Consider the following 139,936-nt stretch of genomic DNA (forward strand, 5'->3'; position numbering starts at 1 on the left):
CAAAAGGAAGGGAAACAAGCATCTTGTGTAAGGTTTAAGGAGAAAGACTAGTCAAAACTAGAAGGACTGAACTGAAATTAAATTTGGACATTTGCAGTTGGCTGCTTCATGAGTATAAGAGAACTGAATTCCTAGAATCAGAGATCTGAGATAATAGCATCGTGTTTTAGGTGGCTTTCCAAACTGTCCCTCATCTCACCTTCTCACATACATAAAACATGGGGAAAGTAAAGCATGAGTGAATATTCAGGAGGACCTAAGAACCAAGTCCCACCTGTAAGAATGGGCTCTACCCATGTCCATACACTTTGCCCTCAGTTAAATGCAAAGGACTCTTCCACCTCTAGACTTCAATGTTTCAAAGATGTTCTGATCTGAGATTCATACCTACTTGCCAAATAATTTGAAATGGGTAAGATTAAACATAATGCCAAAAAAAGGGTCAAATTGTGAAAGCAGAATAGAGGCCATTAAGGAAGTAGAGAGGCTTGTACTTATCAGAAACCTAAGGAGACAAATATCAAGGTAATGTTTTTAGAAACTTTGAGGCATTTGGAAGCCATCATCAATTTCCCGATAAACCAGTACTGGTGTCATTATCTTTTTTCTTCTGCAGAAGAGGATTTTGAACCACTGGCCCCAGGAGCACACTGCCTATACTACAATCCTCACTAGCACAATGGATGGTCCTCCATGATCTGTCTCATACCTGTTCTCCAGCCTCACGTCTTCCAGCATTCCCTCGCACAAGGCTCCAGGCATACAGAAGCATTTGCACTTATCCAATTGTGCCATGCTACTTCAAACTTCCAAGCCTTTGGCCTGTTGTCTCTCTGCCTGGAATAATCTCACTTCCACCCCAACCTATCTGGCTAGTGAAGAGCTAGTCATCTCTCATTTATGAAGCCTTCCTTGAATTTCTCTGGTATAACTGACCACCTCCTCATCTATGGCCCCACCATGCATTGCAACACTTCAGAACACTTAACATATTTCCTGCTACAACACTATGAGCTCCTGAAGGGGAAAGAACTTGTCTTTTCATCTCTGTCTCCCCAATGCCCGGCACATAGTAAATGGCTAAATTAATCAATTTTGAGGCTGAGTTGTAAAAGTAATTTCATAACAGTTTTTAACATCACTTAAATTATTATATAATCCCACAGTGACTACTTTGAAAGCAAGAACATTAATTTGGGGGAATGTAAATTCTGGCAAGTTGTTAAAAATCAGTCACATTAACTTCATCCTCACTTTTCATACTGTGTCCTCAAAGACACTATTAGGCATTAAATTAAGGAATACTTTGATTTTACTTTTTGGGGCACATAAATCAAGATAGCCTAGGTTATGCTGCAATAGTAAATGATTTCAAGATCTCAGTAGGTTTAAATAGCATGAGTTTCTTTCTCTCTCAGTCTACTGCTGATCTGGATGACTGTCTAGGATAGCTGTCCTCCATTAGATGGTGCAGCATTGAACTTACATTATCAGTGAGTGCCTCCCTATTTGACAGTGCAGAGAGTTGAGAACCAACAATTAAATGCTCCTACTTAGAAGTGACACATACCACTTCAGCTCATAATTCCACTTACCAAAGCTAGTCATATGGCCACATCTAACTTCAAGAGAGGAGGAAAGTATAGTCCTACTCTGTGCCCAGAAGAAAAAGTCCTAGCAATATTAATGAGCAGCACTAACACCTACCACAGAGGGCACTAATGGACCCAGTCAAGGGAAGGAACAATATTCCTTAGGCTACCTTTTGAATGATGAACCCAGTTCATATGTGCTAACTCAATTTCACTTCTCCAAATATCTCTGCATTTTCCTTCATCATCCTTTTATAGAGCACTCCTAGGTGCCAGACGCTATGCTAGGTGATTTCCCATCTATTATCTCATTGGATTCTTATAACTACCATAAGAAATAGGTCATATCATTACCTCCATTTGACAATCATGAAGATTCAGTCTGAGAGAGACTGACTTCAACAAGGTCAGAAGTTAGTAAATAGTCAAGCCAAGAACCAAGTCTGTAATACTATAAAACCTGTGTTATGTCCATTGCACCACATGTATCCTTCTGTCCAAAGCTGAGCTCTCCAACTCTATTCAGTCCCTTTCCCCCTCTCAGCTCCTCCAGGAACTCATTCCATTAATGATTTACCACCTTCACTCACTGATTTGTTTAAACCTCTCTCTCCTCAACTACCCCCTTCCTGTCAATCATTCAAAATCATTTAATATCCCCTATCTGAAATTTGTTTTCTTCAACCAGAGATCAGACCTTCCTCTTTACCCTGTCTCCATTCAACCTCAGAATCCACCTGTGCTCTGTTCTCTCATATCTTAATCCACTACAGTCTGTCCTCAGTTCCTACCATGTGCTAGCTGAAGCATCCCAAGATACCAAAAACAACATTTGGGCACTTCCATGTGACCTTGTCCACTGCAGTGACTTAGAAGCATTCAACACCCTTGGTCCCACCCTCCTAGAAACCCCTTCCCTGCCTCATCCTCCCGGACACAACACTCTTTTGACCAGTGTCTCTGTCTCCACTGGCTCCTTTGCCTCCTTCTCTCTTCACGTTGACATTTTCTCAGGTTCTATTTGTATTTTCATTCTCTTCTCTTCTCTTCTCTTCCCTTCTGCTACAGACTGAATTGTGTCCTCTCAAAATTCATATGTCTGAAGACCTAACCCTCAATGTGTTGGTTTTTGGAGATGCGGCCTTTTGTGGGTAATAAGGGTTAGATGCTGTCATGAGGGTGAGGGCCTCATGATGGAATTATTGTCCTTATAAGATTTTTGTCTCTGTCTTTCTCTTTCTTTCTCTTTCTCTCCCTCTTCCTCCCTCTCCCTCTCCTTTTCTCTCTCTCTCTCCCATCACAGACATAGCAAGAAGGCAGCCTTCCAAAAGCCAGGAAGAGAGTCCTCACCAGAGAATCAAATCTGCCAGCACCTTGATCTTGGACTCCCAGCCTCCAGAACTTTAAGAACCACATTCTTGTTGTTTAAGCCTCCCAGTCTATGGTATTTTGTTATAGCAGCCCTAGCCAACTAATGCACCTTCACTCCCCTTTCCCTAGCCTCTCCTCTCCTATTTCTCTCTCTCTCTTTCTGTCCTCCCTCATTCTCCTTCTTGGTGACCACATCTACTCCTGGAGCTTCAACCATCATCCTGTGTACACAGCTATGCAATATACTCGCAGTACAACTTTAAGCATGTTACTTTACCTCTCTGAGACACAGTTTCCTAATTTATAAAATAAGGATAAATATAGTGCTCTCCTTTACAGCATGTCTGGAAGAAATAAATGAGCTACTGAATGCAGAGCTTGTGGCACATAGTAACTATTCAAAATAGGTGGAGCTTTTTTTTTTTGAAAGCTGAGTAGGTAGAGCCAGCGGAGAGGAAGCAGTTGAAGGTATAGTAAAGAGGCAGTTTTGAGAAAACGGTACAGACCTTGAACTCTGGCACCAGTTAAACTTCAGTTCAATTCTAGTTATATCACTTACTGACCTTGAAACTATGGGCAAGTTTCTTAACATTTTGAATTTCAGTTTCCTCACCTGTAAAATCAAAATAATTAAGCATGGATTCCTTAGTTGGGCATTTATGCACCACCCCCATTATCTGGGCTCATTATACTCTTCCAGTTTCCTGACCCACTATTTTCCTCTATATACCATTTGTTTTAGCCAAACCAGACTACTCAGCATTCCCTATGAAGAACTGAATTATTAAATTGAATTCTTACAAGGTGGTATGGTATAGTAAAATCAAACAGACCTGGATTTAAATCTCAGCTCTGCCACTTAGTAGCTGTGAAACCATAGGAAAATTATTTTCCCTCTCTGTGACTCAGTCTCCTTACATAGAAAGAAGATAATAATGATAATAATACCCATCTCATCACCTCAACCTTAGTAGCAGAACTTAACAAAGCCTTTTACAATCTGGCCTGGCCTAACTCTCCATTCATCTTTCCATGCTCATATTTAACTTTCAACCTACTGAACTCTTTTTGTTTCCCCAAGAGTCATGCCCTTCCTCCCCTTCCTCTCCTCTGAATATTCATACAAACTACTCCTTTTACTGAAATGTTCTGTCCTCACCACCTACCACACCCCCCTTTTTTTGGCCTAACTCTTACTTATGCCTTAGCTCTTAGCCTAAATATAATTTTTTCCAGGATACCTTCTCTGCCTCACCCCAGCCCATGTTATATATCCATTCTTTGTACTTCCACATAACATTCATGCACCCAAATTATATATTCTGTATACTTCCCTATGTCCCCAAATAGTTGTGAGAGCCACAGCTGCTCCAATGTCACCCCAACAATGAGAGCATCTGGGCCACCAATCTAAGTCACTCTCTATGTATTACCTTATTTCAGTTACTTCAGAGTGTTAATCATCATCTGAAATTATCATATTTGTTCTTTGTCTTCCTCTCCAGAGTATAAGTTACATGAGAAAAGAGACCATATCTGTCTTCTTTCCACAAACTTTCAGCTTCTAGAAGAGAGTCTGAAATATGGTAGGATTTTTGTGAAGTTGGGTTTAAGATATGCAGTAGGTAGAGTGAATATTATCCAAGTTTAAGAAGAGTCACATACAGAGGTATTTGATACAATTTGTTTGGAGTATAGGTGTATAAAGACACAGTGAACAGGAAAATTGCAGACATCTTGGGATGCTAGGCCAAGGCATTTTTTACTTATCCTGGTAAACAGAGGGAGCCATGGAGAGTTTTTGCACTAACGAATGACATAAGATATAAGGGATGTACAGTTGGGAATATATATTGGAAACATAGGAACCAACAGGATGATTAGAAAGCACCCACTGTTTTGTCCTTTGGAAAACAAAAGAGGGGCTGCTTAACCAACCATGTTAGTCAGAATTCTCCAGAGAAACAGAATCAAAAGAGTGTGTGTGTGTGTGTGTGTGTGTGTGTGTGTGTGTGTGTGTGTGTGTGTGTAGAGAGAGAGAGAGAGAGAAATGGAGAGAGAGTATAAGGAATTGGCTTATGTGATTGTGGAGAATTGGTAAATCCAAAATCTGTAGGGTAAACCAACAGGCTGGATATTCAGGAAAGAGCTGATTTTGCAACTCTGGTCCAGAGACAGTCTGAAAGAAGAATTCCTTCTTTCTTAGGGAAGCCCAATCCCTGTTCTCTTAAGGCCTTTAACTGATCAGATGAGGCCCATCCACATTATGGAGGGTAATCTGTTTTACTCAAAGTCCATCGATTTAAAAAATTAATCTCATCCAAAAACACCCTTACAAAAACATCCAGAATGGTTGACCAAATGTCTGGGTACTGTGGCCCAACAAAGTTGATACGGAAACTTATCATACCCACGTAGAGCCAATGCATATACTGAGAACTTGTTACAGGGACCAGCTAATCTGTTCATGTTCAGAAAACCATGCAGCCTACTAGAAATCTAATATTTTCCTGGAAGATTCTAATTTATATTTTAAAAGTAGAAATGTCATCCACAACTTCCCTATAAAAGCCCTTTTATAATCTTTTGCTTAATATATTAATTGACCCTGAAATAAGAGAGTCTCTACCAAACCCTCCCATTTTCAGAAGCAATTTTACTTTCTATACATCAGAGTCTTTTTGAGTTTTTAGTATTAATTGCTTTGAGCGTGTGTGTGTATCTGTGTGGTGGGACTGAGGAGAGTGGCAGGGTTGGGGAGCAGGGAGGCCAATGTGGTTGGACATATGACATATATGAGTCTACAACTGTATTTGTAAATATAATTATTTTATATATTAATGCCTGGTGATGAGTGAATTTATGTTTGCTATGTTATTCTTTTTACTTTGGGGATATTTCAAATGCTTCACTTTTTAAAAAAAATCTGAGGCTTAGTAAATCTAGGTCATATTTCCAAAGTCATACGGAATTCAAACCCAAGACTGGATGATGCCAAAGCCTTTGCTGTTATCATTCTTCCTCATGCTACCCATTATTAATGCCCATCATACAGTTATACCAATTTTCATCATTGATTGCTTTAATTATGACTAGGTAACCATTATTTCTTCTTCTCCTTCACCTCAATGCAGTTTCCACAGCAAACTATTAACTGTCTAAGTTTCCACAGCACTATACAGCCCTGGGAAAATACAATCAAGAGTATTAAAAGTTAGCAGAATTATTTGCAATAGCCAAGATAAGGAAGCAATCTAAGTGTTCACCAACAGATGAAGAGCTACAGATGTGTGGTATATATATATATGACTGAGTAGTGTTCATATATATAGAGAGAGAGAATGTAATTTTGCCATTTGCAACAACATGGATGGACCTGGAGTATATTATTCTTAGTGAATCTGAAGTCAGAAAAAGAAAGACAAATACTGTTATCACTTATATGTGGAATATAAAAGATAAAACATAAAAAATAAAACAAACTAGTGAATATAACAAAACAGAAATAGAGTCACAGATATACAGAATAAACTAGTAGTTACCAGTGGGGAGAGGGAAGGGGGAGGGGCAAGATGGGGGTAGGGGATTAAGAGGTACAAACTACTATGTATAAAATAAATAAGCTACAAGGATATATTGTTCAGCACAGGGACTATAGCCAATATTTTATAATAACTTTAAATGAAGTAGAGTCTATAAAAATTTTGAATCACTATGTTGTACATCTGAAATTAATATAATATTGCAAATCAACTATACTTCAATTACAAATTAATAATAAATTTTAAAATAAATTTTTAAAAGATTAAAAATGAAGATCCTTGTTTATGAAAACTTCCAAGCATCTGTCATGAGGTCTGGTTTAGGTATTTCCAGTGTAGATTACCACTACATGTGTATTGACTATTCTTAGTAACTGCACCAGTGCCAGGATAGGGAAGAGGATAGTTATTGGTATGAATTTCTTGACTTCAATGCTGGTCAAAAAACATCATACCTTCATACTGTCACGGTCCTATGGATTGCAGTGACAGCTGTACTACCAAGGCAAAAATGTGAAGAAACTTATATTAGCATGGCCCATATGCATTGGCTTGAAAGCAAGAAAAGAGAACAAAGCTTTATCTGGAGAGTGCCACACAAGTAGGGAACCTAAACAATCCACAAAAAGTATATCTATGCCTAGAGGAACAGTGCTTGCCAGCACATCCACCCTATGCAACCACCAACCAAAAAATATTCTTCAGAAATCCAACACTCAGAATAAGTCCAAGCAACAAAACAACAATAAAATAATTTTACAGATTCAATAGAAGGCTTGGGCAACAATCATAACACTGATACCACGGACATTTTGTTTCACTCTTAAGTAGAAATACAGTGTAATCTAAAGTAGAAAAGTCTTGAATGCTAGATTCTTGCTCTTTTTTTAATTGAAATATAGTTGTAGGGAAGGTATAGCTCAAGTGGTAGAACACATGCTTAGCATGCATGAGGTCCTGGGTTCAATCCCCAGTAACTCCTCCAAGAATAAATAAAATAAATAGACTTAATTACCTCCTCCCACAAAAATTTTTTTAATTTAAAAATTTTAAAAAAAGAAGTATAGTCAGTTACAATGTGTCAATTTCTGGTGTACAGCACAATGTCCTAGTCATGCATATACATACATATATTCTTTCTCATACTCTTTTTCATTAAAGGCTATTACAAGATACTGAATATAGTTCCCTGTCCTATATAGAAGACTTTTGTTTTTTATCTATTTTTATATATAGTGGTTAACATTTGCAAATCTCAGACTCCCAAATTTATCCCTTCCCACTCCCCTTCCCCAGTAACCATAAGATTGTTTACTATGTCTGCGAGTCTGTTTCTGTTTTGTAGATGAGTTCATTAGTGTCCTCTTTTTTCTTTTCTTTTTTTTTAGATTCCACATATGAGTGATATCATATGGTATTTTTCTTTCTCTTTCTGGCTTACTTCACTTAGAATGACCATTTCCAGGTCCATCCATGTTGCTGCAAATGGCATTGTTTTATTATTTTTTATGGCTGAGTAGTATTCCATTGTATAAATATACCACATCTTTATGCAGTCATCTGTCGATGGACATTTAGGTTGCTTCCATGTCTTGGCTATTGTATATAGTGCTGCTATGAAAATTGGGGTACATATATCTTTTCAAATTAGAGTTCCCTCCAGATATATGCCCAGGAGTGGAATTGCTGGATCATATGGTAAGTCTATTTTTAGTTTTTTGAGGTAGATTCTTGTTCTTTTGACAAATTTGTCTGGCTTTAATAATATTTACCCTTTGGGGATTCCAAGAGTATCCAAGGTGGGAATATTAGTTTCCTATGGCTGCCATAACTGACTATCACAAACTGAGTGGCTTAAAACAATAGAAATGTATTGTCCTAATGCTGGAGAGGCTGTGGAGAGAAGGGAACCCTCCTACACTGCTGGTGGGAATGCAGTTTGGTGCAGCCACTGTGGAAAACAGTATGGAGATTCCTCAAAAGACTAGGAATAGACTTACCATATGACCCAGGAATCCCACTCCTGGGCACATATCCAGAAGGAACCCTACTTCAAAATGACACCTGCACCCCAATGTTCATAGCAGCACTATTTACAATAGCCAAGACACGGAAACAGCCTAAATGTCCATCAGCAGATGACTGGATAAAGAAGAAGTGGTATATTTATACAATGGAATACTATTCAGCCATAAAAAACGACAACATAATGCCATTTGCAGCAACATGGATGCCCCTGGAGAATGTCATTTTAAGTGAAGTAAGCCAGAAAGAGAAAGAAAAATACCATAAGAGATCACTCATATGTGGAATCTAAAAAAGAAAAAAGAAAGAATGTAAATGCAAAACAGAAACAGACTCACAGACATAGAATACAAACTTGTGGTTGCCAGGAGGGAAGGGGGTGGGAAGGGACAGACTGGGGGTTCGAAATTTGTAGATACTGACAGGCATATGTAGAACAGATAAGCAAGATTATACTGTGTAGCACAGGGAAATATATACAAGATCTTGTGGTAGCTCACAGTGAAAAAGAATGCAACAATGAATATATGTATGTTCATGTATAACTGAAAAATTGTGCTCTACTCTGGAAATTGACACAACATTGTAAATTGACTATAATTCAATAAAAAAATTTAGAATTATAACCAAAAAAAGAGAAATGTATTGTCCTACAGTTCCAAAGACTAAAAGCTCAAAATCAAAGTGTCATCAGAGCCATAGTTTGTCTGATGGCTCTACAGGAGAACCCTTCTTGCCTCTTCTTAGGTTCTGGCATTTTCTGGAGATTCTTGGCATTCTTTGGCTTGTAGATGCTTCATTCCAGACACATCGCCATCTCCTCCTTGTGTGTTTTGTACCATCTTCCCTCTTTGCATGTCTGTCTCTGTGCCCAGTTTTCCCTTTTTATATGGACATCAGTCATACTGGATAGGAGTCTACCCTAGTGAACAACTGTTACCTTGATTACCTCTGCAAAGGTCCTTTTTTCCAAATAAGGTCACTTTCTGAAGAACTGAGGGTTAGGACACAATACAATCAATAATAGTGTGGGAGCCAGAAACAATAGAAAAAACAAAATGGTGGGCTTGGGTATCGATAAAAGGAGCAGAATTGTCTGTAATTTATGGCTTAAGAGATAGAAAGATCTTAAAAAGCAGTGTGAAGCAGAGGGATAAGCACTTGATTAGTATCAGAGACTTAGCCTCTAGCCTCAGCTATGTCATGAATCGTCTGCCTGGTCCTGAACAAGTAAGTTGATATCTCTGAGTGTCAATTCCCTTTAAATGAGTGGCTTGGATTTATGGTCTCTCAATGTCCTCCAAATTCTGATACACCACAATTTTTTAATTTAGAGAAAAGTAAACTAAAAATCAAATTTAATGAAATACATGGTGGGTGGCATAGAAATACAGCACTTGGATTAGCACTTCAGTCTTGAATATCACTGGCAGGGTTATGCAAGGTAAAGAGACACAAGGATGAGAAAAGAAAGGTGGAGGGTGGGCAATGATTTCCGAAGACAATTTTTGTATCAACCATCACCAAGCCCCGGAGCAGCCCACACAGAGAGTGATACAGAATATAATGTAGGAGTTCCCAGAAGAGGGACAGTGCCACACAGTGAGGAAGACACAGAGCCTTCTAAGGAATAATGGAAAATGTGGTCTATTGCGCTGATTAGTTCAGGTACACTAGAAACATTTGACTATTTAACCACATTCTCGTGCAAGATGGCTTGGTTATAAAGAATCCTTAAACCCTTGGTTTTGGATCCAATGACATTTCTTCCTCTCCATTCTGGATCCTACTTTCCAAAAAAAGCAACTGGGAAGGGAGCTGTTAATTGTTTTGCAAGTACCCAAGTTCTGTTCTAAGCTATTTAGACATATTATCTCATCTTTAAAAAATCCCTGTGTGGTAGGTATTAAAACAATGACCAGCATTTACTGAGTGCTTATTCTGAGCTTGGCTTTCATATGCATAATTTATTCTCCAAAAAAATACCACAAAGTACAAAGTGCTGTAAACACAATGATTCTTATCTTACAGACAAAGGATCTTAGGCTCAGAGGAGTGAGATAATTTGCTCAGGTTCACACAGCTAGTAAATGGCAGAACTGGATTATGTGACTTCTAAGCCTAGGCTCCTTATAACTGTATCATGCTAATTCCCCATTTACAGATGAGGAGAGACAGAGGAGGGTGGAGGAGAGAGAAAGAGAGGAGAGAGAGAGAGAACACCATGGACCTGATTCTGTTAATAGAGAGAAGAGACCATGAGAAGGACAAAATGAAGAGAAAGAGATGCTATGTACTGAGGGAGAAAAATAAAACAATCTTCTATTGAAGTGATCACTTTTATCAATTCCATTCTAAGTGACTGTGAGGATTAGAGGGATTATTGGAGGAAGGAGCAAGCCCAAAGGAGAACTAGCCATGATGCAGCCAATCAACAACAGATTCACCAAATGAGATTTGTGTGTGTGTGAAAATTAAGGAAAAATCAGCAGCAGATACTGATGTCATACTCTCCCCTTGGGGGAAGGGAAGTTGGAACAGGACATGTAGCTATAAGGCAAAAGCAAAAACATCCCAAGGAGACTGTGATTGTGAACACTTATTATCCCATGGAAATGACCTTCGATCAGGATGCATAATCACCATATTGCATCCAATTACAAGTTGAAGATGAAACATGATTGCTGGTGTCATGTTTGGATCTAATCAGAAGTCGGGAGACAATTATGGTAATGATGCAGGGTGTAGGAGGGAGCTCGTAACAGGAGGAGAGGGCAAACCTGGCTTAAAGACTCATCTCTACAGGAGACAAGTAGTGATGAATAGGGGCTCTAAAGCTATGCCAACAAAAGCATACAAAGGGATCTCAGACTGAAGAGTAATTTTTAGCATGGAATGGTGAGGGGTGCCATTGGGGTAGGGAGAAAACAGGTCCCACTGACACATGGTTTTCAAAGTCTGATTTTGGACCCTGATACCACAATCACCTGTGGTGCTTCTGATTCCTGGGCCCCTTCTAATCCTTCTGAACCTAACCTCTAAGGATAGGAGCCCAAGAGACTGAATTTGTATACAGGTGCCAATTCTTCTAATGTGTCCACTAAAACACAATGGATGAAAGAGAAATAAGATGATGCATTCCTTAGCTAATACCAAGTATAGGCTCCTGGGTCCCATCACTTGATATATTTTTTCATATATATATATTATTACCAATAGTAATAGTGATGTTATAAGTTATGGGTGATAAAACACAGTTCTTTGCAGTCTCCTCTTGAGTTCTGAGGATTTTAGCAAGGGCAAATGATCGCACCCTTCTCACTTGTTTCAAATCTTAATTATGAAACCCACAGATGCAAAGAAGACAGATAGTGGATATACATTACTATATTCCCCATTTGACCTCACATTTTTGCTGTTCTTTACAAAGCACCTTTAATCAGGTCAAATAAAATGAATCAATCCTCAAAGAACATACATGTCCAAGCCACTACATATTTGCTTTAAATGGCTATTATTGTTATCAATAAACTATAATTTACTTGGTGCCTACGGTGTGGTAGGCACTGTGCCACCTACTCCAAATGCATCACTTCACTGAACACTCCACATAATTCTCAGATGTAAGTCCTGTTATTATCTCTATCTTACACAATAGAAACTGAGGTTCAGAGGAATTAAGGAATTCGGCCAAGGTCACACAGCCAGTCAGTGGAGAAGCCAGGATAGTAATAAACTCCTGTGTGCCTTGCCCTGCGAGAAAGAAGGAAATTGGTAATATAGATGGTACAAAAACAACAGAAACTCCACAGGCCCTTTAAATTTGGCTTTGGAATGCAGTAGGTGATTTTTGACAGCAGAACAACCTCCCCAATTAAGTTTGTTTAAGTTGGCATTAAAATTAGTCCGCTGGTGTTGAACTCTTGTCAGCTGGTGCCACGAAGGAAGAAGGCCTGACCTTGTTTTAAGAGAACCAATGAATAATCCAAACCTGACAGTATTTCAAAGAGTAAAAAGTGATATGAGGTTAGAGTAAAGCCAGGGCGTCTGAGCAGTCTGCAGAGTGGTTTGGTGTTCACATCTTGAATAGAAGCTCTTGCTTTCATATTGAAGTCTCCTACTTGTTCTAGCCAATTTATCACTAGCATCTTTGTGCTCCCCACAGATTTACTCTTTATAGTAATATCCATGTCATCTAATGACAAGATGTGATAACTAATGTGAGCTTGCGCCTGACCCCTAATATTCCCACACTGAAACTCTATTAGATTCCACATTGACAGCTCCTTCTGACTCCAATCTACCACTTCTCACAGAGCCAAAGAGTACAAGGTCCCTCAAGAGCAAAGCAATTTATTTAAATAACACAGTTAAGTTGATGGGAAAGTGTGTTGCATTCAAAAAAGTCAACATTCTCCCGCAGAAAGCAAAAGGCCCGGTGTGGCTGCCCCAATGCAGGAATATAACTGGCACACATCCCTGTCCCCTCTTCCTCCACTTCAGTCCTTCTGTTGGGTCATTTCCCAGTTCATTTCCATGGACCCAGCTAAATTAGTTTCCAAAAGATATATTTGCAAGAGGGTTGTAGCCTTTCTATGGGGAAAACCGAGAGTTTGGCTTTCTGAGCTCAATACCCAGGGACCACACTTCAGAATCTCCAGGAAGGGCAGACACTGAGAACAGGCATGCCTGTGTCCAGATGGTGCAACAGAGCAAAAAGCTTGAGCTGCCCACCATTTGCAGAATTGCCTGGACTCCTTTCTCTTGAGAAAGATTAAAGGCTTCTTGCCCACCATCTAACGACAAGTAAGATCTTCTGGGACTCTCCCTTAGAGAAAGTAAAAGAGTCTCCTAGTTCTAGGGTCATGTTTACATCTTCTCCTTGCAGTGGGTTGGGAGCTCCTGGACTGTCAGACTGTAATATGTGTGAACCTGGAAATGCAAAGTCTACTCAAGCAGACCTTGAACTGCCATGGATTCCTTTCAAGTGACAGCGGTTTAATTGGTTGTGTAGTGAGGCTGACTAGGCGCCAAGCGGAGCCTGCTCTCAGGCAAGAGCCATTTATACTGTCTTTGAAGCCCACCAGAAATGGTGTCAACTCACTGTGAGAAGGGCTGAGCTGACTGCAGCTGTCTCTCACTGAAGCTGAAGAGAATCATTCAGGCCTTAAATCTGTTAGAAGAAGCCTGGGTGATGGGCAGGCTTTGAGAAGTGTGTTCTGAGCATTCTGCAAAGAAAGTAAAGCTCTCTATGCAGACCTGAACAAACTTCTGTTACTATTACTCTTTCCTTTTCTTGTGGCTCAGTCTCTTCCTCAAAACATTTCCTTCCATCTCTCTTCCTTTAATCCCATATCTGAAAAAGAAAACAGTTCTCATTTCCAAGGAAAACCCTTCTACCAATTTCCATCTCGTTCCCTCCTCCTTTGTGAACTCTTTGTATGAATTAGCCAGTCCTTACCACATGTCCAGAGTCTCCCTCTCCACAAGCCCCTTCCTCTCTGCCTTCAAAGATGCTTGACCCCACAAGCCTGCCCTTCAGATCCTGGGCCCCTGAGTTGCTAAGGCTTACTTGCCTCCCTTCCACTGCCACACTTGTCCCTTCATATCTTTGAAATCCAGCTTCTAACCTCACTGTTCTACCAAAAGTCTTGGGGAGGTAGGTCTTGGATGCATCCAGATCACCAAATATAGTGGCCTTTTTCTTCAGGCTCATTCACTTGCCCTCTCTCCAACTGTTGTTAAAAAAAATTGGCTACCAATTCTGTCATCAATGCTATCTGAAGAAATAAATCTATGTTATTATTCTGGTGCATAAAAATCTTCAGTGGCTCCCTAATGCCTGCTAATTAAAGGGCAAACTCCTTAGTCTGGCATTCCAGGCCATGATCCTCCTTCCCAGCCTCACTCCTCATTTCTCCCTGACACATACTTTTCACTCTGGCCTAAACCACTTCCTGTTCCCTGTACACATTGTGACCATTCTATTTTTTTTATTCTACTTTGGTAAAAACACTTAACGTGAGATCTACCCTGTCAACAACTTTTAAGTGCATAATACAGTGCTTTTGCCTGTAGGTACAATTTTGTACAGAAGATCTCCAGAACTTACTTATCTTGCATAACAAACTTAGTAGCCTTTAACCATCACCTCTCCATTCCTCCTGCCCTCAGTCCCCAGCAACCTCCCCTCCACTCTTTGATTCTATGATTTTGACTATTTTAGATACTTCATATAAGTGGAATCATGCAATATTTGTCTTTCTGTGACTGGCTTACTTCACTTACAATAATGTCTTCAATGTCTTCATCCATGTTGTCACATTGCAAAATTTTCTTCTTTTTAAGGGACGAATAGTATTCCATTAACGTGTGTACCACATTTTCTTTATCTGCTGATGGACATTTAGGTTGTGTCCATTTGGCTATGGTGGGCTATGGTGACTAGTGCTGCAATGAACATGGGGGTACAGATATCTCTTGGAGATCTTGTTTTCAATTCCTTTAGATCAATACACAGAGGTGAGCTTGCTGGATCATATGGCAGTTCTATTTTTAATTTTTTGAGGAGCCTTCATACTGTTTTCCACAGCAGCTGCACCATTTTGCATTCCTACCAACAGTGCACAAGGGTTCCCTTTTCTCCACATCCTTGCCAACACTGATTACCTTTTGTTTTGGGGGTTTTGGTGAGGGTTGTTTTACTTTTCCTTTGGATAATAGCCATCCTGACATTGTAACTGTTCTTGATTCCACAATACTGCTCACACCATTCCCTCCACTTATGATGCCCTTTCTCATATCTGATCCATCTAACCCCTTGAGCACCTATTTCATGCCAGAGCCAGATCAGACATCACTTCCTTTGTGGAGCTTTCTCCGGTCCCACAGACAGTGGATCCCCACAAAGTTTTGTTTTCCTTTTCTGTATTTTCCCTGTGGAAATTCAGACTCTACAGACTTGAAAGATTGTTTTAGCCCACGATTAACTCGTATGCTCCATAAGGACAGAGGCCATGTCTTTGCATTCCTGCAGTATTCAGTACAATGCATCTTCAGAATACACTTTCAATAATTTTCTGCCAAATAAATTCAGACCATGAATTTAATAGTGTTTCCTACTCACAATTCCAATAATTTTCCTGAGACATTAATCCTACTGATTCCTTGCTCTCCCCAAGTTCAGCAAGATAAATGTGCTCCTATTCACCCCTCTATGGGGTAAGGATAGTGAGCCTCTAGGAACACCATATGCTATCAATACTAAACAGGGGATATGTGAGCAATACCTTAAAAGGGCATGCTATTTCCAAAAAAGAATCAACACCAGAGCTGCAGAGATTATCAGATGTCAGAGCCAGCAATGCCATATACCAACACTGAAGCCAAAGGTGTGAATGCAGCATCATGTAGGAGAGGAGAAAAGCACGCAGGTCTTCTGAACATATCATATTTAGAATTTCCTATATAATCCAAGTCCAGCACTAGCATCATCCTCACAAAGATATTGACACTCTAGAAAAATCCTTAGACCTGAGGCCCTTGTGTTTGGGGCAACAGTCATCTACTTGAAAATAAAAAGCTGCCAGAAAGTGGATGTTTAGCTGGAGATGAAAAGGCTGAAACATCAGAAACACCTTTGTTTCATGGAAAAAGCACTAATTTAGTGAAAAGGGGAAGCAGGCTTTAGAGAAGAAAAAAATTGCTCCACCAAAATGTAAGTAACAAACAATTCCTTTTCCCTGGAGTTGAAAGAGAGTGAAATAAGTAGCCAGTGTACCTCAAGGACTATGGAGGATGTTTTAGGTGTTATTATTATTATTTTAAGATAATAGCTGCCCCTGTACTTCTCATTTCTGGAATAAGAACAGTATTTCTGGGAAACATCATGGAGTGGTAGGAAGATCACAGACTTTGGGACAGATTAATCTCAGTTCAAATTCTAGCCTTGTGCTTATTAACTGCACTTTGGACAAGCTATTAAAGCCCTGTGAGTCTCAGTTTTCTCAACTGTAAAATGGGGGTAATCATACCCATTTAGCAGGTGCTTGGGAGGATAATGATACCAACAGCCTTTACTAGGTGGCACACACTCCATGTTTACCTCACATGTATTATTATCTCATTTGTGTTATCACACAACCCTCTGAACTGAGTTCTATGAGCTCCCCCATTTTACAGAGTATGAAAATGAGGCTCTGAATAATTAAGTGATTTATCCAAGATCTTATAGCTGGTGAATGACACAGCTAGGACTGAAACCCAAGTCTGGATGCACTCTTATTCACTAAAACAGTCAGCCTTGCTGGAGCCCTACTTCAAAAGCAGTCACACCTGTCCCCAGCACTGGGGAAGTTGTCTGCCTGGTCTTCACTCCTGTTGTTTCCAGACCATTGTTTACATCAGGAATACTATCCTGTTCCTAGTTGCCTTGCTGTATCTAGTAAGCGTTTTGGGTATTAGACCCTGAACTTTGATTTTTCAAGGCCATTGGCTGTGTCTTATTCTAGTAACGTAGTAGTAGTAGTAGTAGCAGTAGCAGCATCAGCAGTAGTAGTAGTAACAATAACAATACTAATAGCTCACTTTTATTGATAGCTTGCTATATGCCAGGCATTGCACTAAGCACTTCATGTGTATAAGCTCGTTTAATCTCCACAACAACCCTCTGGTGTGAATACTATTATTAAATAAGATAATGTATGTTAAGTTCCTGGCACAGACTAAGCTCAATAACTGCTAGTTCTTATTATGAATATTATTTCTCAATGGGTCTGCAGAATACAAAGCCCCCCACAGAAGGGATGGGCAATCTTTTTACTATTAAGAGTGACCGTCCCAACAGGGGTGAAAAAAACTTGAAAAAATTTAACTAGGTGAGGTTTAATGGGCAAGAAATATAAGAAATCCCACTCACTTGCTTTTACAACAAAAGGTAAAACTCTGTTCAATAAATTAAAGTGAATGAAGAAAACTTTGTTTCCATTTTATGTCTAAATAAATGAGAGAAGAACTAAGGGAAAGAAAAGACTCAAGGAAATGGGAACTTTCAAAGACGAGGGCTCTAAAGGAGAGACCTTGGATTAGATGGGAGGTGGAGCAGGTAAGAGAAGTGGCTCCCAGTCTTTTGGGGGTCCTGGATCTGGGCAACTGTGAGAAGCTTACACACATTACAGATCCTTTCATTTAGTGAAATTTCAAGGAGTTCACAGCCTCTCTCAAGCCCAGGAAGAAGAGAGAGAGAACAAAATCAAGCCAGAGAGAGGAGAGAAACTGAGAAGAAAAACAAATCAAAAGAACAGCCAGCATGCTCTGCCTGACCATTTAGCAGCCACTGTTTTCGGAAGCCTTTGCCACTACACCCCTTCCAGCTTTGCCACCGTAATGTCACCTCTAGTTAACATGCAGCCAGCTTGACATACCAAAAATCAGCAAAACTGCCACCTTCATTAAATTCCTCTCAAACTCAATCTCACTCAACCCAGATGTGGTGCAGACTCCATCACGTCTCCCATTGCCACCATCCACCCAACCCCTTTCCCTGAAAACTAGCTCTTTGTGCAAAGCATCTCTCCCTCTCAAAGGCCACATCAGGGCCTTGGGGCCAGCCTTTTAACACTCAGAGGTCTCTTTTGAACTCATGCAAATTCACATTGAACTCAACTTGAAGACATTGTAAATGTGTATGGATCAGGGTAGGAGGGGAAGGGTAAGAACTCAGAAAATTGCTTCAAGTTGTACTAAATTAAACCCAGAGTCACACCCAAATGATAGGTCAAAGCTTTCTTATCTATGCACAATGGAAAAAAAATAGTTTCTCCTTGCCCTTGACTCTTCTCTAAGACAATGGAAATAGAATTATTTTTCCCAATCTCTATTTTCTATTCAAGTCTTTGGCACACCAACCTACTTTAACTTCTCTCTGAGAAAGCCTAATACTATGATGCTTTATAAGACTTCCAGAGACTCTAAGTACTAGAATTCAAGTGCACTGATGGAGAATAAAAAGAAGTAGATATTTATAATCTGTGTGTGAACAATGAATATTAGTCATCAGAAGATCACAGTCATGAGCTGCTACATGGAAAACTCTTGCCTTCACACCTTGTGCCTGTGCAATATTCATGACAAAAGGTGAACATTTTCTTAAAATGAAATTTCTCTTTCAGTCAGAAGGAACACCTGTTGGGCAAGTAATTTTCTGGAAGGAATGGAATTTTACACCTGTCACAGAGACCATTGCCTGTTAGGCCTTCTAAATTAGAAAAGGTTAATTATTTCATGTCTGGCTATAACGACTTCATTGAGGTTTCTTGTGAAATCTGATTAGAAGGCAAGTATCTGACTGTTGGCTTGATAGAGACCACCACTGTGTCTTCTGCAGCTGGGCCAGTATGCCTAAACTGAGAGCAGAGCACATGCGGTGTTTGGCAATGAAGAGTACTGAGTTGACAGTAAAGAGTTTAGAGAGTTGGCATTCATCACACATATACTACTGCAGCTTATTCCTTGTATCTAAGGAATTTAAAACATGAAAATCTTGGAGTTTTCCAATTTTAGGCATGATAGAAATAAGTCTTATTTAGACCACATCAGGGTATTTTTTGGTTTGTTTTGCAATACGCTAATTTAACAATTGAGGTTAAAAGACTATGAGGCTTTAAGCACTGCTTCCATTTCCAAAATTATAGGAATTGTGGGACACTGATCCAGACGATGTGGTTCCCATGGCCCATCAACTTGCAACCAATGTTTGTTTGTGTGTTCTTCATTTTTCTATCCCCTTGCCAGCTGCTCAGTTGGCTACTACATTCAACTCTGGCCTTGCATCTACAACATACACGAATGGGCCTCACTTCAAGGGCTTCATTAATAGCTTTCAGCATCTGCTCACATTCCAAGCATCAAGTATTAAATCCAGAGAGGGACTGGCATATGCTGCATTGTTCGCTCGTAGAAAATGAAAACACAAGAATGTGCTCTCAACTACTTAACTTTAAATTTCCAACCATTGCTGACTTAAAACAGAAAAGTTACAAGAGACCTTTTTTTTGCACATGCATGTTTGTGTGTGCATGCATATGTGTATACACACATTTGTTTCTAAATGCATAGAAAAAGATCTGAAATTATTCACATCAAATGCACATTAGTATGTTAATGTTTACCCACTAGGATTGGGATGAGGTGTGAGGATGTAGGGAAATTTCACTCTTTATACTATATGGGCATTTCCGTATTGTTTGAATTTTTAATAACAATTACACAATCCCCTTATTAAAAATAAAAACTAAAATATATACAAGCATAGAAAAAAGTTGGTAGGGGCTCACATCAAAGTATTCCGAGTTGTTACTTCTGGAGGGTAGCATTAGAAAGAAGGACTTTTGCCTCTTTATAGATTCTGTATGTTTTAAAATTTTAAATGGTTGGATTATGGGCATATTTTTTCTTTTTTATATGTAACACTATGGTATTTTTATTTTTTATGTTTTTTTAATTTAAGTATAATTGACATAACGATTTTACAACAGTTCCAGGTGCACAACATAGTGATCCAACAATCAAATACATTACAAAATGATCATCATGGCAAGTCCAGCAACCATCTATCACCATACAAAATTATTACAGTTATTAACTATATTCTTTATGCTGTATATTAAATCCTCATGACTTACTTATTTTATAACTGGCAGTTTGTACCTCTTAATCCCCTTCACCTATTTTACCCAACCTCCCACCCCTCTCCACTCTGGAAATCACCAATTTGCTCTCTGTATCTATAAATCTGTTTCTGCTTTGTTTTGTTTGTTGATTTGTTTTGCTTTTTAGATTCCACGTATAAGTGAGATCATATGATACATGTCTTTCTCCGTGACTTATTTTACTTAGTATAACTCCCTCTAGGTCCACCCATGTTGTCACAAATGGCAAAATTTCATTCTTTTTTATGACTGAGCTATATTCCATTGTGTGTGTGTGTGTGTGTGTGTGTGTGTGTGTATCACATCTTCTTTATCCATTCATCTGCTGGTGGACACTTAGGTTGCCTCCATATCTTGGGTATTGTAAATAATGCTGCAATGAACATACGGGTTCATGTCTTTTCAAATTAGTATTTTTATTTTCTTTGGACAAATACCCAGAAGTGGAATTGCTGAATCATATAGTAGCTCAATTTTTAATTTTTGAGAAACCTCCGTACTGTTTTCCATAGTGGCTAAACCAATTTACACTCTCACCAACAGTGCACAAGTGTTCCCATTATTTACTTTACAAATGAAGACATTGAGTGCACAAGGGTTTTGTTTTCTCTACATCCTAATCAATACTTGATTTTGTTCTCTTTTTGGTGACTGCAATTCTGACAGGTGTGAGGTAATATCTCATTATGGTTTTGATTTGCATTTCCCTGATAATTAGTGATGTTGAGCATTTTTTTCATGTGTCTGTTGGCCATCTGTATGTCTTCTTTGGAGAAATGTCCATTCAGGTCTCTGCCCATTTTTCAGTCAGGTTATTGGGGGAGGGGTGTTATATTGAGTTGTGTGACTAAAAAGACAACTTATTGAATGGGAGAAAATATTTGCAAGTGGCATATCTGATAAAAGGTTAATATCCAAATTATATAAAGAAATCACACAACTCAATAGCAAAAAAATACTATCGTATCTTAAAATCAAACTTTTAAATTACATTAAAAAGAAACATAGTTATAGAAAAGTGTTCTCTACGTCATAAATTTTGTTACTGTCTATTACTTGCAGGTAGTCATGTGGTACTCTCATGTGCTAGTGGTATGATTTTAAGTCTAACAACCTCCATTTTGTTTCCCCAACATCACTGAAGGATTTGGGGTTATAAACAAATCATAGTTATATGAGTCTTGGCCTGATTGAAGAAAGTTGGCGAGTGGAGCATAAGCTTTCTGTGCATTCCATAGAATGTAAGCATCACAAGATTAGAGATCTTGTCTGCTTTGTTCACCACCACATTCCCAACAGCTGTCATTTTTGCTTGGCTTATAGTAGATGTTCAATAAATATTTGTTGGATGAATAGGTGAATGAAACTTCAAATCAAAAGACAAAGTGAGCCACTCAGAGATCTATATGGTGAAAGAGAAGGGGGTTTGCCATGTAGATGGTAAGAGAAGAAGAGAGGAGCATGATTTAATAGGGGAAGAAACCCACTGTACTGGGGAGTCAAGAGATCTGGATCTAACTGACTGGATGACTGACCTTGGACAGATTTTTTCTTGTCTCTAGGACTCAGTGTCCTCATTTATAAAAGTAAGAGGATTAGAGTAAATCTATCATATTCAAACTGTTTGTAACAATGGGCCCATATTATTTAAAAGAAACGCAAAAACATGTAAAATGGTTACAAATGTAAAAATTCATACAATTGTCTGAGATGATATTCACCTAGTGTTAATGATGGTTATTTACGGAGGGTTTTTTTTACTTCATTTTTCTCAATTACTTGAATATTTTATAATGATCATGTATCATTTTTACAAAACTAAACATCACTGTGCCACTGTGCTATTTAAAGTGATGAGCAGCCTATGAAAATAAAAGAAATAAAAGAAGTATTGCAATTACCCAACAGGATTAAAAGGGAGGCCCTGAGGGTTAAAATCCCTCCTGGTAAGATCAAGCCTCCTTCAGACTTGATACCTCTCTGGAAAATATCAAACGGGGGCCCAATATTCTGTATGCTCCTGGTGAGACCACCACTCCACCTTCCCTTATAATCTCCATTATCAGCCATTAGGTACTACCTAAGACATCATTCTCAAGAAGAGGCTACATTTAAAACTGACCATCTGCCTCCAGCCAAGAGATCACAGGACTCATGATTCTCTAAATGCATATTCACCTTAATCATCAGAAAAAGTTCAAACCACCTAGGGGGAGGGTGTATCTCAGAGGTAGAAAACATGCTTAGCATGCACAATGTCCTGGATTCAATCCCCAGTACCTCCGTTAATATAAAACAAATAAATTAATTAAATAAACCTAATTCCCTCCCCCCTCCCCAAAATTTTTTTGTCAGTTTTTGTCAAACTACTTAGATCACCCATTATCACTCACATTCTTTTCCACATGGAAATGAATTCCCACATCCCCTAATCTGGCTCACTCTATCACCCCTCCCCAACCCTTCCAAACCCTTCTCTCCTGCTCTCTGCAAAATCCCCAACATCCTCAACTTCCCTAAAACTTCCCCTGAACTTCTTACTTTCTCAAAAACCTGGATCCCCTCAGAGGATCCTGCTTCCTGTACTGCCTTCTCAAGTGGTGGACATTTTCCCTCACACCCGATGTCCCACTGAACACAGAAGTTGGGTATGTGTCCTAGCTCCTCCTTGGCCCTTTCTATCCGTGGGTCCTCCCTAAACCCCCTGGCCTAGCTCCTTTCAATCAGTTTGCTGTCAGACTACATCATCTACTACACCTCCTTATTGCAGTTATCTATCTACCCTCCTCCTGTTCAAGCTTCATTATTCATTGATGATTTTAGCTCATGGTTCATTGTCTTTCTCACAACTGCTCATGTCATCATTCTTAGAGATTTCAATATCTATGTGCAGTCTACCTACATACATTGTCCACACTTTAAGCAATCCATGTAATACTCTGGTCTCTCAGTTGCTTGCTTCTACTCAAAGATCTCGTTCTCTTAACAACCCCAGCCATCCATGCCTGCACTCATTTCCTAACCTTTGTCATTACAAATTATCACATCACCTTAAAAAAATCTCAGTTTTAAACACATCACTCTCTTCTCTTTTTAATTCCCTCTAATACCACCACTCCAACAATCCTCCCCCACCAGCCATTTTTTGCTCTCTGTCACCCCCTCATATCCTTGTTTCCATGCTTATCCTGCTTAAATTCCATGGTCCATTGTTATAATCACTCCTAGGCATCCATCCTCCACTCTCCAACTCCCTCTCCCACCATCATACTTACCTGGAAACACCTGAGTCAAGGTTAAATTCAACTCTCCATCTTCTCTACATCTCCATCCCAGCAACTGATTCTAGATGGAGAAAGTTTCAATTTAAACTTTATGACCTCAAATCATAAGTAGGCTCTCATTCTCCCTAGAAGTTATTCCCAAATTTTTGTCTCTAACTTTGAACTCTTTCCTGAATTCCAGGCTCATATAGCTAACTGCCTACTGTACTGGACATCTTCACTTGAATGTCTAATAGGCATCTCAAATTTAATTTGTCCAAACTCAGACCATGATTTTCCCCTATATTAACTCTTTTACACTCACCAGCTCAGCTGTTGCTAACTTCATCTTTGCAGTTCCTCAAACCAAACACCTTGGATTTGATTCATTTCTTTATCTGGGCCTCTCACTCTCTATTCATCAGCAAAGCTTTTTGGCTCTACCTTCAACACGTATTCATAACCAAATCACTTCTCACTACCACTATGGCTGTCACTCTCCGACCCAAGCTCCCCTTATCTCTTGCTTGGATTACCTCAGTGTCCTCCTGTTATGGGTTAAATGTGTCCCCCAAAAGGTGTTGAAACCCCAACACTCAGTACCTCAGAATGTGACCTTAGTTTGGAAATAGAGTCATTGCAGATGTAATTCAATAAGTTAAGATGAGGTCATACTGTGAAGAACCTCAAGAGCTACTACTTAGGGCAAAGAGGTAGAATTAATCTTAAATAGAAAATCTAATATTTTGACAGACATGATGTAGACAACAGTAGATTTCATAACTTCTCATTCTAAAAGTAAAGTAAGCAGACATAAGATAAATGAAAAGGATATCAAGATATCATGCTGGAGTTCAGAAAAAGAATGGAGGTTTATGCGATTTTTTTTAAGATTTCAAAAAATGCTACGATATTTTCTTTTCAGAACTTTGTATGGTCTTTGATAGGAGTGCGCCCTCTAGTGACTCCAGCGATGACTTGCAAGTGAACAGGCACCTTAAGTCTAACACAGGAACTTGAGGAATTTCAAATTTTCCTCTAAAGGTGAAAAAAGGAAAATGATCTATCTGATTTTAATCTTTAAAAGATTGTCTTCTTTTTAAAAGTTTATGACATCAAGTTCAGTTCACTTTTATAATTCTCCTTTTTCAACATAAAGGAAATAAATCCCTTGCTAACAGTGTCTTTGGGCAATGAGTTCATGAGTGTTTTACTTTCTTCTTTTCCATGTAAGCATGCATTACCTTTAATTTTAAAAAATTTTTATTTTGAAGTGTTATAATCAGATAGAAAACTAGAGATATCATAATAAGTACCTCTGAATATACCACCCAGATCTCTAGAATTATAATATTTTGCCTTATTTGTTTCAGACTTTTTCATTATTTTCTATTTTTAAAACTTATAGAAAAGTTACAAGTACAGTTCAAAGGACTTTTTTTAGTTGCTGATTTGATGCCCCAAATACTTTAGTATTTAATAGGCGCAAAGACATTTTCCTACATAACCACAATACAACCATTTTCAGAACTTGTTTAAGTTCTATTAAGAAAATTTTCAGAACTTGTTTAAGTTCTATTAAGGAGGGATGAACTAATTTGGAGTGCTGGAATCCAAGCAAGGTGAGGAAGATGACTATTTCTGTAGACAGCCTGGCATGGGTTGGAGAAATATCTATTTAGGTCTTTTGCCCATTTTTTGATTGGGTTATTTGTTTTTTGGATATTAAGCTGTATGAGCTGTTTGTTCATTTTAGAAATTAGTTCCTTGTCAGTCACGTCATTTGTAAACATTTTCTCCCATTCCAAAGGGTGTCTTTCCATTTTGTTTATGGTTTCCTTTGCTGTGCAAAAGCTTTTAAGTTTATTTAAATCCCATGTGTTTATTTTTGCTTTTATATCTATTGCCTTGGGAGACTGCCTTAGGAAAACACTCCTATGATTTATGTCGGAGAATTTTTTTTTAATTATTTATTGAGTTATAGTCATTTTACAATGTTGTGTCAAACTCCAGTGCAGAGCACAATCCCTCAGCCATACATGAACGTACATATATTCATCGTCACATTCTTTCATTCGCTGTGAGCCACCACAAGATCCTGCACGTATTTCCCTGTGCTATACAGTATAATCTTACCCATCCATTCTATATATGCCTGTCAGTATCTACAAAATTTGAAATCCCAGTCTGTCTCCTCCCACACCCAGCCCCCTGGCAACCACAAGTCCGTACTCTATGTCTATGAGTCTGTTTCTGCTTTGCACCTATGCTCCCCTTTACTCTTTTTAAATTCCCCATATGAGCGATCTCACATGGTTGTCGGAGAATGTTTTGCCTATGTTCTCTTCTAGGAGATTTATGGTGTCCTGTCTTATGTTTAAGTCTTTAAGCCATTTTGAGTTAACTTTTGTGTATAGTGTGAGGGAGTGTTCTAACTTCATTTGTTTACATGCGGCTGTCCAGCTTTCCCAACACCACTTGCTAAAGAGACTGTCTTTTCTCTATCGCATATTCTTGCCTCCTTTGTTGAAGATTAATTGATGTTTCTGTTTTGTTTTGTCTGTTCATTTGTTTTGTTTTATAGATTCCACAAATAAGTAAAATCATACACTATTTATCTTTCTCTAACTTACTTCACTTAGCATAACACCCTCTAAGTCCATCCATGTTGTCACAAATGGCAAGATTTTATTATTTTTATGGTTGAGTAATATTCCATATATATTTTATATATATATATATTTATATACACACACACACACACCCCACACACATGCCACATCTTCTTTATTTATTCTTCTGTTGATGGGTACTTGGGTTTCCTCCATATCTTGGTTATTATAAATAGAGCTGCAGTGAACATAGGAGGGCATATATCTTTCTGAACTAGTTGTTTTCATTTTCTTTGTATAAATACCCAGAATTGGAATTGCTGGCTGGTATGGTAGTTCTATTTTTAATTTTTTGAGGAACCTCCACGCCTTTTCCATAGTGGCTGCACCAATTTACATTCTCTCCAACAGGGCATGAAGGTTTCCTTTTCTCCACATCCTTGACAACACTTGATTTTGTTGTCTTTTGGGTGATTGCCATTCTGACAGGTGTGAGGTGATATCTCATTGTGGTTTTGATTTTCATTTCCCTGATGCTTAGTGATGTTGAGCATCTTTTCATGTGTCTGTTGGCCATCTGTATATCTTCCTTGGAAAAATGTCTATTTAGGTCCTTTACTCATTTTTTAATTTGATTGTTGGGTTTTTAAAATATTGAGTTGTGTGAATTATTTACATATTTTGAATATTAACCCCTTATCAGATACATCATTTGCAAATATCTTTTCCCATTCAGTAGATTGCCTTTTCACCTTGTTGATGGTTTCCTTCACTGGGCAAAAGTTTTATTAAGCAGTCCCATTTGTTTATGTTTGCTTTTGTTTCCCTTACTTAAGGAGACATATACAAAAAAAATATTGCTAATACCAATGTCAAAGACCACATTGCCTATGTTTTCTTCTAGGAATTTTTATGATTTCAGGTCTTACATTTAAGTTTTTTAACCATTTTGAGTTTATTTTTGTATACGATGTAAGAAAGTGGTCCAATTTCATTGTTTTGCATGTAGCTTTCCAGTTTTCCCAACACCATCTATTGAAGAGACTGTTTTATCCCTAATTTCTGTATTTAAACCATTTACATTTAAGGTAATCATTGATATGTTAGGTTTTAAGTCTGCTATTTTATTATTTGTCTTATGTTTGTTTCCTCTGTTTCTCATTACTCTTTCTCTTATATGGTTTTCTTATGGATTACTTGAACATTTTTAGGAGTGCGTTTTGATTTATTTATAATGTTTTTAATATGTCACTTTGTATACTTTTCTTAATGGTTGCTCTAGGAACTACAATATACATAGGTAACTTACCAAAGTCTACTTTGAGTGAAGCATAGGAACTTTACTTCCATTTATGTTCCTTTACACTCTCCACTTTTTAAAAATAATTGGTTTAAATTCTCCAATGAAGACATACAAATGACCAATAGGCACATGAAAAAATGCTCGATATTGCTAATTACCACACAAATGCAAATCAAAACTACAATGAGGTATCACCACACCAGTCAGAATGGCCGTCATTAAAAAGTCGACAAACAATAAATGCTGGAGAGAGTGTGAAGAAAAGGGAACCCTCCTACACTGTTGGTGGGAATGTAATTTGGTGCAGCCATTATGGAAAACAGTATGGAGATTCCTCAGAAAACTAAAAATAAACTTACCATATGATCCAGTAATCCCCCTCCTGGGCATATATCAGCAGAGAACTCTAATTCAAAAAGATACATGCACCCCAATGTTCATAGCAGAACTGTATACAATAGCCAAGACATGGAAACAACCTAAATGTCCATCAGCAGATGACTGGATAAAGAAGTGGTGGTATATTTATACAATGGAATACTACTCGGCCATAAAAAATAATAACATAATACCATTTGCAGCAACATGGATGGATGGACCTGGAGATTGCCATTCTAAGTGAAGTAAGCCAGAAAGAGAAAGAAAAATACCATATGATATATCACTCATATGTTGAATCTAAAAAAAAAAGAAAAAAGCGAACACTAATGAAATTATCTACAAAACAGAAACAGACTCACAGATATAGTAAACAATCTTATGATTACCGGGGAAAGGGGGTGGGAAGGAATATATTTGGGAGTTTGAGATTTGCAAATGTTAGCCACTCTAAATAAAAATAGATTTTAAAAAATTTCTTCTGTATAGCACAGGGAACTATATTCAATATCTTATAATAACATTTAATGAAAATATGAAAACGAATATATGTATGTATATGCATGATGGGGACATTGTGCTGTGCACCAGAAATTGACACATTGTAACTGACTGTACTTCAATTTTTTTAAAAAATTGGCTTAAATATTTCCTTTACATACATAACCACCACATCAGATGGTGTTATACCTTTTGCTTCAATCATCAAATATGATTTAAGAAACTCACAAAAAATAAGATAGTCTATTATATTTACCCCTATTTTTACCCATTCTGATGTTCGTCCTTCCTTTCTGAAGTTCTAAGCCCTCTTCTGTTATAATTTCCTCTCTGATTAGAGAACCCCTTTAGCCATTCTTTAAAGATATGTTTGCTAACAACAAATTCTTAGTTTTAATTCGTTTAAAAATGTCTATATTTCTTCTTCATTCCTGAAGGATATCTTCATTAGGCATAGAATTCATAGTTGACAATTCATTTCTTTTCAGCACTTTAAAAATGTTGTGCCACTTCATTCTGGTCTCTGTGATTTCAGATGATAAATACTCTGTCATTCACATTGGTGTTCCTTGTTAAGTAATGTGTCATTTATCTCTGGCTGCTTTCAAGAATTTCCTTGTCATTAGTCTTGTCAAAGTTTAATTATGATGTGTCTTGGGTTAATCTTTTTTAGAAGGGGGTGTTGCTCAGCTTCTTGAACTAGAAAGGTTATGTCTTTCACCAAATTTGATATGTCTCCAGCCAATATTTCTTTAAATATTCTATCAGCAACACTGTCTTCTTAGTCTCCTTCCAGGACTCTGATGACACAAATCTTAAATCTTTTGTTATAGGACCACAAGCTCTTTGAGATTTGTTCATTTTTTTAAATTCTATTTTATCTCAATCGTTCAGATTGTGTGAATTCTATCAAGCTGTCTTCAAACTCACTGAATTTATCCTTTGTCATCTCCATCCTGCTATTAAGCTTATCCAACAAGTGGGTTTTTTTAAATTTCTGTTATCATATTTTTCAGTCAGTCCTATAATTTCCATTCAGTCCTTTTTTAGCTTCTATTTCTTTGTTGAGTTTTTTTATTTTTTGTTTCAAGAAAATATGTAATTGCTTGTTGAAGGATTTTTTGATGAATGCTTTTTCAAGTTGTGATTTTCCTAGTTCTTGATATAATAAGAATTTTTCTATTTAAACCTGGACATTTTAGGTATTATAATATCTGGACCTATTCAAATTTTTTCTTTTAGCAGGCCTCCTCTGACACTACTTTAGCAAGGGAATGGGGGAGGGGGTACTGTCTCATTAATGTCAGGGTTGGGGGTGGTGTCCTGAATGTCCACTAGGCCTTCTATACCACCGTTCTAGTGGAGAAAAGGAAAGGCACCTTGTTACTGCCAAGTGGTGGTGGAAGTCCAGGCTTCCTATGTGGTCTCCACTGCCACTAAGGTGGAGGAAGAGGGGGTAAGGGGGAGGAGGGAGAGAAGATTGTTACTGCCCAGTGAGGATAGAAGTTCCAGCTCCTCAGTCAGCTTCTCTGACATTACCCCAGCAGTGAGGGTTGGGACAACTTATTACAATCTGTCAAGGGCAAAATGCTAGGTGCTCCACTCAGCCTTAGCTGCTATGGGTAGGGATGGAACCGCAGTTTTGTCTGCACTGTTTGGGTGTTACACAGTTATTATCTATATGTTGTCTATCTTGCTAGGCTGTCCCTTTCCTGGTCCTTTGGCTGAAGAGACCAGGATTTTCTTGAGACTCTTTTTGTTTGCACCTGTTGGCGTTTCTGGGTTGACAGTTCCTCCATTATTCACTCTGGGGCATATGAAGCAAAAAGGAACTCACCCTGGGTTTCAAAGTCTCTAGCAGGTCTTCCTTCTTCTCTTTCAGAGATCATTTAGAGTCTTCTTGTGTTTGTTTACATACAATGTACAAGGTTTTTAGCTATACTTAGTGGAAAGAATAGGGGAAAGTATACCTGTTCTACTCCTCCAGTAGTGGAAATCTTCATCTCTGTTATTGATTTCTAGGGTATCTCTGTTATGGTTTGTATTTGGTTCTTAGGGCAGCCGTAACAATGTACCAAAAACTGGGTGGTTTAATACAACAGAAATTTATTGTATCACAGTTCTGGAGGCTAGAAGCCTGAAATCAAGGTGTCTACAGGGCCATTCTCCCTCTAAAACCTATAAGGGAAAATCCTTCCTTGTCTTTTCCTAGCTCCTGGTGTTTGCTCACAATCCTTGATATTCCTTGGCTTGCAGCTGCAGCACTTCAATCTCTGCCTCTGTTGTCACATGGTATTCTCCCTTCACGTGTCTCTGTAGCTCCTTAGAAGGACATCAACCATGTTTGATTAAGGGTACCCTACTCCAGTATGACCTCATCTTAGCTAATTACATCTGCAGTCGTCCTATTTTCAAATTCAGTCACATTCTAAGCTATGCCTTCATCATATATTCTGGTAGAACACAACTCAACCAATAAAGTTATCCAAAACCATACTTTTATCATTTAAATGCTTTTGAACTTAAGACGTGTTTTATGGCCCAGAATATGGTCTGTCTTGACCTATATTCCATGGGAACTTGTAAAGAATGTGTGTTTGGGGGCTGTTGGATGAAGTGCTGTATAAATGTCACTTGAGTTATGCTAGTTGACAGTTTAGTTCAAGTCTCCTATGTCCTTTACTGATTTTCTGTCTACTTGTTTTATCAATTACTGAGAAAGGAGTGTCGAATTCCCTACATATAATTGTGGGTCTATCTATTGCGTTTCTCATGTCTATCAGTTTTGCTTCATGTATTTTGAAGCTCTGTTTCTGTTTCTTGTTACTTTGTTTCTCGTTTTTTTTTTCCCTGTCTGTGGGTTACTTGGACACAGTTGGGCTTTGTGTGTGTGTGTGTGTGTATGTGTGTGTGTGTGTGTGTATGACGGGGGGGAGGTATAATTAGCTTAGACTAAGAGAGGCTTCTCTTTTTTTTTAATAATCTTTTTGTTTTGGCTTTTAGCTTTCTTCTTCATTGCTTGAACTTGAGCATGATTTTAGTCTAAGACCCTGGGGATTCAATGGAGTCCCAGCTATGGCCTCTCCTTCACCCTAAAGAAAAATTCTTGAATATGTTTTTAGCCTATAAATAAATCAAGATGGAATTCTAAAAGGATCCACCAGGACCACCAACATATTCTTAGCTGCGCACCCATAGAAAGTGGCCCAGAAGCTCCAGCTTTCCTTCAACCTCCCCACCAATGGCCCCTTCACTGTTGCAATTCACTGACTAAACATGTTTAACTTCTCAGATGTCCCTGAAAACTCCTATTTGTCTACCCATGCCAGCACTTCTGCATGGTTGCTTAGTGACAGTTTCTCAGATCTTCTGACTCTCCAAATCTTCCAAAGTTGCATAAGGTCCAATGCCTACTTTTAAAGGTCTTTATTTCATAAAACATAGACTGGCTCTGCCACTTCTCTGGCTGAACCCTGAAGGAGGATAAGAGGACATGTGGAGAGAGGGTCCCAGACATTCCAGCTATTACAACCTCCATAACCAAGGCCACACATACCTGAGTAATGCCATATTAGACCACTGAAATTGGTACTCAGAAGTAACGTGCTATTGTAAGGAAAAAAAAAAAAACTAAAACGGGTGCATTAACTTTGGGACTGAGTGGTGGCTGGAGACTAGAAAAGCAGCAAGGAAAATGTTAGTAAAGGCTGGGAAATTGGTGAACAATGTAGAAGCTCTAAAAGTGGTGAGGAAACTGCAGTAGGAGGTTGGAAAATGACATCCATGTCATGTAGTAGCAAAACAATTGGCAAAAGTGTCACTTGCAGTAACTTGGGAGATGGAAAAAATGTACCTAACGAACTTGTGTATCTTGCTAAAGAGAATGTCTAATCATGCAGAATGTTGATAGTGTCATTTGACATTTAGCTGCACGTCATAATGTACAGAAAGAGAGGGCAAGCTTAGCAGAATTTGCAAACAGAATTTTAGATGAAATATAGAAGAGCCAGGATTTTCTGGGTCAAAAAATAAAACTGTTCCACATTTCTAACTCTCCAAGCAAGCAAAGATTAAGTGTAACTGTAAGATTATTTGTGAAGACCCTAGAAAGATGTCAAGTGGTGCCTAATAGACCCTTTCGGATAGAAAAAAGGCATTGTACATAGGTAGAACACCCTTTGGCATAAATCATAGCAATATTTGGGGGGGGGGATCTGACTCCTAAGGCAAAGGAAACAAAAACAAAAATAAATGGGACCTAATTAAACTTGAGTCCAATAGTGTCTTGGAGATGTAGACAGGGACCAAGTCACAAAGACTTTTGTTTTCGTTCTTCCTTAGGGTCATTAGGGGTTTTAAGCAGGGGAGAAACATGATCAGTTGGCAATTAAGAAAGATCACTTTGTGGCAGAATGAAAGATAAATTAGAGAGGTGAAAGGTGGGAGATATTAGGAGGCTGTGATAATGGTGTGGACAAGAAGTGATGAGTGGCTTAAATGGAGCAGTGGTAGGAAAAGTGGCAAGGGGGGAGAAATACAGGAAATATTTAGGAGGTAAAAACAGTAGGACTTAGATATGGATTGAATGTCAAGGTTGTAGGGAAAGAGAGGCATCTAGGAGCATTCTCTGGTTTCTGGCTTGGGTAGAACTGGTTCCAGTCACAGAGAGAGGAAATATAGGAAGAATAATGAGGCCTTTGTTTTACTCTGTTTCAGTGAGGGGAGGTTGAGTTGAGTTTTGAGTATGGCCATTTCAAATGCTTGTCAGATATCCATGTAGAGATGTTTGGCTCGCAGTAGTGTCTACAACCAGGCTACAGTTTTAAATGCAGGAGTTGTAATCATATACATGGAATTAAAACAAGAACATGTGAAAGAGTACAGTGTATTGATTAAGAATACGTCTTTTGGAGTCTGCTAACTTGGATTCAAATCTCAGCTCCATCACATATTAGCCACTGCCATTGTGAATGAAGTCTTCATCTATAGAGATGGAGTAAATATAGATGGAGTTGTCGTGAAGATTAAATGAGGTAAGGTTTAGCATAACACCTGAAATTACGTTCTCAATAGGTGGTAGGTATTGTTACTAAATGACCAAGAGATAACAAAGAAGTAGACCAAAACATGGAGACAACAAATGGCCAATAAGCATATGAAAAGATGCTCAGCATCACTAACCATCAGAGAAATGCAAATCAAAACTACAAGATATCACTTCATACCAATTAGGAGAGCTCCTATCCAAAAAAAAAAAAAAAAAAAAAAAAGAAAAGAAAGAAAGATTATAACAAGTGTTGGCAAGGATGTGAAGAAATTGAAACCTTGTGTGCTGTTGGTGGGATTGTAAAATGATGTGGCCACTATGGAAAACAGTAGATTCTTCCAAAAATTAAAAATAGAATTACCATATTATCTAGCAATCCCACTTCTAGGTATATATCCAAAAATTTTTGAAGTAGGGTCTCAAAGAGTCATTTGCACACCCATGTTCATAGTAGCACTATTCATAATAGCCAAGAGGTGGAAGCAACCTAAATGTCCATTAATAGTTGAATGGATAAAGAAAATGTGATATATGCATATAAAATATTATTCAGCTTTAAAAAGGGAAGACATCATACCACATGCTACAATATGTATGAATCTTGAAGACATTACACTAAGTGAAATAAGCCAATCACAGAAAGACAAATACTCCTTGATTCCACTTATATCATTTATATAAGGTATCTGAAGTAGTACAATTCACAGAAACAGAAAACAGAATGGTGGTTACCAGGGGCTGGGTGGAAGGGAGGAAAGGAGACTTGTTTAATGGGTACAGAGTTTCAGTTTTGCAAGATGAAAAGTTCTGGAGATCTGTTGCATAACAATGTGAATATACTTAACACTACTGTACTGTACTGTACACATAAAAGTGGTTATGATGGTAAATTTTATGTTCTGCATTTTTAGCACAATAAAAAGATGCATAAAAGAACATGGAGACAAAGTACAAGCTCCTGAGAATTCCAGTGCAGTCTCAGCTCTTAATGTATTTACTATCTAGTGAGCTCCCAGGCAGCAGGGACTATGTTTTATTCACTATTATATCCTCAGCATGCAGCACAGTGTCTGGCACAGAGCAGATACATGTTGGCTAATCTAATGAGATGGTAGAAATAAATAAATAGAAGAAAGAGAAAGGGAGAACGAGGAGGCCAGAGATATGAAGAGAATAAAATAGGAAAAAGAAAGACAGAGGAAAACAGCACTGAATCCTGGAAAAACCAGTGTGTCCTAAATGGGACCTGGAGGTGGGGGTCACAGTGACTATAAAGGGGGCAGATGTGTAAAGCCTGGCCTCTGGCCCTAGTGCAAGCTACACAATTACTTGTAGGCATGTGTTGAACAGGATCATAGCTTCTTGGGTGTCAGGAAGAATTAGAAGAATTACAGGCAGCTACCCACTGACCAAGCTTGATACATTCTGGTTTAATTTACGTTTTTTTTTTTCTCTTTTTTTGAGGTATAGTTGATTCACAATGTCATGTTAATTGCTGGTGTACAGCATAGTGATTCGGTTACATATGTGTGAACAAAAATACTGCAAACCACATCAGTAAACAAAGAATGCTGACGCCATCAAGTCATCAATGGCTGCTGCCACCCCCCAGTGAAGACAAGCCTGCAGCCCAGCCTCTGCAGCCACTCAGAATGGTGCACCCTGAGGGGACTCAGAATAAGAAAGGACAGGATACTGGCCCTAGGTAGCTAGGTGCTTGTCAAAGGAATGAATTCAAGGAGTCCAAATGTTTGCTTCCTCCCATACACAGAAAAGCGCTAAATTCTTTAACTTGAGATATCTGGGGGTTTTTTAAGTTAATGAGTAATCTTTTGATGTTCCAACTACCTAGTCTTTGTTGTAAAACTCCTATATAGCGTAGCTTCTCCCCCTACCTCTTCAGAGTAGTCCCTAAGAGCGATCAGAGAGGCTGTCATCCTGGGCTCAAAGGGGCTTGAGCCCTCAGAAATGTCCGCCAAATAAAACATAACTCAATTTTTAGGCTGTATATTTATTTCAGTTAACATATGTATATATCCCTTTTCATATTCTTTTCCATTATAGGCTATTATAAGGTATTGAATAGAGTTTCCTGTGCTATACAGTAGGACCTTGTTTATTTTATATATAGTAGTTTGTATTTGCTAATCTCGAACTCCCAATTTATTCCTCCCCATCCCCATTCTGGTTTAATTTAAATGATGGGGTGCTGAGTTCAGAGATTGGTAATCTCAACTATGGGCCTGTTACACCAGGGCTTTTGATCACTTTCCCGGGTCTAAGGCGCTAAAACTGCGAGGCTTCAGTCCTGCCCCTGCGCCTGCGCCAGAAAGTCAGGCGGCTGCCTACGTGGTCACAGCGCCCCCTCCCTTCCCCTGAAGGCGACGCCCGTTGGGGAGGCGCCCTTTAAGGACGTCAGGGCTGCATCCAGAAACGCAGCATTGTGAGGGGCGTGGCCTGGGGACGCGTTACCCGGGCGACCACCGGCTGGGCGGCCCAGACTTGATGTGGGCGTAGAGCCGGAAAGGCGTGTGTGAACAGCGGAAGCGAAGACGGCTTGCCGGACCCCATTCCCCGGCCCCCTGGGGGCTGATGGGTGGCCTTGGGTCGGTACCTCAGGAACTTCTGTAAGACTGCCGAAGCCTCCGCCGCTAAGGCGGCCGCCTGCAGCGTAACTGCCGACAGGAAGCAGTGCGACTCCGTGAGTAGCGGCCAGCCCACTGTCCTCTCCCTCCGGGCTCCCGGGCTGCGTCTCGGAGGGGAAGGAAGGCGGGCAGACGGAAGAGGAGGAGGTTTCAGCAGAGGACCCGGCGGGTCCTTGACACTCAGCTTCCGGCTCCCGCACCTGGCAGTTAGTAACTAGAGCCGCCTCTGGCCGGGACTAGCTTTGAACAGGACTCAGAGATAGGGTTGGTGACCCCGGGGGAACTGGGAGGCCTTCTGGGTTGTCGGCAGGGCGGGTTCTTTCAAGCCTGAGTGTAGGATTCTTTGGTTTATTGGGGGGTATTAGCCCATTGAAGTTTACGTTGATTGGTCTAAACTAAAAGTAGTTCTAGGAAAAAAGACAGACTTTCTAATTGTATCTGATAGAGCTCGCAAAACAAACAAAAAATCCATTCCAGAGGTCGGAGCCTCTCATCTATTGGATCTTCCTCTTGGGGCCAAGGTGCCTGTTATCCCAGGAAGTAATAATGTATTTTATACTACAAATTTAAGAGAAAAGGTAAACTGTTGTAATAGTGCGTAAGTGATTTTCTTGACCATTTTAAGCTTGCTATTAAACTTGAAACACTGTTATGATTTTGCTCTGAGTCAACTTCAGTTTCATGCACCAAGTGAAGTTAAATGAGTTGGTGTTCAGTGTCTGACCCTCACTATAATGATAGAAAACCCCATGATAGGCTTCAGCCACCCAGTTCATCCTTATCTTCAGCCGAGGCTCAGCTTCTAAAGGTTGGGATCTTTTCTGCCTATCCACACATACCATGCTAATTCCTACTTCTGTCCCTTTGTCCATCTGGCTTCTGAAAAGTGTCATGCACTCTCCTCTCCTTCTCAACCTTCAAGTTGAGCCATCTTTCAAGAGCTATTGTATGAAATCTTTCCCAAGTGTCCCAACTTCCAATTGTCTCATCTTTCCTCTTACAATGCCCTTGGTCTGCACTATAAGCAATTTCTCTCAGCACTGGAAGTACTGTTAGTGGTTAAGGGTGCTGCACTCACATTCTTAGACATTTTAAGTCCTCTGCCTAACACTCCCCACCGTGTCCTTAGCTTTCGGTCAAGCCTGAAGGAGGTTCAGAACTTTCTGGTTGAGTGTGTGCTTTGATCACAATAGCAAAAGGTTCTACAGGAATAATTATGACATCCTTACCCTTCCACTCTCTGGTGTCATCAGGGATGACTAGGGGCTCCTTGGTATTTTTGATACTTGTCTAATATATATGATTTTTAAAGTTTTATTGCTGAAAAACAATATGATTTCTATTTTCAAAACCAATGTTCTACTAAATATATGCCAACTTCACAGAAATTGACTGAGTTACACTTCCACAAATTAGCTTTCCTAAAACATACTCAAAACTTATTTCACTACTAGTAATAACACTCCTTTTTAGTTTGTAACTGTAGCTCTCTCTGTTGGTTTCTTCCTCAGATATCTCCTGTTTGCCATATTTCAATTCTGTTCCTCTGTTATTCACTTGTTAGCTACTTCTTCTTTTTTTAATATTTTTTAACGTTTTTATTGATTTATAATCATTTTACAATGTTGTGTCAAATTCCAGTGTTCAGCACAATTTTTCAGTCATACATGGACATATACACACTCATTGTTAGCAACTTATTTCCAGTTTTTTTCATACTTAATTATACTGATTTTCTCTATATTGTATTGATTCCCCCCAAATGCATTTAATCATGGTCAGGTACTACATTCAACTCCCCTGAAGACTAACTTAGTGGAATCCCTCTTTGTCTTTTAGCAAGGTCTCCTCGAGGAAGTAAGACTTTATATTTACACACTTAGTTTTTTTTCTTTAACTGACTTTACCCTCATGACTACCTTGTAAGGTAATGCTATGATTGCTCCAAGGTCACAGGTAGATAGTAGCAGAATTCAGACCAGAACCATTGTTCCCTGATTCATGGGCCACACTACTTCACCTGACCTTGCTGCTTCCTTAACTGCAGACCATTTTAGCAGAGCACTACAGAAACAGGGAATTTAAAGTTCTTTCATATTGTTTTGAATGCAAGTGGGAGGGAAATTATAGTATTCTACAGTCTTGTTTTCAATAAGATTAAAATATAACAATGTACTGTATCTGTCTAGTTATGCATTAATCAAAACCTGACAACTGATCCTGTACTTCAACATTTTGATAATAAACTTATTCTCAAATAATTTATATATAAATTGACTTCCCTATTAGTATACTATACTTGGGTAGCACCTGTTCACAAACTCCTTAAATTGGTTTTATTGTAAAGTTAATAGTAAATATCTTGCCAATTAACCTAGACATTTTGCTTTCAAGAAAAGATACCATGTGAAGTGAAAAGAACAATTTACATACTTTTAAAAGTCTCCCCTATGATCTCCCTTTGGCAGGTAGTGATGATATAATAGACAGATTCTTCAGTTTAGGGAAACCAATATTTTGACTGACAATAGAAAGCTTACCCAGGCCTTAACGAATGGATTTGTTCTTTCTTGATAGGTCGGTAGCCAAGGTTTGCTTAACACATGCCATCACCAACAAAAGTCAACATCTAAAAGAAGAAGCAATAATCAACCTGCTAATTGCAGCGTTGTTTCAATTGCCATCATTGTTAATTGTTTCCCTTCTAGGAAAGATATGGGCTTTCTGTCTAGTTTCACTGTAAATTAAAACATGGCCCAGAAGGATGTCTTTCTTTGCCATTTTAAGGAAGCATTGGTAGTCAGGGAGTCCAGCTTCCTGATATAGGTCTCTTAAGAGACACAAGAGGCTGGCATCAATCAAGCAGTCAGAAACTTACAAAAGAAACTTTTAAATGGAAAAACAAAGCTAGAACACATCAGGCCCCTTTGCTCATGTTTAATATCCTTGCAAGAACTCTTAGGGCCACAGTCAGTGTCCAGGAATGGGACTGAGGGTGCGGCTGCCACTTCCAACCTAAAGGCAGGTCTGTTAGATTTACCCAAATCAGCCCATTGTCTTTATTTCCTCACCTCAGATTCTGCTTGCATGTTTTATTTCCAATGAACAGCCTTATTGTTTCAACAAACTGAGGTTTAAAGTGTGACTGCATTCCTTTTACATATGTAATACTTTTGAATCTTTATGTTTGCAGCTTTATCAACGTTCTTAAGATTTTAACCTGACTTATCCTTATTGTCGACTCCTGGAACCTGGCTATAAAAGCCTGCATAATCCACATTTAAAAGCATACTACAGGTGAAAAGATATCCTGAGGAGATTAAAGAAAGGTGGCCACATCACCAGCAATAATAAGGTAGGTAGGTTGATGCCTGCTTCCTGTTAACCAGCAAAAACCTGTGGACTTGTTGGACGCTTGCTTCTGTACTTCACTGGGAGCCTGTGTCAGCTTTTAATTGAGCAATAAAGGATAGCCAACAGAAAATTCAATGAATTACTTAGTATTTAGGTTAAGAGAAATCAGGCAGCTGTTTCTAAACAAAATTGCTTATTCTCACTTGACCTTTTCTCTTTGATAAAAGCAAAATAAAAGCATTAAATGATTTGAATATGTAAAGACATACACATACACATTTATTTATGTATTTTCTCCCAGCTATATTATAGGGCCTTTCCTTTGGCTCTGAAAGTAATAATGGCACTGTATACCTGTCAAGGAATATTTCCTGTACCCTTTGAGAAGACTAAAGACAAAATGGAAACCTAGCAGAATACAGCTTGATAGAATAAATTCTTCTGAAAGTTAAACATCATTATTATACTGGCATTTTAATAACAAATTCATTGGGAATAGTAAATTCCTGATTATAATGTGAACTGTATTATTGAAGTAATATTATTAGATAGAAATTTCCTGGTGTTACAGCCACTGTAGCACAATACTGCCTTCTAAATTATTATCAAAATGTATTATCATTACCCTCGATCCCAAAATTGTTACTAAAATGGATGTTCTTATGACTCTTTTCTCTGGAAAGTTTCATGATTGTTACAACTTTCTATTTATGTATTTGGTTTGGTTTTTTGTTTTTATAGGTCAGTCATATGTACCTTAAAGGAATTGAATAAGTACAGGCAATATCTGACCAGTTTAAAATTAGACTTTGAAAGAAACTGTATAAGAGAACAAGTAAGTTAAATAAATTTCTTTTATTTGAGGCCTGTAGGAAAGTTTTTATGTAGGGTCTGGAAGAAAGATTTTGTCCTCTACCAAATATTTTCTTATAATATTCTGCCCTAGAAGTATTATGGTAACAAATCGAAAAATATCTCTAGGGATCTATGAGATAAAAATGAGACTTTTGCCTTTCACTCACAGAGAGAAATTTTCCTTGTCTGGAGTGGAGCCACACTAGGCTTAAATGCAGGTTAATAGAATTAACCATTTGTAAACTACAGAAAGTTTACCAAGCCCTAAATATAAGAAGACATATCAAAGGACAGGGTTATTTCTGGCCAATATAAAAACTTTATTTTTTTTTCTCTCAGAAAATGACTGAGAAACAAGTAAACAAATTGTGTGATACCAAGAGAGCCTATGACAATACACAGTTCCAAGATTGGCTGTTACAGGAAAGTACACAATCAACTCCAGACCAAGAGCTGTTAATAAAGCAGAGGTATGACCGAAGTTAATGCATATTTTTGCAGACATATTATGGATCCCAGAAAGTTGTAAAAGTACTAGAAATAATTGAAAGCAGGAAGAAAAAAGTATTAGACATTATTTAACCCCCTGTAGTCTTCAATATGGAGAGAAAGGAAAGTAGACTGAGAGGTAACAGGGATTGGGAACCTTGGTACCATGGCTAGGGAGGAGAGTTTCTACCTGAGAAACTGGAATCACTAGGAGCCAAGAGGTAAGACACATTGAAGAAGAATTCCAGGTTACAAATCCCTGAGCTTGGGAAACCCATGTCCATAGTCTTTAGAGGGAAAGAAGGTGTCTTTAGCACATTTCAAACTTGAGTTTAAGGAAATTACTGCAAGGTCAAAGAGAGAGAGTTGCTATAATGTCATCTGACGCTAATATAAACAGGTGTTATTCCCCAAGCAACTGTGTGTGTTCATTCAGCTCTTACCCACACACATTTCAATGTTACCATTCAGAGGCCAAGCCAATGCCTCAGGAAGCGAAGAGATGAATTATAGTTCCTTCTCTTTCTCCTTTATCAAGGGTGAGGTCCAGTTCCCCATCACCTGGGTCTTATATTCCATGGAGTCATGTCATGATATGCCATGATTTAGCCGAGTAGCAGACTGGTAGTCTGCGGACCTGTCTATACATGAGAGGTTGTTCAAGGACTTGGGAATTACAGAGAGGCCAGTACCCACTTATTTTTAAAGGAAATTCAAATCTGCTTATTTTTTGAAGTCAGTCCTTAAGTTGATTTCAGCTGTCTTTGGAAACTCGTGTTCCTAAAACTCCTGAGTTATGAATAATTCCTGTGTAAAATGCTTTTAATCACTCTGTTCTACATTTTGCTGTTGTCCCAGCCACAACAACAGAGAATCTAATAAAATGAGTATAGCATGGTGAGTTGGTGGACCAGGCTTGCTTAGAGGTCCCTGACAACCTTTCCTGTAGTTCAAGGAATAAAAAGCAACCCAGAAGGTGGTTTGGGAATATCAGAATAGATAGTACCATCATATGGGAAACACCCAATTTATCTTCCCTTATATTTGCACTTTTACTTAGATATTTAGATATGATTCGTAGGGAATTAAACAAGGTTGAGCACACGGCTGAAAAGCAGAGCATACGCCCAATGAAGAAAGAAGAAAAAAGACATCAGGATAACATTAGAAGAAAACTTAGTCTCCGTAGACAAATTGAACAGGTGAGAAACACTAAATTTTAAATGTTGATAGGGAAGTTGTATATGGTTGTTTTACTTATAAACATTTTTAGCAGTCTCATCATATTAACTGACATTATTTCAGGTCTGAAAAATAAACAAACAAGCTTTTACTTAATATAGTGAGACTGATACCACAAATTATATATCTGTCGCAGTACAGTCACATCTCATCTGCTCTTAAAGTTTTAGAATTTAACTCTAATGAAAAAGAATCATGTCTGTATTCCCACTCCTCAAAATTCAGACAAGGCTATTTGTTTAGGTTCTCTGTCAAAATACACTTAAGGGCATCAGATTACATATGATAACTGCCCCCCCCCAACTCCATAAGAGAGAACCCTCTTGCCAGCATCTTTTTAGAGCTGTCTTTGGAGCCAGGCTTATTGTTATTGGAAACTCAACTTGAATTCAGTTTCCAATAACAAAATAACTTCCTTTTGCCATTCCAGTACATCCACCAATATATTCCCAATAAAAAGCAGTGAGATAAGCCCATTCTAAAACCAATGAAAGATTTTCATTATGGTTGTCCACATTTCTCTAAGGCCCTTGGTTTGACCTAATTTGCTTATTGACCAAAAACAAAGATTATGAAAGAGAACCCCTGCTGACTACCATAATATTGTGCTCCTCAGGAATGGAAAATGAAAGAAATGTTACTTCTGACAAAGATTGGAGAAGAAGTAAAAAGAGAAGCAAGAGTTGAGGAACAACGTCGAAAAGTCAGAGAAGCAGCTCACCAGAAGGTAGAGTGAGCTTTGACCAATAACTTGGGCTATTTTGAGGAAAGGCTTTTGCCATGTTTGATATTTGAAAGTGTGATTTTTCAGAAGTGGCCTAAACTCACAAAGATAGCTATCGATGGAGAGACGTAGTCTGGTCTGAACCTGGACTTCAAAGGCTGCTCTGAAATGGGACCAGTCTCCAGAAAGTAGGCTATGAATTAAATTGGATCCAGTTATTAAAATATATTCTTCATGCTAGACAACAAAAGGGAACTTACCCTTATTACCTTCCTAGCTTTGTACTCATTATGACTTTAGAAATCTCAAGACAGGAATGAGGGCTCCCTTCGGATATACCGTCATGTTTGAAATGTCTGTTTTGCATTTCCAATGGCAAGTTGATATTTAATTTTTAAATATGTTAAATATATTTTTAACGTTTTTAGAAACAAGCACTTCTAGAGAAAAAAATCGCTTATCATTTACGAAAAATGCAAAGGAATGACCTTCAGAGAGAAGGATCAGAGGGAAGTATATTTGAAGACAAAGGTGAAGATGAAACAAAAGGTGAGTGACAATAAAAGACAAAGTAGCTAAGTAGAAGATGCATTACTATATGTCAAATACTGGTGGCTTTGTAAACCCCTCTATGTGCTTACACAGTGAGTTCATGAGGCCTTTGCAAAGGGAAATTCTAGAAGCTCACCTGTGCCAGGGACTGTGTAAGGCACTTTCCGGTGACAGCTCAAGTTGTACAGAATGTAGACACACATACATATACTCAATATTATTATATTATAGACATGATAACAAATTAAACACCGCTATAAAGTGGTTCAGTAGACAGGAGCCTTTTCTAGAAGTTTAAAAAGGATCCAGTAAGAGGAGACAGTACAAAAAAAAATAAGAAAGAGACAGAGCTATATACAGAGAGGAAAGGAGCCAGTAAGATTACAATAATAATAATAATAATAATAATAATAATAATAATAATAATAATAATAATTAGACTGAAACAAAGAGGGAGACAATGAAAGAAAATATAGAAAAAAGTAGAAGAAAAATTTTAACTGAGGTTCAGTAAGAAAATTTTACAGAACAGAGGAAGCTACTAAGAAAGAGAAAAAAAGTTTTTTTAACATAGATAAGAGAGATTTTAAATTATACTAAGCAAGAGACAGAACTAAAAAGAAAGAACAAAAAGATTTGAAAGAAAGAGGCAGTAAGAAAAGATGATACAGAAGGAATGAAATGGAGGAGGAGAATGAATGAGAGAAAAAATATTGAGCAGAAGAAGGTAGTAAGAAAACACACACAGACACCCACAGGATGAAGGCGGGGAAGGAAGACAAAGGCAAAGAAACGAGATGGAAAGAGACAAGGAGTAGGAGGAAGAAAGGCAAAGAGACAAAGAAAAGAGAGAGAGTGAAAGAAAGGGAGCGAGAAAAAGACATACAAAAATACAGGAACAGAGAGGCGGGAGGGAGAAAGAGAAGAAAGAAGTTTAAAAAGGATAAGTCAGTAGGAAAAAGTAAAATAAAGAAAAAGAAAGAATGTGAAAGTGAGAGAAGAATTTGAAAAAGAGGCGCCAGTAAGAAGATCAGATACAAGTTGGAGGAGGAGGGCAGTGGCAGAGAGAGGGAAAAAAATGAGAATTTAGTAAAGTAAGACACTTAAATAAAGAGAGAGACTTTGAAAAGGAGAAGCCAGTAACAGAAAGCAGTACAATAGAGACTGAATGAAAAAGCAGTACAATGAAGATAAAAGGAAGATAGGACACAGTAGGAGGGGAGAATAGGTAAAAAAAAAAAGAAAATATTAAAAAGAAGGCAGTGAAAGAAAATATGGAAATAAAGCAAAAAAGAAAGAAAAAGAGAAAAAGCAAAGAGTGAAATGAAAAGGGGAGAAATAGAGACAGAGCAAAAGGGAGAGGAAAAAAAGAATAGTACTATAAGGAAAGAGAGATGTAAAAGGTTACAAAGGACAGGACTGTTAAATGAGAGAGAGAAGAGAGAAGGGAGGAAGAAAATGTGAACATACTTCAAAAAGAAGAGCCAATAGCCAGTAAGAAAGGCAGTACAGGAAAATACAGAAAGAAACCATGGAAGAAAGAAAGGAGGGACAGTGAAAGAGAGATAGAAAGAACAAAGAGAATACAGATAAATAAGATGAGGTTACAAGACAGGAGCCAGTAAAAAGGCAGGACAAAAAAGATAGAAGGAGAGGAGAGTTAGAAGGAGAAGGGAAAAAGACAGTTTGGAAAGAGAAGCCTGTGAAAAGAGAATAAAATAGGGCGGGAGGAAGGCTGGCTTGCAGGCAGGAAAAGAGAGGGAAAGAAAAGGCAAAAGGGAATAGAGAAGGAAAGGCAGGAAGGAAAGAAAAAGTTTTTTAAAAGGATGAGTCAGTATGGAAAAGTAAGATAGAAAAAGAGGGAATATGATTGTGTGAGAGAGACTTGTAAAGGAGTCAGTAAAAAAACATGTAAAATAAATGAGAGAGAGAGAGCCAACTTTAAAAAGGATAAGCTAGGAAGAAACAAAAGTACAAAACAAGATGGCAGATGAGAGAAAGAAAGATGAAAGAAAAGTTTAAGAAGAGGAGCCCATAAAAAGTGAGTAAAGAGAGGGGAGAGTGGGGGCAGGGGGGAAAGAACAGTGGGGGGATGGAGAAGGACCTGAGGAGGAGAGACTGGGGAGGGGGAACGGGGCAAGGAAGGAAGGAAGACAAAACAGAAAGGAGCAGGATGAAAGTGAGTGAAAGATGAAGAGAATAAAACCAGAAAAAGAAAAAAAAAGGGAAGTTTTAAAAGGTTGTGGCAGTAGGGAAAAATAAAAGAAAGAAAAAAAGGGAATGTGATTGTGGAAGAGAGCAGCTTGAAAAGCAGCCAGTAAGAAATTTAAGTCCAACTGGGGACATGGGGGCAGTTTTAAAAGACTCGAGGGAGAAAGAGACTGTAAAATAAACATCACGGGTGATAGATAGACAGACAGACAGACGAAAGTTTGAGGCAGATCCCATAAAAAGTGAGTTTTTTTAAAAAGCAGGAGGAAAGCAATAAAATATAAATTAAAAAAATTTTAAAGCAGAAGGGAGGGAGGAAGGAGGGAGGAAGGAAGTGAGGAACAGGCTAGAGAGATAAAGGAGGGAAGGAAAGCAAAGAAAACAAACAGAAAGTGAAAGAGAAAGTAAAAACACTTGGACATAAGGAATAAAACAAACGGGGTACAAGAAAAAACAAAGAGAAGTTTAAAAAGGGTGGAACAGTGCAAAAGAGTAAAAGGGGAGAGAGAATTGAAAAGGAGGAGCAAGTAAGAAAATCAAGTATGATATGGGTGGGGGAAGTTTTGAAAAGTCACTAAAAAAGAGTTAGAAGAAAGATGGAGATGATTGATACCTAGATAGGTATGTAGATGAGACTCCATAGAGGAAAAGCCTACAAAAAAAGCTAGGACAAAAAAGATAGAAAGTTAGAAAAGAGAGGTGAAAGATGGAAGAAAAAAGTTTATAAAGTAAAATCAAGTATAGTGGGGGAGAGGGTAAAAAAGTCAGTCAGTTTAAAAATACAGTGAAATAAAGATAGGTGATAGATAGATAGATAGATAGATAGATAGATAGATAGATAGATATGAACTAAAAATGACAAGACAAAAAGAAAGGGAGGGGGGAGAGGAAAGGCAAATTTTTAAAAATGGAGCCAGTAAGAAAATCAAATCAAATTTTGTGTGCTATTGAGGTCCATTTAAGCCAATAAAAGAATACAGTAACATGAGGACAAATGATTTGATAGCTAGATAATAGGACTGTAAAAAAAAGCCAGTAAAAAAGATAATACAAAAAAGAGTTACAAGGAGAAGGAAAGAAAGGAGTTTAAAAACTGGAGGCAGTAAGATGAGAGTAGGAGTAGGAAGGGGGAGTGAGGGGGTTGGGAGACAGGGAGGAGGACCCTTAGAGGGAGAAAGATAAGAAGGAAAAACGTAATGAAGGACAAAGGAAAGAAGAGAAACGCCGGAGGGAAGGTGGGAAGAATGGGAGAGAGGAGAAGGAAGGAGGGAGGAAAAATGCATGCAGGACGGCAGGCAAAGAAGACAGAAAAGCCAGAAAGAGTGAGAGAAAGTCACCAGGAGTCCTAGAGAAAGTGAGGGGGTTGGGGAGGAAAGGGAGGAAGGAATGCTAGAAAGAAAGGCTAAAAGTGTAAAAGGGATGAGTAGGAAAAAAATAAAAAGAGAATGTGAAAGTGAGAGAAAAGTTTAAAAAGGAGGAGCGCACTACAAAATGAAGTCGAAATGTGAATATATTGCAGAGATAGACATTTAAAAAGCAAAATTCAGTAAAAAAAAATACAGTAAAATAAGGATGACAGATAGATGATGAAGATAACGCAGAGATAGACAGAATGGGCTTTAAAAAGAAGCCAACAGTAAAGACAGCACAAAAAAAGACAGAGTCAAAAAGAGAGGAGAAATGAAAAGTTTAAGAGGAGCCAGTAAAAAGAGTAGAAGAAGAATGGAAGGCAGGCAGGAAGAAGGGAGAAGAGGAAGGATGGGGGGTAGTCAGGAAAAGGAAAAAAAGAAAGACAGTGAAAGAAACATAGTGAAAGAGACGTACAGAAAGGAAGGAAGAGGAGATATAAAAAAGTAAGTGAGAGGAAAGAAAAAGTACAAGTTGGTATAAGAAGGAAAAGAAAGGAGATTAAAGGTGAGCATGAGAGTGTTTGGAAAAAGAGGAGCCAGTAAGAAAATCAAGTACAACTGTCTGGAAGTGAAAGAGATTTAAAGATTAGAAGTCATAATCATTTTTTTAAAAAACTAAAATGTTGATAGACCAATAGATGATTTATAGTTAGGTAAACAGATGGACAGAACCGACTATAAAAGAAAGTACCAGTAAAAGGGTAAAAAGAAAAAAAGAAGTACAAGAAAAAGAGCAAAAAATTAAAAGCAGGAGCCAGGAAGAAAAGGGAGGAAAAGAAGTTGGGACAAAAGGAGGGAGGGAAAAATGGAAGGAAAGCAGGCAGGCAACTTCAAATTTAAAAAACAGTCAGTTAAAGTATTAGTGACATAAGATGAAAGGATGAATTGACGGCTAGATAGAAATGTAGACAGGTAGTAAAGTATATAAAATATGAATAGATAGAACCGTAGATAGGTGATTGATAGATGGATGGACCGATTAATCGATCGATCGATAGAACTTTTTTAAAAAAGAGAACCCAGTAAAAAAGTAACTAAGTACATGACAGAGGAGAAGAGTTAGAAAGGAAAACGAAAAGTGAAAGTACGTAGAGAGTAAAAGAAAGGGGGAAGATGGACAGGACAGGACAGGGTAGGGCAGGCTAGGGTAGGGTAGGGTAGGGCAGGGTAGGGTAGGAAAGGAAGAGAGGAAGGCAGGCAGGCTGCATACAGACAGGCACAGAGGAGAAAGAGAAATACAGGAAGGGAATGAGAAAAAAATGGAATAAGGGAAGGGAAGAATGAAGGAAGGAGGAAATATGAAAGAAAAAGCAGCTGCGTCAAAATGGAATAATTTACAAGAATATGTAAAACAGAAAAATAGGAGAATGAGAGAAAGAAAAGAAAAGGGAAAAGGAAAGTCAGAGACAGAAGAAAAGGAGAATGTTTCACAAGCAGAAGAGTTTAAAAAGGAGGAGCCAATAGTAAATTTGAGAGAGATTAAAAAGGGGGAGAATGAGTAAGAAAAGACTACAGAGATGATAGTGTTAGAGAAGAAGGTAAGAAAGAGAAGAATGAAGATGTTTAATAAAGAAGAGGCAGTAATAAATGCCACTACAAAAAATAATAAAAAGAGAAGGTGAATTAAGTTCTAAAAGGAGTAGCAAATAAAATATAGTTCAAAAAAAGAACAAAATAGTGAAAGTGGAAGTAAAAGAGTAGAAAAGGATGAAGGAGGAAGAAAGGAAGGAAAAAGGGGAGGGATGGAAGGAGGTAGGAAAGAATTTTAAAGTGAAGAATTTTTAAAGGGATGAGGCTAGGGAAAAATGGCAAAATGAAAAAGTAGAGACAACATGACAGAAACACAGGAGTTTAAAAGGAGGAGCTACTGTGAAAATTAAGGACAGTTGCACAGAGCAGGAGAAAGGGGAATCTAAAAAGAAGTCAGTTAATAACTAGAGTCAAAGATACGTAGATTGATGACAGCTACGCAATTAAATAGGTCAGTAGGTGGGCAGATGTAGGTAGGTAAGTAGGTAGATAGATAGATAGTCAGACACACATACATAGATAGAACTGATCTGAAAAAGGAAAAACCGGTAAAAAGTCAGTACACAAAAGGAAAGAGAAGAAGTGAAAAACTTTAAATGGATCAGTAAATAGTAAAAAGAAAGAAAAGAGAGGAGTCAAAAGGGTGGGGAAGGGAAGGGGCCAGAAGAGGAGGAGAGAGGGAGAGAAAAAGAAATGGTGAAAAAGAAGTTTTAAAGGGAGTACAGAAAAGACTTTTTTAAAAGATAAGGAAGAGAATGTATACAAACAAAAGTTTAAAAAGGACCAGCCAGTAAGAACAGACAGTGTGAGAGGGAGGAAGGAATGAATAGTTTATGAAGGAGGAGTCACGAAGAAAAGCTCAGAATTCAGTTCAGTGAGAAGATGAGACTGTAATCTGCCTCTGGGAGAGTACATCACTTTAGCAGCCAGATTGCTCTCTCCATCTTCAACCGTTACCTTCTACTTCCAGTAGGAAGAAAGTTTCAGGTGGGCATCTTATATTAAACAGTGGCCACGTCAAATGCTTTTTGAAAAAGAAAATATAAAAGAATTTATGTTCACTGTATCATGGAGGTGACGGGAGAATGAAGATGTCTATTTCACATATGAAATTGACTTACCCACTGTAACAAGGCCATCATCTACTATACATGGACACCAAGGGATACACATAACTGATGAGAACATAGTTTGCACACATGTAGTTTGGAATCTTTTTGTCTATTTCTAGATGATTAGAAACCGGAACTGTAGTTACATTCTTCACAGATGAGATCTGTGTATATGGTTACCTCGTCCAGGCTCTGAGACACAACCAAGAATCATCATGGCCACTGTGGCCTGCAGGGTCTCCAGCACTGTCATTATGCTAGTCTGCATCCCTATACAAAGGAAAAGCCACGTTCTCCTTGGGCAGGATGGAGGATGGAGTTTTTCACTTCTGCCAGAAGACAACTCTGCCTCCTCAAGTATAGCTTTAACTAAACAAGATATTATAAAAGTGATTGTCCTGCCTCTCCAACACATCTAACCTAGGATTTCTCAACCTTGCCACTACTGGCATTTTGGGCTGGATAATTTTTTGTTATGGGGACTGTCCTGTGCATCGTAGTATGTTTAGCATCATCCATAGCCTCTACCCACTAGAGAAGGAGTAAATACCCTCCCCAATTTGTAACAACCAAAAATGTCTCCAGACATTTCTGAATGTCCCCTGGGGTACAAAGTTGTCTCCCATTGAGACCCACTACCTATCCTCTCCAGCTCTACTCCACAACCCCATATGCAGATCAGGACATGGCTCTCTTCCTATTGAGCATGAAAGTATAAATAGAATCTATCTTGAATAACTTTGTCATCTCCACTATTAAAAATAAATGTTTTACTGTGTTTTTTTAAGCTCCTTATCCAAAGGTCAAGAAACCGAGTGCCACTGCCAGTCATCGGAAGTTACACCAAGGACAAAAACGTAATTGAAATGTTATGATTAGAAATACTAAAATAGTAATTTGTGTAAAGACTGGATTTGGAACTGATCTCTTCTGCTTATAACGCAGATAAATCCTCTATCCTGTTATAAGTGATGGGTTTTCAGTAATGCTTACCAACAATGCTACAGCCTCTCTAGACTTAGGGAGTCAGATTAGACTCCCTAATTACTTATAGGTGTTACTGAGCTGGACAGCCCACGTTTCGTAGCTGACAACTCTGCAAGCCCAGCGCAGAGCCCTGTCCTCTCCACAGCCCCTGCTCCTGATCTCATTTCTGTACTTTTCCATTCCCTACAAGATCCCGAGACATTTTTTTTAGCCTGTGCTTCTCTGGCTGCTGCCACCACTGCTGCCACACCTTGCTCAGCAGTTCTGCCTCCTAGGGAAGATGTTACCTGCATCTCATTTGTTTCACCTGGAGAACCATCCTTGCAAATTGCTCACTGGAGGTGCTACTGATGTTTCTGAAGCCTAGGGCCCTAGGGCCCTAGTGAGGTCCTTGACCCTGACCAATGCACTCTCTCAAAACCCGGCCCTCCCTTAGGCTTTGAACTTTTCAGGCCTAAAGTGACTTTTGTCACTTCACTGGCAACAGAAATATTTTAGTCTGTCCCATATTTTTCTGCAACAGTGGAGTGCACCATCAGTGTCGCCCACTCTTATTCCCGTTCCTTTTAGAACAGCCCAACTGAGTGGTATCCGCTGCCACTTTAACATTTCAGCCTACTTCTTGAGTAGGCTTCTTTAACATGTTTTTAACACATCTAGCACTATGTGCTGGATCTAAGTGCCTGCCTTCCTTTGGCTTTCCGGCTCGGTCATTGATTTTTCTAACATACTGCTCCAGATCCTGCCTTTGCAGGGCCCCCAAAATGGCTCAGACTTTCAGGGGGCCTCCCCATCATTCTGCTTTCCCAAAGATGGTGCCTAGACATCTGGGGCAAGAGGTGTGGCTTATGCTCTGACTCCTCTAAATGTCAGCAGTGTGGGCATCACCTAGGAGCTTATTAGAAATGCAGATTCTCAGGCCCCACTCCAGGCCTACTGAATGCAAATTTGCATTTTCACAAGATCCCCCAGTATATTATATGCATGTTAAAGTTTGGGGAACGCTGGCTTCCATGACCTCATGGAGGTGGAATAAAGTCAGGGTGCTTGGATGAAATGTCCTCTGCCACCTCTGGTCTCTAGAGAGATGCTCTTGTCTCCACTGAGATAGTGCTTGGCCTGTTGGCATTCACAGTTGGAGTTGGCCATCTGTGCAGTGACACATGGTCTGGTCTCACTTGGCTTAGTAGAAGCCTCTGGCTTTCCCATTCCACCTCAGTTCAGTTCTGTCTGCTCCATAACACTCCTGGTGGAGCCCCCTCACCTCCACCAGTCACTCGCCTTGGCAAACTCCCCAGCTAGACTCTCAGCCCTTTCTGGGCCATGTATATACCACATGAGAACCAAGAGAGGCTTAAGAAAGCAAAACCTCAAGGGGAAAAAGAGGTTGGTAAAAGGGTACGTATTTTCAGCTATAAGATGAATAATGTCTGAGGAGCTGATGTATAATATGGTAACTCTAGTTGATAGCACTATAGTGTATAATTGGAAGTTTGCAAAGAAAGTAGAACTTAAATGTTTTCAACAACAACAAAAGATAAATATGTGAGTTGATGGATGTGTCAATTAACTGAATGGGGGGAATCCTTTCACAGTATACATCTATATCAAATCACCACAATGTACACTTTAGCTATCTTACAATTTTATGTGTCAATGTCATATATCAGTAAAGCAGATTTTAAAAAAGAAAGCAAAACCTCGGGGGAAAAAAAAAACCTCAGAGAGCGCCTTGCTCTGCCTGACCACACTATACTGCAAAGTTTCTGGGCCATGCCCCAGGTGAGAAGGAAGAGGAGGCCAGGGTGGGGCTAGCTAAAGAAACCTAGAGTCCTAAATGAGGAGCAGAGCAATAGTTCTTTTTTCTCCATGTTAACCTCACTTACCTGAAGCAACCAAGGCCCAAAGTTAGGAAAATGTGAAGCACCATCTGGTTTCTCTGCTCTCCAGCCTCTCCCACCACCTTTCCATTTTCCCACCATCTCTGAGAAGGAGTGGACTTTTCCCCCTAACTTTCCTTAAGGCCTTTCCTTCTTCTTCCTGAGCCCAGATAACTCTTATTCACGGGGTAAGAGTATCTCCAGTGCACGAAAGGAGAATTTTCTGAACCAACTATTCCAGGCTGTTGCTACACAAAAGGGAATATAAAGTTTAGGGAAATTTTTGATACAACTGCAAGGCTTGCAAGACGTACTGTCTTGGCCATGCCATCGTATTTTGGGATGCCAGGTGCTGAATATTACCTGGATATTTGTCATGGCATTCCTCCTGTTAAAAATTCTAACCTCCCTGGAGGGAGGACGGTATAGTTCTGTGGTAGAGTGCATGCCTAGCATGCATGAGGTCCTGGGTTCAAGTCCTAGTACCTCAGTTTAAAAAAATAATCAATCAATCAATCTAATTACCTACCCCCATTAAAAAAAATTAAAAATTCTAACCTCCCCTCTTCTAGCTCCACCCGCAGGCAGGAAGACTAGAGATCTTGTACTTAGAAAGTCAAAAATGAAAAAAAAATAAAATTTTTAAACAATAGCCCTATTGCATAATGCTTGTCTCATATCTGTCAAGGCCCATAAGTAAGTGCAATGAAAGATGGTCTCAGGTCCTACATATCAAAGGCATGATCACTATAAAAAATGTAAAATATAGGAAAACATGTAATATATGTAATGTGACAACCTAATAAACATGGGCAAAAGGCATGAACAACCACTTCACTGTAGACATACAGATGGCAAATAAGCACAAGAAAAGCTGTTTAACATTATTAGTCATTAGGGAAATACAAACCAAACCACAATGAGATACCACTACACACCCAGTAAAATGTCTAGAATTTAAGTAACTGACCATACTAAGTATTTGCAAGGACATGATGCAACTAGAACTCTGACATTGCTGGTGGGAATGTAAAATGGTACAACCACTGTGGAAGGCACCTTGGCAGCTTAAGTTAAACTTACATCTACCATAAACGATTTCAGTCATTCCACCCCTAGGTATGTGCCCACAAGAAATGAAAATAGATGTCCACGTTGAGACGTGTAAATCAGTGCCCATAGAAACATTATTCATAATAGTTAAAAAAAAAACTGGAGACAACCCAAATGCCCTTCAGCAGGCAAATGGATAAACTGTAGTGCGTCCATGAGATACTAGTCAGTAATAAAAAGGAGTAAACTATTAATACAGGCAACAATATTGATGAATCTCAAAACAATTATGCTGAATGAAGGAAGCCAGAACACCACACGCCTCCCTCCAAAAAAAAGAGTAGGAAGTCCTCTTTGATTCCTTCTATAGCAAACTCGAGATAATGCAAACTAATTTATAGTGAAGCAGATCAGTGATTGCCTGGGGGACAGGAGTACAGAGAGGAACTATAAGGGGGCACAAGGAAACTTTTGAGGGTGATGTAAATGTTTATCTTGATTGTGGTGATGGTTTCATAGGTTTATACATATGTCAAAACTGAACAAATGCTACATTTTAAATATGCATACTTTATTGTACTTCAGTTATAACTCAATAAAGTCAAATTCAATAAAATCAAAAATAATATGATTTCTCTTTCATTTGCTTTTAGGACCATCTCACCATTTGTTTAGTTCTGTAATGATTCCTAACAAAGCATCATTAACTTCATTACCTTCTCAGCATAATGTACGGAGGAACACAACAGAACAAAAGGTAGAAAATTGTATGTCCCAGGTGCTTCGTGATGATCATTCATTTATCTGGTTAACTTTTCTTTCTATAGGAGAGCCCTTTCACAGGCATGGTACTGACTGGTTAGAAATAATGACACAACATTGTAAAATGATTATAAATCAATAAAAAATGTTAAAAAAAAATAAAAATTAAAAAATTTAAAAAAAAGAAATAATGGGGTTCTACACAGGTCTGGACCCTCTCCCTGGTAGAGAAGGTTCTGTGTCAGCTTCATGCTAAATGTGCCATGTAGTTGAGCAGAAACTAACAAATATTTGATGATGATGATGATAGCTGACATTTATTGAGAACTGCTGTGGGCCAGGTCCTGTGCTAAACTGGAAGGAAGGGAAAAGGGGGAAAGTAGGTGACATACAAAGATGGAAAAGACATCATCACTGCTCTTGAGGACTCACCATTCAGGGATCAGACACACATAAACAAAAGTCCTTACAGTCAAATGAGAAGAGAGTTTTGATTTGTTCAAAATGTGGAAGTACAGAAGATTTAGAAAATAGTCCTACCTGGAGAAATCTAAAAAAGCTTTATAAAGGGAGGGCTTAATTGAAGTAGGTCTTAAAACGTGAGTGGGAAGTTTCCAGATGATGAGCATATAGTGAGGGAGTGTTGCAGACAGACTTAAAGTGATAAGTGAAAGCATGAATGTTCAAGCCAGCAAAGCCAGGGCAGTGCAGGAGAGGACAATGAAAAAGGTAGGTTGAAGTCAGAGCTTGGTATACCTTGCTGAAGTATGAATTTATTCTCTCAGTAGTAGGGAACCATTGCAAGTTTTTGAGTAGCAATGTGTAATCAGAATGATTTGGGTTTCAAAAAATAATCTGGCTGCAGTGTGTGAGATAAATACATAGAAGAGACTAAAGACAAGATAGTGTTGAGTCTACTGGGATAGTCAGATAAAAATGATAAAGCCCCAAACAAAGGCAGTGACAATGAGGGTGAACCAGAGGCCCAGATTTAAGATATTTCAGAGTCAGACTATGTCAGGATTTAGTGACTCAATAGATGCCTGGATCCAGAGAAAGGGAGATGATGAGGAGGATGAAGGAGGAGGAGGAGGAGGAAAAGGAGAAGATTGAATTTTTGTGTATAGGTTTTCTTGAAGTGGGCTGTCTTTTCTCTGTGGTCCCATGGTGCTCAGGCTTACCTCCTATCTCAGAGCTCATTGTACTCCATATTTGTCTGTTCTACAGGATGATAAACTTCTTGAGGTCAGGAATTATATATCTTATGTCAGTTCCATGCAGTATACTCAATAAGCATTATATCAGATTAGACTGGCCTTATCTGAAATAAATGGAACAACTCTAAGCTTTCTAGAATGGAGCACTGGATAGATTGTTTTGCTTTTAACCAAAATATGAGACACAGTAGCAAGTTTGGAAAAATGGGAGTACCTAGGTACATGATAATTGTCATTTTAAACTAGTTAAGTTTAGGTACCTGGAAAAAGGTACCCAGTAAGAGGTTGATAATATGTGTTAGCATTGAGACCAGAGTTTAGGAGAGAGGTAGAGGGTGGGGGAGATACTGTATTAATTTCATTGCTCTAGGGTCAGCAAAAGCTGCATTTAGAAGGCTAATTAGTGATTAATGTTTTTTTCTTTAACGTTAAACCATACAGAAAGATAGAAGAATGATTAGAACATCATATTCTTTAAATGACAGAGGTAAGAAAATGAACAGTATTTATAATATCTTTCAGTTAAATAATTAGTTTTGTCATACAGTTTTCAAAGTTATACTTTTTCCCTGATTATAAAAGTCTATGATTATTTTGATAAAGGAAGATATAAAAAGTATTCATGATTGTAAATATTAGTATCCCACATTTTTGAGTGATTGCTGGGTGAATAGGCCCTTTGGAATTTGCAAAGAAATTGTGGAGAAATTAGAGTCTCTGCTGTGGCTTCCTATGTAAGTTCCTGACATACTATGGTTAGGGAACCCCTGTCAGAGAATTCTCCCCAGGAAGGTCTCTACACTCTCATGCCATCCTTTCTCCCAAAACATAAAAATACATCCTTTTCCTAGCTCCCAGAGCTGGCCTGGAGGTTAGTTAAGTCTCTGTTAGTCTCTGCAAAATATTCCCACTCATATCCTGCACACAGTGTCCAAGAGTACTAGGACAACTCCACCTGAGTGGCCCACGAGCACCTCAAATCCAGTATGCACAAAACCAAATTCATCATCTTCTAGTCACTCCCAAACCTGTTCTCCATTCCTCCTAATATTATTTAGGCACAAAACCTGAGTCATCTTTGAATCTTTCCTATTGCTCATATTCTATATCCAAAAGTTGCCACCTTCTGTCCAATCTACCTTCTTAAATTCTCATAAGCTTCCCTTCCTTTCCATTCATACCACCCATGCCCTTAAGTTCTGCAATAATTTGCCTCCAGTCTCCTCTTCTTCCTATTAATCTCTCCTACATTCTGCTGTGAATGTAATCTTCATGAAATACAGCTTTGGACATATAATTTCTCTACCCAAAAGTCCTCAGTGGTTCCCCTTTGCCTACTGAAAAAAGTGCAAAACAGTTCACTCTAGGGTGGGGGAGTAGAGGGAGATTATGCTGGTGAAGTAATTTAGGGTCAGAAGTTAGGGAGTTCAGGCTTGTCCCCCAGAGGGCTGTGGTGAGCCACTAGAAGCTTGTAAGTAGGGGACTTCAAAAAAAGCATCTTATACTTGGAGATACTGCCTGAACTTCTATAAATAAATGCATCCTTGACTATGGTAATTCTAGACATTATGGCAGCCCAGCAAGAACTATATCATTTTTTCATATTTAAAGGTACTCTTCTTTCCCCCAGAAACTACAAGCACTTCACTTCAAGCTCCAGATGTTTCTGCTAAAACAGCAAATGTCTGTAGACACACTCCACGGCATATTTCGAATCGAGAGGCAAGTAACGTTTCTTTTGTCCCAGATATAGATGAAACAAACGAAGTATGAAGTTATGATCAAGATTAGCATAACACAGTTTCATTCATTAAATGACAGTTAAGAACAGCTTTGTTCCCTGAAATTAACCACTCTATAGTAAGATTTTATAAAAACTGAAATGCAAACTCACAGAAATAATCCTGTGCTACTTCAGACTTCTGACTCTCATAGCCATCAGTTATGTTAGTGTTGCCATACTCTAAGTATAGGGACTAAAAATACATCCTTTTCCCAGCTCCCAAGGATGGCCTGGACGTTAGCTACTGATAGGGACTATCAGTAACAAGTTGTAAGCTAGCAAAAGAAAATTGGTGAGCCTGAGATTTTAAATATGTTAAATGGATCCAAAATGTGAATATTTGTCTCAATTCTTAATAGAGATTCACTAGAAACAACTTGAATGTTCCCCTTTAGCCCTTGGATTATAGGCTTCCTAAATAATGAGCTTTAGGAGCTTCAAGGTCGATACCTGTGCCCTGCAGAGGAAGCAACAAATTGGGCTTTTGTGAATCATTTCTCTTCTAGTGCTGGTGGATTGTGCAGAGACATCCAGCCTCACTCTATCCCCTTTATGATCAGTGGTCACTCATCTGATGGTGGGAAATTGGCAACAGGCATTCAGGGTTCAGCCTCTGGTCACAACATATATCGCCTCTGTGGGTTGCCAATTTGTCGTTCGTTATAAGAATCAAATCCACATCCTTCTGATGGGCCCCTTCTTCCCGTGATACAGCCCTGCCTTCCTGCTTTACCCCCTCTGCTCTATCCGGAAAATGTCCTTTAGATCTTCAACCATTGCAAGTGCTTTGGGACCTAAAGATGAGGCCTCGGCTCCAGTAGTGATACTAAATTGTGGCTGATGCCTTCCACCTGAATTGCCAGTGTTTGTTAGTTTAGTAAAATAAACACTTGAAATTCAGAATTTATATGTATTTAAAATTTCTTTACAAAAATAAAATAATCTTATTAAATGGAAAAAATTTTTTTTAAAAATCTATGTCCTTGGCTCCATTAGCACTGTGTTAACTAGCTCAGCTGTTTTAAAAAGTTAACATGGTTTGAAAGACATGTTATCAAGCAGGACATTCACTAAAGTTTTCCCAAATGAATTCTACACAGCTAAGGTAGAAACTGGCATCCTTTGCCATATCCTATGTTAAAAAGCATAGTAAGTGACAGACTCAATGATATATGCTGCTCAAATGCAGCATGTTAGCCACAATATGCTTCACTGTATAAGCAAACATTTATGAAACACCTGCTGAGTCCGGGGCACTGTGCTGCTGTGTTAACATCCATAATCGGTATGCTCAGTATCTGAAAAAAGAATCTTCTTAACTACTTTGAGATAGTCTAGTAGTTGCACACCAGGAATTAATTTTTTCACTAGCCTCACTGTAGTGTCAGGAAAAAAAAGTATTACTAAGTGTAGTATGGATGGCAAACTTAATAGTACATGTTACCTGCCCCCCCCAAAAAGGCAATAAACAAATTTAGACCATCTGTTTTTAAAGAAAGCTTTAAAATACATTGGACAATATGAGTACATCAAATGGTCACAAATACCTAATTTATTTTGAGAAATAGCATGACCACTTTTATTACAGTAGAACCCAACACTGTTTTCCAGCTTTTTTCTCCCATCCCATCAGTGTCAGGAAAGGTACTTCTGGTGGCTTGTGTTCAGCTCTCAGACCTGGAAAACAAATGAGGTCTACTCCATTAGATTTATCTTCCTGAATAATTACCTAAGCAGGTAGAGCTCTTGGCCAAATCAAAGAGTCACATCCCACATATGAGAAAACCTGCTCTCTGCCTTCCAGCGCTCTCAAAACATTTCCCCTATTATTAACTTTCTTTAAAACCCACACATTTTTTTTAGCTATTCAGCCGATTACCTTCCATGCTACTCAGTGCGTTCGTCAGATAGTTAATTTAGTATATTATGAATTCCATAAGTAATATATAATGTAAACCAAATAAAACACGTATATTTATTATAAAATGACTTTTTAAATCAGTTTATTAAACTTCTGTGAGAAATAGCTGATGTTCAAATTCTTTGAAAACTCCTTTGAGGATTTTCTTTTCCTTGTGGCATATATAGGTAACAGATGCTGATTTGAATGGGAAGAAGGCCAAGAAAACAACTGTAACCTGTAAGTCAGATAAACATTAGCAATAGTTATTAAGGAAATCTTGCGATCCATTAATGCGTTCATTCAACTAACATTTATTGAGCTTTTGCTACATTGCATGCACTGTGCTAATTATTGAACATACAAAGTAGAAAAGCCATGGTCCCTAGACTGGATTTTACAGTTTAATGGAGAACAGTCATGCCAGTAATCACAACCCAATATGATCAGTGTAAGAAAGGAAGTATATACAAAGTGCAGTGGAAGCATAGCAAAGCCAAGGAAGCTTTTACAGAAGAGGCCCCAGTTGAGCTGAAACATGAAGGATGAGAAAGAATTTTCTAAGCAGACAAATGGAAGGAGAACCTTCCAGGAGAAGGGAATATATTTACCAAGTTATTTTGCATTAGAGCATAGTGTATTACTATGTACCAGGTACTATGCTAAACTCTATATTCTCTCATTTAACCCTCCTGACAATAAAACTATTTTTATCCTCATTTTACACATACGTAAACTAAGTCTCAGAGTGCCCAAGATTTCACATAATATGTGGCAAAGCCTGAATTTTAACCCAGGTCAATCTTGCTCAACCAATCCTAACTGCAATACCATACTGCCTCTCACTACAGTTAAAGAGGCTATTTACAATAGTCAAGCCTAGAAATAAGTCCTGAACAAAGTCAGTGACAGTGAGGATGAAGAACTGGGCACAGATTTGACTCAGACTAAGAAGGTCGAATGGATGAGATTTGGTAACTGATTAAATATGGGAGAAGAGTGAATTGAAAACAAATCCCAGATTTCTGGACTGCGCAACTTAATGGATAGTGAATAGTGGTGCCATTCAGTAGGTAGGCAATACAGAAGGATGAACAAGTTTGGAAGAGAAAAACTTAGTTCAGCTTTGAATGTATTGAGTTTGAGGTGCCTGAGAGCATCCAAGTGGGACATCTAAGTAGAACAGTCAAGGAGGCAGTTATAGATATTGGTCTGGGAATCATGGGAGAAGCAATGAAAAGAATGCCTTATATCAAAACCTATGGGAAAATGGGAAATAACAAAAGCTCTTCCCTTCCCTCTTTGACCTAAGAGTTATCCATAAGTATGTTTCTTAATTATCAAGAAATTAAGATTTGGGGTCACAATTTTTAAACTAGGTTCAGAGAATGTAAATCTTTAACACGTTGAAGTTGTTAAGAATTTCTTTCTTTTCTTTTCTTTTCTTTTCTTTTCTTTCTTTCTATGTGATTGATATTTGACTGTGTTCCATGGACATACCAAAGAATGTATATTCTCTATTTGAAGGATGTAAGGCTCCAAATAAATTTTAAATTATATTTATTGTTTATATTATTCAATTATTGCATATCTTTACTGATTTTTTTGTCTACTAGATTCTTTTCTTACTGTCCACTAGATGTGTCCAGCCATCAAGGAGGTGTATTGAAGTTCTAAACTATAATTGTATTTTTACCAAATTCCCATCGCTTTTCTAATAGGTTTTACATGGTTAGGTTCATTAGGATATATAATCTGCCATGTTGCTAGAAACCATAGAAGAGTTCCTTATTTTTTTAAACATTGCATTAGTTATCTATTGCTGAATAACAAATCACCCCAAAACTTGGCAGCTTTAAAAAACATCTCACCGTTTCTGTGGTTAGGAATACAGGAGCAACTTAGCTGGATTGTTCTGATTTAGAGTCTCTCTTGAGGTTAGGTCAAGATGTCATTCAGGGCTGCTGTAGTCATCTAAAAGCTTGACTGGGACTGGAGGATTCACTTCCAAGGTGGCTCACTCACATACCTGGCTGTTGGCAGGACATGCTTACCATACGTCTCTTGAGTATCCTCATGATATGGCATCTGGCTTCCCCTAGAGTGTGTGATCCAAGAGAGAGGGGCTGAAGCCACAGTGTATTTTATAACCTAGTCTCAGAAGTTATACAGCATCACTTCCACTGAATATTCCTTTGAAACAAGTCAGTAAATCCAACCTACACTCAAGGGAAAAAGAATTAACCTCCACCACTTAGAGGAAGTATTATCAAAGAATTTGTAGACATATTTTAAAACTGCCAAAATAGTATTATCTTCATACTTTTTTTCAGGTTTGTGGACTATTAATTCCAGCTCCTTCCTTTCCAAATCTGTACACACTCTAAAACATACTCAAAAACATATATATACACAAAGGAAACTCAAGAAGGTACATAGAATTTAAGTAAAACTTTTAAGCAGATCATTGGAATTTATTGGTTACTCACAATACACTTTACATTTATTGGGAGAAAAATAAATAGCAATTCACCTTGACTTTGAACTGGCTCTAACTGATAATGCTACTGTCTATTATTCAAAGTATTCTGTTTGTCAAAGACTGTTTATTCATGTATGTGCATAATTGACATACACCATCCCAGTATTCTTAGGAACGTATTCTACATGAAGACTTGCTTTAGTATAATTATCTGGAAATAGTTACTAAAATCTACTTATAGAACTTTGCTAGATGGCATATAAAACATGTTAAACAGTATTTGAGTGGGGAGAGATTAATGATAGGCAGACTGATGAACAAACATTGAACCAACATGTGTGTTAAAGAATTAATTCAACAAATAAGTGTTATTGAGTGCTTACTATATACCAGGCACTGTAAACTAGTAATCACAATACAGCATAGGAAGTCTTGTAACAGAAGGATGTATAGGGTGCTTCAGAAGCATTGACAGAGAATGCCTGTCTTCCTAGTCAGGTATTAAGGAAGGCTCTCTGAAGGAGGTGACACAAGCTGAATGAGTCCCAAAGGATGAGAAATTTAAAAAAGGAACACTAGAGTTACAAAGGAAATAGTGAGAGCAGAGGCAAAGGGAATTGCGTGTTGTTCAGTATCTCTGGAGCATAGAATATACATAGAATACTGACCAGTGATAAGGCTGGTGAGGTAGGCAGTTGCCCCAGATCTTAAGTTATATTTTATGCCCCCTAGTAGTCCCTGGAGGGTTTAAGCAGAGCAGTGACAGCATGGAATAAAAGACCTATTAAGATATGTTAATTACAATTTTACAAGTAGCTTGTGAAGGATGCCAACAAATAGTAATTTTATTTTTCTCTCTGAAAATACACCTGCAGTTCATGAAATCATCCCTTCTCACAACTCATCAACTGAGTAAGTATCTAAGGAAACATGATAATGTATTATTTTAAATTAACATTTAAATAATTACACAGGAGTGCTGCATGAATCCTCCATTCTTGTAGTTTTGCTTGTATGTAGTGACACTGTCATCTTTTGCAACATCTCAGGACTAAGCTAAAATCGTAAAGTAGGCAAAGGTAGTCATTCGTGCTCTTCCACCTCCTCCTCTCTTTGTTCTCACTTTAATTTTGTGCCCTCTAATATACAGTACCTTTACTCCCTTTTAAGGTAGCACTGCTTATTCTGGGATCTGGATCTATTCTTTTCCTCTCTCCCCATTCAAACATGCATTATTTGTGCCTTTGGAGGTTATTGGTTTTCTAATGATGATAAATTAGTTTACTATATAGTATTAGGGACTTAATCTGTTACCCCTTCCTAAGGATATTTACACTGTAATCCAAAGTAATCAATGTCTAATGATGCAAAATAAAGGCCAGTGAAGAAGATTTTTTTGGCCTGGGGGCTTTTCAGCACTCAAACCTTGGTGGCCACCTATTCTGCTGATGTCCTAGTCCCCGCAGACTTGAATAATATTTCATGCATATAGAATATACATACCCAACACTGTCATCTTTCAAACAGTCAACAAACCAAAAGAGGATCAGGATAGTTTTTTTAATCCCAAACTCTGATGAAAATGGTTGGGTAAAGCAAAGTAGTGTATGGTGGTAAATGGTGTTGACATTCAGACCAAACTTTTTAGAAAATGATTTTGAGCTAGAGGTGATAGAAGTCAGTTTGTCTGATTTACTCAGGGCTCATGGGAGACAAGGATGCTGAAGGAAAGAAGCTGACCAGCTCAGTAATAAGATAGTTTCAAGAAATAAAGGTGAGAGAATAATGATTATGCATAGTTTTATATAGTGTCAATTCCTTCCTCCCTCTTCCTCTTGTCCCCACCCCCACCTTAGACTACAGAACCACAGAGTCACTTGAGTCTTTTCAATAGCAAATGCTCTGGATACCCATTTATTAAAAATCAACTAAGGTGAAGAACTCTACACATGACCTGGAGCTTCTCCCTCATTCCTCTCAAATACACAGGGTTAAATATTTTTAGCTATACCTAGGACAGTTTCAGGCCAGAGCACAAGAAAACGTAGCTACAGCATCAACTCATATGGCTCTGCCCATTGCACCTGTGTCACATTTCTTTACCTGACAGAGAACACACGAGTTCGAGGCCTTTGGCTTGGTCCTCTTGTTCTGATGTAGCTCCTTGCTTCCCAGGACTCAACTTGTGGAGTCGTCATGTCTTCCACCATTCACCTCTGCTCTCTTCTCTTCCCTTAACTCCTTAGTTCTCTGTTTTTTCTAATGCTAACATAAAGGACATACACAGTAAGCTTAATAAAATAGAATTAGGAACCAAAGAAGTCAGGACAAGAGGAAGCAAATGTAATAAGATAGTGGCGGGGTAAACAGTTGTAATAATTAAGCTTTGCATATAGATACTGAGTATGATCTTATGCTTAGGATGGAAGATGAGAGGAGAAACAGAGTAAAGAAAGCAGTGAGTCTGTTGCCCTGAAGATTGTGCTCAGTTTGTATTTAATTCATTAGATGACAGTCCAGTGGTTTTGAGGAGGGATGTGATATCAAATCAATAACTCTACTGCACACCTCCGACATCATCACGTAGGACAAATTGCAGACAGTTAAATAGATGCCGCCTGCAGAAGTCCACTAATGATTTGTAACCTGCACAGTGGCCTTCGTTTGGAGTACAGAAAAGTATGCATAGATCTAAAACATGTTAAATGGGAATTTATCTATCAAAATTTGAGAACCTACTATGTAGAAAGAATAGTGCTGAGTATTAGAGGGATACCAAGATAAATAAAACGCTGCTTCTGACCTCAGTTGTGCTTCACAGAGCATCAGGAGAAAAGGCAGGGAGACATGAGCAATGCCAGAGAGTGAATTGAGGGCAGGACAGTGGGTAAAATGTCAGGCACAGGGAGGGCCACCCATGGAACTACCCAGTCTTTGGCTTCTCAGATTGGAACACTGATGTTAGGATACAGTGGTGCTCCTTTTAAATTGCATTCAACTACTGGAATGAGTAAATGGCTTTGACAGTAGAATGGACTACATATATATATGATCAAGAGGTATCAGGCATCATCCCAAAGCTATAGGCCTGAGATACCAGTAGGAGACCACTAATTAGATTAAAAATTCATATTCAGAAGGATTAGGCAGACTAAAATTTAGTTTTGTCACAATCTTCAAGGGGTGGTTGGCCAGGTATCTTCTGGATTAAAGTGAGGTTGTGTGGAGGAGAAGGTCAGAAACAGAAAGGTTTTTATAGTTTTATGACATGTCAAATTAAACTGTGAAAGTCTATGCCTTATCTTTGGGGCTTCTGAACTAATTGTCATTAATATCACTGCCATCTTTATTTAAGAAGTAGAGGGTTGGCAGTACAAATGACCTAAACCTTAGACACTTCACTCTAGTAGCATCAACTATCAAAGAAAACCACGTAAGACTAGGGAAAAGTGGATAGACTATCATGGCACTCCTAGAATTGTGGTGGAACTTTCCAACGTAACATTGAGTTCATTTGCATGTTTCTGCTCAACTGACTCCAATGAGAAACTGATCATGAGCTCATTGCAAATTGCAGATTGTATCCATCATTACAACTGATTTCTACTGGTCTCATATGAGGCTTTTCTGATCTATGGGGTTAGTTTTGTTCTCAGGTCTGTGCTGTCTCCTTTTATCTAAATTCATGCCTTTGGGACATAAAGCCTGTGGGGACAGGTAGCAACAAATGCACAGGACTCCACTTGCTGCCTGTGGTATGAGGTAGAGCAGAAAAAAGAATCTGGGTGCCTTAGACTGCAGAGGATCTCCAGAAAGGAAATTGGGCTAGAGTTGGCCTAAGAAACTGGGTCTTAGAAAAATAAATGAAGCCAAAGGATAGGAACTATGTCACTGATGTTAGCATACATGTTCCAGGTTCCATGTTGCAAAAAAGGTATTATCTGAGGGTGGGCTATTGCTGCCAAAACCTTGCTGAGACCTGTATAGTTTTCTTTTGCTTCTAGGGGTTAGGTTGTTAATTTCACAGTCTGACTATATTTCTCAAAATTAAATTGTTAGGCCTTGGGGAAAGAAATACATTTGATAACACAAGGGCAGGCCAAGTAAAAATGAAGATAGAGTGCCATTGTTCCTTTAAGAAGGTCAAGAAGAAGAGAGGCAAGGGATCCATGTAGGCAGGAAAGTATGAAAATAAATCAGAACTAGTCTTAGGCCTTGATTTTTAAAGACTCTTTGTTATTATTCTATAATTTACATGATTTGGTTCTCTTGCTACAATTTAGTAAGGTATAATTTTGGTTCCATGTAGTACGTGATAATAAATTATTTTGATTAGAACATAGACTACTGTGATACCCAGAAAAGAGCTACATCTAATTTGGTATCACATATGCTTGGAAACACTTTATTTTAATCTACCATTATTAATAATCATCCATAGATCATTTCCTACTGTGGGGCACAGGGAAGAGACTAGGAATTTTGAGGAGAGGATAGAAAATGAATTATCAAAAAGCTCTGATCAAGCAGGCCAGGCAGAAAGGACTAGCCCATCCTTTCTCTTTCCAACCTCATGCTCTTCTCAACTCACCACAGAACAAACATGGCCCCGGTATGTCAAGAGTGGTAATAGCAGGTAGGTGTTACTATATGCAGCAGCGATTCTACTGTTTGTGTTCATTCTACTCCTCTGAGTAATAGAGCATGTCCTATACCCAGGGGCTAAATACTTGGAGGCTAACTAGGGGGATTAGATAAAAAATAAACCTTATCTTCTTCGTGAATTGCTGGGGAGGAAAAAAAACTCGCAAGCACAAGCTGGAATCTGATTCAATGACTAGGAATTTGGAGGAAATTTACATAAATTATTAACCAAAAGTAATAAAATCAATCTCTTTACTTTTTCAGACAACAAAACTACCATCAAAATCGCTGTCAAGAAAAAGTATGTACGATGAAATTCACTGATAAAGCAACATATTTTTGATATTTTCTAATATGTTATTAGAGAAAAATCTGTGAGTCAGACAACCAGCAAAATCATCTGTTGATATTAGTCAGTTTTCCACTTTGCCTTTTTCTCTTGCCTTTCACTCTGAGTTAATCTTGAGTTTTGCAGAGGGTCCACAGTTATTGTTAAAAGAGTTATTGTTAAAAGGGGTCTAGAATTACTGCTACTGACCTTTTGTGCAGGGGACTCAAGGGGGTAGATTAGGGGAGGTTTAGGATTAATCATCACAGGGAAAGCATCAAAGACCGCAGACCATTCCATAGTGGGAAGACATTAAAGGAAAATGCCTTTGCAGATGCTTGTAGGTCATCTGGCTCAGGGGCATCCTGCCCCTCAGGCAGGTGAGCCAGGATGTCAGGATCATCTTTTAATTCTGCTGAGAGTAAGAAGAATTTTAGGATGGCTACTCCATCAAAAGAAGGCGCCTGGTCAGAAGAGAGCTGTAGCTTGGACCAGGCAAAAAGAAGAAGGTGAATTTGATAAGCCCTAACTCTGGGGCTAGGCAGAGGAATCATGAACAAGAGAGGAGCTCAGGGGAGTAGCAAATTCACACACCCTTTCACACATACACCTGATCAGTTCATAGAACATGCAACAAACACAAAGACTGAGACATACTGGCACAAAAAGGATATTTCTTGGTTTAATCATATAGTGAAAATAAGCTGAAAAATCAAATTCTGTTTATCATATTTCACTTCACTTAAAACTTGAGGAATGTCCCAATTTTATATATCAAAGTTGAAAATGTTTCTTCTCAGCTACCCTAAGCCTAATAATGTAGGTTTGCTGTACATTATCTCTGGTGATAAGAAAATAATATATATTGAAATTCTTAGCTCGTATGTACTGGAACGGATTTAGACCAATTTAGACCAGGAAGGTAAGTAACTTACCTATTAATGTTTAAATGTTATTCTTAGAAGTGTTTGATTTAGGAGATGTTTATGTAAAACAAGTGTTTTTCAACCATATGCTGTCATTTCAAACTATGTTTTTCAAACTCAGGAGCCATTTTCTAGTCTGTGCAGTAGATGAAAAAAATGCATTACGAGACCTAGATAGTGGTGATGTTTGCACATTTTGAATGTTCTTATTGCCACTAAATTGTATACCTTAAAATGGTAAATTTTATGTTACGTGTATTTTATCACAATAAAAGATGCTTAAAGAGATTTGGGAAATTGGCTCAAATAAAGTGGCTTTTCTTTGAAGTGTCCCTCAGACCTCCTCTAATGGGTCAGGAGAAAATATGCTACATACAACAAGGTGTTAACTTTTCTTTGAATGTTGCCCTAAACCTAAACAATCTGGGAGCTAACTTTGAAGATAATTGGGAGGCAACAGCCACATTATAGGGAATCTGGTGCCCAAATGCCAAGACATCAAACAATGCACAGCTAGAATGCCAGGCATCCAGCCTCTGCTGCCACTGACTTGTATCCACAGCCTTGAGAAATAGAGTTCCTGTGGAAGGTACACATTCTTGGTCTAGCTGTCTTGAGGATAATAACAACTTAAAAAAAGAATACTATTTTCTTATAGGCAAAGGATTTTATTATCCCCAAATATATCCGCAATAAGTAGAAGTACATAAATAGCTACAGAATTTGGCAGATGCAAAAATTCTGTTCCAGTCTAAGCTGTAACAGTGAGCACAATTAACCATAAGGAAATGGCCATTCAAGTCTGGTCCCTGAGGTTCTACTTCAGTTCATTCTGAAGGAGACCCCAACTTCCCTCTACTGCTCAGTCTTCTGGCTCTTTGAGTCCCAGTTCTAGTCCAGCCTTTTTTTCCACCTAAATTAATGTGTTTCTTTACTTCTTGAGCTGTCCTCTGCCTCCCAATCCAGGACAGTTTACACTGATAATGTTTTGTTGGACCCAAGCCTGTTCATTTCCCTCAAATCATCAGTGCTAATTGTTGCCCATCAATTAAACTTTAACAAGTAGTTGTAGTTATTTGCATGTATAAACACAGTTGATTGTCAGAGGAGGGCAGCAACAGGCCAGCCACAGAGCCCACAGGCTGACCCCTTCACTGTGGGGCTTTATCTTCTACCCTCACCTCCTAACTAAACAGATGCTTCAGTAAAAGAGAGGCTATCTCTGCAAAGGTACAAAAACGTTTGAACTGCAAATTTGTTTCATGAAAGAGTTTGTTAGAGGCAATCTGGCTTGTATTTTTAATATTTTTAAAAAATATTGCTGGGGTATGTGTAGAGCTCAGTGGTAGGGCACGTGCTTAGCATACACAAGGTCTTGGGTTCAATTCCCAGTACCTCCATTTAAAATTTTTTTAATTAAAAAAACACTTAACAGGGAAATATACACAAGATCTTATGGTAGCTCACAGAGAAAAAAATGTGACAATGAATATATATATGTTCTTGTATAACTGAAAAATTGTGCTCTACACTGGAATTTGACACAACATTGTAAAATGATTATAAATCAATAAAAAATGTTTAAAAAAAAATAATGCTTGGTCATTAGCACAGTCTTACTTCTTGCAAGGGCATTTGTTTTCTGTGAGCCTAGACACCCACTTGGGTTTTTTTTTTAGCCAGGAAGCAATTTGTCCTCAGCAATAAATGCTGAAAATAAAAGTTCCAAGGGATTTTGAATCAAAGAAAATCTTATTCAAAGAATAGCTCACAGCCCTAGAGAATAAACCAACTTGAAATTAATCTGTTCTAAATAGGTTTCCTATGTTCTCTCCATACACCATGGCTGGATTCTAGCTATGCACTGTTTGATATAAGGAATTAAAGGTTAGCCTTTCTCCCTAAAATAGAGTAAATTGTGATTTCCCTTGTATCCCTGCTCACCTCCTCTCCAGGTAACTTCTGAAGAACTGAACAGTATAATTCATAATATAATGACCTGGGTTGTGGCTGCAGTGACCAGTGTATTATACCCAGCCATCACAAAATATGAAGAAAGGTTGCAAAATAGTATATACCCAATGCCTGATGATTCCACCCTCTCTTCAGATAGTAGGAGTTGCTGTAGCACATGCTGTGAAACATTTCTATATGAAGCAAGTAAGATGGTTCAGGCAGAGCCCTGTGCAAAGGCAGCTGACAGGTCAGTAGGGCAACCAGCAACACCTTTAAAACCATCTTCTGCTCATAATGAAAGAACAGTTGTGGAAAAAGCATATGACAGGAAAGGACACTTAGGAAAGGACCCTAAAATCCCTGAACGTAAATATAGTGAGACTGCTGAATCCTACAAGCTTAAAATCTGTAAATCTGATAGTCACCTTTTTGCACCTATTAAAACAAGCACAAGGAAATCTAAAGATGCTGCCACTGAAACAGATGGCTTACAATGCCCGCTGTCTTCTGATGAAAAAGCAAAAGCTGTAAATGAGATGCCGGAGTTAAATAATGTTAACTTTAAATATCACCTAAAAGGGGAAACTGAGCGGATTTTAGAAAATGTTTTTCATGAAATGGTGTCTGAAGTAACCCAGTCCATCCCCACCCTTTCCTCTGTTACGGCCAAAGCTTTGGTTGACCAAACTCACACTGACAAAGGAGACTTGCTCTCCACTGTTGATATTTCCTCAGCAGCTGCTGAAATTATGGAAAATGTGCTTAAGAGGCTACAGTCTGCAGTTGAGAAAAAATGTATTGAGGAATTTTCACAAGAAAATGTGTCAGTTCACTTTAAATCAGACTTAGTCAGTGGAGAAAATTTCTTTTCTCCAAAAGAAAAAACTTCAAAAGCTTCACTGCCTTATGCTTTGGAGAAAATGAATGATATTGCAGACGATATGGTTCATGTGATCTTAGAAAAACTGACTGCTCTTGCATCTTCTAAGCAAAGTGAACTTACTCATCTTGAAATCACACCTGACTCTGCTTATCAGCCACTCAGGAAAGAGCCAACATATACGTTCCTTCAAAGAGCCAGCAAGAGGAAATCCATTGCTGAAGATGATGCTGCCAATTTGATTGGCAAAGAAGAAATACAAAATTTAATGTCAAGTATTTTTTCCCAGCCCTCTCTGGTTGGTTATATAAAGGAAGCAATCAGCACTATACTAGGTTATATACAAATTGGACTTAATAATGAAAGGGTCATTGCAAATAAAGAAACAGTGACCATCTTTCAGCTACTTGGTGATATCTTGGCTCAGCTACATCAGAAGCCAGTGAAAATAGATGTCCAGAAGAGTAAACTTACCAGAATGAGCAGTCCTCCTGGCACTGAAGAAGAGAATAGACTCACCAGCACTGGAGTAGTTAATGGTCCTAGAAATAGATGCCTATTTCCACCTATTAATGTTCCTGGCATGGTCCTTTATTCTGAAGATGAAAATGAAGAAATAGACAAAATTGTAGAAAATGTATTGATTTCAACTATCAAAGATGAAAAAGCGAAATTACAAGAACAGTCTCCTGATCACTGGCTAACAAGGGAAAATGCTGGTTTTAAATACAAAAGAAATACAAACTTACTTACAAAGCCTGCTTATCAAGACAAAGTAGCATTTCACAATTGGGGATTAAATACTGACCTTTCAACTTTTAATATTAAGGATCTTTTTAAGGACAAGCCAGGTTGGAATAAAGACATTTTGTTTTTCAACCAAGAAGAAACACATCAAATACAAAAAGCCTCTGAAAATATAATTACAAGTGTTTTAGCACAGACACTCAAAGATATATCTTCTGGGCCTTCTGATTACTTAGATTATAAAAATGGTAGAGAGACTTCACTTCTTACCTCAGGAAAACCACAAGATCTGTCACATCAAGAATGGATGGACCAGATGTTCTCCATGTCAGAAATCCATACAGTAGCTCAAGAAATTGTAGATGCTATATTAAAAATACTTCACATAGCTTCTAGTCACATTATCGGACATTCTTCATCAGTACGTCAAACTGGTCTAGATAATGGTGATGTACCAAATAAAGAGCCATTAGAAATATGGTTTGAGAGTAAAAGGAAGATGAAAATTTTATCTGCACTTGGCATAGACCCTACAAAACACCCCTGTTTAGAACCTGGAGCAAGTGGATCAACATCTGAACCTGTAGTTTACATTAATGATAAGATCATTTATACAATTTTTAAGAAGCTGAACTCATTTATTTGTCCAAAATTACAAAACTGCTTCAAACCAGAAAGCCATGCTGCCCATTCAAACCCTGAACCTGACGAGAAATCTGTGTTTCGATTTCACCTTAGTGCTTACACAACTAAAGTGGTAAAAATTGTTTTGGACGCTATCCAGAAAGAACTACAGTACAATAAGAAAAATATAAATCTTAGGAAGAGTAGCCCTCCCAAGAACTTTAGAGATACAGGATTTTTTGCTGACACTGAAAAGGAATTAGACTCTTTTGTCACAAAGCTAAATAATGACATTATGACAAGTTCATTAGCAACTTGCATTTGTGAGGTATTAAGTGGGAACACAGATAAAAGCAGTATTTTACTCCCTTCAAATAAGCTATGGTCTAAAATCTCATATGGAACTGTTGACATTGATCAACAAAAACTTTTGCCTTCTCATTGTCCTCACATGCAGGAGGAAATTCACACATATGCGAGATTGCAAGTGTTAGATAGAATTGGAGATACCTTATATGACATGCTGTGCAAGCTCATAGGAAACCATCCACATTCTCCCCTATTTGGTGATCAAAACGAAGAGTGGATCACTGAGAATTTGAGAACAACCAGTACATTGCAGTCCAATATTAAGTTTATTTCTCATACAATTCTAGAAGATATTGTTACAAAATTATGTGGTATTGAGAAAGACAGCATTTTCAAAAATTCGGAACTTAAAGGTATGTCAGAGTATATTGACACTGACAGCCTGTCATTTGCTTTACTTCTTCAGGAATTGAGCAGATGTTCTGATATAATCTCCAGCATGGTGTCCAGTGTGACCCAGCCAGGTTGTCAAGAGGTGACTAATAACAAGGGGAAAACTACTGTGCCCAAAACAGGAACCACAAAAGGAAAGTGTCTAAAGAAACTGAAAACCATGGCTTCAGATATCCTTGAAATGGTTTTTGCTACATTGGAAGGGTTTGCCAATAAAAATTTAGAAACTCTGGGCACTGTGATCAGTGGAAATAAAAAGAACAACAGGACATACTGGGAAAGTGGAAATACCAACATTTGTGGTAACGCACTTGAAAAACAGTTGCAGTCGACTTTATACATGCATGCAAAAAAAGTGTCAAGTACTATTTTGAAAGCTATTCAAACTGAATTAAATGTGAGCTTGCCAGATTTGGAAACATGCATAAGCAAGCCACTACAGGAGAAACAAATGCTTAAGACTCTAGTCAATTTCATTTTAGATGCAGTTTCTCCAGATGTATTTAATGAAACTGAGCCAGAAGAGAGAGGCATTGAAAATTACAGATACAGGCCAACCTATGGAAATTTTCTTCCTGGAGGAGCGGACCCAGACTCATATCTAGAAGATCCTACAGATAGAGAGAAAGAAAATGCTGGAGAGGAAAGACCAAAAGAAGAAGAAACTAAATCAGATTCTCTTCAGCAACGAGAACTAGAAAGAACATTTAAAAAAATTGAAGTAGAACTCAAAGAGTCACAGAAGTCCCCAGTTGTGCCCATCATAAGAAATATTTTGAATGAAATTTTTCAGAATGATTTAATTGATCAACTAAAAATGCGTCCTCTTCCCCAGTCCCATTTATGTGACATTCCTCATGCTGGTGATGAGCCAGTTGCTCAAACATCTGTTCAATCCCTGGATAAAACAGTGGGCCCTTTAGTGTCTGAAGCAGATGTAACCATTGTTGCAGATAATGTTGTTAGAACCATATTTCAAAAACTTTATTCTGCTGCCATGACAGATAGAAGTGTAAATGAAAAGTATAATACTGTCACTTTTCCAGCAAATCTCTCTTTGCCTGAACATGCCAGTGGAGCAAAGGCTCCTGTTTATTCTGCCATACTGGACAGAAATCCGTGTACACTTCAGCCCACATTCAGTATTGGTAAACTGACCAAAATAAATGTAGTTGAAGATATTATACAGTCAGTATTGACAAGTTTAGAAACATTTGCTACTTCTAAAGTAAAAGCTCTATTTTGTCCTCATGTCAGCTTCACAGTTCCAATAGCTTTACCTTTACAGCAGGATGAGACTGCTTTAAGCCAACCACGGATATCAACCAAAGATTCATATTCTGATGATCAATTTTCCTATTGCTCAGTGGATCATAATAAGTCAGGAAAGACCACCTCAGTGTGTCAACTGACTACTTCTAAATTAAATATATATGCAGTAGAAGTGGCTAGACAAATTTTACAAGGAATCAAACACAAGTTAGATAAAGAAATAAAAAGTCCATTCTTAACTCATAATGTTGTGGGTTCTGAAAGTATTCCAAGTCAGATTGTTAACACACTGTTAGATATTGTGTCTACTAAAGGCAAATATGAAAAAAATACATTTGACAGAGAGACTGATCGAGATCGGTCAGAAGATATTGTTGAAAAGCTGTTCAGTAAAAGTGATTATCGAAAAAAACTTCAGTCTCAAATACAAGATACCATTGAAGGTATCTTAGTTGACATCTGTGAGGAAACAATAGATGAGAATAATCTCCCACTTGCTGTATCCACTTTTAAAGGTAATATAAGTGGGAGACATTTAGAAGCATACTCTGAAACGGACCCTGAGTATGCAAATAAGGCTATTCTAACACTTTTAGTTCCTAAGGAGTGTGTTGCTATGATTTCCAATGAAATGGTAGATATTGTTCTTCAAAATCTCACTTCTGCTATCATTCTTGGCATAAATGCGAAGGATTCCATTTCTCCAAGATTTCCCCTGATATTTTCTGGTGCATTGCCCAAAGCAGAGCATCAAAAATCCCCTGTGATAGACTCAATGAATGAAAGGGAAAGGGGGAGATTTCCATCTGCAAAAAAGGAGAGAGATGTACAGCTGAAATTAGCTTATTCTGATGATAATCAGACAACTGTACTTAAGAAACAAGATGCCAAGAAATCTCCTGACCCTTGTGAAGAAAATGCTCACTTCATTACTAAAAGTATCTTGAATAGGTTAAAATCTTTTGCCACAGAAAGAATAGATTTGCTATTTATTCTTGATACTGAGACTAGAGAAAAACCATATGTTGGCCCAGAATTTACATATTGTAAACGAGACGACAGCATATTTCTTGAATCAAACCAAATGCCACTAGATGTGAATATCCCGAAAATATCAACAGCTAAAACCGTTCTCAGTCAAGAGGTCACAAATTACACATTTGCTAATTACAGAGAAAAAAATGGACCTGCAATTCATATATCACCAGCTGGTCTTAAGGAATATGCTGACATAATCGCCAAGACTATTTTGACGCTTATAAAAAATGATGTAGACCTAGAAATCCAAAAGATGTATTCATATCAAAACAATACTTCATTCCAAGAAAACATCATTGCAAGTAATACTGTCAACAACATCTTAAAGAACTTACATGATAAAATATCTTTAAATGCGAGTGGTTTTTACTCAAAGTGGGACCCTGGTCTTTTTACACAACTAGCTCTACAAAATGAAATATTGCCAGGTCAAAGAAAGATGGAAGATAACACCGAACTGTCTCTATGTTCAAAATATTCTGATCAAAACCAAGTTATATCAGAAGCAGAAAACCAGAAAAGGGTTTTGGAGGAAATATTTAGAAATGGAGAATCTAGAAAGGAAAAAACAACTGCTTTGCTAAGTGCAGTTAAGGAAATTTTAAAGAAGGTGTATCAAAGGGTAATGGAAGACATAGACTATTGGCATCTATTTAATGAACTCCCCCACTTTACGTCTGATAAAATTAAAACAGCACGAAAAAAAGCCTTCCAGTCACATATAAGCAGTGTTGCGAATGACATAGTTGAAAGTGTTTTCAGAAAAATGTTCTTAATAATTATGACATCTTTATATGAAAACAGTGAGACCAGGGGAGAATTGGAAGTATCTGGAAGTGATGAATTACTGATGAATCCATCATCCTTTAGGGAACTGAAACAAGAAGGAAAAAGAAGTGTACCCCCTGAAACTGTGATACCACAACTTTATTCTTACACAGGCATCAGAAGTGTCACTTCGTTGAAAAACACCTTATTGCAATTTTCTCCATTGCAAGTGGGTGAAGAATTGGTGCAAAAGGTTCTCAGAAAGATCACAGATTTTGCTTTGCTGAATCTAGGAGAGAGTTCATCCCCTAAAAGTCAGTCTGATGAAATTCAGTATCTGAGGCCATGCGGTTCTAAAGCTAGTCCCAAGGACAGCCCTAAGACAAGTTTTAAAATAAATTTTAAAACAAAATCAAAAGTTACCTCTTTGGCTAAGTTTGGAACAAAACCACAGCTAGGACCTAGTGGAACTAAAGCCAAATGGAAAACCAAGTTAGGTCCTAGAGAGAAGACTCTAAGAAGCAGGTGGTCCAAGACTGCCATTGGACTACCACACCTGCTATCAATACGGGATGCCAGAAACCCCTTAGTAAGAGCAAAACTCCCCACTGTGGAACTAAAAATGTATGCCAAGGATATAGTAAGTAATATTCTGGAAACAATTGTAAATGAATTTCAAGAAGTGAGGCAGAATAGAGCAATGGTAGAAGTAAATGCTTTACCTTCTGATCAAATCGTGACAGCAAGTGAAATAGTTAATGCAGTTTTGCAAGGATTATATGCTACAGAGAGCAATTTGGCCAACCCAATAAAAGGCGCATACTCAGATGATCTCAAACTTTCACAGGGGTATTTTAGTACAATCTCTCTTGCAAATCCAGAAGCCCATTTTTCTTTGGAGAATGTTTCTTCACAACTCAAAAAAATCTTTCCTAAAGAAGATATTTTTAAACAAATGTTTGATAAATGGCAAACAGAATCAAGTGACATGGATAACGAAAAGTATAAGCTGTTGATGGTAGCTGAAACTGTTTTGAATGAAATTTCAGTGAAAGCAAAAGAATTAGAACAATCTGTTTCACATTTAAATTTGTCACTTCCTGGGCCTTGTGAAAGCAGGCACCATAATTTTAATGGCACTGCTTCTAGAACTGAGGGTTCCCAAGCACAAATTAATGTATTTGGCCAGGAAATTGTTGAAAAGCTATTTGAAAAATTAGAATTGTGCTTCTTGACTCAGATGTTTACAACAGATAGTGACGAAATACTAGAAAGCAAAGAAGAAACTACTGCTAGAAGTAAATGTGGTTCATTAAGAACAAACAACCTCAACAATGTACCAACTTATAACACAAAGTTGAAAGACAAAAAGGTGGGGGGCTCTGGCCACCAAATCGCTCAAGAGATCTTAGAAGGGGTTCTGAACACCTTAGAGTCATTTGCAGACCTACAGTTTAAACATGTCTTTACACATGCTTTTTCTGAAATTGTGAGAACACCTATTGAAAACTTTTTTGCTGTACAACAGAAACCATTAATGAAAACGATATTGCCCAGGTTACAGCGACTGAGTAAGTTTACTGATGAATCTAAATCAAGTAGTATGATTTCCCAGGAAAACATACAGAATATACTTGTACTGCTTTACTCATTCCATTCAGAATTGCTTACTTATACTGTTAATACTGTCAATGACATGCTTGGTATAATTAAGAACAAACTAGACAAGGAAAAATGCCAAGTAGAGCCATATTCAATTAGCATATTTGAAGAAAACATTGTAGCAAGTGAGAACATCAGCACCCTGATGGACCAGTGCACTTATTTCTATGAGCTGATGATCAAAAGCCATTCAAAGGAAAGTCTGCTTCAAGGAGCTATAAATGCCTGCACTGTTAATTGGTCCAGATTTGCAATCGGAATGGGAATGTCCACTTCAGAGTCAAAGGGAGTTAGCTGCCGGGATGATCCTCCACAAATCCCTGGCTTATTGTTTTATTCAGAAGAAGATAAGAAAATAAAGGACAAGACTTCCTCAAGTATACCTTCGTGTGTCAGATACTCTGCAGGAGATACAACTAAAACCACAGAACCAATGGAAGGGCTCAAATCAGAGCTTAAACCATCATATTCTAGAAGTGAAGCCCAAATCTTCAGTCATTTTAATCAAGCTGTGAAAGGAAAGTGCTCTCTCCTAGAAAGCACTATCTTACAGAAACCATCTCAGAAATCCAGTGACTCTGCACAAGCAGCACTAGAGCACCCCATGTCCTTCAGAGAAATGGAAGAAGGAGAAAGTCAAAAAGTGCTTCACTGTGAGCCCCCCAAACCAGTTGTTCAGCCAAACCAAATACAGACAACCATTTCTCCACTCAAAATATGTTTAGCTGCAGAAAATATTGTCAATACCGTGCTGTTGAGTTATGGCCTTCCAAGTCAAACCCCACACACTAATGAAAGTATAGAAACTATGAAGCCATTTTTAATATCAAAGGAAAGACCTTTCTCTGTAATATCTGGAGAACAAAAGGATGAGAAAAGCTTGCTTAAAATTTGGGAAAAAAGAGTCAGCTGTGAAACTGAAGAAGAAAACAAAAGCTTTGTGGCAAATGGAGAAGATTCCACTTTACTGGAAAAGTGGAAAAATAAATACCCAAAGTTAGAGAAAATAGCAGATCTTGAAGAAGCTGAAGTCATCGCTTTTGCAGATCAGGAGCTGGGACCACATGAAACCCATTTAGTAGCAAGATATGTTACCACATCTGTGGTCACTTATTTCAAGAACTTTGAAACCAGAGGTGAGTGATGGATGACTTTAGAAGAGTTAGCATAATTTTAGGGAAAAAAAAGTAAATGATAATTTTAAAAAACTACATTTCTGCTTCTCTGAATATAGCCTTAGATTTGGGGTGGCTGTTCATGGTGTGATTTTCAACTGGTCAGTATGCTAAAAAAAAAAAAAAGTGACACATTTACATAATTTTTATATGGAGGAGTGTTTTTCAATTTGTCTTATCTACAGATGAGGTTAAATGGGCATAATTTAAAGTGGGATATTTTGGCTGGACATGAGGTATGACTATGAATGATGTCTTGCTTGGGACATACAGCTCCTCTAAAGGCAATTCCCAAACAGAAGTTCCAAGAGGGTTTTTTTTTTAAGTTCTTTTTAAAAAGGCTTCTTACATTATAGTCAGACCTCATACGTAGTTAATTGACTGTAATGATCCAACTTCTTTTTGAGGTATACAGTTAAATTCTTTGCAGTTATTGGTTATAGAGTTCATAATAACAGTGGCATTAAACTTCTTGTTCTGTTCGTGTTCCAGTGTTCTGACCTAAATTCTTTTTAAATATAGAGTAGACAGTAAGCACTCTAAACCCATGCTTACAACTATAGTATCTACACTCCCTTTCTATGAAAGCTTACATGCATATATTGGGTTGAACCATATGAAATAGCCTTTTTATACGTCAAAAAAACTGTCAAACATCAGCAGTTCATTCTGTTCAGTGTATTGTGTATTGTATAGTCCCAAATGGGATAATTAGCTGAACAGCCAAAAATGTTTTCAAGAATTATATGAGATCTCTAGATATCACTGGAATCACCTTAGCTCATTGCAACTCTAAAGCTGGAAATCATTTCTCTGCCCCAGGATTTCCAACTTCTTAAAGCAACATAGCTATCCAAGGAAGAAACCAGAAATTAGAGATTTGAATACTCATGGGCTATTTTCCTAACTTCCCAGCAGAAGTAAAGATTCCACAGGTGGGAAATAGAAGTTTGAAGAAAACCTAGTCCCTTTCTTGACTAGGTTTTTCTATTTCTTGAGTGAGGTACATTCAAAGTGAAATTCATATATAAAATATTGCCAGTATTCTGAATGTCAACATTTTCCCTTAATGAATGTTAAAATAGCAATGTTTTCTGTTTTAAGGTCCTCTTGATGAAAAAGTACCTATTGTCTCCACACTGTTAAGCAAAAAACATAAATCAAAACAGCCTCTAAGAAGCATAAATAGTGATTCTTCACTTAATCAATTTTGTGAACATCTCACTGAATTGGTTATCTCCTACATGATTTCAAGCATTTCCAATTGCACTGAAGATGGTGGAACAAAACAGAAATCACTGGAAAACCAAGATGCAACTTTTAGCAAAGTTATTTTAGTTCATTCCCAAGTGTTTGAGAGCCGGTCAGTTTCTATCAGAGGGCTTGCTTTAAGCATTTCTGAAACCATTATTCAAATCCTTTTTAATAGTGACATATTAAAGGCAGACACTACACAACAAGTGGTTTCTGTGGAAAAAAAATATATTTACTGCCCAAAAGAAGTTGTGGCTGACTTCGATGATCTCTTTCAGGATCTCTTGATAGGAGTGATCCATGTTCTGTCTAAAGAAATAGGAATAAATCATCACCTTGACAGCAAAGGAAGAAAAAAATCACTTTCCATGGTTAAAAGCCATAATTTGCCCATTTGCAACAAAACCAAAACTATGAAAAGACAGATAGGTGCCAGAAGTTGGAAGTCAGCTCCTACTCACCAAGTTAATCAACTAGCACAGAAAAATAAACTAAATTCCCTAGCATGCAAGTTGGACACTCTGGTTGGCAGCCTAAAGACTCAGGAATCCAAAGAAACAGTCGACAAAATTTTCAATATTGTTTTCAATTTGTTTTTGCCAGATGAATGTCCACATTGGGATATGGATTCTGGTAAAATAGCAAGAAAAATGTTCCTATCTTCAAATAACCAGGAAAGTCATAGAATTCCTAGAAATAACCTAGGGCTCTCCCCAAAGTCAGTTTTTCTTCTGAATGTTGTGTGTGAGAAACTTATTAGAATACTCTTGGAAGAGTGCACAACCAACAACGTCCTTACAGATGATCCTCTTTCTGATGAAATAGCAACAGAACGTCAACTGTTCAACATACTTCAAAATGTAGAGGAATATTGCAGGGGAACAATGGACTATGGCTCACCATTTGAAGGATATGTCATGTCAGACCTTTTGGAAAATCTGGCAGAAATAGATCAAGAATCCATGCTTAGTATTATTTCCCATAGATTGGTAAAATCCTTAATGGAAAAAGTGTCATGCGGTATACAGCAACCTCCCAGAAGTCCATCTGTTACAAATAAGCATTTGACATATAGGACAAGAGTGAGATCTAGTTCCCCAAAAGTAAAAATGCCACAAATAAAAGAATCAAGACAGGGTAAAAGCTCTGTAAGATTCATGAGTTATGACAACAAGCCTCCAACAGGACCACTGAATAATCTTAGGTCGATTCATTCCAAAATTCAAACCCCATTTGGTAAGCAGTTTTCAGGGAAATTCTCTTCTCTACCTCCTCTTCGAAGACCAGGTAAAAGGGAAGTGAATGCAAGAGCCATTCTTAACATGCAATATCCAGGAGGCATGAACTCGGGAGTTTACTCTGCCACATTTCTGGAAGAAATAATTGCAGACCTTTTTCTTAACCTCTCCACCTCATTGCAGGGCAAAAATGTAAACATCACTGAAGCTCAGCTCAAGGAGATGAATATATTAGATGTCACTTCTGTGGTGAATGAGTTTAATAACGCTCAAGTCACTGTTTTACAGGGTGTTGATGAAAGGATATATTTCCCACCAGTCTATAAAGAAACGGTTAGTAAGATTGTTGACTCTGTTTTCAATGATGTTTTATGGGAATATACGTTGCAAGTTACCTGTGGCAATTATCTGGCACATGCTGCCACTTCAATAGCAGAACAGATAACTAATGACATTTTGAAAGAGAGTGTAGACTACCAACTCCCATTGTGCTTTGTAGGAAAACTCATGCCTAACTCATATTACCCTCTCAAAGCTGAAAATATACTGCAGAAACTTCAAAACAACCTGAATGAACTTAATTACCAAGGTCAGCATTCAACAGGCTATACTACCATGCTGTCACACTCGTTTTTAGAAGATGTCATCAGAAGACTATTATCTCAGCTCATTCCTCCACCCAGCGAGGCTTCATGCTTGGGAAATAAATACTTAATGACTCTGGATTTTAATGAGATCTCCACCTGTACAGTAAATAAGGTTTTGCTAGCCATTTCAAAGCACAAGATTTGGCTCACTAAATATGATTGTCAATATCTATATACAGAAAAAAACCTTCAAAATATGGTGGACTCTGTTTATAATAATGTTTTGCAGATGTCTGGCTCTGTTGTGTCAATACAGAAAAGTATAGAAAGCCAAAGCCCGATTATGGTTGAGCGAATAGCCAGTCTCATTATTCAAGAGATTATTGAAAATCATCTTCAACCCTTTTTGTGTGGAGAGGGCTTACCACATTCAACGACCTCATTGGATAAAATATCGAATATGGTTAAAGAGGTTCTCAGTGAAGTCACAGAGCCGCACAGACCCCAGAAGCCATCATCACTAGAAATGGACTTTTACACTAATGCATTTGTAGAAGAAATTGTTGCCAGACTATTATCAAAGGTCTTCAATCCAAAGTATAACACTGAGTGTGATTTGGATAAAATGACCCCAAAAATAGTAAACTCAATAAACAACCATTTTAAAGAAGCTAAAATCTGCATTCTTCATGATGACCAAGAGCAGCCGTTCCCCACTGTAGATGTAGACACTGTGGATGAACTTGTCAATTTAGTTTATGAGAATATTCTGAAACAGCAAGGGCTAGCCCTTGAGGTTGATGATAAAGAACTCAAAGACAGTGATATTTTTGCAGAAAATATTACCAATTTAATTGTAGCAGCTATTTCTGATTATCTTTTTCACCCACTGTTTTCTGGGGATTTGTTGGCTTCTTCCTATGCTACTTTAACAGCAGAGAACGTTTTTCAGAACATCTTTAGTAGTATCAGTGAACCTACCCAGCCAAGCCATCATTTATCTCCTTATTACACCTTGCTACCATACACGTTTTTAGAAGACATAATCAGAGTACTATTATCTAGAATCTTTCCTTCTGCATCTAACATGGTTCCACACAGTGAAACTCCAAAAAATAGATCAGAAATTAATCACAGTGAAATCTCTTCAATGCTAATCAGTGTTATTAGGAGGAAAATTTCCCAACATGAAATTCGACTTTCAAAAGATGAAGATGAAACCGAATCTATTTATTCAGAGGATGATGCTCAGCATCTCGTTGATTCCATATTAAGAAATATCTTGCAAAACTCTGGTTCTCAAGAAGCAGTTGAGCATGATATTACAAGCCAGGACAATGTTCTTATTGACAGGATAGCAGGTTTTATCATTAAAAATATCTGTCAACAGCATCTTCATCCATTTGTGTATGGAAAATTGTCATTTCCTTCATCATATACATACTTTGATGATACGAGAAGGCAACATTTTTTTGCCAGTGTTTACTCCTCAGCCTTTTTGGAAGATGTGATCTCTGGGGTTTTAAGCAAAATATTTCACAGGGTGTTAGGAATTGTGGAAACAAAATCATTAAGAGAGTCAGAAAAAGAACTGTTAGAAACAGCTGAAAAACTCATATATTTGATAACAGAAGAATTCTCAAAAGGTCAAGTTAACATCTTAGAAGATGCTAAGGAACAACTGTGTCTTCCACCAGTAGACAGAGACATAGTGATCAAAATTATTGACAGGGCATATAGCAAAATTTTACAAGAATATGAACTGGAACCTAATAAGGACTTTCTCAGTGACACAAAGACACTGGCTGAGAGGGTAACTAAAATTATCCTGACTGAAGTTTTTGGTTTCCAAATTCCTCCAGATTTTATAGCAAACCTGTCTTTTAAATCATATTCAAAACTCAGTGCTGATGTTTTGATAAAGAGAGTTCATTACGCGATCAGTAAATCAAGACTCCAAAGACAGACTTATTCAACATATACCACCACATTATCACATACACATTTGGAAAAAATAGTCACTCAGATTTTATCTCAGATAAGTCCATTGAACTGCAGTGCAGAAGACCCAGACCTTTTGCAGGCAGACTTTAGCGACACAGTTGTGAGACTAATCAGTGAAATCATGTCAGTAATTTCTAAACATGCAATATGCATTATTAAACATGGAAATGAAAAACAAAATGTGATATCAGAAAAAGATATCCAGGCTATGGTTGATGCCATTTATACTGACATTTCTCATTCAAACTTATACCAGTCTCTTTCAAAAGATAAAAAAGGCATAAGTAATATACCTGTTACAAAAATAGCGAGTTATATCATAAAAGAAATATTTAACCATCATCTTAAGTCATTTTTATCTGGAGATAAAACACATCCATCAGGTACAGTGGATCAAACATATCAACAGAAAGCAGTAGAGCCTAAACAAAGAGAATTATCTTTCATTGTGAATTCAGCTGTCTTTTGGGAGGAAGTAATTTCTGAGATTTTATGCAAAATCCTTTATGTATTCTCACATAATACCATGGCCGCTGAAAACCCACTTAAAGCAAAAGCCAATGTTACTGACATTGTTATAAGATTAGTAAAATCAATTGTGCTGGAGTTCACCACATCACAAATTTTAGTTGCAGATCACTTGGATGAAAATCTGTATTTTTCAGAAGGATATAAGGAAATGGTTAAAAAAACTGTCCATGTTATTTGTGAAAAAATATTGGATGATTATCAATCTCTGATTCATATTTATAGAGCTATACAAAGTGACGCTGTCAGTTTTGGGGAAAAAATATATTATTTGCTGTTAGGAGAAATTTATGATTATCAAGTGGAGTCATTAGTTTCAGGAGAATTAGCAACTTCTTCGTATTCCTCCCTCCGAGAGGAGAACATCATCAGAAATATACTCAACACCATCAATGATGATAGCCATGACTTTTTGCCATCATGCATCACTGTATTGCCTCATTCCCTTTTAGAAGATATGATTTACAAGCTCCTAGCACATATATTCCCTTCATCTGAGACTGAAACAGAACTAAATAAAGAGGTGCCACCAGATTATGAGTTTGTGAATGCAGCTTCAAAACTAACTGAAGATATTATAACAGAAATTACTGAACATGAGATTAGACTTGCCAAGGCAGAGGAGCATGTGGAAAGTTTGCAATTAGGGGCAATTGATAACTTTGTTGATTCCATGTGTAACAATATTATGAAAAAAATTAAGTTTGAAGATGATGCACAGAAAGATACATGCAAAAAGGGAGGCCCATTCCTTAGGAGAATAGCTGGTTCCATTATGAAGGGAATTGTGGACCACCATCTGCAGCCATTTTTATGTGATGAAGAATCATCTCCCAGTGAGTTACTCGAAAATGACCATGTCATTGAACTCTTGAATCCTAATAAAGAAAAACTGCAGCCCTTCCCTCAGGCTTCTGTGTACTCTGCTACATTTTTGGAAGATGTCATAATTGACCTTGTTCGCAAATTTTATACCCTACCAAGTATTGCTGAAGATCCTAAGGACAAAGCAACATCAGAAAGAGACCTCATGGGCCTGGCTATAAAATTTGCAAATGCCCTGATAGGAGAATTTAGAAAAAGTGAAATTAAAGTTCTAGCAAATGCTGAAAAAATGTTTTCGCTTCCACCAATAGATAAAGAGACAGTTGATAAAGTATCTGATTCTGTGTATGATGAGATCAGAGAAATACATGGATCTAAAAATGTTCAGAAAGATCATAGAAGTAACATTGCTATAGAAATGATTGCTGCTTTAGCCAAGAAGGCAATCTCTGCTTTCAAGATTCAGCCACTTTTTTGGGGAGACTGGTCTTCCACCTTCTTTTCATTTCTAAATGTGGATAGCATCATCCGAAGAATTCAACACCTACCATATAAAACCTTTACAAAGATAAACAGAAGCTTGAAGGAGAACCAAGTTTCTTCACTAGAACAATTATCTACACTTACTCCTCTCACCTCAGGCCTAAAAGACAAAATGGACACTTTAGAGATAGATAGAAAAACACTTAATGGAAAAGAGAACTTCAAAAAGAAGGAGGCGTCAGTGAAAACAGGCAGCACCCATGAGCCAATATGCACCAATATAAGTAGCATTATGCAGAGTAAAGTAACTACCCTAGCATCATGGTCAGTTGGAGGTTTGGCAAAGAAAAAGAAAGGAGATGAAAAGAAAAAGGAAAGTTCAGTTGGAAAAGATAATGAGAAGTTATCAAAAGTTACTTTTCCAACAACCAGTGTGAACAGTAAAGATACTCGAGGGCTAGATTTGGGTACAGCACTTACAAAGAGTAAAACCAAGAAGAAAGACCATTTGGCTAGAAAAAATGAGAAAGGGCAAGGTGATGAGGTATGCCAACGTCTTTCAGTAGCTACTGATGATACAAAAATTAAGAAGCTTGTCCTGGAAACAGATTTTCAAATAGTTGATAAAAAGAAGAGTGAGAAGAAAAAAGAAAGTTCATTAAGGAAGGGGGATAGACTTTTTGAATTACCATCCCTGAAATCCAAGTTGAGAAATAGAGAGAGCCAAGAGAAAAGGAGAGATTCTCCATCTTACACAGTTACAGATGACAAACAAATCCTGCATCCTAAACATGTCCAAAATATCACTGAAATTAACAGAAATGTTTTAGAAATATCTTCTTTCCAAGGACCAATGATTTATTCAAAATCCCCAAACCCTCTAGGCGATAAAGCAGCACATGTAACTCAAGGGGATGGCAACGATTTTGCACAGCGTGCTTCAATGAGTTCAGCTAAGCAAAATGCTCCTGCAAAAAAGGAGGAGAATGAGAAAAGTGAAGATAAGGAGATTAAAAGTAAACCTAGTAAATGGGACAACCCTCAGAACCCACCAGAAAATAAACCCAGGATTTTCCCTACTAACTTTTTAGAAGATGTTATCTCTGAAATAGTTAACAAATTGATTTTTTCTTCCTTACTGGATACAGATGATGTATGCCAAAATGCAACCAATGATGTAAATCAAGCTGAGCTCTATGACACGGCTCTGAAACTGATTGATTCCCTGTTAAAGGAGTTTTCAGATGCTCAAATTAAAGTATTAAACCCAGATCAAGGAAGTAAGTTCCTCCCATCTGAGGATAAAGTTCCATCAGTTCATAAAACACCTCTCAGGCAAAAAGAACCATTTGTGGATAAAACACCTCCCAAGAAAAAAATAATTATGGATAGTATACCACTCATGCAGAAAATGACACCTGCAACTAAAATACCTTCTTCAGATCAGGCACCTTTTATGGCTAAAAAACAATCAATCAATAAAATATTGGTCAATAAGGTTGTTCACTCCTCTATATGCAATATTTTGCAGGAATATAGATCTCAAGACTCCATTTGTGAGGACATAAATAGTAATGTTGAAAAATTAGCAAGAAGGCTGGCTAATGCAGTAATAGAAGAAATTTTTCAGCATCAGCTAAACTTGCTACTTTATGATGAGGTTCCAGATTCAGTGTGTTTGCCTCTAGACTCTAAGGAGGTTATGAAAAAAGTCCATAAGGTGGCCCAAACGGCCTGCAAAGAGTGTCAAACATCATTGCCATACACCATAATGCTGCCTCATGAATTTTTAGAAAGTATAATTTCTTCTCTTCTATCAAAAATTTTCTCAACAGTAGCCAGTGCTAAAGCAGAAATATCTGAGGATGATTTGTACACAGAATTGAATTTCCTTCAAATGAAGTTAGCAAGTACAGTTATAACAGAAATTTCCAAAGATGAAGATATGATTATACAGTATGTAGAATCCCTATGTCCTAATGATGATGAAGTTATTCAGTTAGTGGTTCAGGCTATTTATAATAATCTCTTGCCACAATTTGGATCTCAAGAGAGCATACAAAAGTGTATCAGCAGTGGTTGCAGAATCCTTTCAGAAACAATAGTGAAATTAGTTGTACAGGAAGTGACCGGAAATCAGTTACAAAACTATTTTTCTGGAGAACTGACGCCACCTCAGTGTACAGAAGTTGACAGTGTTGTTGAAAATATCCTTAAAGATGTTATCCAAACCACTGAAGTTCCCCAGCCTCAGCCATCACAGGCTTACAAACTGCCCTTTAACATAATAGAAGAAATTGCTGTAAAATTTTTGTCGAAGCTTCTATCTATGTTTCCAAAGGCAGATAAGAGACAAGATAATTCTCTAAATGCTGAAATGCAAAAAATAACCTCAAAAATCTTAAGTTCATTCCAAGAATATATCTCTAAAAGTCAGATTACAGTAGTACCACAGGTCAAAGAATCACCCACTGTATCTTTAGCAGACAGTGCAGCTATTGAAAAAGTAGTTACTTCTGTTTATGACACTATTTTAAAGCACTCTGGCTCCCATATTTCAGTGTATAAAGATTTAATGGGTAAGAGCAATGTCCTGTCTGATATAATAGGATTTTTAATGGTGAAGGAAATTTCCAAGTCAGAATTTCATCCTCAAGTAGAGGAAGAAACATCAAGTTCAGAGTTAGTTCTGGAAGCTGTCAAAATTATGGAAAAGGTGGTTAAGATTATTGATGACCTTAAGTCAAAGAAAAAGCCTTCATCCAAAAAAGAGGCTGTATTAGATGCCAGGATTTTAGAGGAAGCACTGGCCTTGTTCTTGGCTAAACTAATAAAGTTGCCAAGTGCCTCAAGCAAAGATGCTAAAAACTTATCAAAGCCTGAGTTAATTAAAATTGCATCTCAATTGACAAAATCTGTAATAGCTGAAGTTTCCAGAAGAAACGTTAGTATTATAGCTGCTAATCCTGAAGAAAACTTTTTAAATCCAGAAAGTATAGAAATTATTTCTCAGATGGTCAATTCCATTTATAATCGTGTACTACAGCAATCTGGAACACATGAAGAACTTTATTATGACATGAAAGGTGTAAACCACATCTTTCCTAAAGTGACTTCTTTAATTATCAGGAAACTTTCCAGTTGCCCATTAGAAACAATTAGCCCAAAAGAGTCACATGCTAATCTCTTTGGCAATCTGGACGTTGGTCGAATTGTTGAAAAGGCATATGAGCATGCTATCAAAACGGAACCTGAGCAAGAGCAAAAAGGGGTCGATCAAGATTTAAAGGGACAGGAGCTTTCAGTTAGCATAATTCCTCACCATGGGAAACAGCCAATCAACATTGATCCAGACATTGTTGCAGAACACTTAGGGGTCATTTCTATAAAAACACAACCTCTCGAGAACCTGCAAATGGAGTGTTTGGCTAGAACTGGACACAGCATTGAAACACTGAGAAAAATGTCAGTAAGTGGGAGGAGTTACTCAACTGCCACACCTGATGAGAGAAAGAAAGAAAGACGTGTCTCTTTGGATGGGACAGGACGACTGAATGTAAAGCCTTTAGAGGTAAGTGCAAAAGGCGGTGGTGAAAAGAAATGAGCAGTTAGTGAGACCTGGCTGTCCTTCTAAGATTTCCTTCTTCAGGTAGGTCTACATGAAAGTATTTGTAAAATATGGTCAGTCTTCTCTTGCCCAGTCCAGTAGAACTCCAATCCTGTTTTCCTGGGACTAACCCCATCAGCAGTGTAGCTCAGTGTAAAGGTGGCAGGCTAGTTTTCCATTAGCCAGTCAGACTGAACTGCCATTTCCTGAAGAATGAGAATGCAAAGAAACACCCTTACCAACAAACAGGACTGAATGGAATTGTAGTCTTCATTTGGCAACTTAGAAGAAATGCAATTTTTACAATCACCATAGTTCTTTTTTATGGATACACATTACCATAATACTATATGGGTCCAAAAGGGCCAGTTAGAATATCACCTAAACTGGCCTCTATTAGAGATTGAAATCTTCGAACTTAAGGCTCTACAGTAGTATTGGTTTTTACTTAGCAACATTCATCAACAAACATTAGATGGTGAGCTCTTTAGCATTTGTTTCTTCCTATTTCGCTTTTGTTACATAACACTTTCCCAGTTCTCCATATTCTTACATCCACAGGATGTACTCAGTTTCTTTCCTGTTCTACCCTTGTCCTAGACCCAGTTGTCTTCAAGCTGCTATTTTTAATGAACTAGTTCCTCTGCAGTTCCATATTTTGGTTCCAAATGTATTTAAGTAACAGGGACTTGAAATGCCAAGATGCTGTCCTTGGTACAATGCAACTTTTGAAAAAGTAGTTATTTCTACTTTAATATACTGATCTTAGTTTATTGATCTTAGAGATGATTTTGCCAGGAGATGGAGTTACACTGATCCAGCCCCACTATATAATTTAATACCAAAGCCCCTAGGTATAAATGAGCCTCTTGCACTGATGGTGTGCGCTCACATACTCACATACCTGTGGCTTACAAACGGAGCAAAGTTCTATAGAGCCAGCCTTCCTGGAGCATCAGCCTAGGAGCATGTTTTCCTTAGCATTTTTATCGAGCTCACTGAACTAAGTCTCACAGCTGGTGAATACACTGTTTGTCTCAAATATTAAGATTGTGATAGACACTGATGGAATCTCCTTGGTCCTTGGTTTCTTGGACTAGATGAAGGTCCTTTCTAGCTCTAAAATGTCCTTTTCTCTCTGCGTTCTCAAAATTACATTAGCATTTAGTTAGTAGTCTTTATTTGTATATAACTAATTCCTTGTTAAACAAAAATCTGTCTAAACTATAGAACCTTACCCCCAAGTCATTACTTCTTAACCATCTGCAGAAATTATCTATCAGTTTTTCTTGGTTACCAGCTTCCTTCTTTTACATCCTTCATCAGTACTTTAACTATCTCTTTTATAGCCCAGAGGAAGTTGGAAGAAAATAGCTAATCCAAAACAACTACCCCTGCTAATCTTAAGGGGAGCAAGAGCTGTCTTGAGGAAAATAGATATAGATAGCTCGGCTTATTTTAGCTATCTGTTTTAATACTTTACAGCCATCTGGATAGCAGTGCCATCCACCCCCAGCATGCCGATGGGGGTTGCACAAAGAATAGACCAGTGAATCTAGACAATTCCCAGGCTATTCCTCAGTCAGAATTCCACAACCAGGGCTCATTTGCTATGTTGAAGCACCAAAACTTCCCAGCACACTAGACACATGCCTGTTAAAGGCTCATGCAGTGTCACATTCCAAAGCCACATAGAATGAGTTTTGATTTTTTGAACTACTTTCCTGCCACCACAGATAATCAAAATTGATTATTTTCCATTTCTTGCAGAGTTCTTTAATTTTCTTTTGCCTAAAAGATATTCCTTTAAGGCAGCATTTATCTGAAAATCTGGTTTGCAGTGTGACAAAGAGATTTAATATTTATAACTCAAATTAATTTAGAAGTTCTGTGGCACCATCTAAGGCTACATAAATGGGAAAAGTCATTTGTTTAATTATAACTGTCACTTCCTTAATCTGTCTTTAACATTGGAAAGTGGAAAATGACACTTGACTAGGGAGGTGAGGAGAAATGAAGATTTACCCTTTAAAGCTTCCTTTTGAAAATACGTTCAAAGGATTAGGGTGCGGAGGGGTGAGGAGTGAATACTCAAAGGCCTTCAAAATATTGGCTATTATTCATTTTTTAAAAATCCAGTTCAGCCAATAACTTGTCTTTTTTCATGAAAATATCTGTATTTGACTGCTCTATTAGTTCCCTACTAAGAAGTTTTGAAAAACATCTTATCATATCTAAATCTGTTACAAAACTTTCAAGGTAAATGATGAAAACAATGTAATTAAAGTATTTTCACATTTTGCATTTCTTGGCAAGTAAAAAGTAAAATTTGAAGCAAAAGAAAGAACCCTAGTTAGGGTCTCTTCTTTGGACTGGAGTGATATTCTTGAATGAAAAAAAAATAATAGAAGTGAGCAAATATTGCTTGTGATTTTCATTTATTTCTTTTAAATATATCACTAATATATAAGAAAAAGCACTTATACTTCTATATTAGAAGATAAATAATTTTACTAAATTGAAACTAGAAACCATATGAAAATTGCCTATTACAATACAACCACAGAAGAAATGACTGAGGCGATTGTTTTTAATATTCATTGTCTCTTTAATTCCAGACTGCTAGTAGAAATTCATTTGAAAATTTAACAAAGCCTGACATCAGCAAAGTGGAGCTTTTAAAAGATGTCCAAAGCAAAAAAGATCTTATCATTCGGTTGGTAACTCATGATATTAATCAAGAAGTTTCAGAAGAGAGCTTAACTTCTGATGAAGATGAAGTTGTTTTACACGAGGTTGTAAAAGAATTTCCAGAAGCCCCACTTGAAGATCAAGTAAAAGAAGAGGCTCTCCCCAAGTCACTGATGAGCAAGAGCAATCTGAAAAAAATTTTGTCACTGGGAAAATGTTGTCACCCCAAATCCAGTGTAACTGCAATTACTGAAGCATCACCAACACAACGCACAGAATCTGAGCAGACACAAATAAGAACTGTTTCTAAAGTTGATGTAACTACCTCAGAATTCTCAACTGACAGAAACTCTTCCTCTTGGGAGAAAAAGACACAACTGAGTGTAAGTGAGAAATATAACTATCAGTGACTGGGTTTCTATAGAAAGGGTTGAGAGTTTCACAAACTTAGTCCAAGTAATATACATTGGGTAGGAAGAAAAGGGCATAAACTGGATCTAAGCAGTCTCTCCCAGTATTTGCAAGTCTGACAATATTTGCAACAAAAGGGAAATGATTAACAGATGAAGCCAGGAACCTCAATTGAACAAAAACAGATCATGGGAAGAGTCCTAGGCTAATTAGAAGGACAAGAAAAAGGGAAAATGGAAACCAGTTAGGAGAAATGCAAGCTAATTATTTTAAATGATAGATTGCATTCTTTTTTGTACTCTGACCTGTAAATACTCATTGGAAGTCTTGTGCACACAAACCCCATGCCAGTGGGCAGGACCAGAAGATGGGCTGGAGGGGAGTAAAAAGATTCATGCAAATTCAGCCTACCTGGGTTTGAATTCTGGCTTTGCCACTTAGTAGCTGTGTGACCTTTAGACATGTTACTTAACCAACTATTTTCTTAAAAATTATTTATCTAGCTTGTTGAAACATAGCAAGTTAGTCAAAATATGTTGAATATTCCTCCTGTAGTCAGTCCAAAAACTCTACTATCACCTTGATACACAGCTCTTGTCCCTGGTTCTGTATCCTTCTAGTGATGGTCTGGGCCTCACTGACCTCTTGGGTTGGCCCTGCCCCCAAAATTTCAAACTCTGATCTATTTATTGGGATCTATTTATTTACAGGGAAGCCATATGAAGTTACATGACCAAAGTGTGCCTGGTCAGAAATACTGGCTGTAAAGATGACTAAGGAAATGCTATAGTGTATTTTACTTGACTTATTGCAAACTCTACTTTGTATATTATATGACTTGTACTTTTCCAGGGAATAGAAGTGAAATCCAGTTCTGAACCTACACATTACTTCATACATAGAATTATGAGTTCATCCTCATACAATGAAGAGGACCTGCCTTCATTTTCTAGGTACAGTCAGTTAAAGCAATACTAGTTAGCTAAGGAAATAGAAGTCTGAAATGAAAATTATGTTGATGGGAAGAATGGGCCCCTCAAGTAAACCTGTGAGGAAGCCAGTGTTTAGCCCTTCAACATCCCCTCACTCCCTCCCTAGCTCCCCTCTGTGGTTACTTCCTGGGCCTCCCCTTCCCATCTTCTCTCCCATTCCTGTTTATCTGGTTTCTACTTCCTTCGCCTGGGACCTGCTTTCTAGAATAGTGATCTGGTTAGCATAATTCGATTAAGTCTTTAATGTGTTAGGTTCTCAAACCTGGGAGACAAGCCCTGAGTCAATAGTGCCCACACTAATGGCCTGCCCAAAGGGGTTCCCACTTAGTTCCAGTATGTGCCTCAATGCTCAACAGTGTGGCACTGTCTGAAGACTCCCCAGAATGGAGGGGGTAGTGTAAGTTGGAGCATTCAGGGAAGAATTCTCAAAAGCAGTAGAATTTGAGTTGGGCCTTAAAGGATGGATAAGATTTAAATAAGACCATGCAAGTTGGAGAAGACCATAAGAGAAAGGCTGGACAATATCTATAGAGGACAGGGAGGGACAAAGTACAATGCAGACTTGAAGTCTGATTAGCACTTTTTCTAGAATAGCCAAAATGTGTCTAAAACTGTTCTTATGTTTATAAGAGTATTCACAAACTGGAAACAGTAGCACATTGTATCATGGGAGAAACAGGGTATAAGGAGAAAAATCCACCTGGTTGTAACTATATTCTTTTCCATCTGGCACTATGAAATTAAGATTTCCTTTTGACCTGATGCCATTTTAGGACATTTACTCCTGGCCCACCCCTGGCCCTGTCTCCTCTCATGATTGTTTTAACATACATCATTAGTAATGCAAGCAAATCTCAATTATTTGTATCATTGCATGAGAGAAGGGGGAACATATAAAACTAAGTAAACTCAATGTGGCAGTCATTTTTATTTGATTTGAGAACTCAGAGATAACCATTTCAGGTTTGCATCTATATGAGTAATGACTTTGACAGATTGTTCTTTAACTAGTATTCTTTTATATAAAATATAAAGAAAATGAAACGTCTTTTATCTTTTTTTAGTAATGATGATGAGCGTCCTTCAGATCCAAGTGCCAAAATAACAGAAGGTTTGATTGATTTTTTTCTTAATTTAAATTAGATAGTATTTAAAAAGAGACTTTGTTCATTGCATTGATGAATTTTCCTATTGTCAAACCTGAAGTTAATACTGAGTTTACCAGTAGGTTGATCTATTTTGGGGGAGTATTGAGTCAGTTAACTAGTTAACATGAGCCAACAAGTTTGCTTTTTCTGAAACACTAATAGGATTTCATTAATATGTAGTATATGGTGTGATATTATGAGTTTACAGGTACCGTGTTGCTGTAATATCCATCAATTAAGGGTTTATCACATCTATATGTGGACTAGAGCCCATGCTACTAGGATTAGTCATCTCTTTGAGTATCTGCTTTGTATAACTAGCTTAGTCCTGGTAAAATATATTTAAAAGCTTTTAAAGCTAAATATTAAACCTAAATTTATTTGCTTATATTAAATCCTGGCTAGGGTGGACCCCACTTTATTTTTTGTCTCTGATAGAACTGACTCATTAAAACATGAGTTGAGTTTTGGTCCTCTATTCTTTTAAACCTCAAAGGGTCAGTGTGGTTCTAACAATCACAGTACTGGCCTAGAGGTAGGAGTATCACGTTTATTGCAAAGATGGCCTTGGAACTCAAACCACAGAGCTGGAGTTGGCTTTGATTATTTCAAGCCTGCACCCACTCAAGAAGTTACTCAAGAAAGCTAGCCTCTTGACTTGGGACTGGAAATAATATTCATTAAAAGATGAACCATAGACTGGAGGTAGGTTTGCCAGAATTCCATAAATAGGTCAGTGAGAGGATGATATATCACTGATGTGTTTCCTGTATTATGGGATCATAGGCTGTTAGAGATAGAAAAAAGCTATTATAACCTCATTTTAGAGATGAAGATACTGAGGTTCTGGGTAGGGGAGTGACTTATCCAAGGTCACACACTGAGTCAGAATGTAGATCCCAAGTCTCCTAAACCTGAATGTACTGCCATTGTTTTCTTCAACTTCATGGCACTGAGTCACACTTAGTTCCTATATCCTTTGGTAATGTTGCACCTGCCCAGTTCATTTGTTCATTCATTCACATTCACCAGAGATTCACAGAGCACTTTCTTTGTGCTGGACACTGTTCTAAACTCTGAAGATACAGCTGTGAATAAGAGAGACAGAGTCCTCACCCTCATTCTAATGGGGGGTGGGTAGCAAGCACAATAGTTCTAGGTAGGAATGAGTACTTCCATCTCACCCAGGGTAAAAGCCAGGGTCCTTACAATGGCTTACAAGGCTCTACGTGGTCGGGATACCGCTCTCCCTTCCCATGACCTCTCTGCCCACCTCTCCTTATGATCCCTCTTAATCACTCCACTCCAGCCACATGAATGCTCAGACATGCCAGGTATTTTCCTATCTTGGGGTTTTTGTACTTCGTGCACTGCCTCAAACATTTTCCCAGGTATCTGCATAGCTCTCTCCTCACCTTCTTCAGGTCGTTGCTCAAATATCATCTTCTAAGTCAAGCCTTCTTGAGCACCCTCTTTAAAAATGTGACCCCCAATGCCACCCCAGCACTCCCTGTCCTCCTTCCCTACTTTAATTTTCTCCTAAGCACTGTTTGGTGAATTAATTGAGTAAAGATAGGATTAAAGCAGGGAGACCTGTTAGAAGGTTTTCATAATAATCCAGCGAAGAATAATTGTGGCTTGGACTAGGAGGGCAGCAGTGAAGATGGTAAGAAGTGAACAGATTCAGAGTATATCTTGAAGGTAAAGTCAGCAGGACCTCCTGATGGACTGGATGTTGGATGTGAGAAAAAATAGACAAATAAAGATGATTCCCACAATTTTGGCTTGAGCAACCCAGTGACTTATGGTCCCATTTGCTGAGACAGGAAAAATTCAGAGAAAAAGGCAGGGAAGGGAGTCAGGACAGGAATTCTGTTTGCACTGTGTGAGACTGAGACATTTGAATGGAGAGATCATATAAGCAGTTGAATAGTTAAGTCTAGAATTCAGTGGGGAGGTCAGGGCTGGTGATATAAATTCTTCGTTTCAGAGTGGCCAATAATCTCAACTTGATTCTGATTAGCTAGAACTCCCAAATATCTGGAATATTTTTGTGCCCTCTTCATCAAAACAACATCCTAGATGTATCCAGAAGTGTTGCTATGCATTTAGCCTAGACACTTAAAAATGGATATTTAGAGTGATGGCCCTAATAAACCCAAATGGCCCCAATCATCAAAAAAAATCCGTTTTTTTGTGGAGAGTGGGTATAGCTCAATTATAGATTGCATGCTTAGCATGCATGAGGTCCTGGGTTCAATCCCCAGTACTACCATTAAAAAATATCAGTTTAAATATGTGCAGTGTGCAAGACTTCCTAAGAGAGGAAAGTATATTCAGACACTTCAGAACAACTAGCAACTGATAATAAAATATAGGGGATATTCTAGTTAACTAGTTTCATCAGAAAATTCAACTAATGGTATCTCCCCCATGTTCAAGGTAAGTGAGCTTTTACTGTATTTTTTTTTTCTAGAACTCTTGGCCCAAAGGATAATCTAGAGAGTCATCTCATCTTGGTCCTTTGTGATTGTATATGTATAAAATGCATATCAAATGCATACACATGATTTCATTTGGTCCTCTTGTGAGAAACTAGTCATATCCCCATTGTACTATGAGGAAACAGAAGTTATAAAGTAACTTGCCAGTGTTCACTGAGCTCTCTAAATAGTGAAAACTAAGGCTCAAACTCAATTTTTCTGATTCCAAACAAGTCCAGTGCTCTTTTTACTACCAGATGCCTCCCTAACTGTGGGTATTTTTGAAACTTCTTTCTTGGTATCACTTCTGCCCCCTTAGGCCAAATTCAGTCTTGGAGGTCTCCTGGAACTCAGGGGGTGCCTCCACGCTCTCCTGATTTTCACAGAAAGTAACTCTTTCCTGAGACCAGCACCTTCCTATCTAGCATTCCGTTAGCTGGCTGCTTCATTTAACTTTTTTTTTAAACTATCTAAAACCAGAGAGTTGTATTCCTTAGAAATCAACCACAGCCTAATTTCTTATTTTAGAGATGATGTCCCAGCCAGTGTCCTTCCACTGTGTCGCACTCCATCTTGTCCAGTTTCTGAGTAGAGCCAGGACCTGTGCCCAGAATTAGTGGCTCTCATCTCTTTCAGCTTTTTTGTTTCCCTAATTTCTGTGATTCTCTGATGAAATCATTGAGATTATTTTTGTGCCAAAATATGTACATGTCTCAGAAATAACTGTTTTCCAACATTGTGTTTTGATCACAGAAAGTTTTGAATGTCCAGATCCGGATAATTTAAGCAGTATTGAGGTAAATATTTTTCACTGGCCCCTCATCGCGAGCCACTGGAACCCTGATAGAAATAAGGGATGGCCTATGTGGTGTGCTTTGAGGGGCGTCAAGAAGTACTGCCCTGTTCACGCCTTCCCATACCTACATCTCTCCCAGCGGGGGCCAACCCCTGATTTAAGTCACTGTCCTTGTGGAAGCACACAGAGTTAAGCCCGTAGGACAGTTGCACTCAGTAGCTCGGTTCCTGTAGCCTCTGGAGAAAAGCTGAACAGGAGTGAGTCACAGTGCACCACCGGGTAGACCCAGGTGAAGGGCCTGGTGGGGGCAGTGAGGGAACAGATGGTTTGAAGAGGAAGGGGCATTTCTTGAGGGAAATGCGTGCTGATTCTAACTACTTTGCAAGGTACCCTTTACAGGCAGGCCACTTTGCAAAAATCTGGCCATCTCCTTAGTGTGATCCCAGGAAATTCCCTTCCCCTGAGGCCCTCTTAGGAAGTCTTCAATGACGGCTGAGGCTTCACATCCTCCAAGATCCTCCTCTCTATTTTGGATCACCTTTGCTTCCTCTTGGTTCACTTTAACCCCTCTCCAGCATGAGTAAACACACACACACACACACACACACACACACACACACACACACACTAAACCCCCTTATCCCACTTTATTTTTCTTCATAGCACTTAGGTCACCATTTAATCATTCATTCATTCAACAATTACTAATCAGGTGCCTATGTGCCAGGCGGTGGAGATTTAGCAGTAAACAAAGCAGACAGATATTCTTGCCCTCACCGTCCAGTAGACTATGTATTCACTTGAAATTAGCTCCATGATGCCAAGGGCTTTGTATTGTTCATAGATGTAGGCCCAGCACCTAACACAAGACTGAAATTAAGTAGACGCCCAACACACGTTTGTCGAAAGAACAGCCTTAGCTATCGGAGCCAAATTTAGTCTCTGTGTCAGGAGTTCCCCAGCCCCTCTCGCCATGAATCTGGTGTGTGGCCCTATTTGGGAACCACTACAAAGAGCGGAGGTTCTCAACCCTGGCTGCCTATTGGAATCATCTGGCAAACTTTAAATACAACTGATGCCCAGATTCGGCCCCCAGAGATTCTGATTCAGTTGGTCTGTGTTGCAGCCTGGGCCCTGGGAGTTCTAAAAGCTGCCCAGGTAATTGTATCGTACAGCCCATGTTGTGGACCATTGGCTTAACGTACTCCTATGAGGCCATTTAGTCGCATCTGCCCCTTCTCCTTCCTTTAGATAAGGAATTCTCAGCCCAGCTGCACCTTAGCGGCACCTGGGCAACTTAGAAAAGAGACCAATGCTTGCCCCATCCTCAGGGATTCCTGTTCTATTGGGGTGGGGCCCAAGCATGCCTATTTTTAATATTTCCCCAGATGGTTATGTTGTGCAGCCAGCATTGAAAACCAGTTCTTCAGATTGTCCCCGTCCCAGTTTATCCCTTTAGGTATCCTGTTTTACAATGTCTTAATCCATAAACTGCCTCGAATCCAGAACTTTTACAATGCTCTGCCCTCCACCCCATCAACATGAAACTTGCTTCTCTCATCTCACATGGATTCAGGCCTTACTTCATTGATTTGCCACTTCCTTGTTAACTGCCACCACCATGGAGTGGCTACCCTGCAGCCCAGCCACCCCCCGACCAGCCTATTTTGTGCCCTTTGGGATCATGCTGCTCCTGCATTCCAGGAGGTGATGAGGGTCCACAGAGCACAGCCAGCAAGTGAGCCACTATCTCTGCCCCACCACCTCCGGTCTCCAGCAACCCCACTCCACCCTAGTCTTGCTCTGGACCTCACAACTGTTAAGAATTATTTAAAAGGAGATCGGGTTATTAAAATGGACCTCCCCTTTCCTCCTTCTCCCCTTAAGACCTCAGCTATCATTATCTTTGCTCAGAGAAGAATCTAATATGTTTGGTTTATTCCAAGCTCCACGAGGGAGGGGGAAGATTGACTGACATTTTTTGTGACGCTTAAGCCCTTGAAATTATCCTACAGGGGAAGCCCTTGTCCAAGTCTGGGGCCAATCCTGGGTGTCGTAATTAGCAAGAATGATGAGAAGTCATGCCTGGGAACAGCCAAGGTCCCAGAAAATAATTCTGAGACTGCAGAGCACTGAGATTACTGTGTACAATGTCACAGTGGTTGTGCTCCATCCCTTGAGAGTTTCTGGGTGTTTGTAGTGTTCACTGCCCAACAGAAGGCAGAAGTGAAGCTAATATTTCACCTTTATCTCAGCAGTTTGTCACTCTCTACCAACGCAAAAGTTCCCTGGCCAGCCTATATGCTTCAAATGACAGCACTCCAGGTAAAACATATGTATCATTTTATAATAAAGCTCCCAATTATGTCATTTTGTGTATAGGAGTTCTGATCATTCACCCCCTTACAGTGTGTGGCTCCTGCCTTGCAGCACCCCACCCACCACCAATATGGGGTTGAAATAAGATTACTTACTATGTATAAAGATTACAGTTTGCAGATTAGTATGCAGTTCTCTGACTTGAACCTCACAGCAACGGGGTGACAGGTACCAGGCATTCTACTAAGTGTTTTTCTCACATCCACCGTGTGGAGCATCATCTCCATTGTATTGACAACAGTCACTAAAGCGAAATAGCTTATCATACTGTGCTCCCTCTGCGCGTCTTTAAGTGCCTTACAGAGGAGAAAATGGAGGCAAATGACCTGCGTGAGGCTGCACAGCCAGCAAGTGGCTGAGCCAGGGCTCAAACCTCACAGGTCTTGTGGCTTTCATCCCACATTCTTTCTTCCTGCCAGTCAGGGCTACATCTCAGAATTGCATCTCAGAATTGGGCAGTGACCAAGGACAACCTGCAGAGTTCAGTAGCAAGTAGAAAAAAGAGACCATCTAGGTTGCCAACTAATGTGTCCAGTCAGATAGTAAAATCACATTCTTCTGTGCCTTTAGTTTGGCAGGGACATCTCCCAACCCTGCATTCTGCACATTATAGGAACTCACTCGGGCAGCAGGTATAAGTTCAGATAACATTTTAACTCTAATAAGGGCTGCTGGAGGAAGAAATGCACAAATAGCTCACCTTGGGGTGAGATGCTCAAAACAGTAAAAAGCCCCACAGAGGATATTTATTAGAATTACAATGATGCCTGTTTATGAAAACCCACAAGAAAAGGGGCACTTATGGCCCAACACACGCCCATTACAATTTATAGTGTATTTTTTACAAATGTGATTTTATTGGGGATCCGAATCAGTTCATGGTGTGAAGTGTTATTCTGTAGCACTCTGCATGTATTGTGGCCCATTCATCTTGGCCACAAATGCCCCAGGCATATCTCTCTCTCCAGGGTGACCAGTGCCAACCATGTGAACCCCACTGTGCTGCCCATAAGCTGATCAAAGCAGCATCAGGGTATCTGGAAGGAGAGCTGGTTTCACCAACCTGGCTTCATTTTGACATAATATCTAACTCCTACTTCCAGTACACTGTGAATGCCACATCTACTACTTGATTTCTCTTTTCAGCAGTTTTGCTTTGAAAGGAGTACAACTTGTTAGCTAAAGGCTTCATTGTGCCCCTAGGGATGAGCTTTGTGTGTGCTGTTAATCTATACAGTGACAATCTTGATTATGCAGACTCTGTTAGTGACTACAAATCAGGGGCAGTGTCCCGAAGTGTCATTCAGAGACTGCTTGAACCATGATCACCCAGGAAGCTTATTTGCATAATCCTGGCCCTTCCCCAGACCCGCACAGTCAGAATCTCAGATCGTGTCGGGCATCTGCCTTTTTAACAGGATCTGCAAATTGCAAAACCAAAGCTTTATTTTTCAGAATATGGCCTTGCAGTAAGTACATGTCTCAGTTCTGTAACTGAGTCTTTGTCTTGCTTTTTTCAGACAAGATCTTTCCATTCAAGCCTTTATCTTTGCCTCTGCAGATTTTGACTTTTTCTTTATTAATTTCTAGGTTGTTCTTATTTTGTTTAAACTACCAGCACATTTCCAGTACTGCATTATTAATCTGAAAAGCTAAACTATTTTCCCCTTATTTGTGGGTAAATTTGCTATCTGCTACCTGAGTTTTAATCATAGATCATTGAGATTCCCAAGGTTATACTGCTAGAGAAGATAAAAACTAGGTAACCGCAAGAGTTATAAGGAGAACTTCATCTTTTACTTTATATCCCTGTGCCTTTCATGACATCCTGTCACAATGCATCACCAACAAAGATAAATGCTCATTTCTGTCCTTACAGATACAACCATCATTTTGTTGACATAAACTGTGATATGTTTTAAGAGCCCTTTGCACAAAACAAGTGGTACAGAAAACTGAGTCCAAACAGAGACTCTTATTGGCCACACAAGTCCTTTTCAGCTCACACAAACAGATCACTTGAGGTCAGTCAACTGAAAATTTACCCAGTCAGGGAGAAATGATAGCCTTTTTTAATGCACTACTGCTTTTGCCTGGACATCTGAAATGCATACCCATACTGTTGAGAGTTGAAAGTTACCTTGCCTTGTGTTTAGCTCGTCAGGCTTTTTGGACAGCTGTCTGCCAGCAGGAGGGAAGCAAGGCACTGCTGAGCTGGCTCAGGAAGCATCTGGGTGCAGGGAGTGCAGAGCTGGCCTGGATATCAGAAAGACTGGACCCCAGTGCAAATCTGGTCACTTTCTACTCATGTGACCTTAGACGAGGTGTCTAACCTCATTGAATTCCTCCTGCTTCCTTCCCAGGGGTATCAGAAGGAGCATAATAAAGACTCCTTGTGAAGGCACCTTAAAAACCAAAAGCTATTATATAAATGCTTCTTTCTGAATCTTAAATTATCAATCCCCTAGCCTGATAGCCTCAGTTGAAAAGCCCAACAGATGACCATATTTCTCTTTTGGTTTGTTCACAGACTCTGATAAGCCCAGCACTTCCAAGCAGGGGTCTGAAATGATGAGGAAGTTATCGTCTGCTCTATCCAAAATGTTCTCAGGATCTAATGCCAATGTTCCTAAATCTTCCTCACCCTCACCCCCTCACCAAGACAGAAGCTGAGGCTGCGACACCTGACATCAATAAGCATGCTGGCCTTCCTCAAAAAATAAATGGTTTTTGAAGCATGACATTGTGTCCTACACAGTAGTTCTCATAAATACTGAAAATCAGAGCTAAGGAAGTACAAAAAGGCAGCTGGAGAAAAGGAGGGTTTGATAAATGCTTCTGATAAGCATTGTGGAATGAAAAGAGAAGCCACGCCTCACATACAGATGCATCTGGCAGGCAATGTGGGCTTTAAACTCTGCTCTTGAGGGCCCTGCAGCCCTGCTGGGAAGGTAAGACTAACTTAGAAGCAAAAGTGTGACACCAATAAAACAGCGTGTCATCACATATTTTGGGTGCTCTAGGGGTTCAAAGAAGGGAGCCATTGCTGTGAGCTGGAGTGATCAGGATAAGTTTCCTGGAGGAACTGGGATTGAGGCATTCCTCAAAAGGACAGGAGTAGACAGGCCTGGAAAGTGCCAGGAAGGCTTTCAGCTTGGGTCGCACAGCTGCAAGCAGTGCTGCCATACCTGAACGACTTAGTTCAGCACTGTCCCATAGGGTGTTGTATGACGACGGAAATAGTCTATACATGCTCAGTCTGGTACGGTAGGCACCAGCCCCATGTGGCTGTTGTCACTAGTATGATTGAGGACCTCAAGTTTTCACTTCATTTCAATTTAAATAGCCACATGTGGCTAGTGGTTCCCTTAATGGACAGTGCAAGTCTAATTACTACACAGCCTCAGGGACACTAGCCAATTCAGATTAGGTCGAAGGATTCCCTGAAAGTTCATTTCCAAAGCCTATCCCCAAACACATTGGGTGGCAAAGAGATGCAGAGATCTGACTCCTCAGAGGGGCTTTGAAGCCTCTAGGCATCCTCTTGGCCCCTTTAAGATAACGTGAACCAGCAACGTGGGGGGCGGGGGGCTCATGCTTTCCAGTCATACCTGTGCCCCTGCACTTCCCAAAACTCAACTGATGGAGAAAGGAGAGGCCCCATCAAGAACACCGAAGTTAACGAGTCACAAAAAGCAAATCAGAACCTACACCTGCCAGCTGGCCTCAAATAGTGCTTGGCTAGAAACTGCTTCCGTGGGATGGAAACACCACTCTGGTACTGAAACCAGCAGTCCAGCCTTCCTCTATCCACTCAGTAAACATAAAGACAACCACTCAACCAGTCATCCTCATACTCCAACTTTATCCAGGAATTTAGGTCAGTGGAAGGTCTCTGTCTTATCCAAAATGCCCCAGTGAAATGGTTCTAGGCCAGTAAATTTCCTTTATGCAGTACCTGTAGTCCATAAATGTTATGTTAACTGAACTCTAGTAAGTAGAATGGCAGGCAGTTCTGCCCAAATATCATATCTACCCAAATTTGGCTGCCTTCATCTACTCACTTCTGCCCTCACATACTGAAGTTCATCACATGCAGCAGCATAAATTTGAAGTTATTTTTTAAAGGTCCATAATAATGACAAACACTCATCTTACATATATGGCTTTAATTTGTTTTTATTAAAAAGTAATACAACTCTAGTTCAGAATTGAAAAGTGACAAAAGGTACAGTGAAAAGTAAGGCTCTTCCCCTCTCCTCTCCAGAAGCGTTCTCTACTATCACTGGATCAAGTATCCTTCCCCAGATAGTCTATGGATGACAGTGTATTATTGCATGACTTTAGAAAGAAGTCTAAGTGAATAGCCTCCGTCAAAAAGGCATAAAAGAGAGAGGGAGGGAGATGAGAATGAAGGAGAGAGAGAATGGGAACATGCTATTCAACAGCTACTATTTCCTGATGTCACTGCTTGGGTCTGTTTCTGTGGTTGCATTTCTAGCTTCAAATAAAATTAGTCCTCATTTTAAAAAAATGCTTTTTTGTCTAGTGAACTAAATATCAAAAGGTGAATGAATACCAGGGAGGAAAGGCGCCTACCATAGCTGTTCGAAGCCTGCCAGCCAAAATACATTAAGAATGTATGAGCTGGTATCTACAGTCCTTGAAGATGGAACCACTTAAAGAAAAAGATGAAAGCACTAAAATACACAGCCTCACTTGCAATGAAAGAAAATTCAAATTAGAATAACCTGAAGGTATCACAATATACCTTTCAGAGAAGAAAAAGGGGATAAAATCATAAAATCCAGTGTTGCCCAGAATGTAGGGAAATAATTACACTTCAACTCTACAGTGCTGATAGTACCACATATTTGATCTTTCTGAAAAGCACTAACAATAAGTAAGACAGGCTATGGTTCTAGCTGAACTTTTGGACCCGGTAATTCCACTTTGGGGAATGTGGTCCAGGGGAAAAATATAAAATGAAAAAAATTGAAGACTGTATAAAACTGTTCATAGTAGTACTATTAATTATGAAGAAAAATCAAAACAATTCAAGTGAGGGACTGGTGTGGTGTATTATCAGGAAAGAATGCTGTACAGCCACTGGAAATGACAAGGGTAGTGACAATATAAACACAGAAATGCACATATAAAATAAGTAAAATCAGCACACAAATAGGATGTGTACTCTGATAACAATTACATGGTATACTATGATTTGGCAATCATATGGTATACTAATAAAAATCCAAAGGACTTAGAGATTTAAATTAATAATCATGAAGGGTTTTTGCTGTTGTTAGCTGCTAATAAATCCCTCTCTCTTGAAGAAACATCACAATCATCACCAACAATTATTAAGCCAATTACAACACTCACCTGTGGTAAATGGAACGATATCAAATGCCTTAGCTTCTTATGAGGCATGAGAAAAAAGAAAGCATTAGTTCAGACTTTCTTAAACTGCTTCTTTAAAGACAGTAGGTCATCTTCAGTCATCCCCAGAGTACTCTTCTACCTTCCAAGCTGGCAAGTGGTAACCAAATTTTTGACTGATGCTCATTATAGACAATATATTGGCCTTAGATTAAATATCCAATTACAATAGCTGTATAGCTGGGTGACAGCCATAAACTTTAGAATAACTTAATTAAAATGTGTCATATGCTTTTGCCCCTTTATAGGACTTGGCACATAATTTCAGTATTTTTAATGATTCATCTAGGGACCAATGTATCTTTGATGACATGCAGTTGGGTATACTTAGTTTACAAATTGCCAAATGCTTATTGCAAATATAATTATTTCCTACTGAAAAAGATGACCTCCTGTTACTGATTTTATGATGCAGTTTGCAGTAACACTTGCAGAAATCAGGGGCTACCTATTTAGTAAAGGAAGGATGCTAGGTTAAATCCTTTCAGTGCAAATAATCACACCCAAATATAAACTTAGAAGACACTTTACACTTCGCTAGAATGCCATTTAGACAATGACCAGGTTATTCCTTTCAAAAAGCTTCAAAACACATTTACAGAACATGTCCAGATAAGGGTTACTTCCAATTTAGGATTCAATGAGTCCAGAAACTGCCAGGACAGACCCTTATCAGGTACATGCTCCAACAGGTTAGAGGAAGCAAAAAGAGACAGACAGACTGGGGTATTACTTGGGCCACATAAAAGAAATACTGATATGCCAAGAACTATAAAGTATTCTTAACGAACTCTTCATTCACTGTGGCTGTTGAGCTTTGAGGTCACTGGGAATTTGCTCACCAATGAATTCCAACTGCCTTCTGTGAGGCGAACCCACGAAAGGAACAAGTAAACATCACTGTTATCAAAGATGAACGAAAACCAGTGGCTGGCTGGCTGTTTCAGGAGGGGCACAGTGCAGGGTGTATTTGTGCCTCTCAGTTCTCTAACTGCAGGGAGTATGAGTGACTGACAGCTGCAGCCACTGAGCTCCTGAAATACAACACTGCCTTATTTTCCACTATCATTGCATCTTCACCAAAGCCAAACTTCCCATGGTCTGCTCTCAGCCAATGACAAAGTGTAGCAGAGATATTAAGACAGGTCATTCCTGCAAGACACAGGACTTCCCCAAACAGGTGACTTTTGAGTCAGGGATGCTGCTGGGGAAGAAGCCCACACTCATGAAGGATAGCAAGTGGACCTGACACTACTTCACAGATGCAGAAAGTAGACAGTGAGACTCAACGGGGAGAACAAGACAGTTTAATACAATACAGCAAACAGCATGAGTATCAGCAGAGTTTTGCCAGTTGCCCTGTCCCCAAGTCCCACAGGGAGTGCAACAGGCTCGGATGGATGCTGCCTATGCAGTGGATTGCATCACAGCTAAGGAACCCAGGGTCAAGGGCCTGGGACTTTTTGAGCAATGAGTAAACAAACCAGTGCTCCTCCCCTGGGAAGCAAGATATTAAATGGTAGTCACACTGTGGTCACCATGCCCTACACAAACAGCTCAGTATCAAGAGACAGATAAGCTCTGCTTCAAAGACTCTCACCAAGAATGTGCAGGGATGCTCAGGGCCTGTGGTGGACTGCCTCTCCTGAAAGACATTTGCTTTGCAAAATGTTTTTAAAACTGCACCACATAGTCTAAGCATTTGCCTACCCACTCCTCTTTCCTTCTCTCTCCTCCAGTGGCGTTAGACCTGCATCTAGTCCGACAGCTCTCCCTGACTCCTCCTCATTTTCCCTCACAGGCATTTATGCTAATAGATCTCTTATATATCTAATCCTATCTTGGCGCCTGCTTCTCAGGGGACCCAAACTATCACAAAGGGTGCCAGTGATGGTCCAAGAGAACAGCCTGTGTGAGATGGGCTCTGGGACAGCTTTAGTCACCATTTAGTGGGCAAAATGGACACTGTCCTGAGGGGGACGTGAGGCATGGACAGTCCCAGGCATGGTGTGTCCAACTGCTACAGATTTCTCTGGAGATGACCTGGGAAAACTGACAGAAGGGTCTTGCAAATGTGGTGATTCAGACTTTTGAAAACTCTAGGGGGAGCGGGAATAAGAACAGACAGTGGAAATGCCTGGATATGGTTAGGTTGTACTGATGCCCTACAGCAGGGTAATGAGAAATGGATCACAGTTAATAAATAGCTCATGCTAAGTGTGAGAGCCAGAGGGCCTACGCCGAGCTTCCAAAGAGGCCCTTAGTTCCTGCAGTGGAGGAGTGAACACAGCGGAGCAACAAAGAGGCCATGCAAGTGGCAGAACTACAGGGAGATTAAATACTCAGTGTTTAATATGATCCAGGTCTGCTTTGCAGTCAGGGCCACGTGACTTCATATGGTTGGAAAATCCTGGGACCCTGAGACATGGGGTAGGAACATCTGGCCAGACAACCCTGAAGGTGTTGGCTCTGCAGACACCCCCACCCACCCCTCAGTTTGCAGAGGGCGGGGGCCACTCTTCCGGAATAAGAGCTAGCACTTCCCCTGTGCTGGAAGATGCTACAGTGGGTGCTCCCCGCACCAAGTAATCGGTGTCCCCACTCTGAGCTGTGTCCAACCCCTCTCCTGGTTATCAAACTGGTAACTAGGATTAAATCTCAGCATTAGCTGGCTGAGGAAGGGCTGGGCCTAATAAAGGAGAGAGTATACCCCCAAACAGTTGCAAGAACTGGCTGGCAGTTACCAACAGGAGCGTAGGAAACACTGGGTTTGGCTTTCAAGGGCGCTGTTTCCAGAGGGCCACAAAAGCCAGAATTCACAGTGGGGAGCACTTTCTCAGGATACAGGATTCAACCCCCTGGCCAGGACCACAGGGGATGAGAAGTCTCTACTAACTAACATGGCTCTTAGAGGCCTGGATAAAGTGATGGCCACCACTAGACAAAGTAGAAATATCTGAGCTATCCTGGCAAAGGCCAGAGGAAAGAATGAAAAGGCCGAGGGAAGTAGGCATGCTGGAGTGGAGAGATTACATGAGGTCAAAAACCCCACCAGAGGGTAGTGTTCCACAGGAGGGCCCAGGAGACATTCCATTCACTGAGGCCATCAGGAAGGCACTGGTGAGAGGGGCACCACCATCACTAGGTTCAGAGGAGGCCTCCTCTGCAGGCTGAGGGCCAATAAGGAGGGTTGCGGGAGGTTTCCCCAATAAAAAGTCCTAATTCCTTGCTCAATTTCCAGATGTCTATCCATTTTCAGAACTGGAAGAGGTAGTGGGGCCCCTAGGATGGACAATGGCAAGTATATGATTCCCCTAGTACTTCACCCAGATGGACCTTCAGCCACTTACCTGGGTGTATGTATACAGGGGAAAGAAAAGCCAGATGTCTGAGGAATACTGGACTCAAGATCAAAGCTGACATTGATACCTAGAGACCTGACACATTACCACCACCCAGGGGGCTCCCGGGGCCAAGTAACAACTGAAGTCCTGGCTAAGAGGACTCACAGTGGACCTGCAGACCTACCCAGTGCTCATTTCCTAGTCCTCAAGTGTGTAACTGGAATTGAACTGGTGGTTGGGAGTGACTCTTCACGTGGGTCCTTGGCTTGTAGGGTAGGAGCTGTCACAGTGAGGAAAGCCAAGTGGAAACCTCTGAAACTTCCCCCACCTCACCAAGGACAAGAGAGTAAATTGTGGTGGTTCCTTTCCCGTGTCGACTTGACCCAATTAGTCAATTAAACACTAATCTAGGTGTTGCTGTGAAGGTATTTTGTAGATATGGTTAACATCTATCATCAGTGGATTTTAAGGAGGCTATCCTCCATTATCTGGGTGGGCCTCATCCAATCAGTTGAAGGCCTTAAGAGCAAAACATTTCCCTGAAGAAATTCTGCCTGTGGACTGCAGTATCAGGTACTGCCCAAGAGTTCCGAGCTTGCCGGGGCCTTCCCTATGAATTTCAGGCTTGCCTAACCAACCCCAACAACTCTATAAGCCAATTATTTGCTATATATATATATATATATATATATATATATATATATGGCATATGTAGATACAGACATGTATGTAAATCTTTCTCTGATAAAACCCTAATTGATACATAAATCAAAAATATTATATCCCAGGGAGATGAAGTAGATGTGCCACTACTAAAAACTTGAAAGATGTGGAGTAGCAGCCCCTATGATATCTCTGCACCTATGGCCATATGAGGGTTCCTATATGACCAGCTGGAAGAGGAGGAAAGAGCATGAGCTGGATTTACAAATGGGTCAGCAGCTCAGTAAGTACAAAATGAAGACGAGTGGTCTCTGTATTTTAGCAGATACGTTCAGGGGTGGAGAAGGAAAAATTTTCCAATGGATGGAACAGCAAGCAGTGCACTCAACTTGGTATGGAAGAAGTGGCCTGAAGTGACAATGTTTACTGAAAATATACAGACTCCTGGACAGTGGCCAACAGCCTGGCTGTCCAATTGGGAGCCTGGAAGGAAAAGGCTGGAAGATCAGAGATAAGGAGGTCTGGTGCAAAGGCTATGGACTGACATGAGGGAGCCAGCAAAAGTGTGAAGATTTCTGCATCACATGTTATCACCCATCAGAGAGCATCCACCATGGAAGAGGCACTAAACCACGAAGCAGATACAATGACTTAGCCAGGTGCAGGGGCCTTTGTCAGTGGTGACCACACAACTGGCATGATGGACACATAAGCAGAGTGGCCACAACGGCTGATGGAGGCCCAACAGCAAGGATTCCTGCTACCAAGGCTCATCTATCGGATTACTCTGACAGGTGACTTTGGTTCAAGCACTCACCATCGGTCTTGCTGAAATGTTCTGAGAACTCCACAGCAATCTAAGACTTTTCCTATCCACCTTCCTTCTTTCTTTTCCTTTCTTCTCCAGAAGTTAGACCTATATCATAGTCTGACAGCTTTCCCAGACTCCTCCAGCTCCTGCTCCATTTTCCTTCATGGGCACTACCCCACCAAAATCTCTTGCACATCTAATCTAGGACCCATACTAACACAGCAGGTAATCTAACTTAGTGCAGTCATTATTAAAGTTCTCTGTTTAGCGGGGTCAGAAATTCAATTTTAATAATTCAGCAGGCATATTAAGGGTTGGCCTGTGAACTAGCTCCTATCAAGCTCATAAGGGATTTCTCTCCAAATGAAAAAGATACAAGCCCAGGAGTGGGATTCCTGGGTCATACGGTAAGTCTGTTCCTAGTCTTTTGAGGAATCTCCACACTGTTTTCCATAGTGGCTGCACCAAACTGCATTCCCACCAGCAGTGTAGGAGGGTTCCCCTTTCTCCACAGCCTCTCCAGCATTTGTCATTTGTGGATTTTTGAATGACGGCCATTCTGACTGGTGTGAGGTGATACCTCATTGTAGTTTTGATTTGCATTTCTCTGATAATTAGTGATATTGAGCATTTTTTCATGTGCCTTTTGATCATTTGTATGTCTTCCTTGGAGAATTGCTTGTTTAGGTCTTCTGCCCATTTTTGGATTGGGTTGTTTATTTTTTTCTTATTGAGTCGTATGAACTGCTTATATATTCTGGAGATCAAGCCTTTGTCGGTTTCATTTGCAAAAATTCTCTACTTCAGGATGACACCTGCACCCCAATGTTCATAGCAGCACTATTTACAATAGCCAAGACACGGAAACAGCCTAAATGTCCATCAACAGGTGACTGGATAAAGAAGATGTGGTATATTTATACAATGGAATACTACTCAGCCATAAAAACTGACAACATAATGCCATTTGCAGCAACATGGATGCTCCTGGAGAATGTCATTCTAAGTGAAGTAAGCCAGAAAGAGAAAGAAAAATACCATATGAGATCACTCATATGTGGAATCTAAAAAACAAAAACAAAAACAAACAAAAACAAAGCATAAATACAGGACAGAAACAGACTCATAGACAGAGAATACAGACTTGTGGTTGCCAGGGGGGTGGAGGTTGGGAAGGGATAGACTGGGATTTCAAAATTGTAGAATAGATAAACAAGATTATACTGTATAGCACAGAGAAATATACACAAAATGTTATGATAACTCACAGAGAAAAAAATGTGACAATGAGTGTGTATATGTCCATGAATGACTGAAAAATTGTGCTGAACACTGGAATTTGACATAACATTGTAAAATGATTATAAATCAATAAAAAATGTTAAAAAAAAAAAAAAAAGAACTACCAAGCAGACCAGAGAGATATGTAACGGAGCTGACAAAGTGTTCCCATCTCAGTAAGAGCAGCTACTCAAAAAGCAAACTAAGCCCAAAAGCAGCCTGGTATGTCTGGAACATGAAAAGGGAGCTGGCTAGCCAAAAGGTGGAAATAACCCACATGTCCATCCACTGAGGAATGGATAAACAAAATATGAAATAACCATACAATGAAACACTATCTATAAAAAGGAAAAAAGTACTGATACACGCTACAATGGAGATGAACCTCAAAAACATTATAGTAAGTGAAAGGCACCAGACACAGAAGGCCACATGTTGTATGATTCCACTTGGATGAAATGTCCAGAATGCATAAATCTATAGGAACAGAAAGCAGATTGGTGGCTGCCAGGGACAAGGAGGAGGGAATGGGGAGTGGCTGCTTAATGGGTACAGGGTTTCATTTTGGGATGATGAAAATGTTTCAGAATTAGATAGGGATGGTGGTTTTATAACTGTGAATGTACCAAATGCCACTGAACTGTTTCCTTTAAAATGGCTAATTTTATGTTATGTGAATTTCACCTCAATAAAATAAATAGATAAATACGTTGTAAGGAAAGGATGTGGAGACATATCAACCAAAAAAAAAAAAAAAAGGAAAAAGGAAAAAAAAAGATGTCTATCATTTCTTACATTTCAAAGAAAGGGGGTGGGCAGGGGAGGTGGGGCGGGAGCAGGCTGATGTTAAGAATCCTGATCACATTTACACCAAGCAGTCTGAACCTAGTTAAGCCACATTTCTCTACTCTATGGTTATACTTGCCAACTGGAAAGGTCACTGCAAGGGTTCTAAACATCTAGCACAAAGACTGGAATTCTAGAATTGACTGGTATTTCCCCTTTCCTAGCCATTTCATCATAAACTGAGGTCACAAATTCAAGGACCATATTTATGAACCCAAATTTAGGATACGTACTCTGGTAAGTACCAAAAGCACCAAGCATATTCCCAGGGACAATGGGTTTTGCTGAAAAATCCAGGACATTTAGCTGTTAAAACCACAGCTCTCCCAATGATTCTAATACTCAAGGGATTGAAAGAATTCAGCCTCAGAGATGTTACATATAGAAATAGTAAAAACATAACTGAATTTCACTGCATTTTAAAAACACAGTTCATTTCCAATTGTACCGAGCAGCTGAACAGGCTGTGGCTTCAGTGATGCCTGCGGTCACTGGGATTAGAGGACTCCCGGTCCCGGGAGTGCCGGGCCCTCTTATGTCTGTGGGACTTATCTCGGCTCCTACTTTTACTTCTGTGACTACGCCCCTCAGAACGCCCGTTGTGCCGGCTAGAATGTGCATCTGAGCTTCGAGCTCTGTCTCTATCCCTGTTCCTTTCTTCTCTTTCTTCCCTCCTGCTGGATGACTTGTGCTCATGCTTGGGCTTCTCCTTCCTTGGCTCCCTCTCCCGGTCCTCTGCTCTGCCAGAGCAGCTTGTCCTGACCTCAGGGGAGCTGAGGTGGGGCTTCCGCACCTCCCTGGACTCTGACTTTGGAACCCTCTCCGATTTCTTGCTGCTGTGCTTTTTAGAGCCAGGGTCATCCTTTTCCTTTATCGTCTTGCTTCTGGGTGATGAAGAGGAGGCTGGCTGCTCTGCCTGTACCTCCTGGTCAGTCTTCTCTTTGTCTTTCTTTCTTTTCTTTTTTCCCTTTTTGTCTGGAGGAAAAGAGGAGCACAACAGTAAGACAAGGGAGATCGAAGAGATGGAGGATATGCAAAAGGAAAGCCTCCTTGGCAGCAGCGTGAAGCAGTCTCTTACTTCCAGAAAAGTGCCTCTGAGAAGCCAGGATGGATGTCTGTTACCCTTGATATGTCAAGTTGCTGTATAAGGCAAATCCTACCCTTAATTACCTCTTTAGAGACCCTACCTCCAAATACAGCCACATTCTAAGGTACTCGGGGGTTAGGATTTCAACATACAAATTTTAGGGGACAGAATTCAGCCCTAATGCTCTTAGCCTTCTGCTGATACCTCTCCTTTCCCAATTAAAGTAAGGTTCCCACATGCCCCACCTTCAGACTTAAGAACTGATTACCAACTCACAGTGAATGCTAGGAAGAGCAAACACTAAGACAACCCAGAATCTTCTCTTGGGTCTTAACGCTTTACCTTTTTTGTGTTTTTTTGTGGGTTTGTCATCTTCAGAGCCCTCAGATGAACTCTGTGAGGGGGTGTGAGCCCCACAGCCCCTCTCCTGGAGCTGTCTGGTCACATCATCCATTTCTTCTGAATCCTTAGGAGCCCGATAGTTAGACACATGATCCACCCGGATAGTTCTTCCTTTGATCTAAGACAGACAGGCAATGCTTCAGCAAAGACAGCCCTTCTATCAAACTATCTGAACTTAGCTGCACAAAGCCATTGTTTGAACCATACCCATTACCCTCCTGCTAATTCTACTTTTTGGAAAATCTCAAAAGCAGACCTGCCTAACAGGTGTGTCACAGCACATATACCTACACATTAATTCACTCAGGCCCCAGGGCAGCCGGGTGGGGCTTGGGGCAGCTGGAGCCCCCGGGGAAGCATCACTAGGCAGTCTCATCAGTGCACCCCCATGTGCCATACAAATACCTTCATGTTCTACATGCGCCATGAAGCGAAAAAAAAAAAAAAACCTGGGAATTACTGCCCCACAGCACAAGCAGCACGGAAAACTGTTAAGAATTTAGATGCACAAACAGTGAATTACCCTCAATCTGTAACATTAATTTACAGTGAAACACCATGAAAAAGCCTGGCAGCTAGAAGGAATTCCTGAAATGGAGCTCAATGCTACAGCTGCTTTCTCGACACGCAATTAGGATGAGGCCAAGGCAGACCAACAGTTGGGAGAGGGGAAGAACCTAGAAAAGACTTTCTTTTGTCTGAAGCCCTCAAATCGTGCTCTACCCTCAACCATACTAGAACAGCTGCCTCGCACTGATACGTTTGCTGCAAATCATAACTCATCAGGTGAAGAATCAAAAATTAACCCCTCACTTAAAATAAAAACATTCAGACAGATACATACTTATTCTAGAGGCAAAGTCATCCAAAATGTGAAGAGTCTGGCTTTCACTGTTCCATCCAAGGATAGGTTGTTATTCCTACTTTATGCCTGAGCACCTTCTGTTATCTATTCTATTCCCCATTTCAAAACATTTTTGAAAACCTTCCTTTTATGGTGACTCCCTTTCATGGCTGACTTTCTTAAAAACTAAGCCTAGAACCTTGTTCCACCCTGTCCTATAATCTCTAGCTGTTCCATACTGGTGCAACCAGTGACAAACTCTCCAGGTCAAGAGTCACCCCCCAACCTGTGACAATGCTCATTCAACTGCAGGGCTTTTCCTAAACGAGCAGAGGGACCATGTGGAGCACAGATAAGCCTCACTTGCCCCATCCCCTTCTCTTAGCCCAATGTCTCACTTACAAGGATGGAGGTGAGAGGGAACGGAGAAGAAAACTTCAGAATGAGTTACTTGTGTAGAATTTGTCATCGGATTTTAACTAGAGAACTTCCAAGTCCCAGTATTGCTAAGTCAGTGGAGATTTATGACAGACATCCATGGCTATGTCCTCAGTCATGAAACCATGAAGCCCCAAACCCCCTGACATGGGACAGCACGGTAGGGCAGTCTTTGCTAGTCTCTTTGTTCTCTGCTATATCAGAGATGAGAGTGGAGTGTGAGGAGGGAAAGGTGGGAAACAGAGGCCTGGTGGGGTGCAGACGGCATGGTACCTATGCTCTTGAGGAGATGGTTTGCTAAGAGATTGGGGAAAAGGAATGAGTGCTGGTGGGGTCATGAGCCAGTGGAATTATTTCGTGGGATCATTTCCTGGTCAGTATGTCCCCACACCTCTGCAACCTTCACAACACCCCCAGCTGCCCTTGAGCCTTTGGCTATCAGGTAGGAAATGAAACCGAACCCCTACACACAGGAAAAGTCCAGCCACATCCTGCTTAGTAAGCATACTCACCTTGATCCCATTAAAATTGTCAACAGCCAGAATTGTGCTCCTCTGGTCTTCATAGCAGAGGAAACAGAATCCTTTGGATTTCCCAGTTTTCTTGTCTCGTACCAGATTAATGTTAACAATCTCCCCATATCTATTTATTTTACAAAAGAGTAAGACACTATTGATTTAAAATGTAAAAACTTTCAGATTGGATAACAAAACAAAATTCAAATTATATGGTCTGTACAGGAGACACATCTAGAACAAGTTAACATAGAAAGGTTAAAAATAAAAAGTTAGACAAGGATACATGAAGATCAGCCAATTAAAACATGGGTGATACTATTAAGATCAAAGATGAATTCAAGGCCAACAACAGAAAAAAAAACATTTAAATGTGACTATGAGGGCTCTTTTACACTGAAAAAAGGTCCTAATACATAACAAAGGTATGTCATGAAATTTTATACATAAATTAACAAATAAAAAAATTTAATTAAAAATACAGAGAGAAACTAATAGTGAAAGTTATGAGATTAACATACCATTTTAAGTTTATAACATATAATATTGAGAAAATAGGTCAGAGGAATTAATATAAAATTATACAATATAAATACAAATAAACATAATTAATAATATAGCAATTATACTGTTAACAAATATTCACAGACTAGTAGGTATATAGATACATTTGATCTTACAAAAATATGACAATTTCTTCTCAAGAATCCATGAAACGTGTTAAAACTGACTATAGACTAGGTCTCAAAGTAAACGTCAATAATCTCCAAAAATAGCACACACCATGTTCTCCAATCACAGTGTTATACAGCTGGAAATAATAAAACAAAAAATACCCTACTAACTAGAACTTGAAACCTACTAAAGGCAACAACTGGACAAAAGAGAAAGTGAAACAAAATTTTTTTTAAAAAATCAATGGCAGACAATTTATAAAATAACAAAAATGAGAACATATACCAAAACGTACAGGTTATGGCTAAAACCACACTCAGGAAAATTTGTAACCTTAAAGAATTTTATTGTTAAAAAGGAAAGAATGAATATAAGAGAAAGCAAATCTAAGGAAAGCAGATGGGAGTTAATAAAAATAAAAGCAGAAATTAATTAAATGGAAAATAGAACAAATTCTACATTATTCTTCATAAAAAGATTAATTCCAAAAAGTTAAAGCTTCATAAATTTAAAAATACAGTCATAAAACCAAAATTGTAATTGGCGGACAGGTTAGAACATGAACATATATATATATATACACCTTGGCCCGAAATCTAGCATCTTACTTAACAGAAAACACTAGAAATGAATTCCAGTCTGTTCCAGTGTAGGCCTCAGTAAAAAAAAAAATAATAAAAATAAAAAATAAATAAAAACAGGCCAGAATCCCCAAGACAGCCTCCTAATTCATCCAACTTCTTGGATTTTCCACATTAGGAGAGTTCCAGAACGATGTCCTGGGACTGATCAAGACTAGAACAAAAGCTTCAGCCCTCCCGATGCAGGGAGGTTTGTCAGCCCAGAATTCAAATAAATGGCTTTTCGGATGCCACAAAATGCATTCTGGAAGCAAACTACTCTAATGAGCCAGAAGGTAGGAAATGAAAGGGGACTTACTGTGAGAACACACAAATGATGTCTCCTTCAGTCAGTTCATAAGGAAGCCCTCCTAGAAGAGAAAAAGAAATCTCAGTTCAGCAAACATTTACCATATGTCTACTATGTACCATGCATGTACTAGGCCAGGGACTGGGGGCATGAAGAAGAGTAAGCCATAGGGTTTGCCCTCAAAGAACTCATGGTCTGATTCAATGACAGAAGCACATATAAGATGTAGCAGTAGTACAGAAAAAAGGAGTGAGTAACTTTGAGTGGAAAGGTCGGGGTCACCCCTAACCAAACTAAGCCTCCTCACACTCAAAATCTTATGGACAAAGCAGATAATACCCAGCTTCCACAATCTTGAAATTGTCTTCTCTTTCTCCACAGATTCACAGCTAAGATCTAAAATTAGTTTAAATATGCAGATATTAGCCCCACCTCACACAGACTAAGGATTATAAAATCAATTGTTAAGCATTTCATAGGAAATAAATTCATTGTTAAGCATTTCATAGGAAATAAATTCCCCTGCAAATGTTTCCTTCCTCATTTGTAAAATAGGAGTATCAGTACTCACCTCACAGACTAAAACAAGCATATAAAGTGCTTAGCACAATATCTGGTGCAATAACCTCTTCGAATAAACTGTCAAATTACTAGATGTGAGACAAAGTGAATACAGGGATGGTGATACGGCCATGGATAGAAGGAAGGAGCTAACTGGATTTGGAAAATAAATTCTGAGAAAAGTGGAATGAGTGGGGGAGGGAGTTGGCAGTAATATGGGATAGTGGCTAAGACTATAATATAAGTTCTAGAGTCCCATAGTTCTTGCTGATTCACTTACTGGCTATGTGACCTGAAAGAAACCCATTAACTTCTCTGCACCTCAGCTTCCTTCCCTGTATATTGGGGGAAGGAGGTAATGATAATAACGGTCTCTGAGAAATCAAGTGGCACGATTCTTAGCACAGTGAACGTCAGATAGTACTCATCATGAGCACTGATTTGGCAGAGAGAAAACTAGAACTGGGGGAGAAAAGAGATATGGAAAACGGATTTACAGGCAGACAGAGGAAGGAAATAAAAGAGGGTGGTGAATGTCGGGAAGAATGAAAGGCGGGAATGCTGAAATGTTAGGAAGCGGGCCAGGAGAGAATGAGGAGCCCTACGGAAGAAAGATGCGGGCCTTACCCAGGAATATCCAGGCGCTGTCCTTGTACTCGGAGTGCCAAGACACTTTCTCTGCCACCCCCAGCTGGACCTCACGTTCATTCAGCTCGTTGATCAACTTCACTTTAGTTAAAGGGCTGCAGAGGAGGCGGAAAAGAGGACAAGTAAGCGCGGCCCGGCCTGAGGTAAAGGAGAACAAAACTGGGGGACTAATTTTCTAGTCCCCGCACCACTCCCGCCCCTCGGCCCCGCAGATGCTCAACCACCCTCTCCCCGGTGGGCTACCCCCAGCTGCCTGTCCCCATTTGCTCAGACAGAACCTGAGGCCTTACTTCATCTCCGCGGGTTCGCGCTCGGCAACTAGGAAGCGACTTCCAGAAGAGGCTGCATGACGCATGCGCGGCCCCGATGCCGCGCGCCCATTGGTCCCTGCAGAGCTTGCGTGCGCCGGAAGAGCTCGGCCGCGCGGGGGCGGGGCGCCTGCGCACTCGCTGGGGAAGCGGCTTTCATCGTTCGATTAGGACTTGCTCTTCTGGAGAGTTTTTCTCTAGTCTCTCGCTTCCTCTGTCTGTGAAATAGGGCAAGAGTGCGAGCCTGGTCTGTTACAAGACTACCAGCTCCTGAACGACGCCTGGTATTGATTGGGTTAGCTATAAATGCCTGCTGAATTAAGACCGAAAAAGCTGCCTGATACCGCGATTTGAGTCCCAGCCTTCTCTCCCAGTGCAAATCCCCACTCTGGCCTTCCCTCCCAGCCGGTTGCTCATGCGCACACCCCGATAAGAGCATCCCTGTTCAGGAGTTATGGCAGGAAAGTGAAGAAGATATGTGAGAGGGTAAATCTTTTTTGTCTCGCAAATCCCGATGCGTAGGCAACTGACCAGTGTGCCTCCATAGGTTGAATTGAATACCCAGGTATGTGTGAAAGATGCTACCCCTTTTCCATAGTCTCTCCTACTTAAGCAAGAGGTAGAAATTGATATTGTTAAATTCATAGCTAACACTTGCAGATAATGCTTGATTGTGTGCTAAGCAATTTACATGTATTGGCTCTCCATCCTCAACAACCCCACAAAGTCTATAGATACAATTATCCCCATTTTATAGAAAAAGAAACAAATTCAGAGGAGTTAATTCTCTTGAAAGGTTCTCTGCCTCTAACTAGCAGGTCTGGTTGATTTATCCATTTTTACTGAGCATCTGTATTTGTCCTGTACAGCAAGTCTGTAGACAGGAGTTTGATAGGGTCCTCTGCCTTCAAGGAGCTAATAATATCATAGAGGAGACAGGATATGTTTGCTTGATAGGTTTCACTACAGAAATAATCAGGAACCTGTAGAAGAGATGGTGGCATATAATGTGTGATTTAAGCCATATTGAAGATTTGAATCCATCTTGCACTGTCCATATCAATATCTGGTTTCAGACCATGCGTGATCTAAAAGTGAAAGTCCAGAGCTGTGTAGTTCTCTATGTAGGCCTACCTCAGAGCCCCATAAACTAGGCACTTCATAAAAGCACCTTGATGATGAGGGACAACTGTACCCTCAGTGGTTCATCGTGTATCAAGTGTCTTGCCAATAAGAAGAACAGAGGTTGCCCACTAAGAACAGTTTTTCTTCGTTCATTCTGTGTCCATTCCCCTCCCCAACTCCAACCCAGCTATTCATTAACTTTGTAGGATTACCTTGGCAATGAAAACCAAACAGTGACAGATTGCATACAAGTTTTATCTGCTCCTAGAAACCTTGCGTTGCTTAGTTGTAGGGTTGAAATAGTCACTGCAAAGTGGTAAACTAGTGTGCAGCATTATCTGGCTGGATTCTTTAGGCGACTGTGAAATGAGAGAATTGGAGCAATATCTGGGCCTCAGTCATCAGAGTTCAGAAGGAAGCTGAAGCCAAAGAGGAGAGTGAGACCAACCAAATAATGGCCACCTTGAATGACAAACCCTGGTCCTCCTCTCACATTAAGTTCAGAGGGTCCTCTGGATCTCATCCCCTTTTCACTCAGACTTATAGATATCTCTAGGCATTATGTTATCTACCAATTCCTACCAATTGGAAGCACACCCATGGAGATGTCCCAGACAAACCGGGAAGATTTTCAGCTCTCCCAGCTTCTACTCCTTTCTCCACCAATAACATTCATTTAGCACCCATTGTATGCAGAGCTCATTTCTAGGTTCTGTGGGCAATGCTAAGGAAACTGAAGGCACTTCCCACATTCAAGGAAAGGCTGAACAATATGTCTAGCCAAATTCAACTCTCCACTTCACCAACCCACCACAGCTTTCTCTCCTGACTTCTCTGTTCCAGGCAATATCATCACCATTTTCCTGGTTGCCCAGGTTCAACAACAAGATGTCATACGTCAGTCTTCTCTCCTCCTCACCCAAAGATATCTATCCAATCACCAATTCCTAATAACTGCACTCCTATAGTGTCTATAAAATACATCTTGTCTACTCTCAGTGCTGTTTGGAGTCATTATCACATGCCTCCTAGCTCTTTCAGTACTCTTACAACTGCCCCAGCCCCTATTCACCAGTCTTTTCTCCCACTGCTCCCCACCATGAAGCCTCAACTTCAGGCAGGCTACACTTCTATCCATTCCCTGGAGGGCCCCTTTCATTATCCAATCTAGACACCTCTTCTGAGAGAGCCCCATACCCCTTGGCTACCTGCCTCTCTCTGATTGAAACCTGCCTTAGGCTCCAGACTCCCACCAAGGCATCTCTCATGCAGGAAACCTTTCTGACTTTGCCAGCCCGCAGTGATGGCTCCTGCTTCTGAATTCTGCAGCACATCACAGCCCTTTTATATTCTTCCCCTCTCCCCGCTCCTCATCCAAAAAGATTGTGGGATCCTGGAAGGTAAAGGCTCTGCATTTTTAAGTTCTCAGCACCTCAAACTTCAGAGACTTTCCTGCACACATAGCAAGCAACCAATACACTTATTGGTTAATGAAACTGAAAATACTCACAACTATGGTTACCTTCAGGGAAACACATGAGGGTATGGGGAAAGGGGCTTTTATTTTCCCATCGTTCCTTTCTATTCTGTTAGTATTTTCATACCTTTGTCCAGGTATCTTACCTTTATCACATTTTTTACTTTGTCACATGTCCATGTTATCTTGGCAGAGAAAGCATGACCTCAATTTTCTCATTTTTGTCTTTTACTCATTCATTCAACAAATATTTATTGAGCAACTATTATATGCTAGATATTGTCCTAAGTGCTGGGATTATAACGTTAAACAAGCAAGTGGAGTTCTTGTTCTTATGGAGTTTACATTCTTGTTGGGAAAGAAATAAAATAGACACATAAATATATATCTGATGGTGATAAATGCTATGAAGGAAAAATAAAGCAGCATTAGGGGACAGAGAGTGACAGAGTGTTACTATTTTATAAAGAGTGATCAGTCAAAGAAGGCCTCCCTGATAAAATGATATGGAGGCAGAGACCCACAAGAATATGGGAAGCAAGTCTTGGGGGTATCTGGGAGAAGAGTGTTCCAGGCAACTGGAACAGTACATGCAAAGGTCATGAGCAGGGGTGTGATTGAGAAGGCCAGAGTGAGGAGAGGAGCAGGCAAGGGAGAGAATGACAAATTTTTGTTTATTTAACAAAATCTGATTTAGTACCCACCATGTACCAGACACTGTTCTAGGTACTTTACACATATTAATTCATTTACTTCTCAAAGCAACCCTGAGGTAGATACTGTTATCCCCATTTTGCAGATGAGGAAACTGAGGCACAGAGAGATTAAGTTACTTGCCCTAGGTCACACAACTGGTAAATGGTAGAGCTAGGATTTGAATCCAGGTAGTGTGGCTCCAAAGTCTGTACCCTTAGCCACTATGCACAAGATAAGCAGGGGTCAAGGGAGCAGATCAGGCACAGCCATGTTGGGTGAAAACTTTGGATTTTACTCAATGTGAGGTAAGAAGCCAACAAAGGATTTTAATCTGACTTACAATTTTAGCAGGATCACCTTGGCTGCAGACTGGTGGCAGTAGAGGGCAGGGGAGTGGGGGCAGTGCCTAGAGTAGAAGTAGGAATCCTAGTTAGGAAGCTCTGCAACAATTCAGGCAAGATATGAGGGCAGTTTGCCTCAGGGTCATAACAAAGGAGGTGGTGTTCCATGCTGGTCATTTTTAAGCTAAAAATATATATAAAAAATAAATAAGATCAACCTAACATCAAGAAGACCACAAGACCCAGTCCCTGCCTTTGAGCAGCTCACAATGTTACCAGATGTGTGAATAAATATAATACAAAGGGATGAGTGTCATAATGAAGGCACAGGGGAAATGCTGTTGAACTAGATAAGGAGTTGATTAACTCGATTACTGGGGATCAGATGGAGCTGGGGTGGAAAGCAGATTGTTGGGGAAAGCTACAGAAAGGCAGGTAACAGTTGAGCTAGGTCTTGAAGGCAGTCACCATGTACATGGAAGACAGAGGGTGGGTGCCATGCAAAGTGAGCATTTCGAGCAGAAGAATAACCATCAAAGGCCAGAGCATCAAAGTGCGAAAAGTACGTGGTGTGACTAGGGAATGGAATGGGGCAAGGCATCCCATGAAGATGGAAGAGTTCAGGCCATTTTATGAAGGGCCTTGTAGATAAAGCTAAGAAGTTCAGAGTCCAGTCTGTAAGCAGTGAGAAGCCTGATCAAGAGACAAGTTGAGGGGCAAGCCAAGTACTCAGAGACAAAGCACAAGGAAGGCCTGTCTTGGCTCAAGTCACAAGGATGTCTCATGTAGGCTGGCAGCATTTTTCTTGTGTGTGGTGGGGGCCAGCGTCCTTCATGAGGCTGGACACAGGTTTTCAAAGCCATAGGATGACGCCACACAGCTTTCACTCTATCGCTGGTCAGCAACTTACATTTCTGTAACAACATTCCAATTCTGGAGAGACCAAGTGACAGAGTTAAAAGAATATAGACTCTGAGGCTTGGCAGACCTGAGTTCAAACCCCAGTTCTATCACTTTCTTGCTGTTGAACCTTGAACAATTTAATTAGCTTCAATGAACTTCTCTGTGCATTGGTGATACTATCATCTCGCAGGGCTATGGTGAGGATTAAATGAGATCATGCATGTAAAGTGTGTGTGATAAAAGGTAGATATTACTAATATTAACAATAATCTTAGATAAACAACAAGGTCCTACTGTATAGCACAGGGAACTATATTCAATAACCTGTAATAACCTATAATGAAAGAGAATATGAAAAAGAATATATGTATGTATATAACTGAATCACTATGCTGTACACCAGAAGCTAACACAACATTGTAAATCAACTATAATTCAATTTAAAAAAAAAACAGTAATCTTCTCAGAGTCCGCATACCCCCAGTTACAATCCCCTCACCCCTTCTGCAACTCCCAAATCTTACCCCCAGATCTTCCTCAGGAAAAAAGTCAGAAACGACTGCCTGAGAGTTGGAGGGCTGCAAATAAAATTCAGGCTAGAATGGCCCCTTGAGCGTAGTCTTTCTTGAAGTATATTCTTCAATGAAAAAAGCAAGAAATATTAATTGAATATGTATTTTCTCCCTTCGCCCCACCCCATTTCACAAGCCATGGGCATTAACGCCCCCCCCCCCAAAAGTGTGTGCCGTATCACCTAACTCCTACTCTGTAGGGAAGGGAAGGATGTTGATGTACTAGTCCCAACAAAATAAATAAATAAAAGGAGCAAGAAAGGTCTGAGCCCTGAGTGGCAGATTCAAACATCTTGGTAGTCACTGTGTCCCTCTGGCCTGCATGAGGGCACAGCTGTAATGTAAAACAATCACAGCAACCCAGAAGTGCCCAGAAAAGCTTTCCTTTTAGAGACCTTTCCTATGTATATAGGTAGACAGGAGCAAAGCCTTTCCAAGGATTGCTTGCTCCCTGCAGAGTGCCTGCCCTCTGCTGGGCTTCCTGGTCATTGGCATTTGGCATCTCAGGCCGGCAAGCTTTTTCCTGGCTAAGTAGCAACCTTTGTAGTACTGCCACCAAATGTCTCCTGGGCAGTAGACATTGCCAAGCAGCAATATAACCAGGACTCAGCTTTTGAAATGTCTCCTCATAATAACCCTTTAACTCAGCTTATTAGCTTCCTATTGCTGTCATACAAATTACCTCACATTTAGTGCTCAAAACAAGACAAATTTATTATCTGATAGTTCTTGAGGCCAGAAGTTCGAAATCAGCTTCAATTGGCTAACATCAAAGTGCCAGCCTGGTTCTTTCTAGAGGCTCTGGGGAAGAATCTGTTTCCTTGCCTTTTCCTGTTTTTAGAGGCCGTCTGCACGCTGTGCCTTGTGACCCCTTCCTTGCATCACTCCAACCTCTTGCTCTGTCATCACAGAGTAGGGACTGAGAGACAACTCAGTGGGAACAATGGTGTTTTGCACCACTGCAGGATCTCCTTCCAAGGCCCTCCTGCTAGGTGAGCATTCATCCTCTGTTTGCATATTTCCAATAACAGAGAGCTCAATGTTTTCCAAGGCTGCCCAGATTAGTTTGAATCAGCTTATGCATTCCTAAAAGGACAAGGTGGAAAACAGGAAACTGTTGATGGCTTAAAGAAAAGAATTAAATGTCTAGGGCATGAGCCAAGGAAGAGTAGACTGAGAGGAGCATCTGTTGAGGGATGGAGGGAGAAGAGACCTGGGCAGCAGAGAACACTGGTGTGGTAGGCTGAGTAATGGCCCACTGCCACCAAAGATGTGCACATCATAATCCCCGGAACCTGTGAATACTTTACCTTACACAAGAAAAGGTACTTTGCAGATATGATTAACTTAAGGATTGTGAGATTGGGGTGTGGGGTAGGGATATCATGGATTATCCAGGTAGACTCAAAGTAATCACAGGGTCCTTCAAAAGAGGGAGCAAGAGGATCAGAGTCAGAGGAGGAGATATGATTACAGGAGCAGAGGTCTGAGTGATGCACCATGAACCAAGGAACGTGGGCAACTTCTAAAAATTGAAAAAGGCAAGGAAATTATCCTCCCCTAGAGCCTCCCAAAGAAATGCAGCCCTGCCAACACCTTGATTTGAGCCCTGTGAGACCTGTTTGAGACTTCTGATCTTGAGAACTATTAGACAATACATTTGTGTTGTTTGAACCACTATGTTTGTAGTTATTTGTTATAGCAGCAAAAGGAAACTAGTACAATCAGGCATCTGAAGGTGGGAGAGAGGACAGGACAACTTTAACGTGCATACAGATCACCTGGAAATCTTGTTCAAATGCAGACTGTGCTTCAGTAAGTCTCAGGCAGGGCCTGAGATTTGCAGTTATACCAAGCTTTCAGGTCATACCAATGTTCCCAATCTGATATACCCTTTAATTAACAAGCGGCTAGAAGACAATCAAGAAAAATACCTGTGGGACATTTCACAGTTCACAAAGCCTTTTCACATCCATCATAGCTCATTTTATCATCCCCATGGTGCTGAAATGTATTGTCCCCATGTCACACATGAAGAAGCCAAAGCTAAGTCAGAGAGGTGAATCATTTGTCCAAACAAAAGCACAGAAATAGTTTCCGGCTGGCCCCCAGTTGTCCTGACCCCATAACCTGCGCTTTTGCCATTGGACAGTGGTTCTCACCCCTGGCTGAATGTTAGAATCACCTGAGGACCTTTTAAAATTCCAGATGCAGAGGTCACACCCCAGACTAATGACATCAGAATCCCTTGGTGTGTGACCCAAACGTCAGTAGTTTTGGAATCACCAAGTGACTCCACTGCACAGCGAAAGTTAAGAACCTTTTCACTAGAGTGATGATTCTCTAAGTAGGGTCCTGGAACCAGCAGCATCAGCATCACCTGGGAACTTTTTAGAAATGCAGATTCTTGGGCCTACTCCAGACCTGGGGGTGAGGCCCAAGAATCTGGGTTTTAACAATTTCCCCCACCCCAGGGGATTCTGATGCGCTCTTGAGTTTGAGCATGGGCTTGAAAACGGCCATCTTGACTCCATGCATGGAATCAAGGACTGGGGGGGAAAAAGCACACCTTAGATCCAGGTATAAAATTAGACCAGGTGCTAAGGAACCAAAACCAGCCTCCTAATGGATGTCCCAAAGAATAAGAACTGTTTTCAGGTTGGCAACTTGAATACCAAGTCCCCACGCCACAGCCTTTCTGATCCTTTGTCGGAGAGACATCTGCCAAAGGCCCTCTCAGACTGTCAAAACATCCTGGAATATGTTTGCCTCCAACTCTGCACCTTGCTCTCCACTCCCTCACTTAAAACACTAACCTTTCCCATTTGTGCTCTCACCTGAACTGAGTAAATAAGCTTCTAACCACTCTGCTCACCACCCCTCTCTTCTTGGTATCCAAGATGAGAGTAGCGGGCAAAAGATTAGTTCTAATGTACCCGAGCAAATGGATATACAATCTAAAATAGAAGTGACCTGCACAGCCGCCCTCCCCGGGCTCATCTCACCTGCCTCAGCAATCCTGCCACACTCTGGCCTAACTCAACCCCTGGAAAATGGAAAATTCCACAACCAAAGATTCAAGCAGACACTTACCAGAATGCAGCTCACTGCCGCTTCTCCTGTCCCAGCGATACCTCAGGTCTACAGGACCAAGAAAGGGCAAGGCTGGTAGTCACAACTCATGACCAGAGACATGGCCCAAAGTGGTGCAGAAAAAGTTCTCAATGAGTGTATCCAACAGACAGCAGCTTTAGACCAGGAGTGGGCTCTATTCTAAACTGAATGGCAGGTAGTAATGATTTTCTCTTTTGTTTCTCCGGCCCTTCTGAATCCTCAACTAATTAAGATCCAAGGGATGAGAAATAGGGGATCAGAACACCCTATTTGAAAGAATTAGAATCTCATGTGTTAGGAAACAAAAGATAAGAAACAGCCTAAATGGGTGTTGACTCCCTTGAAAGTATGCTGGGCCCTAAAATAGTTTGCCTGCCCCACTTCCACTTCAACCAAATATGATCATCTTGCTTGATTAAAAGCAGCCATAATAGTAACTGAGAATCAGTTATTAAGCAAACACTTAATTAATGTGAGATTAGTTGTTAAGCTAGTATCTGAGGCTTAGGAAGAAAAGAAGTGGACATTTAATATTAAGCTATGGAGGAAGAAAAAGTGTGATCAGACTCAATTATATCTTCTACCAGACAGGCCACCTGATGAAGGCTCCATTCCCTCCAAACAAAGTCCTTGAAACATCAGTGAAGGGAGGGAGCCTGGTGAAACAACATGCCCCAGGTACTTGGGAGTTGTCTAGTAACTTGCTTGTCGGAGGAGGAGGGACTAGCCCAGGGCCCAGGGAGAGGTCTGCACTGGGATTGCTGCCTTCAGATAGCTGGAGAGGCAAGAGGCTGAGGACTGAAAACGAGAGGGGGAGTGATTCCTAATGACCAGCAGGATACCAAAGATGGCAGTCTGCCATCCTGGACTGCCAGCGATGGCCGGGACCCTGCTGCAGCTCTGAACATACCAATCCTTCCCCTCCAACCCATGAGAATTTGAGCTGGAGAGCCAGCATGCCCTGGTGAGTGGAAATCCTGCCATTTCAAGACATGGAGTCATCTTTCCCATTTGGAGTGATCCTTGCTGTCCTGGCCTCCCTCATTATTGTTGCTAATGCTCTAGTGGCCATGGCTGTGCTGTGGTTGATCCACAAGAATGACGGTGTCGGTCTCTGCTTCACCTTGAATCTAGCTGTGGCTGACACCTTGTTTGGCGTGGCCATCTCTGGCCTCATCACAGACCAGCTCTCCAGCCCAGCTCAGCCCACACAGAAGACCCTGTGCAGCCTTCGGATGGCATTTGTCACTTCCTCTGCAACTGCCTCTGTCCTCACAGTCATGCTGATTGCCTTTGACAGGTACCTTGCCATCAAGCAGCCCCTCCGCTATTTCCAGCACATGAATGGGCTCGTGGCTGGGGCCAGCATTGCTGGGCTGTGGATGGTATCTTATCTCATTGGCTTCCTCCCACTTGGAGTCCGTGAGTTCCAGCAGACCACCTACAAGGCGCCCTGCAGCTTTTTCGCTGTGTTTCACCCACGCTTTGTGCTGGTCCTCTCCTGTGCTGGCTTCTTCCCAGCCCTGCTCCTCTTTGTCTTCTTCTACTGTGACATGCTCAAGATTGCCTCCATGCACAGCCAGCAGATCCGCAAAATGGAGCACGCGGGAGCCATGGCCAGGGCTCACCGGCCCCCACAGACTCCCAGTGACTTCAAGGCTGCCCGCACTGTGGCCGTTCTCATTGGGAGCTTCACTCTGTCCTGGACCCCATTCCTTATCACTAGCATGGTGCAGGTGGCCTGCCAGGAGTGCCACCTCTACCTAGTGCTGGAACGGTACCTGTGGTTAATTGGTGTGGGCAACTCCCTGCTCAACCCACTCATCTATGCCTGTTGGCAGAAGGAGGTACGGCAACAGTTCTCCCAAATGGCCCTGGGAGTGAAGAAGGGGCTCACCGCATTCCTCCTCCTTCTCTGGGCCAGGAATGGTGGCCCAGAGGGGTCCAGGGAAAGTTCCCATCATGTCACCACCATCTCCTACTCAGAACCTGATGGCTAAGATGGTGAGGGCAGACAAGTCTCAAAGTGCTTCTTCCTCCCCTCTCTGAGCCCCAACTAGGAGATCAGATGGAGCTGGGGGAACGAGAGCACTTGCTTCTGGCAACTGACCACCCTCTGCACCCCTTCACCACAGACTGAGAGGTAACTGAGGCAGGGTGCTGACTTTTATCTAGAATCAGTTTCCCCATTTGCAAATCTCAATTCCTCCCTGCCCTTCTTTTGCAATGAGTCTGTTTCTCCTGTACAGGAACACTTACTTAAAGCAAGAAGTATACTACTGAAAAGATTCTTAAAAATGAAATCTTATTTTTAAATGCATTAGAGCAGCACTGTCTAACAGAAATATAATGCAAGCCACATGTATGATTTTTAATGTTCTAATAGCCATGTTTAAACAGGTAAAAAAAAAAACCAGGCAAAATTCATGTTAATGTTTCATTTAATTCAATATATCCCAAACATTATTTCAACATGTAATATGAAAGATTATTGCACTATTGTTTTTTCATGCTAATTCTTTGAAGTCTGTTGTGTATTTTACCATTACAGAGTATCTCAATTCAAACTAGCCATATTCCAAATGCTCAATAGTTACATGTGGCTAGTGGCTACCATATTAGACAGCACAGCATTAGAGAAATGAGGTTCTATTCTTTTTAACTGCTTACTGTACTGATTGCTTTCGTAAAATAAGGAGTCCTGCCCTCCCTGATGTAAATAACACATTTTATGTAGTGAGGTTGCATAAATGTGGGAACCTGAATTAGATTCTAAAGCTTATCTTTTTCTACCCTTCATGGTGTTCAAAATAGTGTTTCTTTGGCAAATGGCCTGTCTTGTGATTATTTCTGCTGTTACTCCTCCCAATCCACCACCTTCCTAACTCTGTGGTGCCCCTTCCCCTAAGCTGGCTTCTTGTGTTGCTTGTAGCTGCTTACTGATGCTGATGCTGATCTGCAAATTCGGAGACACTGGAAGGGAAGGAAGAGGAAGAGGGGTAGATATCAAGAAAGGCTCTGCCAAGCTCTCCACACTGGACCCACTTTGCTCCTCAGAGCTACACCTTCTCCCATTTACTCCCAAATTTGCATTTTCCTAAGAAATTCAGTTATGCAAGAGGATGCCTCCAAAATGGCCCAGGAGACCAACCTCATCCTCCTTTGTTGTAGGTACAGAAGATGACTGTTGGCAACTGGGAATTATGCTCAGGCTCCCTCTGGGCTATCCTGGCAGCAGAAATTCAAAGACAGAGTGGCGAAGAAACCCAGGAACCACGCTCAGCCTTCCTGAGCTTTTCTGTCACCCTTTCCTAAACCTCCTGGTCTCCACAAGTACCATCCTAAAAGTTTGTCTCTTAAGGTCTTAAACTAGGCTATCTTCCTAGAAAGCTGCTGAGTGGGCAATAAAAAAGGGCAAGAAGAAACCCAAACAGTATGGATTAATTTGTCCAGGATTTGGTGCCAAAACAACCTTGGAAGGTTAACCCCTTGGTATCTCTAAAATGATGGCCTGAGGATGCATTTGAGTCCAATGTGTGATGGATAATTCCAAGAGGCCTGTGACAGTTTTCATTCAGATCTCAAACTATAATATTTATAGTATATGGATATAGTATATAGTATAGTGTATGGAATCAGCCACCCTCCTCTTAAAAGGACGGAAACCACACTATGAAGGGTTGCACTTGGGTTTTAATTCCCCTTCAATCTTAGATTAATTCCCAGCTTGCTTTCCTCAGCTGTTCAGAAGTTAATGTTCACCCCTCTTTCAATTTCTATGCTCTTGAAAATTCCCTTGGTAGCTCCAGTCACGCCATCGGTTAGTGTGCGGTACTTATAAGAAAATTCCTTTGTCCCTCTCTTCACCCTCTACCTTCAGCCCAGATGGCCTGTTTCTCACTGATCTCCTCTAATGCACATCAACCCTCCTTCGGTAGATCTTTTTGCAGGTTTTTCTTCTACCACTCTGTCTCAGGAGGGCCGTGCCTGCCCTCACCATAGTAAGCTTTACGTTACCAAAACTGAAGAACTCTTTGGCCCTCGAGTGGACGATGGAACCCAATATACCTTGAAATACTAAGCGCCCAGCAAGTACCAGTTATGCCAGCAATAAGGCTCACTCTTGGATTGGGTTATGAGTTACTGGCGATTAAGTAAAACACACAGTAACTGGGTTTGGGAACAAAATTGAAAGCAGGCTCACATCAATGCCCTCCTTCTTGGTGGTTCAAAGCTTAATTTCCTAGCCTTGCTGCAAAGGACTGACCTTGCCAAGGTAACACAAGCAAAGTGGAATGGAAATTAGTTATAGTAGAAAGGCAAGAGCTGAGGGAAGGCCAGCTGATTGTTGTCTTATGAGGTTCAGTCTAAAAATCCCTGCTATTCCTGGGAGTCAGTATGTGCGGTGGAAAAATCATAGGTTTTGTGGTCCAATAAAATTGTGATTCAGTCGTTTAAATTCTCAAAGCCACAGTTTCCTCATTAACTGGGGTAATGATGCCTACCTTGCCCAGTTGTGAGGATTAACTCAGATAATGTATGTAAAAATGCCTAGTAAACTACAGCCCATTGTTAATGCTCAGAAATGTTCTCTCCCTCTTCCTTAAAAATCCTGAAGAATAAAACATCCAGCTGACCAATTTAAAGGAATCCTTCACATCTGCAGCTATTATCACTTCCAGGACAAGGACAATTAGGCTCCAAACATGCATTCCTCAACCCCTGAATAAGGTTTTTAAAAAATGAGTGATGAGAGGTGACTCAGGCTGGAGAAGACAAACATTAATCTAATACCTTAGCAGGATCAAGACAGAGCAGATATAAACTAGGTGCTGTTATCATACACTTGGGTTTAAGAGTAACCACAATTAAGAACACTGTGTTTAATAAGCCACCAAGAGCAGAGATACAGAATGCTATGCAAGAGTCTAATGGCTTTCTTTGACACAGGCGTCTATACAGATAATGGAATGCACTGGAGTGGAAACATTTAGATTTCATTCACGCATCCAGTGGTGTCTCCTAATGGACTTGTAAAGAATCCACATCCTGTTTGGCAATTGATCAAAATAGCCAAAAGATATTAAGACCCCGTAGAACAGAATGCAGGTCAATTGGTCCCATCTATAATTTCCATGAACAGCTTATTGAGAATTTGTGATAAAAACTGTGACATGACTAAGTTTTATACTAAATCCTCAGCTAGCTAATGTTATGCTCAGCACATCTCAGTTTCAGAGGACTACTCTCAAGAACATAAGAACACACAATACTCTGCACAGTGGCATTTTGAATGGTCTCACAGATATTAAGAGGCAGGTTGCCCTGATCCACCAACACGCTCCTGCTTCTCCATATGACCAGTAAGCCCATCTCAGAGGACTGGCTAGCTAGAGTTTGCCTTGGGATATTATCTCCCTCTATGGAGACGTGTTCATTGGTTCACATGGGAAATGAACTTGTGACTTTCGATTTCATCCTCACTTGCTCAGTCACCGGCCAAATTGAACAGAGACCAGTGAAAATAGCAGGCATGAGAGATACTTGAAGGACGCACAGAACAAGAGGAAACATGGTGTCGACAGCAGGGCAACAAGAATAGCAATGGACCCAAGGTCAGACCCAAACCGTCGGCTGCCATCAGCCACTCACTTATTTTGTGACTCCTTCAGTACCTTCTGTGTCATTCTTCAAACTACTGACTGGTCTACAACCTTCTGCTTTTTCTTTTAATTGAAGTATAGTTGATTTGTATGTTGTGTTAGTTTCTGGTATACAGCATAATGATTCAGTAATACATACATATTCTTTTTCAGATTCTTTTCCATCACAGATTATTACAAGATATTGAATATTGTTCCTTGTGATATACAGTAGGTTCTTGTTATCTATTTTATATGTAGTAGTTTGTATCTGCTAATCCCAAACTCCCAATTTGTCCCTCCCCATCCCTTCCCCCTTTGGTAACCATAAGTTTGTTTTCTATGTCTGTGAGTCTGTTTGTTTTGTAAATAAGTTCATCTGTATCATATTTTAGATTCCACATATAAGTGATACCATATGATATCTGTCTTTCTCTGTCTGACTTACTTAATTACTATGATAATCTCTAGGCCCCTCCATGTTGCTGCAAACGGCATTATTTCATTCTTTTAAAAAAATTTAATGGCTGAGTAGTATGGAATCTTCTGCTTTTAATTAATAAATCTTCATTTATTTCTGCAATCGTATGAACTCAATGATGGTACCTACAAATGTCAACTGTCATTCATTCATTCATTCATTCATTCATTCATCTGTCCATCCATCTGCCTATCTACCCTGCAAACATTTACTGAGAGCTAGGTGCTAAAACTACCCCAGCTTTGCTGGGATTTCTTTTAGAGATATATATTGATGTATACATGATATTCATTATTCTTTTCTGATTATAAAAGCAATTTTTGTTCCTTTTAGGAATTTCAGAAATACAGAAAATCATAAAAGTATCCATAATTATAACATCCAGAGATGATCACTGTTACTCTCCTTCATCCGTTTTCTTCACTTGGTATTATACTGTGCATATTTTCCCATGTCACTGTTTTCTTCAAAAACACGACTTATAATGGTTACATGTATTTTCTACATAAGTATATAATATTTTATTCATTTCCCTGTAGTTGTACATTTATGTTATTTCCAATTCCTCACTGTTAAAATACTACTGCAAATACCTTTGTGTAAAAATCTTTGACATGTCTGTTTAATTCCCTAGAATAAATTCTCTAAAGTAGTATTGCTAGGCCAAAGAATATTAAACACTTATAAGAATTTTGATTCATACTTTTGCTGGCATTTCTTAAAGTACAATGTTTCCCTAGGATATCTGCTATAAAAAGTCAAAAGTGAGCCATAAGTGAACAGACCACACTGATATGAATATCTCAAAGAAATAAAAGTGCATGGCTTCCTAAAAGCATAAACCATTCTGGGGGGTGCAGTTAACCAGTTGCTTTTTCACAAGAGAAAACCTATTATACGTCTTACTGCTAGAGTTGATTCACAAATTTAGAAATCTGGACTAACGGGACACAGCAGTTTAAGAACACCCATCACAGGGCCACTGCATACTCAATACCGCGCTGTGTCATAAACAAATACCAATTTCAGTGTGTTTGCACTCTTAAAATTTTCTGAGGTCAGTTGCTTTGTGCAATACCATAAAATGCTAAGTAGGCCTGAGAATATGAAAATATGATCACATGGAGCCAGGAGCCTGGTCTGGATACAGTTAAAGCCTGGAAGCCATAGTCTCACAGCCTTGCTGATGGGGAAAGAAGTGCTCCACCTAGTGGATCCACTGTGGCAGGTAAAGTGCATGAGAGTTTAACATGCTACTAATCAGCCATATGTTCGCTGGATTCACACGCTGTTGGGACCATAAGCAGCCACTGGGCTCAAAGAGCCCTCTCAAGAGCAGTCCTAGAAACGACTAACACAGCCACTAAGGGTCTCAGAGTCTGTTTTCTCAAAATGCCTTCTACACAATGGGGCAGGCAGGATTCATTTGCTCTAAAGCACTGGAGGGGCTAAAATCATGTAAGACCAGGTGGTTGGAGAGTCTCTTTAATTTTTTTAAGTTTGCTTCTATTTGGTGTCTGTTTCCCAACAGTTCCATGACTGAATCGTATTTCCCATTTACTCTAACAAATCCATATTAATTTCAGTTCTGTCTCGACTGTGTTGACATGACAGCACTAAAAAGTTGATAAACACGCTGAGATAACAGCCATTGGCCCAGTGAAATGCCATGCTGTCTTACAAAACTGTTCATTGTGCTCTTACCACTCAAAGTAACTTTGCAGATTTGCCCACAGAGCCATTCAGTAAATACTAAAGCACATCCTATGGAAAAGCAAACTGGTGTCATGTCATCTCAGAGGTGGTTTAAAAAGTAAGAAAACTGAACTAAGAAATTAGAGCTGAATGGCTATGAGGTTATTTCAAATGTGAAAAACAGGCTCATAATCCAAAATTCCAATTACTACTTTAAGATTACCAGGTCCCTTAGTAACCTTATGCAATGATGTGTTAAATTGTTTTCCTTACAATTTCTAAACAAATGGGAACACCATGGATGCATGAAGAGTGTTTATGAGTTAGGCACAGCCCCAAATACAAATGAATTCTGATACTGAGACACAGACTAGAGAGAAGAAATGTCCTTTATTGAAACCTTAGGAATTAAGGTGAATACAAGCGGCCATTCTAACTGAGAAGATATGAAGATCTTTTTTAAAGCAACTTTATTACTCTAACTTACATGCAATAACCTGACTGGGCTAGGCTAACAAAAATATTATCCCTTAAGTAATATGCCTTAGTGACCAGGAAAGAAGTATTTATAATTGGCTGCTTAGAAGTTTAATCATTCCTCCCATAAATTTGTTCATAAGCCCATCAACATACTGCTTTGCACTGAAGAGAGAGGGCGAAAAGTCTAGCCCCATGTCCAAGTTACTCAATTTCAAACGAGTGGCATCTGTATCAATAATTCCAAATTATTCAATAAATAAATAGCATAACGTACAACAAGTTGCTCTGTGTGGCACGAACTGTGCTCACTTAGACTGAGGAAGAAAGGGTGAGCTAGTGATGAAGGAGTTCACAGAGAAGAAAGGCCAACAAAGGAAAGACAGGGATGCAGCAGGAAGTGGAGAATAAGAGGGAAATGATATATTTGCAGTCATACATCTCCAGGAAAATAACTTAAATCCAGTATTACAGTTAAGTGTCAAAGTGTGGCCAACCACAACAACTACTGACCTTCTTTCTCCCAGGGTGCTATAAAGATAGGGGAATTAATGAAATCAATATTTACTGCTCACCTGTCATCAGCTTTAAGTGACCCCGGACAAGGCTGAGTCAGTACACCTCTAGCATAATTATACGTATGAGCTCATGACCCAGACTGCCTGGGTTAGAATCCTGGCTCTACCATTTCCTAAGAAAGTATTTTACCTTTCTGTGCCTCAGTTTCTCATCTGTGAAAAAGAATAGCACCTATCTTATAGGGTGGTTGAAAGGATGCAAACAGAATTTTATAAATACACTTAGAACAGTATCTGGCACATAATAAAAGCTATGTAAGTGCTGTTTTATCTGAGTCATCTCATGCTCTAGCCTCTCAACAAAAAAAAAAAAAAGGAAAAAAAAAGTTGAAAGTTTTTTCATCTTTTGCCTTTGTTACCATTTCTGTTACTACCCTTTCATTCTGAGAACTTTAAAAAATCAATCAACTTTATTTTTTTAGAACAGTTTAGATTTATAGATAAATTGAGCAGACAGGACAGAGTTTGTCTTGTTTTGTTCTTGACAAACAAGATTTCAACCAAGGTCCTTAGTCCCTTTAAAGATTGTTTCCTTGTACTCACTGACTCTGAAACATTTCCCTTCTCAATCAACTTCAAAAGACACTGGTGGATCTATTTCACATCTGATATACCCTTAAAGTTATTTTTCAATCAAAAATTGAAATTCAAATAAACAATAGGGAGCTGTTACTTAAGGGAACTCTACGGTGAATTTTGTGAAACACTGAATTCTTCATACATGTGAAATAATCCCCTTCAAATGTTATGTGACAAGAGGCAAGCCCTTATCTACTCGCTGAGGCACCCTTAATGTCGCCTGTTTCACTACAGAAGTGGGTTAGCCCTTAGTGTTCAGTCAATCAGAATACTCTATTCATCATATTGGTTACCTGAAGGGGATACTATATTAATCTAAGACTAAGATAGGATAGGAATACTATACCAAAAATAAAAATACAAGTCAAATTCTTTCATTTGAAGTACCTGCCCATGATTAAGGTTATTGTAAAGGTAGCAATCCCTAAAGCTTTGGCATTTTGGCTAAAGATCTCATCAACTTCAAACTTTTTCTTCTTGCATTTTATATTGAAAATAATTTACCCTCCCTGCTCCCTTCACTCTTTTTCTATCACCAGAATATTGGCCTTTTTTAGACAACTGTTTTATGTTGGACTGCCCCACGCTCAGTTCTTGGACCTCTTCTCATATCTACTGACACTCAGTCCCTTGGTGATCGCATTCAGTATCACCACCTATATGCTGGTGATTTCCAAATATACATCCCCAGGCCATCTCTCTCCCCTGAACTTCACACTTCTTATGTCTCACTGTCTACTCCACACCTCTATTAAAGTCTAATAGGCACTTCAAACCTAACATTTACAAAACAAAATCATTTCTTCCCCTCAAAAAAGAAAAAAAAACCAACCCTGTACCTTTCAGAGTCTTCTCCATCTCTATGGCAATACTGCCCTTATAGTGGCTCGGGCCTTGGAGTAACCCTTACCTCTGTTCTTTCTCTCTTACAACCTACACCCTATCCTCTAGCAAGTTACTATTTGCTCTGCTCCAAATATACAAATTTCAACCACTTTCTCAGCCTCCACTGCTACTATCCTCATCCAAGCCTCCATTACTTCTTGCCTGAATCATCACATTAGACTCCAGGCACACTCTCACCTGCGGGCCTTTACATGTGCTTTAACCCTAGACTGGCTCCTTCTCTTATCTCCTATAGACTTCAACCAAATTTGGCCTTCTCAGTGTACGACCCTGCCCCTATTTTCCCCATCCCTCTTCCCTGCTTTATTTATCTATAAAGCATTTATCACCATCCAACATACTATACATTTTACTCATTAATCTTTTTATTATGCCTCCCTTCTATAGACTATAAGCTCCATGAGGCAAGGATATTTGCTGAATGAATAAATGCATGAATGAATGAATGGATAATCCATTAAAAGGAATACATGCATCTCCCCAACCACCTCTATTTTTCCCTCAATAACCTACCATCACACCATCTTCTAGCAATTCAAAATTTAGTTTCATCCCATTTAAAGCTCACAGTATTTGCTGAACCTTTGTTATGTTTTAGACATTTCATCAGGTCTTTGGATACAGATCAATTAATTTAACAAATATTTACTGAGTATAAATAACTGCTAGGCACTAAAAACATAGCAGTAAGCAAAATTAACAGAATCTCTATTTTTATGGAATTCGCAGGCTGATGGGAGATACAGATATTATTAAGCAAGTAATCACATAAATATAATATGTAGTTAGAAATACATGGTACAAGAAATTATAATGAGGAAAGTTATTTAAATTGGTGGAAAAGGAAATCAATGGACAGTTTCTCTGAAGGAATAACATTTAGACTGAGGTGAATGAAAGCCAAATTCCAATATATATATAAAAGCTTCAAGAAACTCCAATATATATAAACCCTTCAAGAAACTATCTTTCAACCTATACCACTGTGAAAAAATGGCTTCATTTTTGCTCATCAATTTGGAAATGAGTAGGGTATCTGACTAGCATAGTAGTCTTAAAAATAAACAATGAGATATCACTACACACCTATAAGAATGGCTAAAATCCAAAACACTGACACCACCAAAAGCTGGCAGGGATGTGGAGCCACAGGAACTCTCATTCATTGCTGGTGAGAATGCAAAGTGATATGGCCACATTGGAAGAGAGTTTGGCAGTTTCTTATAAAACTAAACATACTCTTACTATACCATCCAGCAGTTGCACTCTTTGGTATTTACCCAAATGAGCTGAAAACTTGTGTCCACACAAAAGCTTACACATGAATATTTATAGCAGCTTTATTCATAATTACAAAAACTTGGAAGCAACCAAGATGTCCTTCTGTAGATGAATAGATAAACATACTGTGGTACATACAGAAGGAAAAAAAAGAACATGAGCTATAAAGGCATGAAAAGACATGGAGGAAATTTAAGTGTATATTACTAAGTGAAAGAAGCCAATCTAAGGCGGCTACATATGGTATGACTCCAACTATATGACACTCTGGAAAAAGCAAAACCATAAAGACAGTAAAAGGATCAGTGGATTCCAAGGGCTTGAGGGAGAGGGAAGAATGAATAGGCAGAGCACAGAGCATTTTTAGGACAGTGAAACTATTCTGTACAATATGTAACGGGGGATGCATGTCATTATACATTTGTCAAAACCCACAGGAAGTGTAACACCAAGAATGAACCCTAATATAAATGATGGATGGGAGGTGATAATGATGTGTGAATGTAGTGTAACAAATGAATCACCCTGGTGAGGAATTTTGATGAGGGGGAAGCTGCATGGTTGTGGGGGTAGGAGGTATATGGGAAATCTTTATGCCTTCTACACAATTTTGCTGTGAACCTAAAACTTCTCTTAAAAATAGACTATTAAAATTTATTTTGAAAAGGCAGTACTTTAAACTGACAATTAAGAATGCACTGTGGGGTGGCAGAAGGGACAGAGAAGGAATCTGATAACGATGAGCTAGTTTCAAATCTGCCACAATCAGGCGATATGACTTAGATTCTATTAGCTTTTCTGGACTCTTTTTGTCTACCTGTACTTAAAGGGAATAGATTTCAGTGGGTCTTAACCATTTTTGCGGTTGCTCCCTTCCAGGCTATCCTCCATACAAGGATTATCTTCTTAAAAAATAAAAGCTGGTTGTATTATTCCCTATATTAAACTGCCTTTGCCTGCCCCCTCTTTCCAGAATAAAAGCCATATTCTTTCTTAGCGTATATAGAGAAGCTTCACAATTTGACCCTTTTGGCCACACTATTCTAATTTCCCTTCATCCTAGCCCATATTTCTTTACAAGTGCTTCTCAAAGTGTAATCTAAGGACCACCCTGCATCAAGTGCCTGTGACAAAAGCAAATGCCTTTGCCCCAAATAATGTTAGGATCTCAGGTGACAGGATGCAAGAATCTACATTTTCACAAGATCTCCAGGCGATTCTGTCTCACGTGGTATTTGAAAACTAAAATCCTAGATTTCAGCCATGCTGAACTTTCCCCCATTCCCCTGCCTAGAATGTCCTTCCCTGCCTTATCTACATGGTAACATCTGCTTTTTAGCTTTTTAGCACAAATGTCACCTCCACTATGAAGCCTCTGGACAATCCCCTAGGTAACTGGCTGTTCCCTCCTCTGTGTTTCTATAGCAGTTAGTTCATCTCTCAGATAGTACTTAGTACCGACTGTAATTACCTACTTACATGTCTGTTTCTCCTACTATAATGTGACCTTAAAAACAGAGACTATGTCTTAATTTTA

General features: G+C 39.4%; 3 protein-coding genes across 3 annotated transcripts; 2 read left to right on the plus strand and 1 right to left on the minus strand.

Annotated features, from left to right (window-relative positions):
• The first annotated feature begins 35,750 nt into the window (after window positions 1-35,750).
• Window positions 35,751-102,475, plus strand: LOC102513304 (fibrous sheath-interacting protein 2-like). Its single transcript, XM_032475871.1, has 22 exons — window positions 35,751-36,043; window positions 39,181-39,342; window positions 40,083-40,176; window positions 40,536-40,666; window positions 41,746-41,887; window positions 42,544-42,654; window positions 43,080-43,200; window positions 50,254-50,322; window positions 54,039-54,142; window positions 55,806-55,851; window positions 56,995-57,086; window positions 59,236-59,287; window positions 62,405-62,441; window positions 66,438-66,474; window positions 69,383-78,272; window positions 79,416-88,801; window positions 91,456-91,911; window positions 92,792-92,892; window positions 93,996-94,042; window positions 97,316-97,359; window positions 99,614-99,683; window positions 102,268-102,475. The coding sequence occupies exons 4-22, from the start codon at window positions 40,539-40,541 to the stop codon at window positions 102,408-102,410; spliced, it is 20,076 nt and encodes a 6,691-aa protein (XP_032331762.1). The 5' UTR covers window positions 35,751-36,043; window positions 39,181-39,342; window positions 40,083-40,176; window positions 40,536-40,538; the 3' UTR covers window positions 102,411-102,475.
• A 9,564-nt stretch (window positions 102,476-112,039) lies between these two features.
• On the minus strand, window positions 112,040-118,605 carry RBMX2 (RNA binding motif protein X-linked 2). The gene is made up of 6 exons (XM_006191745.2): window positions 118,515-118,605; window positions 118,204-118,319; window positions 117,025-117,076; window positions 115,408-115,537; window positions 113,554-113,731; window positions 112,040-113,099 (listed from the first exon to the last, which is right to left on the minus strand). The coding sequence occupies exons 1-6, from the start codon at window positions 118,577-118,579 to the stop codon at window positions 112,597-112,599; spliced, it is 1,044 nt and encodes a 347-aa protein (XP_006191807.1). The 5' UTR covers window positions 118,580-118,605; the 3' UTR covers window positions 112,040-112,596.
• Window positions 118,606-127,750: 9,145 nt separating this feature from the next.
• GPR119 (G protein-coupled receptor 119) lies at window positions 127,751-128,818 on the plus strand. The gene has a single exon (XM_006191746.2). The coding sequence runs from the start codon at window positions 127,753-127,755 to the stop codon at window positions 128,758-128,760; it is 1,008 nt and encodes a 335-aa protein (XP_006191808.1). The 5' UTR covers window positions 127,751-127,752; the 3' UTR covers window positions 128,761-128,818.
• The last annotated feature ends 11,118 nt before the right edge of the window (window positions 128,819-139,936 follow it).

This window comes from Camelus ferus, chromosome X, assembly GCF_009834535.1.
Source record: "Camelus ferus isolate YT-003-E chromosome X, BCGSAC_Cfer_1.0, whole genome shotgun sequence".
NCBI classification, from domain to species: Eukaryota; Metazoa; Chordata; class Mammalia; order Artiodactyla; family Camelidae; genus Camelus; species Camelus ferus.

What these genes read in the sequence shown, in the direction of transcription:
- RBMX2 (XM_006191745.2), bottom strand. Translation starts at nt 118,579, where the DNA reads ATGCGTCATGCAGCCTCTTCTGGAAGTCGCTTCCTAGTTGCCGAGCGC. An exon ending in CGCGAACCCGCGGAGATGAA is followed by an intron (nt 118,320 to 118,514) that starts GTAAGGCCTCAG and finishes CCTCCTCTGCAG; the next exon opens with CCCTTTAACTAAAGTGAAGT. An exon ending in CACAAAAAAACACAAAAAAG is followed by an intron (nt 113,100 to 113,553) that starts GTAAAGCGTTAA and finishes CTTTTCCTCCAG; the next exon opens with ACAAAAAGGGAAAAAAGAAA.
- GPR119 (XM_006191746.2), top strand. Translation starts at nt 127,753, where the DNA reads ATGGAGTCATCTTTCCCATTTGGAGTGATCCTTGCTGTCCTGGCCTCC.
- LOC102513304 (XM_032475871.1), top strand. Translation starts at nt 40,539, where the DNA reads ATGACTGAGAAACAAGTAAACAAATTGTGTGATACCAAGAGAGCCTAT. An exon ending in ATATTCTTTAAATGACAGAG is followed by an intron (nt 55,852 to 56,994) that starts GTAAGAAAATGA and finishes TCTTTCCCCCAG; the next exon opens with AAACTACAAGCACTTCACTT. An exon ending in CAAGAACTTTGAAACCAGAG is followed by an intron (nt 78,273 to 79,415) that starts GTGAGTGATGGA and finishes TTCTGTTTTAAG; the next exon opens with GTCCTCTTGATGAAAAAGTA.